Source organism: Xyrauchen texanus, chromosome 8 (genome assembly GCF_025860055.1).
Source record: "Xyrauchen texanus isolate HMW12.3.18 chromosome 8, RBS_HiC_50CHRs, whole genome shotgun sequence".
Taxonomy (NCBI): domain Eukaryota; kingdom Metazoa; phylum Chordata; class Actinopteri; order Cypriniformes; family Catostomidae; genus Xyrauchen; species Xyrauchen texanus.
In genome coordinates, this window is record NC_068283.1 from 44,682,622 (window position 1) to 44,806,449 (window position 123,828).

General features: G+C 40.5%; 6 protein-coding genes, 1 long non-coding RNA gene and 3 other non-coding genes across 13 annotated transcripts; 3 read left to right on the forward strand and 7 right to left on the reverse strand.

The window, feature by feature from the left end:
• Positions 1-7,247: 7,247 nt before the first annotated feature.
• LOC127648276 (sterile alpha motif domain-containing protein 9-like) lies at positions 7,248-19,324 on the reverse strand. Its single transcript, XM_052132864.1, has 4 exons — positions 19,278-19,324; positions 17,075-17,161; positions 16,880-16,946; positions 7,248-12,347 (listed from the first exon to the last, which is right to left on the reverse strand). Exons 3-4 carry the CDS (start codon positions 16,901-16,903, stop codon positions 7,875-7,877), a joined length of 4,497 nt encoding a protein of 1,498 aa, XP_051988824.1. The 5' UTR covers positions 16,904-16,946; positions 17,075-17,161; positions 19,278-19,324; the 3' UTR covers positions 7,248-7,874.
• A 7,727-nt stretch (positions 19,325-27,051) lies between these two features.
• LOC127648348 (cytoglobin-1-like) lies at positions 27,052-36,888 on the forward strand. Its single transcript, XM_052133010.1, has 3 exons — positions 27,052-27,342; positions 33,397-33,628; positions 36,104-36,888. The coding sequence occupies exons 1-3, from the start codon at positions 27,209-27,211 to the stop codon at positions 36,269-36,271; spliced, it is 534 nt and encodes a 177-aa protein (XP_051988970.1). The 5' UTR covers positions 27,052-27,208; the 3' UTR covers positions 36,272-36,888.
• An 18,833-nt stretch (positions 36,889-55,721) lies between these two features.
• Positions 55,722-61,957, reverse strand: LOC127648340 (transcription factor AP-2-delta-like). Of its 2 annotated transcripts, none has more exons than XM_052132997.1 (6): positions 61,861-61,957; positions 61,144-61,178; positions 60,259-60,433; positions 58,171-58,361; positions 57,925-58,054; positions 55,722-57,748 (listed from the first exon to the last, which is right to left on the reverse strand). In XM_052132997.1, the coding sequence occupies exons 1-6, from the start codon at positions 61,908-61,910 to the stop codon at positions 57,595-57,597; spliced, it is 735 nt and encodes a 244-aa protein (XP_051988957.1). In that variant the 5' UTR covers positions 61,911-61,957; the 3' UTR covers positions 55,722-57,594. The 2 variants fall into 2 exon arrangements, with proteins under 2 accessions (XP_051988957.1, XP_051988958.1); XM_052132998.1 differs by lacking the exon at positions 61,861-61,957 and adding an exon at positions 61,399-61,481.
• A 2,744-nt stretch (positions 61,958-64,701) lies between these two features.
• On the forward strand, positions 64,702-69,038 carry tmem220 (transmembrane protein 220). Of its 2 annotated transcripts, XM_052133011.1 has the most exons (6): positions 64,711-65,635; positions 65,740-65,769; positions 65,860-65,920; positions 66,842-66,965; positions 67,054-67,113; positions 67,294-69,038. In XM_052133011.1, the coding sequence occupies exons 1-6, from the start codon at positions 65,531-65,533 to the stop codon at positions 67,424-67,426; spliced, it is 513 nt and encodes a 170-aa protein (XP_051988971.1). In that variant the 5' UTR covers positions 64,711-65,530; the 3' UTR covers positions 67,427-69,038. The 2 variants fall into 2 exon arrangements, with proteins under 2 accessions (XP_051988972.1, XP_051988971.1); XM_052133012.1 differs by lacking the exon at positions 67,054-67,113 and having other exon boundaries at positions 64,702-65,635.
• A 53-nt stretch (positions 69,039-69,091) lies between these two features.
• LOC127648295 (uncharacterized) lies at positions 69,092-88,069 on the reverse strand. Of its 2 annotated transcripts, none has more exons than XM_052132888.1 (17): positions 87,947-88,069; positions 85,511-85,855; positions 85,059-85,415; positions 83,705-83,815; positions 80,693-80,779; positions 80,489-80,581; positions 80,171-80,242; positions 79,218-79,331; positions 78,853-78,987; positions 76,594-76,677; positions 73,988-74,086; positions 73,743-73,826; positions 73,034-73,129; positions 72,717-72,815; positions 71,845-71,873; positions 71,697-71,750; positions 69,092-70,463 (listed from the first exon to the last, which is right to left on the reverse strand). In XM_052132888.1, the coding sequence occupies exons 1-17, from the start codon at positions 88,002-88,004 to the stop codon at positions 70,272-70,274; spliced, it is 2,109 nt and encodes a 702-aa protein (XP_051988848.1). In that variant the 5' UTR covers positions 88,005-88,069; the 3' UTR covers positions 69,092-70,271. The 2 variants fall into 2 exon arrangements, with proteins under 2 accessions (XP_051988848.1, XP_051988849.1); XM_052132889.1 differs by lacking the exon at positions 87,947-88,069 and adding an exon at positions 87,327-87,454.
• A 4,433-nt stretch (positions 88,070-92,502) lies between these two features.
• On the reverse strand, positions 92,503-93,744 carry LOC127648364 (uncharacterized). The gene is made up of 5 exons (XR_007971158.1): positions 93,630-93,744; positions 93,390-93,448; positions 93,121-93,160; positions 92,856-92,913; positions 92,503-92,639 (listed from the first exon to the last, which is right to left on the reverse strand). It is a non-coding gene; the product is annotated as an uncharacterized LOC127648364 (long non-coding RNA).
• LOC127648500 (small nucleolar RNA R38) lies at positions 92,713-92,781 on the reverse strand. The gene has a single exon (XR_007971180.1). It is a non-coding gene; the product is annotated as a small nucleolar RNA R38 (small nucleolar RNA).
• On the reverse strand, positions 92,986-93,062 carry LOC127648502 (small nucleolar RNA SNORD49). The gene has a single exon (XR_007971182.1). It is a non-coding gene; the product is annotated as a small nucleolar RNA SNORD49 (small nucleolar RNA).
• On the reverse strand, positions 93,235-93,311 carry LOC127648501 (small nucleolar RNA SNORD49). The gene has a single exon (XR_007971181.1). It is a non-coding gene; the product is annotated as a small nucleolar RNA SNORD49 (small nucleolar RNA).
• Positions 93,745-95,472: 1,728 nt separating the features above from the next.
• Positions 95,473-120,915, forward strand: LOC127648308 (sphingosine kinase 1-like). Its single transcript, XM_052132961.1, has 5 exons — positions 95,473-95,927; positions 110,980-111,129; positions 118,239-118,333; positions 118,405-118,520; positions 119,848-120,915. Exons 1-5 carry the CDS (start codon positions 95,501-95,503, stop codon positions 120,659-120,661), a joined length of 1,602 nt encoding a protein of 533 aa, XP_051988921.1. The 5' UTR covers positions 95,473-95,500; the 3' UTR covers positions 120,662-120,915.
• Positions 120,916-123,828: the final 2,913 nt, after the last annotated feature.

The following is a 123,828-nucleotide window of genomic DNA, read 5'->3' on the forward strand; positions in this document are numbered from 1 at the left end:
ACAGTACTTACGACTGAAAAGTAGAACCGAGACACTTCGGGAAAGGCTGAGTGGGGTCCTCTGCCCTCTTCAGGTCAGAGGTAATTTAGTACAGGGGAGTATGTTTGGGCTAGTTAGTAGTAAATCAGGGCTAGTGGCCTAGTCCCTGTATCTAAGGAATGTAGAGGGGGAAGATCTGCTTCTGTTGGAGACCTTGGGGAAAAGAGGTATAAAAACAACTCAGCCCTTCCTGACTCGTCTCACTCATGTCACAGTGTAATTCCTGTGTAATAACTGGGTCCTTCTTGCAAGAATAAATTATTTTAAAAGACTGTTTGATTCAGAGTGTCTCTTACGCAGTGATAATGGTTGGTTAATAATTTTTTGCCACAACACATAACAAAATGTGAAAGAGTGAAGCGCTGTGAATACTTTCTGAATGCACTGTATACTGCTGAGTAATTCAAAGTTTTTGTCGGTTCTTGTCCTGTGTTAGGCTGTGGTGTTTATATTCAAATTTTTCTTGTTTCCAGTGTTTCTTTTTTTTTCTTGTGTTTATTTTGTATTTGTTATTAAAGCTCCGCTTAGATCCCAGCTCTCCAGTCATCGCACATTACTGTATATTATGTCAATATTTTAAAGCTTTGTTGAGATCTTTTTGGCATCATGTCATCAAATTGAATGATGCAGAAAACAAAAACAGTTTGGTCTATTGAAAAGCTTTTGATAATATTTTGCCAGAATGATCTGAAGATGATCTAACACAAATTTGGGGAAGATCCGATGAAAGCTGTAGGATGAGTTCGAAAAAGTAGGTTTTCAATTATATTAAAAATGGCGGACAGGAAGTCTGGCCTACCATGGAAAAATGGGTACCATTGTACTCAGCATCCCACATGTAATGTAAAGAGTTATAAGAATTTTTTTAAATATCATTATTTATTTTTTTTACCACTTATTGGCGCTGGCCCCATACTTCTCAAGTCACTTCAGGGCTGTCAGAGATCAGTCAAGTTCATTGCAGTCCACCACTCAAAGATCACTCTCCCCAGAATTCTAAATCACAAACACCTGGTCATCACTTATCACCTCATCAGCCAACTCATAAAAACACTCACCTTGTATCCAGTCTTTGTCAAGCCTCCAACAGGAACAGACCATTTCTCCCTGAGTCCTGATCTCTCCGTCGATCCTGAAAACCTGAGTATTCCGTTTTCTTACCTGATTCATACTAACCCTATGCACTGTTGTTCTGCCATCTCCAGATCACTTATCCGATTCCTGAACCCTTGTCTGAGATCTGATCAAACCGGCCCGATTGCTCCTAGAAAAGAGAAGGAGTTAACGAACTGATACAGAGTGAATGTTCTACAATCCAAGTAATTTGGATTTCCAGTTGTTCTCCGTGCAACGAACTATCTTCACTAAACCAGCACCTGAAAAGTCACCTGATACTTACGTTTCACCTTCTATACTTGAATAAAACTATATTTGAATCACTTACCTCCGATCTCCTGGTCTCTACCCTGACAGAAGGCTTGGCCGAAAAAAGGGGAAGAAGAACAGCGCGATGGAATCTGTTTATAATATTGATAACCCTGCACAACCGACAGCCGCCACTGTTAATCCCAGTCAGCCAGCTTCCAGCACTTCCGTAAACCCCGCTCCTTCTCTGGTTTGCTTCACCAATCCAACTTCCCGTCCAGCGCCATTCTCCGGCCGGGCGGAGGATTGCAACGGTTTCCTGTTACAGTGTTCGCTCGCTCTAGAACAACAAATCCAGTTATACCCCACTGAAAAGTCGAGGGTTGCTTTTATTATTCAACAGTTATCAGGAGATGCATTAAGATGGGCTGAAACTTTGTGGCTGCAGGAATCTACCGTTACTTCCTCTGTACAAGAATTTATAAACCATTTCAAAGAAGTTTTCGGGCGTCCAGTAGATGATTCATCCATCAGTGACAAGCTATTGCAATTACACCAAGGCAAGAAGTCAGTTGCTGAATATTCACTGGAATTCCGCACTCTAGCCGCCGCCAGTGGGTGGAACGAAAAAGCGCTCATTTCCATCTACCGACGTGGTTTGAATCCTGCACTCCGCCTTCAACTTGCGATTTATGATGATAGCCTGGGGGTCGAGAAATTCATACAGCAAGCTCTCCGTGTGCACCAAAGATCTCAAGGCTGCTATCGCGAAGCCCAGCAACCCACCTTTTCACCACCTCAGTACCCCGATAAACGACCCTCCGAAGTCACTGTCGAGAAGATGCAGGTGGATAACTATCGACTGTCCCAAGCTGAACGTTCTCGCCGTTGAGAGTTAAAACTGTGTCTATATTGTGGAATGGGAGGACATTTTCTTCGTTCATGCCCTACACGACCTCCTAGAATGCTTGTGAGCTCTGTCTGCACGTCCGCCTCTGTATCAGCTCCGTTAACGATATCTGTGATTCTGAAATCTACACGTTTCCATGTCTCTGCTACAGCCATTGTGGATTCCGGGTCAGCAGGAGACTTCATCTCCGGGCAGCTCTGTCAGAAACTCCAACTTCAACAATCCGCCACCTCCAAGCCATACCCCATCCATGCAGTGACGGGTGAAACCATTAATCAGGGGTATGTCACGTCTCGAATTAAACCTATTCTACTCTGTATTGAAGACACCCACCATGAACTGTTTGAACCTTTTGTACTTGAGAATAGCCAGACTGATATTATCCTTGGCCGTCCATGGCTTATACGACATCAACCTAACATTGACTGGAAATCGGGTAAGATTTTGAAATGGGGTTGCCTGTGCTCATCCATGAGTTTTGAACACCCGTATCAGCCCATTGCCAACTTGCCCGACACCATCCCGATGAATTCAACCTCCATTGAAAGCCCCATAGACAACTTGTCGGTATCCATTCCTTCATGCTACTCTCAATATTCAGATGTATTCAACCCCGTCAAGGCTGCCAAGTTACCACCCCATCGAGCATGGGATTGTGCCATCGATCTGATTCCCGGAGAATCCATCCCCAAGGGGCGAATCTACTCTCTGGCTATTCCTGAGCAAGAAGCCATGAAACAGTATATTGAAGAAGCATTAAAACAAGGCTATATTCGGGCCTCTACTTCACCTGCTGCCGCCAGTTTCTTCTTTGTCCCTAAGAAAGATGGAGGTTTACGTCCGTGTATAGATTATAGAGCTTTAAACAAGATAACCGTCAAGTTCAGTTACCCACTCCCATTGGTTCCCTCTTCACTTGAACAACTTCGAGAAGCCAAGATATTCACCAAGCTGGATTTGAGAAGTGCATACAATCTCATTCGAATCCGAAAGGGCGACGAGTGGAAGACTGCATTCATCACTCCAGCAGGACACTACTGAATATCTCGTCATGCCGTATGGTCTGGTCAACGCCCTTCAGTTTTCCAAAGTTTCATGGATGAAGTTTTCCGAGACTACCTGAATCAATTTGTCATTATCTACATAGACGATATCCTAATCTACTCCAGAAACTTGGTGGAGCATCAGCAACATGTCTCTCAGGTACTCCAATGGCTACGTGAATTCTCCCTGTTCCTGAAAGCAGAGAAGTGCTCCTTCCATCAAACCTCAGTCGAATTTCTCGGTTACCACCTCAGTGAAAGAGGAGTAGAGATGGATGATCGTAAAACCAAAGCCATTACTTCCTGGACCACTCCACAGTCTGTCAAAGAGTTACAACGATTTCTTGGATTTGCGAATTTCTATCGAAGATTTATTTATCAATACAGCCTGCTTACAGCTCCTCTGACCTCTCTACTCAAAGGAAAACCGAAAACACTGCTCTGGACCACTGAGGCTGAACATGCCTTTCAATCTCTCAAAACCGCATTCACCACAGCCCCCTTACTCCAACACCCGAACCCTGAAAAGATGTTCATTGTGGAAGTAGATGCTTCTACAACAGGAGTAGGAGCGGTGTTGTCACAAGACTCTGCTTCCTCACCTAAACCCATGCCCTGTGCATTCTTCTCCCACAAGCTATCTCCTGCAGAAGTGAACTATGATATTGGTAATCGAGAACTCCTGGCCGTTAAACTTGCGCTAGAGAGTGGAGACACTGGCTAGAAGGAGCCAAACATCCATTCCTAGTTCTCACAGACCACAAGAATCTGCAGTACTTGAAAGAGGCAAGGAGACTTAACCCACGCCAGGCCAGATGGGCACTCTTCTTTACTTGCTTCCATTTCCAGATCTCCTATCGTCCGGGTTCGAAGAACGTCCGAGCAGACGCCTTGTCCCGTCTCCATGCCCCGAAATTTCCCACGAAGAACCTGAGAGTATACTCCCGAAAAAATGTTTGTCAATCCCATTCAGTGGGACCTAAATGAACAACTGCTTGAAATGTCTCAACACCAACCCAGTCCTCCAGAATGTCCTATCGGAAAGATATACGTACTCGAAGAATTTCGTACCTCTCTAATCTCCTCCGCACACTCGTCTGTCGGCACAGGTCATCCTGGAGTTAATAAGACCTATTCCACTCTTCAAACTCGATACTGGTGGTCCAACATGTTACAGGATATCAAGACTTTCATCCAAGGATGCATTCTCTGTGCCATGAACAAGAACCCTCGTCACTTACCCACTGGAAAACTCATGCCTCTGCCAGTCCCATAGCGACCTTGGTCGCACATTGGAGTCGACTTCGTCACTGACCTTCCTCCCTCAGACGAGAATACATGTATCCTGGTAACTATTGATCGTTTTTCCAAAGCCTGCAAATTAATTCCCTCAAGAACTTACCCACAGCCTTTGGGACTGCAGAGCTATTGATGGAACACGTCTTCCGGAATTTTGGCATCCCGGAGGATATTGTGTCAGACAGAGGGCCACAATTTATCTCCAAGGTGTGGCGAGCCTTCTTTGCACTAATGAATGTTACAGTGAGTTTAACATCAGGGTACCACCCACAAGCAAATGGTCAAGTGGAGCGAAAAATACAAGATGTCAGTCGTTTCCTTCGTACTTTCTGCCATTCGAATCAGCATCTCTGGAGCCGATATCTCGTATGGGCAGAGTATGCTCAAAACTCCCTTCGACAAACCTCCACGAATCTAACACCATTTCAATGTGTACTGGGTTATCAACCACCATTGTTTCCATGGTCCGGTGAGTCATCTGAAGTCCCCGCAGTTAACACTTGGTTCCAAAACAGTGAGAGGGTATGGAACCAAACTCATCATCATCTCCAACAAGCCTTGAACTGTCAACAACACTTCACAGACATTCACCGCAGTAACACTCCCGAATATCAGCCTGGGCAACTGGTCTGGCTTTCGACCAGAGACATCCGTCTAAGACTCCCTTGTCGTAAACTAAGTCCGAGATACATTGGTCCATTCCCCGTTGTAAGACAACTTAACCCAGTCACCTACCAGCGCTGTTTACCAGCCCAATATCGCATCCACCCCTCATTCCACGTCTCACTCTTGAAACCCCATCATCCACTTGTTTCTGTTCCCTCCACAGACCTAGTGCACGATGACAACCCCCCAGTACCTCCCATTGAAGCCGACCCCATCTATACTGTTAGAGAAATCCTGGACTCCCGACGTCGTAGGGGTCTACTCGAATATCTGGTAGACTGGGAAGACTATGGCCCAGAAGAGAGGTGTTGGGTACCTCGAAGGGACATCCTCGACCCCATGTTACTCACATAATTCCACGAACTTCATCCTGAAAGGCCTGCTCCGTGACCCCGAGGTAGACCCCCACGACGTCAAGGTACTAGGTCCGCTGGCGCAGACTCTGGAGGGGGGGGGTAATGTCAGAGATCAGTCAAGTTCATTGCAGTCCACCACTCAAAGATCACTCTCCCCAGAATTCTAAATCACAAACACCTGGTCATCACTTATCACCTCATCAGCCAACTCATAAAAACACTCACCTTGTATCCAGTCTTTGTCAAGCCTCCAACAGGAACAGACCATTTCTCCCTGAGTCCTGATCTCTCCGTCGATCCTGAAAACCTGAGTATTCTGTTTTCTTACCTGATTCATACTAACCCTATGCACTGTTGTTCTGCCATCTCCAGATCACTTATCCGATTCCTGAACCCTTGTCTGAGATCTGATCAAACCGGCCCGATTGCTCCTAGAAAAGAGAAGGAGTTAACGAACTGATACAGAGTGAATGTTCTACGATCCAAGTCATTTGGATTTCCAGTTGTTCTCCGTGCAACAAACTATCTTCACTAAACCAGCACCTGAAAAGTCACCTGATACTTACGTTTCACCTTCTATACTTGAATAAAACTATATTTGAATCACTTACCTCCGATCTCCTGGTCTCTACCCTGACAAGGGCATGGTCCCAATGACACATACCAAGATTCGTAACAATGTGCCAATGTGTTAATTATTTTACTACAAAATTAAAAATGGCTAACACCCAATATGGCCAACATTTGGTTCCATTTGAACCTGTATGCCCCAATGGTTCTAAAGAGACCAGTTTTGTGATTTTAGGCCAAACTATTCAGAGCTTTTTAGCAAAAATTATAAAATCATATTTCTTGACCAGTAGTCAAGTGGTGCTGTCAAGTGTGCTCAGATATCATCAGGGCATGATAGTTATTACAGTAGTATTCCAATTTTCATTTCAATATGCCCAAGCATTGCCAAGATATTGGTTAACCATGGTGTCCATTCGAGCCAAGAAATCAGGAGAAAAATTATTTTGTTTCTAAACCTTACAGTTCCAAAGTTATTAGTCTGAACATAAGCGCAATTTTAAACTTTTGGTGGTGCAAGATGGTTTGAGGTAGAGACCCCAAATTGGCTATGGTGTATGTACAAACTGTCTTGAATCAGGGTGCCAAATTTCATAAATGTTCAATGGGCTGGCATAGACTTCATTGGCAAAAGAAGAAGCAGAAGAAAACGAACTGAGACAATAGGTGCATATGCACCTTCGGTGCTTTGCCCCTAACAAGTTATTAGGTGTATGCTACTTAGTTCTTAAGTCCTTAAGCTTGAATTAACTGTGATATTTTATTCGATTGACAGTCCTAATTTATATAGCCTTTGTGACTTACCAGCAGAGACGGGTTCTCCCAGCTGAATCTGGTTCCTCTCCACTAACAAAACATCTTCTGGAGTTGTTTTCCCCTTTGCCAAAGTTGCTGATTGTGGGCATTAGGGCTATACATTAAGGATCTATTCTGTAAAGCTGCTTTCTAAAAAACTGAGTTGACTAGATATAAAAGGAAGAGCAGGAGGCAAAGTGATGATAAGAAATGAGCAGAATTTATTGAATAATCTTAGTTGATTCTATGTCAGAGCTTTGACTTCATCTGATCAGAATCAAATTAAACAAGTGCTAATATGACAAACAATAGGAATGTATATTTCTTGCTTCTTATAAGTGCTTTATGACCTTAAAGGCTTGCAAAGGTGATACAGTTATTCTTTCTAGCAGTTACAGAGTAGAGTTCAGGTGCATGTCTACTCTGAGCATCTGAATCAAATGAACACCTCTTGGGATGCTTTAAATCATACATTTACATTTACATTTATGCATTTGACGCTTTTATCCAAAGCGACTTACAGAGCACTTATTACAGGGACAATCCCCCCGGAGCAACCTGGAGTTAAGTGCCTTGCTCAAGGACACAATGGTGGTGGCTGTGGGGATTGAACCAGCAACCTTCTGATTACCAGATTACCAGTTACGTGCTTTAGACCACTACACCACCACCACTCGGAGGAAATCATTGATGTAAGACAAGATAATAACATAATAACATGATCATAACAGAGGTACACCAAAATAATATAACCCGTAAAATTAATGAAGAGCTTTGTTATTTAATTTTGTCATAGCAATCAGATCCATTACATACGACATGTAAAGTACCTTACGACTCATAGTCTATGTCAAGTGCAACTGGACCATTCATTGAAAATCCAATAAAAAATGTCACTCTTGTACCCTGTTCATTATGTAACAGGCTTTTGAACATTGGATATACGTTAACCTTCACATTTGTGACTAATGTGTCTGCCAAGATAAAATTGTTGCGTATTTCACCAGAAGCTCTGTAGAGTATGCCTGTGCCTTTCACTTGCTCCCATGTTTTTTCATCATCCCATTGAGTTGAGATCATCTGCTTTGGTTTCAAGCAACTGTTAATACCCCTCTGTGAAATCAAGCCACGGTATTCGGTCCCATTCCCCAGGTAAAAATGGACAGCTGCCCTCTTTCCACTAGACACATGTTTTAGCTTTTGCGAGTATGACGCCCTCATTTGTGACACAAAACTTGGCAATTCAGGATAAGCCTCTTGCCATAACAATGAAACAGCAATGTAGTGCAATGGCAGGATGTCACTGAAGGATGTGGTGCGTTGGATTATTTGATGGAGTACTGCACAAAGGTTTTTGTAGGGCATGATGTACCGAGATGCAGGGTTGATGTTGGCGAGAATTACATTGGCGTAGATGAAGTTGACAGCATCTCTATCACATCTGCCATCTTCATTGGAATGTGACAGGAAAAGATACTGTTGGATGATCTCTTCAAGTGTTGAGGGACAGTCCTTCTCATACAAGTATCCTAAAATTCCAGTATAGGATTCCCCCTTGTTTCTCTCCAGACATTGCCGTGTCAGCTCAACTTTAAGCACAGTGTTCAAGTGCTGATTTCTGACCATATCACCACTCCAATTGATATTGCAAAAGAGCTCAGTATACTGTAGAAAGCACTGTTGAACCTTAGGCTGTATTAATTCTTTAGGTTTGTCTTTTGAGGCAAAAAAGGGATCTAAATGGACAAAATAATTGCCAAGAACATCAAAATGCTGCCTCATTGTGTGTTTTAGTGTAAGAAGATAGCTCATATTTTCTTGCAATACATCATAATATGGCTTGAGTGCGGGTTCCTTTTGAGCCAAAGTTTGAACATTGATTTGACCAGAAAGGACTTGACCAAGGCGATTGCTCTCATCTGCATGAAACAGTGGTGTCTTTTTCAGGATCTTAATGACTTTAACTGCAACTTGAAGTTCACTGAGAAAGCCAGCAGTGTTATAGGTTTTATAATCATTTCTTCTTTTCAATCGAGCCAAAACCTCTTTGTCTGCAGTTTGTTGTGTTTCTTTGCAAGCTTTTGTTGCAGACTTGACTAATTCAAGATACATCCGGAGACTGTCTGGCTTTATGGGATCATCTTTGTCTCTGCGAAAGGCACACTCGAGCTCTCGCATCTGTATCTGTGCTACTGTGTCACATATATACGAATTGTTCTCTGAAAGGGCTTTTGCCTTTTTTGCATAGGTAATGGCCATGGTAAAGTCCTGTTTTTTTATGTAATGGTACCTGGCAAGGAGCTGGAATATTACGGCATCCTTTCTGTAGCACTTTGCTGCATTGTTTAAAACAGTCTCCTCCATACCTGGAGTCTCCTTCATTATATCTTGGATAAGAGGTGAAAACTGGTCCTTGAGGTACCTCTTCATCAACATACTGTGAACATCTTGCATTAATTTTTGTTTCCCCAGAGTGTAAGCGTAAAAAAGGTCTGTTGTGAGCAGGAGGTTAGTGATTTCTGCCTTTGTCACTTTATGAGTAGTAGCAAGTTTTGCCATACTGCATTCAGCTATTTTTGCATGAATCACTGTCATACCCTCAAAGTCAACATTTGAACGGGCTGGGCATCGTGTCAAAAGAGTGGAAAACTTCTCAAATCCATCTTCGATCTTGCAGGACTCAGTGTTTGCCTTTGTTGGCAGATCAAGAAACTCTTCACATGTAGAGACTGACAGCAATGCATTCCTGCAGTAGACATGCAAGAGGACCAGAATAGAAAAAAGTTGAGCATTTTTGTGTTGAAAGTTGAACCCCTTCAAGGTATTTTCCACAACACGCTGAATATACTCAGATGAAAAGTTTGTCTTCAGAATCATAAACCCATAAAATGTCTTTGTGTTTGTGTTGGTCTTCTTCAACTCCTTTAGCTTTTCTCTAAACAGTTTCTGTTCCTCCTCAGATAAATTGTTTCCAATGAAAACAACATCGTCAGTTCCTTCCATCTGTTCACGGGATTCAACTCTCATGCAGTTGACAAGAATGACTTGGGGAGACTTTGAAAAAATGTTTTGTTTCTGACATTCCTCCTCAATTTGCAGTTGGAGTTTTTTTACATCACAAAGGTCTTCAAAATCATCGATCATCAGCAAGACAGGAAGTTTTGGTTGCTCATTTGTCTCGTAGGTTAGCAGCTGCACCACCTGTTGGGCCACATCAGTGAAATTGTCAGATTTATCCTTTAGCTCTGCACAACGAAATTTATCCTTGAGTGTCCAGAGAACATGCATGGCTAGGGTAGTGCCACCACATCCAGGAAGATGGAAGATGTTGAGGCAGACACAAGCACTCTTCAGATTACGCATGTCTGGAATAATGGTATTAATAATGTAGTTAAACTTGTCTCGTTTGATGAATGGCACTGACCCTGGCTGTTCTGAGAAGTAGAAGTTCCACCAAGACACCTTCCCTCCCTTGTAAAATCTCTCCTCATGTTGTTGTTTGTCCTCATCTCCTCCATCGCACTGGTTTACACAGAGAACTCTCAACGTCTCTAAGGTGTCCTCTGCCTTCTTTGATAAGACAACCTTACTGCCACCACCGCAAGGCAGAAAGCGGCTTGATTTGCGATTCTCTGACCACAGACTGAGCACAGAACCATTGATCTCAGCAAAATTTAGCTCATAAATGCATCTTTTAGAGATGTCAACTCCATATCGACCCTTAATGAGATCCTTCCAGTAGGTGTATGACATTTCATTGTCACAGATGCATAAGATTTGGTGTGTTCCATTTAGCTCCTGTAAAAACATACTGAAGGTCTCAAGCAAAGGATCTTTTCCATCAATCACGTGATTTAACAGCAGGAATATGACAAGGAATTTCTTGTGGGGCAGCACATCTTTTCGGCACAGGAAAGAAACAACATCACGCACACAGGATCCTTTCTCGGTCAACCAGTTATCAACATCAGCAGGTTGGTCTTCCTTAATGCCTCCATTACAGAAGACCCAGCTTGTATTTTTGGTCAGCTTTAACTTGTCTGCAATGTCTTCAACTGCCCCTGTGATTTTATATTGAGCCGGTAAATGAACATTAGTGATTCTGTCTTCAAACAGCTTATTCAAGCCATTCTCAGCAGACTCTGGATCAAAATCTAAAACAGCCATTAGATTCATGTAAAGAAGGAAATTCAGGTTTTCCAACTGAACTGGATGGGACTTGTTAGCGACTACAAGGTATCGCTCAAAGTGTGACCTATCCAAAGATTGGGACCCTCCTGTTATCATCTCACATAGTTTAGAACCTTGCACACTGTCTTTGACATCAGAGAGGTGCTTTTCTTCAGCATCTTTCCTCAACTGAGACAATTGTGGCATCGCAGCAATGTATTTGTCATACTCCTTTGAGGAATTGGATGCAAGAAGATTCTTACTGCTGCTGCCTTCTCTTATGAAAAAAGACTTGCCATCGTTCCACTCTGCACCTTTGGTGGTTTGCTTCTTTTCTTCATTTTTGTCTACTTCATAAGTATTAAAGTAATACTCTTCACAGACAATAAAGGATGGCTCTATGTCTACCTCAATAACACGCTTTCCTGTGGATGTCATGTCAGCTTTGAGAACTTCAACAATTCGGGGGGGCATAATACACCTCTTTGCTATGATAACATACCTTTCCTGTTTGAAATGTTTTACAATTGCATTTGACTGGTTTCTATCAAAAATGTCTGTGTTTGGGACACTAATACCCAGAATTTGTCCATGAGCAAAGTTTGGTGCGTCTCCCACTCCAAAATGAATGGTGCCATTTGTGCGGCTGTTCATGCAAGCTGCTGCAAATCTAATGACTTCATAAGTGTATTTCTTCATCATGTCTGATATGCTCTCAAAGTTGTTACATGCTTTAAATTCATGGCATGGTTGTATGTAGTCTAAAGTTCCGCTCTCAGTTGCATCAAAAATAATGTTTTCCTGGTATCTATGAACAACATTAAATCTTTTGAAAGGGTATGGTTTCAAGCTACAAGACTGAGTCACCAAGTTATTAGGCTGCGGAGTCTTTTGTTTCAGGAGATCCCTGTTGTGAATGATCAGCTTTTTTGCATTCATTGAAAGGCCTAATTCTGTGAGTTCAGACTTTTCCAAAAGGAAAAGACTATTGCCACAAATTTTCTCCTTATACAAAATCTCTGCATCTTCTTTGTCTACTTTTATTGTGAGCAGCCATTTTCTCACATGGTCTTTATTCCAGCTGTTGACCTCCTCCGGAAGTTCAGATGAAAAAGTGATCTCATCTTCATTGTTCTGAAAGAAAGTGAACAATAGCAAATAAACAAATTAGATAAAATTGTTGTATGATATAAAATCTAAAAGGTTTTTTATCCTGGGGGACGTACACATTTAATAGGCTGGGGAGAAGAGCAATAAGTCTGACAAATGTTTGTGGAAAAATATTGAAAAGGAGGACCCATCAAATACTTGAGAGCATGTTATAAAAAAAACAACAACTTTAAAATGGCAGTTATCAAACCGCTTATTAAGAAGTCACAGCTTGATCCTGGAGAACTGGCTAATTATAGACTTCCGTTTATGTCAAAAATACTAGAAAAGGTATATGTTAATTCGTACAGAATTTCAGTCAGGATTTAGGCCTCATCACAGTACAGTACAGAGACTGAGTTACTAATGACTTCTAGTGCTTTTCGATCTTAGTGCTTCATTCGGCACGATAGATCACAACATTCTCTTGAATAGTCTAGAGAATTATGTTGGCATTGTGGAATTGCATTAGCATGGTTTAGGTCCTATTTAGCAGACCACTACCACTTTAATTAAGTAAATGAGCTATTGTCAAACCAAACAAAAGAAAAGTATGGAGTGCCACAGGGATCGCTGAATAGGCAGATCTGGGAGATGGCCGCATTCAGGAAGCCATAGGTGGCATTCCTGGACCACCAGGGTGGACATTGTCAGCCCAAGTGCACACGCCGTGACCTTTGTCACCCAGAGCATGTAGGCTTTGGAGACTATGTAGTCCTACAGGCCTTGGAGGGGAGTCCCGAGCGACTCATCCAGGTGCTGACATTTTGCGGGCACAAATGCGCCGCAACCACCTTATCCAACTGAGGAATCGCGGCATATCCCTCCGCCGCCCCGCTGTCGAGGGTAGTGAGAGCGGTCGAGCTGAGGAGTTAGGTTCAGACAGAAAAAGGTGTCCCCCATGACCTTGTCAGCTCAACGTGCACCTAAAGGAAGAAAGGGACCGGGGAGATGGGGCGTGGCCGTGAGTGGTGCCTCGAACCCAAGAACTAATCATCGAGCTCAGGGAAGCATGGCGGTCAGCTCCGCATTGGTCTCAGACTGGGCAGGCACACCCGAGGGTGCTAGCCCAGTCGAGGCCTCGAGTCCGACATCACCAAGGTGCTCTCTGATGCAGCAATCAAAAGCTCATCCATTTCATGAGCTCCAAAAGAGGTACTAGGCTGGCACTGACACAAGCTGCCTGTCTCATCCCAGAACTGGACCGGAATTAATGAGTGTACTGGGGAATGAGCAGTCCGCAGGGGATTACCCGGCAGAACCGAACACATTGGAGCCCCCAAATCGCCTTCAGCGTCAACCGGGCTGGCCTCGTACCCGTAGGTAGAAGGTCTGGTGTGGGGGGCGGCTGAAGTGGCTTTCCCCTGGAAGAAAGAAAGCTGTGACCTCAAAGTTGCAATGGCCATGTTCTCACAATGAGAATCATCCACAAATGCTTCCTCAACGTGATTACGGCCCATACAGGTGAGGCAACGATCGTGGCCGTCATAAAATCTGCATCCAGAAAATACACAAAGACGGAAGGTCATCTTTAAAAAGACTCTTCATTAGAAAGACTTTAACGTCAATGTGTTTGCTCTATTAGAGGAAATATACTATCTTTGCAGGAATATATATATACTCTTTTAAGCTGTCGAAGCGCCCAGGGGCATACTCTGCAGCAACTACTGCAGAAGGAGAGAAAGCTGATGAAATGTGCCATATATCCAACAGCAATTCACTTCTTTAGAAGCGAATGTTCCGACAGAGAAGTACAGCTGTCTGTGAATCAACTGCTTAGGCTCTGAAGAAAAAATCTGAATGAGTGGTTGCAAGCCATCTCCTTTTATACACATATGTCCAGGGGAGTGGCATGCAAATGGGTCTCCCAAGAGTGACCCCTAGTGTCACTACATCGACACAATGTCGAGTGCGTGACAGATAGGGAACCAAAGCTTGCAGTACCTCAAATGTATTTGTATATCGATCGTTCTAAAAAACATTTATTCTTTTTATGATTCTGGATTGTCATCTTTGGTTTACTACAGTTACTTTTTTTATGTAAAATCACAGAGATTGTTATAGTATGACTCTTGAAAGGGCATAAATGGAAGGCTTGTGTAAAATTTGCAGTTCAGCATAAATGGGAAGTGTTTCTGGAATCACTAAGTGTATTTTGAATGGTTAATTTAGTTGCTGAATCATTATATTGTTGAAGGTTCTTTAGCTAATTATTGCATATGGTTAATTTAAATAGCAGATCTTATGGTTCCATAAAATGTCATCATGAACGACAATTATAGTGTTTTTTGAGTTAAAGGAATATTATGGATTCAATACAAGTTAAGCTCAATCAACAGCATTTGTGGCATAATGTTGATTACCACAAATAAAATTGTTGACTCGTCCCTCCTTTTCATTTAAAAAGCAAAAATCTGTGTTACAGCGAGGCACTTACAATGGAAGTGAATGGGGCCAATCCATAAACATTAAAATACTCAATGTTTCCAAAGTGTAGCCACAAAATGTCTAGGTTACGGATGTAACCTCCGTTCCCTGATGGAGGGAACGAGACGTTGTGTCGGAGAAGCGACACTAGGGGTCTCTCTTGAGCACTGAATATACCTCTGAAAAAAGGCCAATGAGAAGTTGGCAGCTAGTATTTGCATACCCCGCCCCCGGACATAGAGTTCATTCAGGATTTTTCTGAGGAGCTGGAAATGGTCCGGCCACTACAGCGGCTCGGCTCAGCCACGTGGCCGGGAAGACGTTGGTGAGACGTGCGGACATTGAGACTGAGTCTAACTCCATGCCGAGAAAGGAGATGCTCTGAACCGGGGTGAGCTTGCTCTCGGTTGACCTGAAGCCCCAAGCAGCTGAGGTGCCTGAGCACCTGGTCTCTGTGAGCGCATAGTAACTCTCGGGAGTGGGCCAGTATGAGCCAGTCGTCAAGGTAATTGAGTATGCGGATGCCGGCTTCTCGGAGTGGGGCAAGAGCTGCCTCTGCGACTTTCGTGAAGACGCGAGGGGACAGATACATGCCGAAGGGGAGGACTTTGTACTAGAACGCCTGGCCGTCAAACGCGAACCGCAGGAAGGGTCAGTGTCGCGGCAGAATTGAGACGTGGAAGTACGCGTCCTTCAGGTCTACTGCTGCGAACAAACCTAGATGCCGGACACTTGTTAAGATGTACTTTTGCTTGAGCGTTTTGAACGGGAGTTTGAGCAAAGCCCGGTTGAAAACTCGCAGGTCCAAGATCGGTCATAAGCCGCAGCCTTTCTTGGGTACAATGAAGTAAGGGCTGTGGAAACCCTTCTCCATTTCGGTTGGAGGGACAGGCTCTATCGCGTCTTTGAGTAAAAGAGTAGCGATCTCCGCGCGCAGGGATTTGGCATGTTCGCTGTGTACTGCTGTAAAGAGGACGCCCATGAAAGGGGCGGGGCCTGGCAAACTGAATTGTGTAACCGAGTCGGATGATCCTGGCTAGCCAGCGTGACAGGTTGGGAAGTGAGAGCCACGCATCCAATCTCCGTGCTAGGGGCACCAAAGGGATGAGTATTTTTGACGTACCCGGCGGGGCTTTGCAGCGGGGCGGAGCAGGTAGTACGCCGTCGGGAGGCGAGGACGCGTCCTGAGGCTCTGATGCTGAGAAAAGACTCGAAGCACTTACCTTGCTCCGCATACAAGGCAGGGGGCGGGTTTTAAACTGGCCCCATTCACTTCCACTGTAAGTGCCTCACTGTAACCTCCATTTTTGCTTTTTTTAAAGAAAAGGAGGGCCGATTTGCATTTTAATTTGTTTTGTAGTTATCAACATTATGCACAAATGCTGCTGATTGACCTTAACTTGTATTGAACCCTGAATATTCCTTTAGATATGAGTTGTTTCAATTGGTGTAGTCTTGTTTCAGTTTTGGAATAAGGAAATGTTACACGAAATGACAACAACACTGTCTAGACCATGACTTTCATACATTACATTTCTAAATACTGTTGTGTTATCTGATAAGAAAATACACTTGTGTATTTTTCAGTACAACTAAAATGCATAAATATGATTGACAATAAAACAACACCATCAACGGCATTAAATTTAACATAAAACATACTAATAAAAATGAGGAGGAGAGTAACTATACGCCAACATGTATATTATAATACAAAATAGTGTCTCTCCATTTTGATAGATCAGTCATAACGCATTCCAATGCCATGATGTGCAAATCTTCAAACTTTCACCTATATGTCTAATAGCTTGTACAAGTTCAATGCAATGTTAAACCTGAAGTTAATGCAACGTCAACAGGCTTCCAGTATGAATGGCGGGAACAGTAGATCGAATTTATATTTGATGTGCAGACACATTTAAGTAACCAAGTGTAAATGTAACATGTATATATAATTGAATAACAATACGATCAATTAAAATGCAGATGCAGATTTGCAGTTAAAAAAAACAACCTAAAGTTAGTGAGTGAACTGCAACAAAAATATAGTAACACATGGAATACAAAGAATAACTTTCCTGTGTCCTTACCTCCAAACTTCTTGAGGTTGCCATAATGGAATGGACAGCTTGCTGGTGATCACTTACAGCTTAAGATCTTAAGGGCAAAAACAATTAAACATGGCATCATGCATGTACTATAACTGATCATAGCAACATTAACTTTTATATCAATTATAATAATAAAGTTGAACAAGTTAAAGCACTAAAATTAGCCTGACTTACCAAATCAAGGGATTGCTAAATCATTTGTGCTGTTCATACGTTTTTCAACCCTGTGCGTTTGGATGTTTCATGTTGTCACCTGAGTAGCTTCACACATAAAAAGAGGAAACTATTTAAAAACGGTTTCATTACATTAAAAATGTAATGAGGAACTAAGAAGCCAGATAATTTAATATGAACACTGGCAGCCAAAAGTTTGTAATAATGTACAGATTGTGCTGTTATGGAAAGAAATTGGTACTTTTATTCACTGAAGTGGCATTCATCTGATCACAATGTATATTCAGGACATTAATAACATGAAAAATGACTATTACAATTTGATAAAAATGTTCAGATATTCTTAAACTACTTCAAAAAATCCTCCATATGCAGCAATGACAGCTTTGCAGATCCTTGTTATTCTAGCGGTCAGTTTGTCCAGATACTCAGGTGACCTTTGACCCCACACTTCCTGTAGCACTTGACCTTTCACCCCACACTTCCTGTTGCACTTGACCTTTCACCCCACACTTCCTGTAGCACTTGCCATAGATGTAACTGTCTTGTCGGGCACTTCTCACACATCTTACAGTCTAGCTGATACCACAAAAGCTCAATGGGGTTCAGATCCATAACACTCTTTTCCAATTATCTGTTGTCCAATGTCTGTGTTTCTTTGCCCACTCGAACCTTTTCTTTTTGTTTTTCTGTTTCAAAAGTGTCTTTTTCTTTGCAATTCTTCCCATAAGTCCTCCTGACTCTTCTCTTTACTGTTGTACATGAAACTGGTGTTGAGCGGGTAGAATTCAATGAAGCTGTCAGCGGAGGACATGTGAGGCATCTATTTCTCAAACTATAGACTCTGATGTACTTATCCTCTTGTTTAGTTGCACATCTGGTCTTCCACATCTCTGTCTGTGTCCTTGTTAGAGACAGTTGTGCTTTGACTTTGAAGACTGTAGTTACAGCTTTGTATGAAATCATCAATCAATGATTGACTGACGAGTTTCTAGAGAATAATTAGCAATTTATCATGATTACACAAGGATAAGGTGTTGGATGATGCCACTGTCTAGATTTGTTCAAAAATAACTTTTTTCATATAGTGATGGTGTTTTATACATCAGTAATGTTTTTACAAAACAGCTAAATCTGTCCATTATTCCAAACTTTTGGCCGCCAGTGTGTGTGTATATATATATATATATATATATATATAGAGAGAGAGAGAGAGAGAGAGAGAGAGAGAGAGAGAGAGAGAGAGAGAGAGATAGATATATGGTGACCTGAAAATGTGCCCATCAGTTCTACTCATAAGATTATTTGCAAATGAACCCTCCTATTGTGTTATATTGCAGTTGAAGGACTGGAAACATATTGAAGGAGAACATTTACGCAACAGTTTACATGGGCTAACAATAAACAAATCTCTTCCAGCATTTCTTGGTTAATGTAAATGATACTGTATGCACTATATAATACATTTTTACATTAAGTTATCTCCATATAATGAATGCACTATCAACTAATGAACAATATTACATTTATAGTCAATCAACATTTACCAAGATTTATATGCTTTTGATCATGCTATACATAAAGTGTTACCAACAACACTAGAATAATTAAACACCCAGTTCAACTAGTATGAATAAATTAAAGGTTAGCTATAAGACAGAGTCATTCATTCTTTGTGGTCAATGGACCCTTTTTACATTTCTGGGCTTGGAACGAGGAAGTGAACTAAAGTAGGGCACAGTTTTATAACGGTGAATGAGAGATCACAGAAAACAGCATTTTATGCTTTCCCATTTGCACCAATAGCAAAAGAAGAAAAGAAATCTAATATTATAGTTCTATGACTTTTCAAGAGGAAAAAAGATCAAGTCTGTGTAAAGGGTCAAATGGCAAATACTCAACTGGAGCAAAAATATAAAAGTCTCATCAGTATTTGCATGTCTTTCTGATATTCTTTCACTCAAGTCCCATTAAAATTACAGTCAAGTCATATGCGAGCAGACTCAGCCGAGCATATTATGAATAAAAAATATTCTTATCTCACATGCCTTTAGCACAGCTTAACAATGTATTACTATCAATGCACCGTATTGTCTAGTTCACAAAAGATTGGCTGATTTACAATAGTCCAGATATATATTCAGAAGGCTTTTGTGTGTAATTCTGTGCATCAAATTAAAGAGTTATAGCAGCTTATATTTACCCCCAAGTGTTCTTACGGGAAGGTTGAAATCCACTGTGAAATTGAAGTTCAAATTTCTCATCTGATGGGAGGGGTGGGTGGGTACAAAAAGAAGTACTCCAGTTTCATTTCAACAAACAAGAAAACAAATGGTTGCCAGATGTTTTCTAACACTGAACACATTATATATTATATAATAAAACTCAAAGCTCTATCTTGACAAACTTAAGCAATGTTGTGTCATTTGAACTGTTATCTATTTTAGCAATATTTGGCGGGGACTGTCAATGTACTGTTTATTTGTCAAAATGTGTATTTACTACACATTTGACAAATGGACTGAAGTATTCTGAATTTTACTATTAAAGGGAATGGTGACCCAAAAATGGAAATCTGTCATTATTTACTCACCCTCATGTTGCTCAAATGCAATATGGCTTCCCTTCCTCCTTGAAACTCAAAAGAAGATGGTTGGTAGAATGTAGGGGCTGATATCCTCGGTCTGACTGGACTGTTCCAAAAGTGCTGATATTTAGTATAACAGCACTAAACTGTTTCAATGTATCACTAGAATTTCAATTGCATCGTTCTCAACGTTGGAACTGAACCATTTCTGTTGGTGGAGCATAAATAAAGTGTGCCTGAAGTTTCATTTTCTCAATATAAACTTCTGTCTTAGGGCTGTTCACGCAGGAAACGTTTTTGCATCCATCTGTGCTTTAGTATTGAAATTGGTTTTATTTAAAATGAGTTGTATCCATAAATGTCTGGATATCATGTTAGCAGAAGGATTCGCACCTTGTAAAACAAGTGGGAAATATTTGTACATTTTTGTTCGGTCTATGACTTGTATTTAGGCGCACAAACATCCTTTTGCTAATTGTATTTTTAATTTAAAAAATGTTAAACTTAAGCCAAGATAAAATGTTCTTCCCACGAATCCACTGATTTATGTGTCATCTCTTGAATGGGGATGTTTTCTCCGAAACATGGCAACAGTGCCAAAGGAAAAAACATTACAGCACATGCAAACCATTTCCTTAGTTTAAACAAATGAAACCTATTTGAATGGGGCAGCGTTCATGTCTGTACTGAACTGCCACTAGCTCACCATCATCCTGAATCTGCAGTGATACATATTGCTGCTTTTCTTCATAGTTTTTAGGGGCAAAGCAACTAATTCCCTCATTCTGCATCTTCTATTTCCTCTAGCTGGGAGTCTATGGCTGTTGCGTGTGGGAGTTAGAAATGCGAGGACTCAGGCGCAGTGGCAACAAAGGGCTTTATTAATAAAAACAAAACAAACAGAAACTACCCCGTAGGGGGAAAACTTCTTTGTCCAGGGCAGACAAATTAACAGACTGGCTGAGCTGGAGGAACAGGACAGGACACTGACCAAATGATTGGAACAAATATGGAGATACATCACAGGGTGAACAACCACAATGAACTGGCACAGGACAGAGAACACAGGGAGATTAAATAGGTAAGGAAATGAGGTGGTTAATGAGGGAAGGTAGGTGAGGCATATAACCTATTAACAAGGTAACAATGGGAAAGGGCCTAGACATGAGACCGATAGACGAACATATGGCAAACAAACACCATCATAAGCCATGTGCTCAAATGAAAAACAAGAGACAGAGAGCAACTGGCCAAGAATTATACACAAAGCCATGTGCTCAAACACAAACTGGGTCAGAAAATGGGTCACCACACAATAAACATGACCAAAGTGACAGTATCCTGACACTAACCCCCTTCAAAGGGATGCCACCTGGCATCTCAAAAGGGGAACAATTAACACAAGACAAGACCAACAAACAGACACAAGCACAAGGCTGGGCAGGAACCCAGGGTGGAGCTGGCGGCAGAGACACAGGTGGGGCTGGAGGTACGGGTAGGGTGGAGACAGGGTCCAGCGGGCCGCGAGGAGGGTCCAGGTAGGGGGTGTGGTCCAGCAGCCTGGGAGGAGGGTTGAGGAAGGGCGTCAGTCTGGATGAGATAGGTGGGACATTGATGTCCTCTAGGGTAGCTGCAGCAGGTATGGACCCCTCCTGGCAAGCTGCAGCAGATACTCACGCAGAAATGCATCTCCTCCTCCCACTCCTGCGGGCAGTGGGGAGAACAGCTGCAGTCTCGGCCACCTCCTGGCAGTCAGCCACAAGCTCCTCTGCCTCCTGGTGTTCAGCAGCAGGTTTGGCCGCCTCCTGACGGACAGCAGCGGGCCCCTCCACCTCCTGGCAGACAGCTGTGGGGATGGACGCTTACAGGGGCTGGGAGGTAGGAATATCAAAGATGGGTTCCAACTGCCTAAGTAGGAACCTCGTCTCCATGATCTCGCACACCTGGTCCACCTCCGCCCAGAAAGTCCAAATCCTTAAATCTCCCAGTCTAAGGGCTCATCCAGTCCAACCAGAAAAAACACTGGACTGTGTTGAGGAGTGCCTCAACATAAATCCCAAAAGGGCTGTTGCCCTGGCGACAATTTCTCAACCTGCATTCCATGGTCAGCTTCGGGGAGACCGGTTCCTGCCAAATTGGAGTAGGAGTCAATAAAATACCCATGCTTTGAGTCCTCGCTTTGGCCATTTAGTTCTGTCATGTGTGGGGGTTAAAGATGCCAGGACTCAGGAGCAGAGTGGCAACAAATGGCTTCATTAATAAAAAAACAAAACAAACAGAAACTACCCCACGCAATACCAAAGTGACAGTTTCCTGACAATGGCAGCACATAAAGTATGGTAAAAAGTTGTGAAATTTGGCACACTGATTGGAGAGGGTCTGAACAATCTTGATGCCAATTTTGGAGCCTCTACCGCAAAACATTTAGCGCCACCAACAGTTCAAAATTGAATACTAATACATATAATGTTTTTTCAGTAATTTCAACATTTTATTACATTTTATTTCTCGTCCTACAGCTTTCATAAAATGTTTCCCAAATGTGGGTCTATAGATCTTAAGACTGTCTATAATCCAGTTCAAAAGTTATCAAAAACATTTAACGCATCAATTACTTTGATGACAAGGACGCCAAACAAGAAGTGAGGCCGTTTTCATTTGCTTTGACTATTGACCTGAAACTTAATATGTGTATTTTCAACAGCTGTTTGAATGTGCAAGACTAGTTTGTTGACAGCACCACACAATGGCCAAAAATGCATGAATCATTAGCAGGTTCTGCAGAGTAGAATGATTAATAGATAGACCATTTATTGTCCTCAAAGAGGAAACTTGTTTCCACCGTCAGTGCGTAGAAAAACGACACCATACATGCTAACCATCAAAACAATCACAAACATAGAGGGGGAAAAATGGATAATAATAATTAAAAAAAAAAATAATAATAATTTGTCCATGACTGCCATACCCCTGATCCTGTAACTACACCCCCTACAGTGTTTTCAGAGCAAGCCTAACAAATGTCACTATTTAGACTGGACTGCCCAGGCCATGGATTGTCAAACTGGGGTGTTTGGGGGTCCGTGAACATTTTCAGAGAAAGAACAAAAAAAAAAAGATTAAATATTTTTACATTATTTTATGTTGTTACCATTTAATTCTGGAATTATGAGATTATTTGTAACTATTTTATTCTATTCAAAGTCATAATAAGAAATACAAACAGTTCAAAATAAAAATAAATCTGCATTTAATTTCATATATTATAATATATACTTATTTGTAAGAAATTAGGTTTGTAAATGACTATTCTCTGCAAAAGATGCTTTAAAACCTTTATTGTGAAATGCATTTGAAGGGAACAGAAAAGGTTTATGCATCTAACAATACTCCAATAGAAGAAACATACAAAAGTAAATAATTTCCTTTAGCTTTGGTAAAATCAGTACAGAAAAGCTAATCATTTAATTTTGCATATAGTAAAATACTTATAATATAATTTGTGCTATTTTTCTCACACTGGGCCTCTAGCATCAAGAAGTTTGAAAACCCCTGTTCAAGGCTATTTGCAAGTGTCAAACTACCAAACTTCTGTCCCACTCTTGTATGTAACTGTACCTTGCATACACTAGAGGACAGCAGAAATGCAGTAAATTATAGACATGAATCAAATACAGTTGAAATCCATGGACTTGGAGTATGTGTGAATCCACTGAAACACTGATGCAATCACACAAACTGACTAATAACTAAATAACTCAACAAAGTATGTTTGTGCAGCCAAGGACACTTAACCTCAACAGCAGTTCCCAAACATTCAGACAAAATTACTCTCCAGAAGTTGAGGATGAAAAGAAATATTAGGATAAATGCTGAAACGAATCTCTAATGATAGATCACATGCCTCAGGGCTGGGCTGTGTCTTTAACAGACAGAAATCTGCTTTTAATTCACACTCATGACCTTAAACAACCACACATACACACACACACACACACACACACACACGCTTTGTCTCAAATGATTCTATTTGTGATGAATGTGAGCGGAGAGGACCAGCCTGCCGCATCACAAACTTGTTCAGGCATGAGCTGAGATGTCGACTCAAGGGCATAAGAGCCCAGAGTGCAGAACATCCAAACTATAAAAGTCCAATACTCTAAGGCAGGTCTTTCTGGTGCTGTAGCCCCGTCAGAAATGTGCGCAGCTCCCCCAAGCATTTCTTAAAGATGTAAACATTTTTAATCAGGGGTGCAGGACTTATGGGAAGACCAGATGTGCAGCTAAACAAGAGGATAAGTACATCAGAGACTCTAGTTTGAGAAATAGACACCTCACATGTCCTCCGCTGACAGCTTCATTGAATTCTACCCGCTCAACACCAGTTTCATGTACAACAGTAAAGAGAAGACTCAGGAGGACTTATGGGAAGAACTGCAAAGAAAAAGACACTTTTGAAACAGAAAAACAGAAAGAAAAGGTTCGAGTGGGCAAAGAAACACAGACATTGGACAACAGATAATTGGAAAAGAGTGTTATGGATCTTCACCCCATTGAGCTTTTGTGGGATCAGTTAGACTGTGAGGTGTGTGAGAAGTGCCCGACAAGACAGACACATCTATGGCAAGTGCTACAGGAAGTGTGGGGTGAAAGTTCAAGTGCTACAGGAAGTGTGGGGTGAAAGTTCAAGTGCTACAGGAAGTGTGGGGTGAAAGGTCAAGTGCTACAGGAAGTGTGGGGTCAAAGGTCAAGTGTTACAGGAAGTGTGGTTTGAAAGGTCAAGTGCTACAGGAAGTGTGGGGTGAAAGGTCAAGTGCTACAGGAAGTGTGGGGTCAAAGGTCACCGGAGTATCTGGACAAACTGACAGCTGGAATAACAAGGATCTGCAAAGCTGTCATTGCTGCACATGGAGGATTATTTGATGAGAACTCGTTGAAGTAGTTTTAAGATTTTGTTTCAAATTGTAATAGTCAATTTTCACATTATTAATGTCCTGACTATACACTGTGATCAGTTGAATGCCACTTTTGTCAATAAAAGAACCAATTTTCTTCCCAAATAGCAAAATCTGCACATTATTCCACACTTTTGGCTGCCAGTGTATGTATAAAACAAACTCTATGGTCTTGATTATATTTGTTTGGGGGGAGGAGTCGATTAGGCTATGTCCTCAGGTAAAAGCACGCATAAGCGATCATTTGAAGTTGATCGTCAACATCAATAACAATAGAAAGCGATCTAATATGAAGCAAAAGATACGTGCAGTACTAACAAGTGTAGGATTGGTGGAACACAAATTTTTGTTAATTACTTGAATTAAGTTTGCTAGGAAGAGTCTAGCTCACTAGTTAAGTCTTTATGCATTCATGACACAATTTAGTTATTTTATCAGCACACCCCTGGGGAACTGGCCATCAGGAAAACCGGGACATTTCCAGGTGGGCTGGTTGCAAAACGGGGCCGAATGGGCCACGATAAGCTGAAATAGGCCACCGTGTAATGCAGAACGGGCCACAAAATGGGGCAGCGATATGCAGAAAAGGACAGCGACACCGCCCCCCACCCTCAACAACTTTTGGGCCAGTTTCTATGTAAAATCCTTCCCAGTCCGCCACTCTGCACCTCCAACAAAACAATCCAGACGCCACCTCTGCAAGTGAACTATGCGGTCCAGTTAAACTCTTAAGCCTTTATTTTAAACATGGAAGGAAGACTTTTGTTTGTAGTAGAGTTGACAAAGGCTTTTACTGCTGTGAACTCCTCTCATCCGCTCTTCTGTTTACAAAAACCCAGTTTTATGGGGTTACTTAGTAGGTACTTTTAGCGGCCAAGCATATTTAGAACTACGAAAATGTGTAATTAGTGAATCCAGAGCGCTGTCAATATAATGCGCTCAGCACTCACTCCATACATACACCAACATGAGCCAAGCACACACTTGCTCAATGGTAACCATATTAAAGGATAACATTTTATGTATCCTAAATGCACACATTCAAATATGATTTTATTTATTATTTAGTTTTAATGAGACCTTCATTTGACAAAAAGAAAAACTTTTAAAAATCGGTTTGATTTATTAAAAATCCACCCCTGGGACATGAAAGAACCCGAAGTTGAGGAAACTCCTGTATACATTTACATCTAAATATGCAAAAGTTTTCTGTTGTTTTATTAAAAAGAGTTCATTATAATGACCCCAACACAAACTCTAACAGTAGAAGAAGTGTACTCTATGATATATTCACCACAGCGCAGTGGACTTCTCCCTCTTTATGATTATGTCAATAAAAGTGCATAAAGTCAAGAGTCTTTATGGTTCGGTCATGACACACACACGCATGCACACACACGCACACACACACGCACGTACGCATTTCACCCACTGACACCTACCAGACTAAATCTAGTTTTTATTTGATTAGTCACAAACATGAACAAGCTGCATCATGCTAACTCTGATTTCTGATGAGTTTGATTATGGTGTTCAGTGCACTGGGGGAAAGTTTCATGTGTTGATGTGATTTTAGGTCATCTGGAGGTAGGTGAAAAGCAGAGTGTGTCTGAACGATGACCGTGCAGATATTTCGAGGACGTATGTGGTAAAACAAACTCACGGTGACTGTAACAGATCTGCTGCAGGAGTTTTAGCTACTATAGAAAACAAACGTTTGTAACTTACTGTATATCACAGAGTTTCTGCTACACAGACATTTTGCATCAAGTTACTGTTTGTTTTTATCATGTAGTGATTGAGCAACACATTTCAATTTACTCACTGTGCTCAGAAGTCTGCAATCAAATCAACAATTGACTCATTTGTGTATGTTGATTTTTTCCCAAGGACTTTTAAGGAGACTTTAAGAAACTAAATCTAAAACTAATCTGAACATTGACAGACACGGTTCCAACCATGTGTTAATGTCTTGACGTGAGGTGGAGACACATATTTGCTGTTAAACTCTTCGGTGGGATGTATTGTATGTTTTCTTGAGGTAAATGTAGTTGTATAGAGCTTTTCACAATACACACACACACACACAAATAATTTGATTGCAGACTTTGGTGTCTTTGCAAATCTGAGCACAGTTAGAGACATCGAGACCTCTTTTGAAACTCTTGGAGACACATTTGACAATAAAGGGGTCTTTGTCTCGGGAGAAACATCTGAGAAGCACAAAATCTTGCATTGTGTTCTGAGAAAAACAACTGAGGTCTTAAAGAATCTCAATGAGGAATGTATGGATGTCAGACAAGAGTGTTTGAGGAAAAAAAGCTTGAGAAAACGTGCAAGTATGTGATTGAGTGAGTGTGTGTGAGAGAGAGAGAAAGAAAGAGAGAGAGAGAGAGAGAGAGAGAGAGAGAGCAGATAAAAGAGAGGAAAGGGGAGGACCGTCTTCATTCAGCAGCAACTCTTCAACAGGAGAGAGAGACTCTTGGAAGCACACAGAGAGACAGAAAAGAGACTAAGGCAGTGAGACAGCAGGGACACACACATCTCTCTGAAGTGTGTGTGTGTGGAGTATTTTCTCAGCTATTGTTCTGAATGGAGCGAGATGGATTTGTGGAGCACACAGAGGCTCCTGAGATGCTCACAGAGGAGGACATGTGTGTGATCCAGGACACATGGAGACCCGTCAACGACAACAAAGAGGACGCTGGAGTCGCTGTACTCGTCAGGTACTGTTTGTCTGTCTAACTTCAGCTTTACTCTTATTTACACATGTGGGGCTTTATAAACCCAGCGACCACTAACAAATGGTACCATATTATAACTATGGTTTACAATTTGAATACGGTGGTGTTTTAGGCACAGTGTCAAAGTAATACCACAGATATGTACCATGGTAATACAAAGTTTTTGGAAATGTACCATGATAATACCTTATTGGGACATTTATCATGGTAATACTGTCACAGGCTAACCTGTTGTAAAATCTTCTTAAATCAGGTGTGTTTTTTTGTGGTTGGTTTTGGGGTTTTGTTTTCTTTTCAGTACAATCAAGGTACATATTCCAAATAAGGCCACAACACTTTATCAAATGTCAGTTACCTTTATTTCATTAACATTTCCACAATCATCATGCCTGCTGCTCATTTTCAGGTTCACATGCTGTATAGCCAAACAGTTCTCCGGGTTTGATCCAGTTTTAAAGCTTTGGTCACACCCATTCAATTGGGCTGTACCATTAATTATTTTTGTCACAGGGGGAACTTTTATAACAGCAGGTTTTGTCTTAGTTTTGCTGTTTATTTCCCTTCTGTTATCATGTATTGTGTGGACTAGTTGCATATTGGGTGGGCTGATATTCTAGGCACCATTTTCTATGTTTAAACATGTAATTGTTTATTTTGTCCCCCACATTGGTTCATTCTAAGGGAGGAGCTAGACCATATAAAAAGGGTACTGATAGCGCTCAGGTTGTCTTTTCTTTTCTATTTTGAGGAGAGGTTGATGAAACTGTGTTGTGGACATGGGCCATTGTTTTGTACATTATTGCAATTTTCTTTTGTGAAGTTATTGTTTATACTTATGTAAATACTTTTGCACCATAATAAACACTTCTTGGGATCTACCAGCACATAATTTTTACTCCGACCATTAGACCACTTAACAAATACCATGACTTCTATGGTAAAACCATGTTTTTGGACATTTACTATAGCAATACCATGTTTTTGGACCTGTACCATGGTTATACCATTAATTTTGGACATTTACTATAGTAATGCTATATGTTTGCATTTTTATTTAGACATATTGAGCCGTTACATCTGGACTCCCAAATGTAGTGTAGTGGTTACAGGTTGCTGGTTCGATTCCCACAAGAAGTGAGAACACGAGTGTGCTCTTGATCAAAACACTTAATGTCAGTTTACTCCAGGTGGATTGACGCTGTGATAAATCCAGGGTGTTGCTCTATGGTCACATCCGCTGGAACGGCTTGTGTGATGATGCATAATGATTAATATTGTCTTCGATGGAAGGAAAAGGCAGTAAATTGGGTGCAGGAGGGTTGCTGGAGGAAATGTGGGTAGCAGTGAGGTTTGAACACCCTCAGAGCAGTGACTGCTGGGATTTCTATAATATTCTTGTCTCTAGAGATGACTCGAGTCTTTCTTTCAAAGTCTATGAGATTGTTTTTTTTTTTTGTGCTGTATTGTAATCTCTCTCTCTCTCTCTCTCGTTTTTCTTCTGATGTTCTAAAATCTTGTGAATTTGAGCTTATCGTTCAGCCACAGTGGGAAGTTTTTCCACATCAAATCCTCCCATTACCTCACCCCCTCCCTGCAGAAGACATTCCTTCATTTTTTTTTTTACCTCCATGCTTTAAAAACATCTCTAACAGTCCATTGTGCTGTATTTTGATGGATGTTTTGTAGTTGAAAGTCATTTCAGAGCTCCGAAACGATTCTCTAAAGATAACAGCTCACATGCTCTCTGAAGACGACACCTGAAGAGCTCTGATAAAGATTTATAATTAGACTCCGCTACTGAAATGAGATTGATTTCTCAGAGGGGATATGTGCTTTTAAGTGGACTGCTCAGATCATATAGTCTCACTCTCCTTCTCAAATGAAGCAGGTCTGTTGAATTATTCAGCTAATAATATAGCTGTTATCAACAGTTATTTACTTTACCATAGGTTGTTCTAAACCCATATGCTTATGTTTTTTTTAACATGGGAAGGAAATTTAGAAGACTCTTGATTACCTTTCATAGAATGACACCAAACTGCTCAGAAATGGACAAGCAAACAGTAAAAATCTCGTTGTGCATTTAGCTTTAATATCACTATGATTGTTTCACGTTTGTAGTCTGCAAGTTTTTACTGTCTTTTTTTCATCCACTAATCATTGACGATAGAATCACGGCGACTGCGGTTCAGAGCTAGCCTGCTCAACCACGAGTTATGGCCCACATTAAGAGAACAACGTCAATAAATCCTGTTTTACCTCCTGTTTTATATGGCATCATTGTTAAAGTTTTGCCGTGGTAATATAATTGTTTTTGGGATATTTATTATGGTAATATCATTGTTTTTGGACATGTACTATGGTAATACCAATTTTTGGGGATATTAACTATGTAATGCCATTATTTTGGACATGTACAATTTTTGGGGATATTTACTATGGTAATGCCATTATTTTGGACATGTACAATTTTTGGGGATATTTACTATGGTAATGCCATTATTTTGGACATGTACAATTTTTGGGGATATTTACTATGGTAATGCCATTATTTTGGACATGTACAATTTTTGGGGATATTTACTATGGTAATGCCATTATTTTGGACATGTACAATTTTTGGGGATATTTATTATGGTAATGCCAGTATTTTGGACATGTACAATTTTTGGGGATATTTACTATGGTAATGCCATTATTTTGGACATCTGCAATGGTAATACCAATTTTTGGGGATATTAACTATGTAATGCCATTATTTTGGATATTTACTATGGTAATGCCATTATTTTGGACATCTGCAATGGTAATACCAATTTTTGGGGATATTTACTATGGTAATGCCATTATTTTGGACATGTACAATTTTTGGGGATATTTATTATGGTAATGTCATTATTTTGTACATGTACAATGGTAATACCAATTTTTGGGGATATTTATTATGGTAATGTCATTATTTTGTACATGTACAATGGTAATACCAATTTTTGGGGATATTTATTATGGTAATGTCATTATTTTGTACATGTACAATGGTAATACCAATTTTTGGGGATATTTATTATGGTAATGCCATTATTTTGGACATGTGCAATGGCAATGCCATGTATCAGTAATTACCATAGCATTGTAATACCATATATGTATAATGGGGTTAACGTGATTTCTTCTTTTCTTGATGGAGAAGAGCCTCTTTTCCTTTTGTTGTTTGACTTTCAGTCGAGGCATCTGGAGTTGTTGTGGTTTAACTAACTCGTACATTGTTGTCATTAAGAGGTGAAATATAGTTGAACAGTGCAAAAGGGGGGCATCTCATCTCCTAGAGGGTTTTTCGAATTGCATCTCTATCCAATCTTTCAATTAATACTAAACCAACAACCCTTCGGGTCGATCTTACAGATATTTAACCACATGTCAACCACTGTACATTTATGTAATGACTATTTCGGAATAGACATGTTGAGTATACAGCACGCATCAGGCACGCCTGCCTGCAAGATAAAGCATCTTTTAAAACATTAAGCACTTTAAAGGAAACTAAAGGGTTGTGGACACAAGATAACACGGCAAGTGTTGAATGGAGGAGATGTGCCAAAATACACAATCATAACAAACACCCCTCGAGCAGTCACCCATTTAAACAGATGTGTTGAAATTCGCTCCCTGAGGATGCTTTAACATTCAGGGTCACAGGATTTATGATTCGCTGGTTATTGGGAAAGTAGCCCATCAATTTTGTTAAACAGTTTTTAACGGAGACAGTTTTAGGCCTTTAGCTTTCAAAGGAACAGCATCTGAACGTGTTATATGAGAAGAACAGCAGCATTCCAGACCAGAGGTCATCTTCATTAACACGGAAACATTAACACTCACTGACTAACAGCTGCCGTTAAGAGCATTTAAAGGGTCGTTTCAACTGTGGGTCAAATAGCAAAACGTTTAGACAGACAACAGCTACATTTGCTCTCGCCAAAGCAAGCATCTCAAAAATGGAAGTTCTTGAGTCACTAAAAATGGAAGTGAAGGGGCCAATTTTTGGAGGGTATAAAGGCAGAAAGGTGAAGCTTATAATTTTATAAAAGCATTCATTCTTCTGTTAAAACTTGTGTATTATTTGAGCTGTAAAGTTCTTTAAATCGTCATTCTTTCAATTTGTAATAAACATTACGGCACCAATGCTGGTGATTGAGCTTAGCTTGCAAGTCATTAATAAGTAAAGCAAGTGAAGAAATTCGAGATGCACCGATGTTTCGGCCAAACGTCGGTATTGGCCGATAAATGCAGTCTGGCTTGTGTTGGGGGCGGGACTATCTGTTTGCTCGATCAACATTGGGGGTAGCATCAAAAACGCAGACCTACCAAACTATCAGTATCGGCTCATGTTGTTGCAAATAATAAGATATCGTATCTGCATACAAATGTTTAAATCCCACCTAGCAATGCCATAGCAACTAGGGATGCACCGATACCACTTTTTCTCTCCCAATCCAATTCCGATATCTGAATTTTCGGTATGATTCCAATACCAGTGTATACCATCGCTTATAATATAGGGAATATATTGGAGTGGTGGTGGTGTAGTGGCTAAAGCACAGGGCTGTTAATCAGAAGGTTGCTGGTTCTAACCCCACGGTCACCACCATTGTGTCCTTGAGTAAGACACTTAACTCCAGGTTGCTCTGGGGGGATTGTCCCTGTAATAAGTGCTCTGTAAGTCACTTTGGATAAAAGCATCTGCCAAATGCATAAATGTAAATAATATCTATATCTCCCTGTGTGGAACTAATTGGGGGTTCTCATTTATATGTAAAGAAACACAAACCACTGCACGAGTCATCTGGACTATGTTTTTATGTGGTGCTTTTATGTCTTTTTTGGAGCATGACAGTAACGGCCATGAATAACACACAGTATCGGATTTGGATCGGACTCGTCATACCGATATTGATCCATCTAAAAACGTCCGTATTGGAGCCGATACGATCCAGACATCGGATTGGTGCATCCCTAAGAGCAACCGTACAGAACGCCCTAGCAACCACTTAGCAACAAACTAAAAACCATCCAGAACACCCTAGAATCTGCATGGCAACGGCATCAACAACACCTTCATGCTAACAAGCAACTTTGGTGTTCGTGTTGGCATTATACACAATCACATTTTCTTCATAAGAATTCAAAGGAATACTCATTTAAGAGATTCGCACCTGTGACCGACGCTTCAAAACAGACAAAAACAAACACCAGCTGAACCTGAGAGACAGAGATGAATTGGTGACACAAACATTAAACGGGCTGCGAGCGTCTGGATGAAGCTCAGGTTAATAATAACACAAAGAAACACAGCTGAGCTTTGAACTACACAGCTGTGACACCGGCTTCAGGGTTTACCATGTCAAATGTGTGACACACCTCAAAACTCGAACTGCTTCTCAGATCAATACATTTAAGTTGAGTGGAACAGACTTTCCATGAGTTTCTTTGAGTACATCTGCAGATAGGCCAAAACACACTTTCTCGCACATGCGTGCGCGCACACACACACACACACACACACACACACACACACACACGCTTCTCCCATTTATTTTCATGCACTGTGTCGCGCTTGTCTTTTAAAGACCCCATGAAATGGTAGGACACAGTGGCGTAGGAAAGGGTGTGTTGGGGCTGGGCCCACTCAGAATATTATTATTTTAATTTTTTTTTACTTAAAACAGTTGAAAAATGCATAAATCCTGATTTCTGAAAGTGTGAAATAACTGTTTGAATGTGCTGCCTTTCTGGTGCTAAGGACAATTTGGAGATAGTAAATCTGGCTAAGCCCTTGATATGACATTACTTTATATCATGCATTGAAAATACTTGTCAGTCATGAGTTTTTAATAGGGTATTTTAAAAATATATAGTATCACAAAACTAATATCATATATATATATATATATATATATATATATATATATATATATATTAGTTCTATGGTCATATATTCTTGCTATGGCCCGTAACTGTAAGTACTGTATGTTCCTGCAGGTTCTTCGGAGACTTCCCATCGGCTAAGCAGTACTTCCCTCTGTTCCGTGACATCCAGGATCCGGAGGAGATGCGTCAAAACATTCACCTGAAGAAACACGCCCTGCGGGTGATGAATGCCCTCAACATGATGGTGGAGAACCTCCGTGATGGAGACAAACTCAACAGCATCTTCCAGCAGATGGGCAAATCCCATGCCATCAGACACAAGGTGGACCCTGTGTACTTTAAAGTAAGTATAAAACAAAGATAACAAAGTTTCTCTTCAGGTATATTCTGACTTGCTAGTAGTATGCAGTATGTGGTATGCACATTTGTATATGTTCGGATGTATAGCATAATATTACTATTTATTCAGTAGTATGCATACTGTGCACGTTATGCACATTTACAGATATGCTATTCTTTAAACTGTATGTTATGAAATACTAGCATACTACTATTATTCTTTATGCAGTAGTATGCGTACTGTGCACGGTTTGCCTAGTTTAGATATATTAGCATACTACTATTATTCTTTATGCAGTAGTATGCGTACTGTGCACAGTATGCCCCGTTTAGATATATTAGCATACTACTATTATTCTTTATGCAGTAGTATGCGTACTGTGCACGGTATGCCCAGTTTAGATATATTAGCATAATACTATTATTCTTTATGCAGTAGTATGCATACTGTGCACGGTATGCCCAGTTTAGATATATTAGCATAATACTATTATTCTTTATGCAGTAGTATGCATACTGTGCACGGTATGCCCAGTTTAGATATATTAGCATACTACTATTATTCTTTATGCAGTAGTATGCATACTGTGCACGGTATGCCCAGTTTAGATATATAAGCATACTACTATTATTCTTTATGCAGTAGTATGCATACTGTGCACGGTATGCCCAGTTTAGATATATTAGCATACTACTATTATTCTTTATGCAGTAGTATGCATACTGTGCACGGTATGCCCAGTTTAGATATATTAGCATACTACTATTATTCTTTATGCAGTAGTATGCATACTGTGCACGGTATGCCCAGTTTAGATATATTAGCATAATACTATTATTCTTTATGCAGTAGTATGCATACTGTGCACGGTATGCCCAGTTTAGATATATTAGCATACTACTATTATTCTTTATGCAGTAGTATGCATACTGTGCACGGTATGCCCAGTTTAGATATATTAGCATACTACTATTTTTCTTTATGCAGTAGTATGCATACTGTGCACGGTATGCCCAGTTTAGATATATTAGCATACTACTATTATTCTTTATGCAGTAGTATGCATACTGTGCACGGTATGCCCAGTTTAGATATATTAGCATACTACTATTATTCTTTATGCAGTAGTATGCATACTGTGCACGGTATGCCCAGTTTAGATATATTAGCATACTACTATTATTCTTTATGCAGTAGTATGCATACTGTGCACGGTATGCCCAGTTTAGATATATTAGCATAATACTATTATTCTTTATGCAGTAGTATGCATACTGTGCACGGTATGCCCAGTTTAGATATATTAGCATACTACTATTATTCTTTATGCAGTAGTATGCATACTGTGCACGGTATGCCCAGTTTAGATATATTAGCATACTACTATTATTCTTTATGCAGTAGTATGCATACTGTGCACGGTATGCCCAGTTTAGATATATTAGCATACTACTATTATTCTTTATGCAGTAGTATGCATACTGTGCACGGTATGCCCAGTTTAGATATATTAGCATACTACTATTATTCTTTATGCAGTAGTATGCATACTGTGCACGGTATGCCCAGTTTAGATATATTAGCATACTACTATTATTCTTTATGCAGTAGTATGCATACTGTGCACGGTATGCCCAGTTTAGATATATTAGCATACTACTATTATTCTTTATGCAGTAGTATGCATACTGTGCACGGTATGCCCAGTTTAGATATATTAGCATACTACTATTATTCTTTATGCAGTAGTATGCATACTGTGCACGGTATGCCCAGTTTAGATATATTAGCATACTACTATTATTCTTTATGCAGTAGTATGCATACTGTGCACGGTATGCCCAGTTTAGATATATTAGCATACTACTATTATTCTTTATGCAGTAGTATGCATACTGTGCACGGTATGCCCAGTTTAGATATATTAGCATACTACTATTATTCTTTATGCAGTAGTATGCATACTGTGCACGGTATGCCCAGTTTAGATATACTATATTTTTTCAGATATACCAGCTGCTACTGTTACTATATCTGCAATAGTATGCACTGTATCTATCTATACTAAAGTAAAGGTTCAGCCATATTAGTATTTATGAAATAGTATGTATACAACTATACTTTAATATATATGTTTAGACATATTTGCATATTACAACTCCTTTTTTTCAGCAGTTTGTATACTGTAATAGTGTATAAAATGAACACCATTCTAATATTTTTCACTAGCACTACATACTTTTACTGAACAGCGACGCCATTCGCTTAAACATGCAATGCAATCATGTGACAATAGTGTAGCATTTTTTGCATACTATTTCACATACTCATTTTTAAAAAGGGGATGATGGCTACATTTTTCAGTACTTGGGATTTTTAAAAATAGTATGCACTGCGCAGTATGCAGTACATTAGCTGAGCACACAATCACTGCACAAGGATTTAATGACTGATCTAATCTTTTGTCCTTTTTCACAGATTCTGGCTGGTGTGATTGTGGAGGTACTGGTAGAAGCATTCCCACAATCCTTCAGTGTGCCGTCAGTTCAGGGGTCGTGGTCTAAGCTCTTGGGTGTCCTATACTGGCAGATGAAGAGAGTGTACGCTGAAGTCGGCTGGGAGTCCATCAAAAACAGCACAAAGTGACGGAGAACGACAGCAAATGGATTAGTTTAACTGGATATAAACAATCAGCAGGGTGACAGACAGGTGGACAGTCTGATTCCCGTTCAGACCCCGCCCATCTTTACTAGACCCCGCCCAGGAACTGACACCAAAGATTGTTTCAGAAAGCTCATACACTTGATTCATTTCTATATTTAATGGTTAAAAAGACAAGAGTGCTTAAGGAAATATATTCATACATTGGCAGTATTAAAACGGATATTTAATCATGTAAACACCTTCCCGTATGCGTTACGTATGCTCTGAAATAAACCGTGTTGATCGATAATGGCATCTGTACATTAATTACACATACTCCAGATACATCAACGGCCAGTACACAACCACTTATCACCTACAAGAATGTGCATTTTTGAGTTTAATGAATAAAAAATCGTAACAAATATTGAGTGCAATTTACGTGAATGATTTTGGAAGAGATTGGGTGTTTTTGTAATTGTGCTGTGTGTGTCCGTCCGGTGTGCACTACTAATCAAAATGAATCACAGGGATTAATGTGTGATAGACTTCTTTTTGTACTTAATATAAACTTTTGTAACTGTGAAATAATCAGTTATTCAGAAATAAAATCTGAAGTTTGAGGACTCATGATTTATGCATTATTGTCTGTCGCTCTATCAATCACTTTACTCAGACATGTGAAAGATGTTTCTGCAACAATTTGCTGTGATCATCGCTGCTCCACTCCTTATCGTACTTCATTATGCCCAAAACTCTATTTCGACTCGTCCCTCCTCTTCTTTAAAAAGCTAAAATCAGTGAGGCACTTACAATGGAAGTGAATGTGGCCAGTAGTGTGAAACTCAACGTTTACAAAAGCACCTACATTCATTCTTCTGATTTAAAGTTGTTTAAATCGTAGTTTTTGTTACGTTGTCATGGCAACATGCATGTAGTTGTAAAATTGGCTATTACTTCACACAGAATATGTAAGTGATTTTATCACTCTATAATAATGATAGCGCATAATGTTTGTGTTGTGGTTATACTTATACTGTGAGTAATATAACTAGGGGTCGACCGATAGTGGATTTTACTGATATGAAAACTACGGTGGCTGAAATGGCAGATGAACGATTAATCTGCCCATTTTGTTTTTCTAAAATGGATTTGTAGAATGATACAAATGTATAACTCTTTTCTTACTATGAAGAACAGTCGTTGAATCTGCAAAAGTCCAAAAACAAAAAAAAAACAAAAGCAGTTTATTGTGCAATCAAAATCCCAATAATAATAACCAGAAAAAATGACAAACAATCGGCACCGATTAATCGGTAAAACCGATATATCAGTCTACCTCTAATTTTAACATTTACAAATTGAATCCATTTACTTCCATTATACATCCAAACAAATAAATAACTATATATACACACACACACACACACACACACACACACACTGTATATACATATACACAAACAATTAAACAAATAAATTTAGTTCTCTTAAAATAGGCGCGTATATGTATATATAGGGGTAAAAAAAATATATATATATATGCCTATTTTTAAATCATTTCTATGGGTAATATTTATTATGCAATTAATAAAACAATTAAACATTTTCATTTTGTTTGGTTAAATATTAGTCAATTAAATTTGATGGAATTTCGTTATGAAATTGAAATGCGTTAATCTTAAATACATTTTATAAATAATACTTTTGTGTAAGTGCTGTAACAGAGTTGTGCTTTTTTAAATAAACAAGTAACAGGTTGAAATAGTTTTTGTGGTGATCAACATTATGACAAAAATGCTGTTGATTGAGCTAGACTTTATTAGGACATTCATGTATAATAAAAGGATATTCATTTTAGATGTTAGAAACACACAGATAATATATATATATATATATATATATGTACAGTATGTTGTTCCTCATGATTAAAGGATGGAAGCGGAATGGGAGAGCATGTTCTCATGTTAACATGGTGTGGAAACTATGTAGGTAAATTTTTAAGGAACAATGTTTGATTAAATCTATATTATATTCTGCCACATTTATCAGTACCTGCAGTACTGTATGTGTGAGATGATCACACCAGAAGAACAGCGGTCTGCAGGTGCTATCGGCGACATATTCAACCACTGACCTCATACAAATTGACATGGAAATATGAAAACTTCATTATCAAGAGCGGCATTATACCATACATGCCAGTGTTTCAAGATAAAGCAGCGATCAGGAGTGTCAGTCTGGATCAAATCAAGGGAACTCAACATGAGAAATATCATCCAGTCTGATAGCAGAGCTGGGAGTGTGTGTGTTTACACAGATGCGCTCGGAGCAGATGTAAAAACGTCCTGCAGCTCGAGAACAATTTGAGAACTGTGACCAATTTAAACCACACAGAAGGAAGAAAAGCTTTAAGAGATATAGTTAGACAGACACAGACCGGTCAGACCACCTACAGCTCACTTCATGAAGTGGAACATGCACCCAATATATTTTCCCGAATTCCTGAATTTTCCCAATCATTTCTTGTTCAGTTATCATTTCACATTAGTGTGTGAGGTTAGTGCTAAATATGTACAAAGTCTTACAAACGCTTTTTACTGTTCTATCAATAAATAATTTCATAATTATCGGTTATCGTATCAGCCAACAAATTCCACTTCGTTTCATCCCTAACTGTAAAAGTCACAATTTTGGTAAAACAGACTCATTCAAAAGGTCTTTAAGAATATGAGAAGACAAATTCAGTCTATAAAGTGTGTTCAAGCTTTCGATTTATGCATTGATGTACAGTGAATAGTGTTGACCTGGCAGATATTCATGTGTAAGTGTAAGGTTTATTACCGTTTAGACAATGCAAATCGCTTATGCCAATAATGCTTCTTTCAAACTTGAAATGATCTATCTGTCCCAGAACACTCTGGAGTGTTTTCATGCAGAGATTAGACCACAGATTACTTCGTCTGACTCAGCAAAACAGAGGATTGAGGGATTAGTCTTCTCTCAAACAACCAGAGCTGCAACCACAACACAAGAAGTCAGTCAGATAGAGTCTGCCCAGAAGAACATTTTATACTGTGAGATAACTGAACTCTTTCTCAGGAGAAAACACTGAGCAGCAGACTTCAGCTAAAGTCTATGTTTGCTCTATTTAATATCAGGAGAAAAAAATGAAGATAATAAAAACATCTCAATTGTGATTTTTCTGTCCTGCAACTTCAGGATCTCATGAACATGGAATTAAAGAGTGTGGTTTAGGGTTTATATTGTCTCCCCCTCTCCGTTAGCAACACAACAAATAAACAAATGACAGAAACACGCATTGCTTATCACATTCCTTTTATGAGACAGATAATTAGCCATGATCATGTGATCTATCAGCATCCCGCCACCCAGAGTGACTCAGGAGAATTTGTAAATGTGTGTGTCTCAGTTTGATAAACAAACAGTTTTTTAAGGTCATGATCTTGTTTTCCAGTAACATGATAAAACGTTCACACTCACTATTCGAATTTGAGAAATTAGTAGCACGGCTCACGCTGACTGAGATTATCGTTAATCCAGATAATCTCATTCACATGCAGGAGAGAAAGTGTGTGTGACCCCAGTTCAGTTGACTTGGTCTGCTTGTAAATAATGTCTTGGGGATTGTTGTCGTGTCCTGTTTCACACTGTATCAGCAATCATGTGCACCACCATCATGGTCCTGACCACCATCGCTCTGCTACTGCGACGGACGTTCTTAAACCGTGTCAAACCGTGAGTTTACATCTTTCTCTGTACGCTTAGGACAAACTAAATGAGTATTTACAAAATGCCGGTGGCTCTTTGAGAAGAATATTGGAATTTTATAACGTAGGAAGTGCATGTGTGTCTCCTGATGTTACAAAATGATGAAATTAGAGAGAAATATGATTTAAGTTCTCATATGAAATGAATCATGATCATCCCTCATTTATTTAAAAGAAAAGAAAATTTGGGTTACAGTGAGAAACTTACAATGGAACTGAATGGGGCCAGTCTGTAAATGTTAAAATAATAGATGCTATGTCTACCGCTTGGGAACAGGCAATACAGTATCTACGTGTAACAAAGTTATTTTTACGCTGCACTCTCTAACATATTTGTTCTCCTTTAATTTCAAATGGTTGTGTAGATCCAATTGGCATATGTCATGAACGGAGTCATGTAATAAAACCTCAACATCTACTTGTAAAGAAGTTATGAAAACATCAAGCTTATCACTTGTGCCAAGTTATCTGTCGTTCAATGTACAACCCGTGAAGCAGCATTTTTGTTTGTGGATTAATGGCAGGTGGTGTAGTAATTGATCAGACTGATCTTACAGTGAAATCAGAAACAGTGGGTTGACTTTACTTTAGCTGAAATCGGTCTGTGATTACAGAAATACGAAACACTGCCCCCAGTGGTCAAAGCGGCAAGTGTTGTTGGGCGTATGGGCACGTTTGAGCTCCATTTTCTGGGTGAAACGTCCACAGAGGGGCGCCAAAAGGGAGTTGTTTTCAGCAGTACAGGCTGTAAAACAGTGAAGAGGAATGCATGTTTAAAAACTGAACCCCAAACCTAAATTTAACCGTCAGTGGGGTAAATATGTAATGTTAGATGGAAAAATGCATCCTCTGAATCACGCTCGTCACCGAATATGCAAACATGAATACTTCATGGTTTCAATGCGGGATCTGAACCTGGGTCTCCCACACTGCTGAGGCAATGCACGTCCGGTTACGCCACAGATGAAGGTAAACGTTGCAGCCGAAGCAAGAACGTCTGATCGGAGATGCCCTTTGTCAGTGAGTCACCTTTATGTGGCCAATCCTAGGGTACAGGAACGCTCTAAAACAACTCTCAAAGCAAAATACTGAAACGTCTTCTGTTTCACTTGAAATAAATCAAGTTAAACTACATTTTTTGGAGATATATGACACTTGTGCTTTTCTTTCTGTATCTCCAGTGAGCCAGACGTTAATGGCACGCAGGAAAAGCCACAAGAGAACGACGCAACGGCTAAAGAAAAATAATGCAACTAGAAGAGGGATCATTGAGTTCTGAGATATTCTGACAAACAGAGTTTAGGAGAGAACTCAGTCCACTTTCCAAGAGGATATTTTCAGAAAGCAAATGGTCATTCTTTATTTAAGAGCACTGGCAAACCTGATACAAGACAACAACTGTTTAGCGCACAAAAGAGGTAAATCAGAGGGCTGACATTCCTGACCGGACTCGCCCTGTGTCCATTCCCAACACAGTTAGAGACTCTCTTTGAACTGCCCACAAGATTCTTGAGACAACACAATGGTATCCCCCTCTGAACACTGTTCAAAAGAGTCCAAGGCTTTCAAGAGCAGCTGAATTTGATGAAATGAAGCAGACCATTTTTCCACTGTAAGTGCTTTGAGCGGCCACAGATGCAGAGTCCTTTGAATCATTCATACACAAAAACCGTCCACCAGCTTCATGCAGGACTGGACTCATTGAACACATAAACAACAGTACCTGATCTGTGTTACTGACTAACATGGGATGCACGAGAAAGATGTTGAAATAAAAGTGCAATTTTATTTAAGAGCAGCGTGTTATGTTTTTAACTCATTGCTCAAATCACAGATTTACGTTTACATTTATACATTTGGCAGATGCTTTTATCCAAAGTGACTTACAGTGCCCTTATTACAGGGACAATCCCCCCGGAGCAACCTGGAGTTAAGTGCCTTACTCAAGGACACAATGGTGGTGGCTGTGGGGATCGAACCAGGATTAGATCACTACCACCACCAGATCTGTTGACCATGAATGATTTATGCTTTCAAATACGGACTCTTTCTGTAGATGTGAGTGTGTATTTACAATGCTTCAGTGAGTTGTTTCACACACACACACACACACACACACACACACACACACACACACACACACACACACACACACACACACACACACACACACACCTGTTCATGAACAGATCCTGAGCTCAGCACAATAAAGTTTCATGTCGAGGTTGACCAATATGGCCGATATTTGGAGCAGATTGACCGATAAAATGGCGATATATATATATAAATATACACACTGTACATAACACAATTTAATGACAACAAATTTAGCTGAAATTAAATGTGTGTAAAATATGACACATTTACCGAAAAAAAAAAAAAAATGGAAACAGAAATTGTTTATTACTATTCATCGAAAGGTTATCGGTCAGCCTGATCTCGTGAAAATTGCCGAAAAAAATGCAAAAATGACATTACGTGGTTCATTACACGTATCGCAGCAGTTCTGAGGTGAAATGTCCACTGGGTGGCGCTTAAAGCGAGTTAAATGTTCTCCCTAACAGATCAGGTTAAAGTTAATGCTCTATCAAGTTAACAAAACCAACGTCCCTACCCTAAACCCTAAACCTGAAACCTAACCGATACTTTCGAAAAACGCTACAGCGTCATTTTGTGGCGCTTCTATGACATTTTCGGCTCATTTGACGACTCGTGTGCTCTTCAGGACTCGTACCCTGGTCTGTTGCATCGCACGGTCAATGCTCACACAGTTGATTCTAACACACAGTTTGATTGCACTCAAACAAGCTCCTTGTAGTTGGTTATGTAGTTATGTAATGCAAAAGTTCAGTGAAGTCATGTGCTATAGTAAAAGTGTTTAGATGTCATAAGATAGCGCTGTGTGAGGAACAGGGCGACAAGTACGTGTTTATGAAGTGATCATCTGCCTTTGAATCGACCTTTGTTGTTGAAGCGCCTCGAGTGGTTATTTCACCAGGAAACCGCCGCAATACGTACAACAAGCCACGCAAACATCATTTCGTAAAACGATAGGTTGCTGTCAGTAGATGTTAGAACTGGAATCCAGTCTCTGAGCGACATGGGCTGCAAAAACAGGATGTTTTAGAAACACAAATGACATATAATAACATTTCCAGAAAGCACAGGTGCAGGAAATGTTCTGCTGATTATTTGCCATTGAAGTTCTGACCACCACAGACGCTGCAGCTCGAACTCTCCTGAGAGGCTTTTAGGAAACACAGCTGCCTGATAGAAGAAAACTCGAACTGCCGGCCCACTCCACACATCTTTTCTAACATACATTCAGGCAATCAATCCCAGGTGTCTTACAATCGCCTGGAAAGCTCAGATTCTACAATCATATACACCACTTCACACGACTTGCAGCTGACGTTATCATCTGTTGTGTTTATGATCTCAAACACAGAAACATCTCCTAAAATTCACAAACACACAGACACTGGACCTACAGGAGAATGTTTGGTGACTAAATAAAACCTTTCCATGGATAGAATACAAACAGGTGTCCTTTTCCTTTTATAAAGGGGTGGCTGTGGCTCAGGAGGTAGAGCGGGTCGGCCAGGTCAGGGTTGGTGGCCCACACGACTCCACATGCCGAAGTGTCCTTGGGCAAGACACTGAACCCCAAATTGCTCCAAATGTCAGGCTAGCACCTTACATGCAGCTCTGCCATCATTGTTGTATGAATGGGTGAATGAGTCACCGTGTAAAGCGCTTTGAATACCGCTAAGGTTAAAAAGGTGCTATATATGTGCAGACCATTTACAGCAGTAAAAGCAGAGAACTATAGATCTATGAAACATAAACTAGTATAAAATGAATATACATGTCCAGTAGCTAATTTGACCCTAATTGACATCTTAAGTTGTGCATTTATGTCTGTAAATAATCTCTTTCCATTTTCTAAATTTTTATTCAAATTGTAATGTTGACTGTCTTCCTCAAGCTCAACCATTTAACCCCGTTACCAAAGTTATTTTAGGAAAAAAAGGGGCAATAATTCTTTAATTTAAGGGAAATTTATAATAAGCACATACTGAGGGATAGATTAATTTACATTAAACTCTGGTTAGCCGTTCTACAGTGTTTTTTATATGAACTTTAATTTAAACCTGTATTCAAATATTTAATTTGGGCTGGACTGGGAAGAGAAATTGACGCGGGATTGTACATAGCAACTGGCCCAAAAGTTGTCCTTCTCTGTCCTTTTTTGCATATCGCGGCACCATTTTGTGGTCCGTTCTGCATAATGCGACAGCTCATTTTAGCTAATCGTGGCCCATTCGGCCGCTCAGTTCTCCCCTGATCGTCCCCAAAGTGCGTCAGCCCTAACGAAACTAACGAATATTTTGTAAATCGATCAATCTTCCATTATTTCTTCCATTTAATAATTCTTGATCAATTGTCACACATTATAGATACATTTCTGCATATATACAGTGAAATTATTTTTTTCACATATCCCAGCTAAGCTGGGGTCAGAGTTCAGGGTCAGCCATGATACGGCACCCCTGGAGCAGATAGGGTCAAGGGCCCAACACTGGACCTTCTGGTCAGTAACCCAGAGCCTTAATCTTAATCAGATTAAAAAGAGAGAAATTGTAATTATAATGTATATTGGTTCGATTCACGTAATGAATCTGACACATTAAGCAAAAGTTAAGATTGCAAAAAAATATTCACTATTGTCAGTTTTACTCAATCCTCCCATGTTCATATCACTCAAAATATTCATATAACCAATGAACTTAAATGAACTTAGTTGATTCAACTATAAGAGTGTATCGTCAGCTTACTCGACAGGGAGAGCACATGTTAAAATAAAGAGCTCTTTTTTGTGTCTGTGAGCAAGATGAATATAAATGGGGAGACTGGTTAGTGGTAAATGTTTTATTAAGTTGAGATTTAGAATAATGTCTGTTATGTTGTAGATTTGTGGGTTACCATCATGGTGAACAGTGGAGTTTGAGCCTACGTTGAGGACCAGTACATCTAATATTTTAAAAATGGCCTTACCCATAGAGCAAAAGCTTTGCTAACAGTAGAACAGTGACCAAGTTGCACTCAGTAATGCTCTACATTAGCATGTCCATGTTTTGGACAAAGAGTTAGTTTTGAGTACACTTGTAAAACTTCACAAAAACTGTTAATTAAAGTGCAAAATGATCCATCTTGGTGGGGTGGGACAATAAATGAGCCTAGCACAGGGCAATGGTGACACCATAGTAGCAATACTAATAACACATTTGAGTATAAATGCTATTGTCACTAACTACGTATTTCTAGAAGACACTTTTAATGGCATATGCTTATCCAGTTAAATAATGTTTGCTTACTATAAACGAACTGGTGAAACCAGACATTACACTTCAAATATCCCCCCATAGCATTAGTATACATTATATTCAGTATTTAATATAGTATAATATTATATATTATTATGTCCAAGGCCAACTCTGTAACTTTAACATGGAAAGTGCCAACTGTTTATCATCCCTCCAAACCCAATTGAACAAATTGCTTGTGGAATGACAAACAGCGCATTGCAGACAGCGCTAATGGGATGATTTATGACACAATGTTGGGATATTGTGCTTTTCCGTTTCTAAGTTTTGTAATGCTGCTTACTGGGAATACAATTACTGATTTATTTTCCCCATAACCCAAAAGCCATTATATGTGTGAGAATGGGGTGTGTTGTTCCAGTGTGTGTGAATGCATGAACACAGCAGCTGCTGCAGTCCTGAATCCTCCCACTTCAACTCAGAGTTGTGAAATGTGACGCCAGGTCTTGTGGTTTTGAATCGGTCCGTGCAGGTCACAAAAGCTCAATTCACCGACCTAACAAACAGATTTAGAAGAAATTAAGAGTTTATCAAAATAATAAAATCATTAGATGGATCTATCTATCTATCTATCTATCTATCATCTCTTCTATCATTCAAGCTATCAGTCTATTCTATCTAACATATGTTCTATCATTCTGTCCATCCGTCTGCTCTATCATTCCGTCCATCCATCTGCTCTCCGTCTGCTTTATCATTCTGTCCATCCGTCTGCTCTCCGTCTGCTTTATCATTCTGTCCATCCGTCTGCTCTATCATTCTGTCCATCCGCCTGCTTTATCATTCTGTCCATCCGCCTGCTCTCCGCCTGCTTTCATCATTCTGTCCATCCGCCTGCTCTATCATTCTGTCCATCCGCCTGCTTTATCATTCTGTCCATCCGCCTGCTCTCCGCCTGCTTTATCATTCTGTCCATCCGCCTGCTCTATCATTCTGTCCATCCGCCTGCTCTCCGCCTGCTTTATCATTCTGTCCATCCGCCTGCTCTATCATTCTGTCCATCCGTCTGCTCTATCATTCTGTCCATCCGTCTGCTCTATCATTGTCCATCCGTCTGCTCTCCGTCTGCATTATCATTCTGTCCATCCGTCTGCTCTATCATTGTCCATCCGTCTGCTCTCCGTCTGCTTTATCATTCTGTCCATCCGTCTGCTCTATCATTCTGTCCATCCGTCTGCTCTCCGTCTGCTCTATCATTCTGTCCATCCGTCTGCTCTATCATTCTGTCCATCCATCTGCTCTATCATTCTGTCCATCCGTCTGCTTTATCATTCTGTCCATCCGTCTGCTCTCCGCTCTGCTCTATCATTCTGTCCATCCGTCTGCTTTATCATTCTGTCCATCCGTCTGCTCTATCATTCTGTCCATCCGTCTGCTCTCCGTCTGCTCTATCATTCTGTCCATCCGTCTGCTTTATCATTCTGTCCATCCGTCTGCTCTATCATTCTGTCCATCCGCCTGCTTTATCATTCTGTCCATCCGTCTGCTCTCCGTCTGCTCTATCATTCTGTCCATCCGTCTGCTCTATCATTCTGTCCATCCGTCTGCTCTATCATTCTGTCCATCCGTCTGCTCTCCGTCTGCTTTATCATTCTGTCCATCCGTCTGCGTTATCATTCTGTCCATCCATCTGCTCTATCATTCCGTCCATCCGTCTGCTCTATCATTCCGTCCATCCGTCTGCTCTCCGTCTGCTTTATCATTCTGTCCATCCATCTGCTCTATCATTCTGTCCATCCGTCTGCTCTATCATTGTCCATCCATCTGCTCTATCATTGTCCATCCGTCTGCTCTCCGTCTGCATTATCATTCTGTCCATCCATCTGCTCTATCATTGTCCATCCGTCTGCTCTCCGTCTGCTTTATCATTCTGTCCATCCGTCTGCTCTATCATTCTGTCCATCCGTCTGCTCTCCGTCTGCTCTATCATTCTGTCCATCCGTCTGCTCCATCCATCTGCTCTATCATTCTGTCCATCCGTCTGCTCTCCGTCTGCTTTATCATTCTGTCCATCCATCTGCTCTATCATTCTGTCCATCCATCTGCTCTATCATTCTGTCCATCCGTCTGCTCTCCGTCTGCTCTATCATTCTGTCCATCCGTCTGCTCTATCATTCTGTCCATCCGTCTGCTCTCCGTCTGCTTTATCATTCTGTCCATCCGTCTGCTCCATCATTCTGTCCATCCGTCTGCTCTCCGTCTGCTTTATCATTCTGTCCATCCATCTGCTCTATCATTCTGTCCATCCATCTGCTCTCCGTCTGCTTTATCATTCTGTCCATCCGTCTGCTCCATCATTCTGTCCATCCGTCTGCTCTCCGTCTGCATTATCATTCTGTCCATCCATCTGCTCTATCATTGTCCATCCGTCTGCTCTCCTTCTGCTTTATCATTCTGTCCATCCGTCTGCTTTATCATTCTGTCCATCCATCTGCTCTATCATTCTGTCCATCCGTCTGCTCTCCGTCTGCTTTATCATTCTGTCCATCCATCTGCTCTATCATTCTGTCCATCCGTCTGCTCTATCATTTTGTCTATCCGTCTGCTCTATCATTCTGTCCATCCGTCTGCTCTATCATTGTCCATCCGTCTGCTCTCCGTCTGCTTTATCATTCTGTCCATCCATCTGCTCTCCGTCTGCTTTATCATTCTGTCCATCCATCTGCTCTCCGTCTGCTTTATCATTCTGTCCATCCATCTGCTCTCCGTCTGCTTTATCATTCTGTCCATCCATCTGCTCTATCATTCTGTCCATCCGTCTGCTCTCCGTCTGCTTTATCATTCTGTCCATCCGTCTGCTCTATCATTCTGTCCATCCGTCTGCTCTATCATTTTGTCCATCCCTCTGCTCTCCGTCTGCTTTATCATTCTGTCCATCCGTCTGCTCTATCATTCTGTCCATCCGTCTGCTCTCCGTCTGCTCTATCATTCTGTCCATCCGTCTGCTCCATCCATCTGCTCTATCATTCTGTCCATCCATCTGCTCTATCATTCTGTCCATCCGTCTGCTCTCCGTCTGCTCTATCATTCTGTCCATCCGTCTGCTTTATCATTCTGTCCATCCGTCTGCTCTCCGTCTGCTCTATCATTCTGTCCATCCGTCTGCTTTATCATTCTGTCCATCCGTCTGCTCTATCATTCTGTCCATCCGTCTGCTCTCCGTCTGCTCTATCATTCTGTCCATCCGTCTGCTTTATCATTCTGTCCATCCGTCTGCTCTATCATTCTGTCCATCCGTCTGCTTTATCATTCTGTCCATCTGTCTGCTCTCCGTCTGCTCTATCATTCTGTCCATCCGTCTGCTCTATCATTCTGTCCATCCGTCTGCTCTCCGTCTGCTTTATCATTCTGTCCATCCGTCTGCGTTATCATTCTGTCCATCCATCTGCTCTATCATTCCGTCCATCCGTCTGCTCTATCATTCCGTCCATCCGTCTGCTCTCCGTCTGCTTTATCATTCTGTCCATCCATCTGCTCTATCATTCTGTCCATCCGTCTGCTCTATCATTCTGTCCATCCGTCTGCTCTATCATTGTCCATCCGTCTGCTCTCCGTCTGCATTATCATTCTGTCCATCCGTCTGCTCTATCATTGTCCATCCGTCTGCTCTCCGTCTGCTTTATCATTCTGTCCATCCGTCTGCTCTATCATTCTGTCCATCCGTCTGCTCTCCGTCTGCTCTATCATTCTGTCCATCCGTCTGCTCTATCATTCTGTCCATCCATCTGCTCTATCATTCTGTCCATCCGTCTGCTTTATCATTCTGTCCATCCGTCTGCTCTCCGTCTGCTCTATCATTCTGTCCATCCGTCTGCTTTATCATTCTGTCCATCCGTCTGCTCTATCATTCTGTCCATCCGTCTGCTCTCCGTCTGCTCTATCATTCTGTCCATCCGTCTGCTTTATCATTCTGTCCATCCGTCTGCTCTATCATTCTGTCCATCCGTCTGCTTTATCATTCTGTCCATCCGTCTGCTCTCCGTCTGCTCTATCATTCTGTCCATCCGTCTGCTCTATCATTCTGTCCATCCGTCTGCTCTATCATTCTGTCCATCCGTCTGCTCTCCGTCTGCTTTATCATTCTGTCCATCCGTCTGCGTTATCATTCTGTCCATCCATCTGCTCTATCATTCCGTCCATCCGTCTGCTCTATCATTCCGTCCATCCGTCTGCTCTCCGTCTGCTTTATCATTCTGTCCATCCATCTGCTCTATCATTCTGTCCATCCGTCTGCTCTATCATTGTCCATCCGTCTGCTCTATCATTGTCCATCCGTCTGCTCTCCGTCTGCATTATCATTCTGTCCATCCATCTGCTCTATCATTGTCCATCCGTCTGCTCTCCGTCTGCTTTATCATTCTGTCCATCCGTCTGCTCTATCATTCTGTCCATCCGTCTGCTCTCCGTCTGCTCTATCATTCTGTCCATCCGTCTGCTCCATCCATCTGCTCTATCATTCTGTCCATCCGTCTGCTCTCCGTCTGCTTTATCATTCTGTCCATCCATCTGCTCTATCATTCTGTCCATCCATCTGCTCTATCATTCTGTCCATCCGTCTGCTCTCCGTCTGCTCTATCATTCTGTCCATCCGTCTGCTCTATCATTCTGTCCATCCGTCTGCTCTCCGTCTGCTTTATCATTCTGTCCATCCGTCTGCTCCATCATTCTGTCCATCCGTCTGCTCTCCGTCTGCTTTATCATTCTGTCCATCCATCTGCTCTATCATTCTGTCCATCCATCTGCTCTCCGTCTGCTTTATCATTCTGTCCATCCGTCTGCTCCATCATTCTGTCCATCCGTCTGCTCTCCGTCTGCATTATCATTCTGTCCATCCATCTGCTCTATCATTGTCCATCCGTCTGCTCTCCTTCTGCTTTATCATTCTGTCCATCCGTCTGCTTTATCATTCTGTCCATCCATCTGCTCTATCATTCTGTCCATCCGTCTGCTCTCCGTCTGCTTTATCATTCTGTCCATCCATCTGCTCTATCATTCTGTCCATCCGTCTGCTCTATCATTTTGTCTATCCGTCTGCTCTATCATTCTGTCCATCCGTCTGCTCTATCATTGTCCATCCGTCTGCTCTCCGTCTGCTTTATCATTCTGTCCATCCATCTGCTCTCCGTCTGCTTTATCATTCTGTCCATCCATCTGCTCTCCGTCTGCTTTATCATTCTGTCCATCCATCTGCTCTCCGTCTGCTTTATCATTCTGTCCATCCATCTGCTCTATCATTCTGTCCATCCGTCTGCTCTCCGTCTGCTTTATCATTCTGTCCATCCGTCTGCTCTATCATTCTGTCCATCCGTCTGCTCTATCATTCTGTCCATCCGTCTGCTCTATCATTTTGTCCATCCCTCTGCTCTCCGTCTGCTTTATCATTCTGTCCATCCATCTGCTCTATCATTCTGTCCATCCGTCTGCTCTATCATTCTGTCCATCCGTCTGCTCTCCGTCTGCTTTATCATTCTGTCCATCCGTCTGCTCTCCGTCTGCTTTATCATTCTGTCCATCCGTCTGCTTTATCATTCTGTCCATCCGTCTGCTTTATCATTCTGTCCATCCGTCTGCTCTCCGTCTGCTCTATCATTCTGTCCATCCATCTGCTCTATCATTCTGTCCATCCATCTGCTCTATCATTCTGTCCATCCATCTGCTCTATCATTCTGTCCATCCGTCTGTCTATCCGTCTGCTCTATCATTCTGTCCATCCGTCTGCTCTATCATTCTGTCCATCCGTCTGCGCTATCATTCTGTCTATCCGTCTGCTCTATCATTCTGTCCATCCATCTGCTCTCCGTCTGCTCTATCATTCTGTCCATCCATCTGCTCTATCATTCTGTCCATCCGTCTGCTCTATCATTCTGTCCATCCATCTGCTCTATCATTCTGTCCATCCGTCTGTCTATCCGTCTGCTCTATCATTCTGTCCATCCGTCTGCTCTATCATTCTGTCCATCCGTCTGCGCTATCATTCTGTCCATCCGTCTGCTCTCCGTCTGCTCTATCATTCTGTCCATCCGTCTGCTCTATCATTCTGTCCATCCGTCTGCTCTCCGTCTGCTCTATCATTCTGTCCATCCGTCTGCATTATCATTCTGTCCATCCATCTGCTCCATCATTCTGTCCATCCGTCTGCTCTCCGTCTGCTTTATCATTCTGTCCATCCATCTGCTCCATCATTCTGTCCATCCGTCTGCTCTCCGTCTGCTTTATCATTCTGTCCATCCATCTGCTCTATCATTCTGTCCATCCGTCTGCTTTATCATTCTGTCCATCCATCTGTCCATACGACCTGCTCTATCATTCCGTCCATCCATCTGCTCTCCGTCTGCTCTATCATTCTGTCCATCCGTCTGCTCTCCGTCTGCTCTATCATTCTGTCCATCCGTCTGCTCTATCATTCTGCCCATCCGTCTGCTCCATCATTCTGCCCATCCGTCTGCTCTCCGTCTGCTTTATCATTCTGCCCATCCGTCTGTCCATACGACCTGCTCTATCATTCCGTCCATCTGTCTGCTCTATCATTCTGCCCATCCGTCTGCTCTATCATTCCGTCCATCCGTTACCTGTTCTTTTATTCCATCCATCTATACAAAACCTTAATAAATTTGTTTGATAGGCTCATTGCTAATTCTCCTTTCTTAAAATATCCTTCACAATGTTCTCAAACTGATCCCAAAATGTCAATGGAATCTTACAAAACCTTTGTACAGAGTCAACTCACTTTATGGAAGGTGCAGAATGTCATATACATTTTTTTGTAAGTTGTTTTGGCAACAAATGATTGCAAGCTGCCGTGGGAAAATAATCTGCAATGCAAATCACAAGACAAAGTTGAGCTGCTGTCTCCACCTGCAGGTCCACAACAAGACCTACATCTGATAAACACATTTCTGATCAAAATAAATAAATAAAAAAAAATCATAATAATTTAGATGTCTTGAAAATGACAAATTGTCTGAGATGTTCCTCATTTGTAAGTCACTTTGACTAAAAGCTCTTGGGATTTGTTGTCACCAGCCCCTGACTGTTTTCAGCTTACCTTGGCAGAGACAGCAATGCCAGAAGTATTGTTCTGACATGCTTTATCTGGAAGCAACAAAAAAGGGATAACACAGAACGGCTGTGCTGGTTATGAATCACAATGGAAGGGGTGTACCAGTATTTGATTTATGAGCAGCAAAACTATGAAATTGACAATGAACATCTGTTACTACCATTATGATGTGACTAACAGAAGCTGTCGACAGGAAAGAAAGGCAGTGCATGTTCATGTCTTGCCAAATAGTCACGGAGAGTTTTGTGTGGGCCTTTGTCTATCTCAGTTGATTCTCCAGAAAAAAACGGAGGTTGGAAAACGAGTGCATTGTAACGAATGACACCACAGAATCTCATACAGCCATGAGCCAGCTGTGTCAGATGGAGTCAAAATGTCATGAAGTATCTGTGTAATATACAGTACGCCAACACGTGAGAGCACAGAACACAAAGAAAGTGCAGAACGTGCATCAGCTTCGAGACCACAAGATACGGAGAATCTGTACATATCCAAACGTTTGATGATATGCAAATTAAACCTGCAAGTTGATGAAACGTTTGTTTACATGGAAAGTAATTGTCCATGGTAAACGTACTTTCCCGCGTGCAGCTTGTTCAAAACGTGGCAGCTAGGCTTTTAACCGACTCAAGAAAGAGAGATCACATTTCCCGGTTTTACCATCTCTACACTGGCTTCCTGTGACCTTCAGGATCGATTTTAATATTGTGATTCATGTCTACAAGGTACTATCTGGTCTCGCATCCCAATATCAGTGACCTTCTCAACCCTTACTCCCCCACCAGAGCGCTCAGGTCTTCTGATCAACCCAAATTGAGAGTTCCTCATTGCCACTATAGATCGAACCGTGCCTTTTCTGTGATTGGTCCTAAACTCTGGAACAGTCTCCCTTTCCATGTGAGGTCAACTTCATCATTAGCCATTCTCAAATCTTCTTTAAAAATATGTTTATTCTGTGGCTTTTGAATAGGTCATTGAATAGTTTGAAATGGATAAATTCATGACGATGTATTGAAAGGTTTTAATTTATCGTTAAATCAAATCTGTTTTTATATCAGACGGTCATTATTTGATTTCTGTTGTTTTTAAATGTGCTCAATAAATAAAAAGTTGACTTGATGCCAGTGCTAGTCTAATTATTTCTTGAATCAATGTCAAGTCAACCTTTTATTTATAGACTATTGAAGCACTGGCATCAAGATATTTGATATGATATTTTAAATCAGCTAGCTAGCAAAATATTAGCAAGTTAACTATTAGCAAAACATGCTTTGTTTTGAATGCGTTTGTGATAAAGGCTCAGAAAGAGTCGGTTGAGGAAACGTTGCAATTATTTGAAAGGATTTAGAATTGCATCTTTTGAATTTAAAACATTAAATGTAAACAAATAAACATGAATTAAACATTAAATCCGCTGTGAACGATCTAATTCTTAAATTCTTGAAAATAAAGATATAAACAGGATGCCTTTTCTTGGAAGAAATCCATAGAAACCAATAAGAGTGTCATTTTCACCCCCTTAAAGCATTTGTTTATTTGGGTCATGCAGTCAAGGGTTAAACTATTGCGTACTATGCGCACCAAACAAGCGGACCGAGACTGCCTAAAAAGTGGGTCTCAGTCCACTTCCAAATGAACTCTGGCGCGGTTCGATTGATATATGAATGCAACATGGACCAAAGATGTCTAAATGGACCAAAAACAGGAAGTAATTAGCCTAATACTGACCTCAAGCACACCTGCTTCTTCATAGTCATAGGAGCTATGTTGCCCGTTACAGTTCGGGACAGGTGTCAGAACCGCCCGTCAGACGTCCTTGCAGCATATCTTCATTTGTGTGTGCAACGGAGACATTCCTGCCACTGTTTTGACTCATTTACACATTTTATTAACTCTTCGTTTGTTCTCAGCTGGTAAAAATACCACCATATATACATATATACATCCAACGAGCGCATTTCGCCCAGCAGCCAGCATTATTTTGGATGATCGGCAAGTCCCGTCAAAAAGATATACGTCATCATAAAAGCCGTCTCAATCAGGTTGTGACTTTTCACTGATGCCTTTGGTTTTGTATCTTGAGGTTCGGTGTTAAAATGCCAGTGTGAACGCTAAACGAACCAGGACTAAATGTATCATTTCCTGTTTTGGTCCGGACCAAGAGAACCGAACTACAAGTGTGAACACACCCTTAAATACTGCCTGGCCAAAAAAAAAAAAAAGGTTAAGGCAGTGATATGATCTGGGGTTGTTTCAGTTAGTCGGGTCGAAACTCAGCAACGTAAAGCAGCAATAAAACGATGACAGCTGACTACCTGAATGACCAGGTTATCCCATCAATGGATTTTTACTTCCCTTATAGCATGGGCATATTCCAGGTCATCAATGCCAAGATTCAATGGCTCAAATTGTGAGAGTGGATCAGGGAGCATGAGGAATCAGGTTCACACATCAATTGGCCACCACAGAGTCCTGACCTAAACCCTATTGAAAGTCTTTGTGATGTGCAGGAGAAGACTTTAGGGAATGGTTCGAATCAGTAGTGTCAATACCGCCTATATCTTTGAAAATAAAGATATTTCTTCCCGTGCTGTCAGGGAAGAAAAAAGGGGCATGGATTACCCTGTCCACTTCTGCATAATCACAGAACTGTATCATGGCTGGGCCACCAGGAAAAGTCCCAGTTCTCCTTATGGCCAGACCGCCCCTGTTTTCACTCTGTAACATAATTTGCAGGTAAAATTTAGGGATGTGCAAAACTACCCATTAAAAACTACCAATTAACCAGACAGTGTGTTGTCTCAGAGCGAGGTGACCAGTTAGTGCAAAGGGTCCCATGCATAAGGCTGAATTATGTTCATTTGTATTCAATCAACATATACAATATATCATCATTTTAACTTAAATTAATTTTGTAATTTTCGAATATAAAATATAACATATTACCATCACAGGCTATTACTATTATCATAATGATAATTTCGCAACATGCAAACCGAGGCTAAAGAGTAAACTTGTTGAAGAACCATTTCAGGGGCTGTATTGAATTATGACACGCATGCAATACACCTGTAGTCCCAATGTTATTGCATTTGCATCCTGAGATCCTATGCAGTGTTCAAACTGCTCCCAGATGACTGGCAGAGAGAGAGAGAGAGAGAGACTATAGCTCTGAACAGAAAAGACAATCAGATCCAACAGTTTGATGAGCCTTTTTACAGCTAAACCATTTATTAAAGCAGTGTCATACAGACAAATACTCTCCACAACAGCTCAAATGAACAGCGCTTGATGGCTGCGGTAGCGATGCATTAAAGGAATAAACGTAAAGATAAACATGTGTTTTTGTTTTTATAAAATAATTGATTTTTCATCAGGGAGACGATTTCAAAATCGTTCGGCTCAAGAATCGCGATTTGTAACTGGTAAGGTTTATTTATCCATATTTTTAAACAAACAATGTTTAAGTCTCAGCAGTCACAGCTTCAATATGTTAACTCTGTCATTCCCATTGTGATCATTTCTGTTAAGAATTGAGGGATGAATTTGGCATTTTAGTTTAGGTTACAGAGGAAGCTTCAACGCAGGAAAAAAAAACAAATGTCTCCAGTGTACAACACATGGTTGAGATGGAAAAATATCACATTTCAGAATGTATAGAATGTATTTTAACACTTAATTATTTTACTGCACACCATAGTTACATCATTAAAGACTCTGTGTTGGAGGGATCAAATCAAAATAGCATGCTTTAAGTGTGTCTGACAGTAAGTTAAGTGAATAAATGTCAATAAAAAAAACAATATTGACGTCTCATCAACAAGACGTTTCCATCTACAGAACTGCCACTCACTGGATGTTTTTTGTTTTTGGCACCATTCTGAGTAAATTCTAGAGACTGTTGTGTGTGAAAATCCCACAAATACTCAAACCAGCCCGTCTGATACCAACAATCATCTATGGTCCAAATCACTGAGATTATTTTTCCCCATTCTGATGGTTGATGTGAACATCAGAATGGAGTGGAGTGGTGGTCTAAGCACCTAACTTGTAATCTGGTAATCAGCAGGGTTGCTGGTTCGAGCCCCACAGCCACCACCATTGTGTCCTTGAGTAAGACACTTAACTCCAGGTTGCTCCGGGGGGGATTGTCCCTGTAATAAGTGCTCTGTAAGTCACTTTGGATAAAAGCGTCTGCCAAATGCATAAATGTAAATGTAACATTAACTGAAGCTCCTGACCCGTATCTGCAAGATTTTATGCAGTGCAGGGTTAGGGTTACTGACACACCATTGGCTGATTACATAATCGCATGAATAAGTAGGTGAACAGGGGTTCCTAATAAAGTACTTCGTGAGCGTATATTTAATCTGTGAATCCGTAATATTTTGCTTTGCACATTCGCCTCTAAAACGGTTGGAATTTCAACCTTGACTTCCACACTACAAGAGTCCAAAATGAGTAAAATCCCAGATGCAGTTTATTGTTCCACCAAAATCCCAATAGTTATAAGAAAATGTGACTTAACTTCAAGCCCAAAACACAAACGGGACTTTTTGTTGGCTCAGTTACAATGCTCTATATTTAAGCAGTATTTGCCAAGTTATACATTTCAACAGATGAGGTTTAATGAGCAATGAGGTTTATTATTATTATTATTATTATTCACAAGATATGAAGTTGTAAACACAATGTACTGTATGTGCTGACAGGGCACATTTCCATATAGTCGCATTTTTATTTCCATGCCCTCACTTCAATTTAATACACTTTGATTATCTAGTCAAAATAAAACATGTTTTGAAGTGAGGACAGAAATATGAAAATTGGCAATGATACAGAAAATCCCCACATAATGGTTAATCACAACTAAAACTATCCACAATTATCTGCATAGATTTATCCGATAACCATTAGTTCCAAAAAACAACTAACGGTCTACCTCTAATGTACTTATTACGTACATTGCTGCAAATGCTTAAAAGTACATAAAAGTTAAAGACACCTAATATAATAAAGGGTGTCTAAAACATTTTTAAAAAATACACTAAATAAAGCAGTCTGAAAATGAACTAACAGCATCGTTTTCTACTTTTTTTTACGGTTCTCAATTTCTTTTTCAGTTACTTGCATGAGAATGCCGGTGTACACATCTAGCATCCCGAATCCCATCCCATGGGTGGCCAGGTCGAAGTCACCACTGTGTGCCTTCACAGCAGTCACTAGACTCTGCAACATCTCCCTATTATACAAAGAGGAGAGAAGCGTCCATGAGCATAAATATGAAGTCAAAATGCTTTCAGCGTGCAGTATAGGCATTGAGGTTTGGTGGTTATGTCCAAAGATGGGTGATGCACATCAAACTTTATAGATGGAGGAATGCTAAATGTTAAAGCATGACAGGCAGTGCCATCTTACCTGAATTCATAGAGTCTCCCAATGGAAATATCTGGATACTGATGATCTAGGGCTACTATGGTGATGTCATCAAAGGGAATTGTGGTTACTGCCAGTTTCCCAATGCTTAGAGTAAGGTCTGCTGCTTCACCTGCCTCAGAGACAAACATGGCGTCAACAGCGGTAACATCAGTGTTCACACGTCATCCCCATCTAAACAGTACTCCACATGCAAGATACACAAACTTGAGCTGAAGTGTACTATACCCTCAGTGACTCTGGAACAAAGAGATGTGACTGTCGTTTTTGGTGCTGGGTCTATACCAGCATCCTGGAGATCCTGTTTTAGGGTGACATTTTTTGTTTTATCCACCCGTAAATAGGCCACTAGAGAATTGAGAGACATGTTTTCTGGCGGCCCCACCCTGCGCTTCACCTCTTCAACCGTCACTGGATATCTTTATACAAATACAAGACGACGCATGGTAAATTAAACAGTTACACCATTATGAGCATAGATACACCACAGGAACATATACGGTCAAAAGAGTGTGGACACCCAGAATTTGGTTACTCCATTAATTTCAGTGATGACAAATCATGGCTACTCCATACAATGACATTCTAGGGCTTTGTGGCAACAGTTTGTCTTACGCCATTTTTGCGAGAGAGCTAATTCTAAGGGCCGTTTTCATGTCAGTGCAAGTGGGTATGGGTGGGAGTGTTTGCACTATATGTGGGTGTATGTACTAGGGATGGGCACGAGCACTCGGACGTGGCAGCAATGATCGATTGTGAAAACGATCGCTTAATTCGAAATCCAGTGACAATTACCTGACAACTAAACACAAATGTGTCAAAGAGAGAGCTTAGTTTTAATTTCGAGATCGATCATGTTGTGGTTTTGAGGGGTACATTGATTGTCAGAGACGTCTCATGGCAAATAAACTAGGACTGCCCCTAATAGTCGACCAAACCTTAGTCGATGAGAAGAGTCTTGGTCGACCAAGTTTTGATGGTCAGTTGGTCGCAGAAAAAACAAAACTCCACAGGAAACTGGGATTACCGCTGGTTGGATGCTAGGTGGTACTATGGGGTCATTTTCGTTAAGCAGGGTTAGGGTTAAGCCTTCAAAATAAAGCCATTTTTATTTATTTTTACTAACAATTCAAATTAAACTGGAAAAAAATTAAGTAAAATTAAAATCTGTGTTGTTCTGTGCATTCTCTACCGGTCGGGTATTTCATTGTCCGGGAACAAATATGATGCATTTTCCCGATACTCACAATACTCGCTGAACTACCCAGGGCCCCGCATACAGCCCTAGCTTCTAACGAATGTGCTGTCTTTAGCCGTATTCCTACGGGAATAGTTTTTCATAGTAGTAATTCATGTTTCAGACGTTCTTTGTAATTTTAATCCCATCCGAATCTGACAAGTCTGTGTTTTTCTCTCACAACTGCTGTAAAAATATTCCAGAGCAAATTATCGACTGTTTTTCAGCCAATTTAATGATCCTCGAAGAAATCGAATCCTGTCCACATGTGACTGCTAATACTGAACGGTTCAAAAGCATTGGCCTACATAAACTACCATTAAGATTGCACTAATGCTCGACAATCTACTGTCAGCTGCGCGCCCTTCAATATAGATGAAGAAAATTTAATTAACAAGGATTGCAAAAAAGACTGTCCACTTTAATATCAGCATCGGGTAACATTTCTCATCTCAGCTACATAAGTTTACATTTCAGTGGGTTTATTATTACAGGCAGTTACTTCTATAAACTCATGTGAAGTAATTTATAATGTAAATCAATACATTCAAAATCTTTAGTGATTTTAAATTTAAACAGATACATTTAAAAGGTTAATTTTATCACTTAAATTAATTGAATGTGTTCAACCTTCTGTAACGCCCCATCTAGAAAACAGACACTCCCACCTCTGTAACAAACACGGAGATCTGGAGTCCTACTTTAAATCTCAGATGTCAGAGGATAATACTCAAATGTTGTTTAGAAATCCTATCCTGTCCGAATGGGCATGTTGTTTATATCGCTGGTGCTTGACAGGGAATGAAGTGAGACATAATCGGAGAACAACCTCAGAATTATATTAGCACTTGACCCGGTGCATTAACGCTTTGTGCTTGCAATTTTGCCAAAACCACTTGGGCCCAAACATAGCGCACCAACCACCTGAATTTGTACCGCTTCAGAAGACATGGATTATAGCAGTGTTGATTATTTCTGGGAGGTTGAACTTTGACCCCATTACAATGTATGGATATAAAAACACCTATGAAAACAGTCCATGAAATAATCAATGCAATCTATTTGAATGAAAACTACACCTTCGTTTTTTGTGTCCACATGACAAGGGCAGGATACTTTCCACTTCCTTGAAGATGGAGGTGCATGTGTCTATGGTGGTGTTATTGTTCTGTGTATCTGTAGGAGCATTTGTGATCGGTGTGTCTGTAGCGGAGGATGTGTTGGAGTGTGGATTGATCTGGGAGTCAGCAGACCCTTTGAAAACAAAAAAAAACAAGTCACAAGGATAAAGAGAAGAGGTGGGAAAAAAATACTGATATATCGTGATATTTTTCCTTGTGATATTGTATCGACATTTGCAGACCAATATCGATATTATAAAAAATATTCTTTCACATTATGGTGATGGAAACATTATACTCTCAGCCAAATCGATCTAGGAAATCAACATCAGTCCCTTAGAAGGTGCAGTTATCAAGCTTTACACAATCACCCACCGTTAATATAATGTGTTACAATTTCACAGTAGTAACATTAATGGAGGTATTTGGACAAAAACGTTAGTATCATTTAGTTACCTTTTTAGAAGAAAACTATTATACTTTGTGTATTGAAACTGTGTTGTAATAAATAATGATTTTAAAGTGTTTAGGCTACTATTGTATTAATAAATACCATCAACTATTTTTGAATTTATGAATCTTTTTATGTTCATATAATATTTTACACATTTTAAGCTTCCTGAAAATAAAAGCAGTTTAAAGTGAGAGGATATTACTTTTTTTTGGTTGCAGAGTTTACATTAATAGAATGTGTACATTTTTTTGCAATAAACCAATTACGGTATAATAAATACAATAATGTCTTGCCATTTCCCACTTTTGTGTAAATGCATGCTCAATGTAGAGACAAGAATTAATTCAGATTTGTGTGCAACAAGTAAATGAATGAATGAAACAACCTACCAGTTTTGCTCTCTGTGCCCGTTTCAAGAGACATGCTGTAAAGTCACAGAAAATAATGTTAGGGAATTAGTAATTCAGCTTTTTTCAAATCTACCAAATCTAAGAAGAGCAGCTTCATGTACAAAGGCAATGTAATGCCATAGAAAACTTGGTGAGCAACATCTGCACTTTGGTGTCAATATTTAACATCGTCCTTTAAATGTATTTATTTTAACCATAATTTCGTTTCGGAGTGAAAAACAAATGCATATGTACCTTCCCATATGTTGCCGCGGGAGTTTTGGCTGCTTGCTAGATCACAACAACATCGGCGTGTTTACAAACACACTCAAATAGCGTGTTACGACAGTACATCACCGTTTGCGGAAACCATACAAATGAATTGGGATAGCCGTAAACCGACACATCCCTGTCGCGCAATTGTCAGTGTCTCCTCTTATAAAATAGCAATTTTATCGTAGTAAACTCCACATATAGTTAACTTCAAAAGGCTGCTTTAGAGTGAAACATGTTGAAGATCAGAGGGCAGGCGGGGAATTCATTAATTTATGAGGTGTTTCCTCACAAAAGCACTTTATTCAGCGTAATGAAGCATCTACTCCATAGACATCCATTCAAAGTCTCCTTGTAAGTATACCGTTAAAAACATTTATTTATTTTTTCAATAGACGGATAGATTTTTAACAATGAATTATAAACCTATATAGACAGACTTACCGTGAGCTCAGAGGTTTTTCGTCGACTGCATATGCTTCTGTTGAAGCCATTAGTCCGCGTTGGTTAAACTGCTTTGTTTAAAAATCGTATTTAATAGCGGAGTTACTGGCGAACAACTACATTACCCATGGTGCAGCAGAGAAAGATCCACCAATCAGAGAACCGCGGACCAGAAAGCCCGCCAAACAAACCCGGAAGCGATCACCCACTCCCATGACGCAAACGAGTCTGCCTCCATTCACATTCAAACTACTAATAAATATATATTCCCTTGGTGGTATGGGAATATTATATTTTGCCATGAATTCCTTATTAAGTAAAAAAGAAGGCCATCTGTGTTAAATAATTGGTCCACCAAAACAATATTATTTCGAAACCAGTTTTCAAAGAAAATAGACTTTTGTTTGAACAGAATGTCCTTATTATTCCAGATAAAGTACTGGTGAGGTGAAAACTTGTGTTTGTAAATTAAACTCCATGCTAGAAAAGACGATGAAATGCAGAAAGTTTCACAGGTATTTTGTTAATATCAAAATTGCAAACAAGGAAGAAATGTATGCCACCCAAACTAGATCAAATATGGAGGAGAATAATATTCCAAATAGATACTAGATACTTAACTATGTGTTTAATCCAGTTGATTTTAAATGTATTGTTTAAAGTAGCAAAGTTCAGGAAATTAAGTCCACCATTTTCATATGAGTTCATTACGATCGTTTTTCTTATATAATGTATCCATATTTCCAAGCAAAATCAAAAAGCATCTTATCATCAGCCTGAAGAGCCATAGCTGTATAAGTTAACCAGGAAATACCTTCTGCTTTAGAAATCAAAACTCTCGCTCTTAATGACAAGTCTCTTAAGCCATTGATTAAACTTCCTCCGAGTCATTAGTTCACACTTCTTTACATTCAAATAAACACCAGATGCTTTAGAAAACTCTTTGATTACTTTAATTGCGATGGGAATTTGGTTATCATTTTGGAGAAAGAGGGTGGTGTCATCTGCTAATTGTGTTATAACTAGTTCTCTATCAGCAATAGTCCTTTAATCGTACTGGCTTTAATATGATTAGCAAGGAGTTGACTTATTATCAAAAATAGATATGGAGAGACAGGGCAACCCGGCCTAATCCCTCTAGATAAATTACACCTACTAGATGTGCCAAATAACAGTTTAATTGAACTGTTGCTGCTCTTATAAAGGGTTTTAATTGCCCTAGTGAAGACATTTCCTGATGTAAAAATAAACTGATGCTCTACGGAGTCAAAGGATAAAGCATAAAAAGAATAAACTTATTATCTACATTAAATTCAGGTTAATCCAAAATATCTCAAACTAATCTAATGTTGTTTGTAATATGCCTATTCCTCATGAAGCCAGATTGTGTTTCTTCAATAACTGAATCTAAAACAGCGAATATCAGGGAAATACTTTATAATCATTGTTCAGTAAACTAATTGGACGCCAGTTATCGAGAATAAGTCAATCATTTTTTGTGGTGATGGTGTAGTGGTGGTGTAGTGGGCTAAAGCACATAACTGGTAATCAGGAGGTTGCTGGTTTGATCCCCACAGTCACCACCATTGTGTCCTTGAGTAAGACACTTAACTCCAGGTTGCTCTGGGGGGATTGTCCCTGTAGTAAGTGCTCTGTAATTCGCTTTGGATAAAAGCGTCTGCCAAATGCATAAATTTAAATTACTAATACTTTCATTAAACATCTTAAGCAAAAAAGGGTCCAAATCTTTAGTAAATTGCTTATAAAAGTCTGTGGTCAAACCGTCTGTGTCTGGTGATTTATAACTTTTTAAATGATTAATTGCCTTTATCACTTCCTCAACAGAAATTGTCAAATCACAAAGTTAATTTTAATTTTCATCAATAGTTTTCACCTCTATAGGACTCAGAGGAGCATCAGATACTGTTGGAGAATAATTGGATGGAGATATTTTCTTAAAACATTCACAACAGTAATTGGAAATGAGTTTAATGTCCTTTGTTACAACCCCATTCAAAGGTAATTTACTAATGTTGTTATTAAGATTGTGTCTCTCTAAATTAAAGAAGGATTGTGAATTTTATTCACCTTCTTCGAGCCAGCGTCTCCTTGATCGGACAAACGCACCTTGAGCTTTCTTTCCTAGATAGTTCATCTGATTTGCAGATCTGATAATAATCATTTTTCTATCTGGGCATTTATTTGCACATTTTGTTATTTTAACAATAATGTTGGTTTCTTCAGCTCTTTTTGTCTTTGGCCATTCGGCTGCCAAATTTCCTTAAATATTTAGTGACTTTTGACCAATTTGAACAAAATGCATTCTCCATGGCTTTATCCCAAAAGCTGCATATCAATCATATAGTAGCAGTGAATTAAGTTTCCAATCCATTAGTAAAACAACTTGTACTAGAGAATTTAATATGAACACTGATAGCTTTATGATCTGTTAGTGGAGTAGAAATAAACTTCCACATCATCATTGTTAAAGCTCTCAGACAATAACCAGAAGTCAGGTCTAGATTGACTAGACCCCGTTTTATTACTCCAGGTAAGTGACTTTTTATGTGGGAATTTGGTTCTCCAAATATCTATAAGATTGAATTTATCCATTTAATTTTTAGGAATGTTATTTACGTTAGGTCGACCTGGTGGCCATTTATCTATTGTTCCATTTAGTATAATATTAAAATCCCCTCCAACTAATTAAAACAATGACGTCATTAAAACGTCATTCGCAATGTTTCATGGGATTGTAGTTCATTGCCTCTTTTTGTCCGATTTTCAAATAGCCTTTTGTTTTTTGTTTTGTATTTTTGCTTCCAATTATATTTTGTAACGTTGTGATTTACCCCAGAGCTGGTTGGTTTGTTTCATGCTTTACAACTCTTTTATGAACGATTTTATGAGAATGGGAAAAATACTTCCGGAACACAGGCGGCTGGAAAAGTGGGCGGGCACTATATTTATTTTATTTGTTTATTTTTATTTTATTTATTGATTGATTGACAAAAACAATCAATACAAAGAGAAATCTTCATTTAAATGTAAAGATAATAATAAAATGAACGGTTGTCAGAGTACAATACAATAAAATAATACAAAGAGGAGAAGGGAGCCACTTATGTGATAATGGCATTCTTACAATTTTACATGCTCTAATAGCCTTTTTAAACCTTAAAATATTTACAAAACATTTAGGAAATAATTAATCAAGTAGTTTGGAGCCAGACCATTTCATTTTATGAATTAATATCAACAATTGTACATGCTTTATCTTGATCTATCCAATGGTCATTGAAGTATATTATTATTATGTCAATTCCACCCAACCGTAAAACAGTATTTATTTATTAAGCTTTCCATATCAATAAAATATATATTTTTGTATGTATGTGTGCATCATGTTTGACAGAATTGGCAAGAGTAATCGTTATTTAATTTAAAACGCTCCCGCACATGTTTTAAAGGATGTAGTCTTTGCATTATGTTGGTCGCGTTTTGTATTTTCTTGCGGTTCCTGAATGCGCTCTGTAGTGAATTGGAACTACATTTCCCACAATGCTTCAGTGCAGCAGTGCGTCATATCCTGGAAGCGACACAGTGATAAAGTTCAGTTTGTTTAGATTGAGCATGATTGTTGCGATTACAATTTTATAATAAATGCAAAATGGGCCAAATGACGAACGAGAACAGCGTCGGGTTTTCTCAGATCATCTGGAGAGTTTGTAATTTATTCATGTCAGTGTTTTTCTCGCTGGCATCTTACGTGCAAGTAAATGTCGTTTTTATCTACAGATAAACTGTTAAAATGAACCACGATTATTACACTTAAAGTTGATCATCGCTGGTTTGTACTAAATCTCATTTATGTTTCAGATAAATGATCCAGATTCTGTTTTGTGGATGGTAAAACGTCACTTTCACCTTAAATGAGAATAATTTCCTCTTTTGTAAAATGTAAATGCACTCTCAGGTGTGTGTGTGTTAATTATGCAGGTTGCTTATGCGATTCCAGCTGGATTGTGCTTTCTGATTTGCTGTCAACAAGAAATCACAGGTAAGAAGAAAGTTTTTTCCCCCCTGAATTGCTGCCGCCATCTAGTGGAGTTAATTAGAAATACTGCCACTTTCATCTGGAATTCTGTCATCATTTACTCACCCTCATGTCGCTACAAACATGTATCACTTTCTTTCCACTGTGGAACACAAAAGGTGATCTTTATCAGAATGTTCATGCTGCTTTGTTTCATATAAAGGCAGTGTTGGGTTTAAGGCATTACTAAGTAATTAATTACTGTAATTAAATTACTTTTTCATTGAAAGAAGGGATTACTTCTAATTTTTCAGTAATTTAATTACAGTTACGTCTGATGTAATTTCGTTAAATACTGTATAGACTATAGAACAATTCAGTGTGAAACAATAGTGAATTTAAAAGTGGTGGCGGTGGCATAGTGGGCTAAAGCACAGAACCGGTAATCAGAAGGTTGCCAGTTTGACCCCCACAGCCACCAACGTTGTGTCCTTGAGCAAGACACTTAACTCCAGGTTGCTCTGGGGAGGATTGTCCCTGTAATAAGGACACTGTAAGTCACAGTGTAATGTAAGATGTAAATGTAACGTCTAATGTTAAAAATGTATGTTTTCTAATTTAACACTGCCCCTTTAAATTTTTCGGCCAGTTCATGAATAATTAATTATGTTCTATATGATTTATTTGAAAGAATTAAAGGAACAGTTCCATGTCTATCCGTGTATTTTTCATCTGATCGAGGTTGATCAGAGTTTTAGAACGTAATTAGTAATAAGTAATGCAATTACTTTTCAGACAGAGTAATTAGTACACTGTAGAAGATGTAATTAGTAGTTAGTAATTAATTATTTTTTTAGAGTAACTTACCCAATGCTGTATAGTGATCGTCAATGGGGACCTGGTGTTGTGGTCTTATCGATAACTTTTCTGTTCTAATGTTTCCAGAGACATTATTTTGGAGGAGAACCGCTGATCTTTATGTTCTTGTATCCACTGCTTTTGTGTTCATACTGGGCTGGAATCTTTATAAAGTGGGAATTACTGACATTTTCCAACAAGAGGAAGGAAGGTAACAACAATTCAGAGGAGCTATATCCTCATTGAGGCATGCATTAAATGACATCAATAGAATAGAGTATGCAAATCTTTGCTCTCAGGGAATGTTCTGGACTCCTGCTCACAGTGTTCTGGCTGCTGCTGTGTAGACATTCAGGAAGGTAAACCTGCTATAGATCAGCACACTCTATGTTTCACATACATAGATGATGTAAATTACAGACTAGTTAAACTCTCCTGTCAGAGTCCATTAATTTATAAAGCTGATCATTGAAGCACATGCAGTATAGAATATATTTCATGCATGTTCTCAGCATTAATCTCCGTGTTGTCTCCTGTAGGAGTGCTGTTGGCTCTTTCAGGCTGTGCACTGCTGTGGGAGTCACTGTGTTTCCATTCATCACATGGATTTATTACTACATGAACACAGAGATGAGAAAAGACTGGCCTGAACACTGTACAACTGCACTCTGATGAACCAGCTCATGGACAAAAACAAAACATAAAACGCTTGTAAAGATTCTCTCTTATCCAGCTCATTCTTGACTGCTCTAGTAGAGTTATCCTAGTTAATTGAATGGTTCGGATCTGTCCGATTTTTGGTCATTGTGATGTGATGCAATAAATGGAAAAAATGTAATCATAAAGAGAATATAGATACAGTATGTCTGCAAATCTGATCATATTTACAAATATGTTTCACCACATTATTTTATAAACTCTTGATGTAAACCAGGGGCGTGTCCATATGGGTGGCATGGTGCCACTCCAAATTCTAATTGTATGATTGGTCATTTACCCAAGTCGGAGGTGGGCCTTCAATAACACCAGGTAGAAATCGTAGCGGCAAGCAGTGTCAAGAAATTACAGCCATATAGTTTGTGAATTGTCAGTGTAGTAACGCTACAAAAGGAACTATTAATGATGCATTTTCAGTGCTATCATACTACAATAGTACTTGCACTACAAAAACTACCATAGTGCAGAAATGTGCAATTTGGGATGCACCATAAGGGCAAAACCTTCATCTGAGCAAACTAGGTTTGTAATAGGTCAGAGTGACATTTGGTGCCTTATGTTTTGTAAGAGAAACACCCAGGGAGGGGACGGACATGAGCTGAGAAGATAAAGGAGAAATGGCACCATTCATTGAATCTGTTCATTGGAAATTAACAATTGGCGAGCCTGCCAGGAGCAGAAACGTGTGCTGCCTGAAGATATCTCTCCAGCAGAGGGATCAGGGACCTTGTTATTCTGTAATCTACTCCCTCAGAACTGCAGCAATAAATTTGTTGCCTTGGATCAAAGCATTCATATGTGTGCCTCTAATGTGTGCTAGGCTGCACTGATGGTTGTACAAATAGTAAAGCGAAAGTGTATTGTGTTGAGATAAACAACATTTGCATTTCTTCAAGTCAGATTTCAAAACAGCCACCTGAAGTCATTCTGAGATGTCTCTAAAAACATCAACGAATTCAGTGTCCAAGAGAGCAGCTCAGGATCAGTTAAACTTGAAGGTAATACCGACTCTAGCAGAGACAAACTTGCTTGTGATGAAATTAATGAAATCCCTTTGTGCAGCATTATGCTTGTTGCAATATGTAGGCATATTAGTTAGAAATAATCAGCACAAATGCAATATAAATGTTAAGGAAGTATATGTAAACAAAAATTTATATTTGGCAAAAGAAGACTACTCTCACTGAGCGCTTTATTAGGAACTCTATGGTCCTAATAATGTGCCTGATGTGGTCTTCTGCTGTTGTAACACATCCGCCTCAATGTTGTGCATTCAGAGATGATATTCTGCTCACTACAATTGTACAGAGCGGTTATCTGAGTTACTATAGCCTTTCTGTCAGCTGGAACCAGTCTGGCCATTCTCTGCTGACCTCTCTCATCAACAAGGCATTTCCATCCTGGATATTTTTGTTTTTGGAGTAAATTCTAGAGACTGTTGTGTGTGAAAATCCCGGGAGATCAGCAGTTACAGAAATACTCAAACCAGACCATCTGGCACCAACAATCAAGCCACTCTGCAAATCACTGAGATCACATTTGTTCCCTATTCTGATGGTTGATGTGAACAATGCATTAGACCGAATTGCATTGAACTACAGCATTGGCTGATTCAGGTGATTGCATGAATAAGTAGGTGTTCAGGTGTAATATGGATAAATGTTCGGGATAAATGAGTAAATATGACTAATAAAAATGTTACAAAATAAAAAACAGAACAAAACAGGGCTTGGTTTTCTTTTTGACATTTGGTTTTTAATATTCTCCATACCCCCAAAGTGACAATACCATAAATATATGCACTTCTACATAAAAACTTTGTCACAGCCCCAACATAAAAACATGCAATTGAAAAATCTGAAGTTGACTGTTTAGATTTTAGCTAAGAGACACAAATGTGTAAACAAACATTTATAGATATTCAGTGACACACACACACACACAGAAAGCGGTTCTACAAATGGTGATGGGTGTAGGGTGCCAGGGAGCAATAACTGTAAAAATAATCTTATTGTAAAAATATTCACATTTTTCCAACAACCAGAGATTATTACACTTTTAAGATTTTACACAGAATTTATAGTATTTTACACAGGACTAAAACTGATAGCTTGGACCATAAGAGGTCACAGACTTTATGGCCCTTTTTTCTGCTTTATAGTTACCCTCATGAAAAATGACATGCTGAAATGTTCTTGCATAAGATCAAGAGTTTAAGTGAGGTATTTGAGATAAGACCCTTGTACTGTAACAAAACAAAAAAAAACATATATGGTTCCTTGTTATCATGGCAGGGAGGGATTATGAATTGCAAAGGCCTTGGGGCCAATTATCTCTAAGGGCCCACCTCCACCCAATGGGGGGGTGTTCGTAGTTCATGCCTAAAAAGGTTTATCGAGTGGGGGATCACCAATCTAGATCGCGCAACCTTAAAGCCCAGGGCCCCCCCAGGCAGTCAAGGGCCCATGGGCACTGGCCCCATTGGCCCGGTCGGTAATCCGTCCCTGTATCATGGTTAAATAGAACTGTGGTTTCTGTAAAGCAAATTATGGTATTTGTGTGAAAAATGCAGTGTGCTCCATGGTTCCAACGAATTCGTCCCACTTTTGGAGGGTTTGCAATTTGATGTTTCTTGTACGCAACAGAAAACAGCAGCGCACAATCAAAGAGAGCTGAACAACTTTATGGACTAAATAAAATGTTGCTGCACCGGTCGTAAAATGCGGATAAAACTGCACTCTCGGTTTGATCACTGGCCTGTAAATGTTTAAGGAGCAAACAGTCAAAGTGGGGTAAAAATTCAGTCCGAAGTATTTCCTGTCAATGCTGCTGATGTTTGCGCTACCAGTGAATCAGTTCCCTCTGTCTCTTCACTTCTCCCAGACTCTTGATTTTGAGTCCTTAGCAGAGGTCTCAGTTCATGAAGTTCAACAGAGCTCTGGTTCTGATGTGATCCAGTGGATGGAGATTCATCAGATGCAGCAGCATTATCCTGAGATTGAGACATATTTAAAACTGCCATATGAAATCTTCTGCTTCAGTATATTAGTTTTAATATCAAGTAAATAGAGCTGTTCAGTTTGTAGTCTTAAAACCTGGAAGAGGATTTGTATTTTAGATCCATTGGATCCCATTGGAGTTTCCTATAGGTTTTTTTTATTATTCAAATAAGGTCCGTGGTCAAAATAACTTGGAGAATTTCACATTTTGTCTTAGAACATAAATTCCACATGGTGAACTCGTAGGGGTGTCACAATACCAAAATTTCAGTCTGTACCTGTACTGAAAAACGTACATAATATGCTATTGAACACACTCCTTGAATGTTTTGACAATGTTAATTGATATTGAAATGAATTCATAAAACTTTAAATGAAAATAGGACAATTAATTTTCAGCACACCAGTGCTTCATTACAGATCCTCACAGCATGATCAAAAGCACAACATTGGTCTTATTTTTGAGTGGGAATCTTCACAATGAACTTTGAAGGTCAAAGTTGGGCGAGTTTGGTGTCAGTGGCAAGGGCCGGCCCTAGCATTTTGTGGGCCCTAGGCAAATATAAAAAAAATGGGTCCCACCTCCCTACAAGTACACCTATCCAAACACACGCAGCATTAAAACTCATCAAGTTTATATTGTGCAAATAAGTAAATCTAGTTTAAAAAGCATAAAGCTTAAAAATGCAAATATTTCAACTATTTTATCAGCACAGCTATTACTACTTCAGAAGTTCTTAATTTTGATATATAAATTATTAAATAGGCTATATTTAATGAAATGATATGTAAATGAATAATGCATTAAATTACCAAATTAATGTATGGGACTCTAGATTATATTTGCACTTAATGTAAAAAGTGGCATATGCGTTTTGCAACAATAACGTCTAAAAAATAAACAAAAAAATAAAATAGTTTAAAAAAATATTTAATCTAATAAGTATTGTGATGTGTGACAGATCACGTTCTTTTAAAAAAAAAAAATCTCCCTTTTCTCCCCAGTTTGGAATGCCCAATTCCCCCTCATGGTGGCGCGGCTGCTCACATCAATCCGGGTGGCGGAGGACGAGTCTCAGTTGCCTCCGCTTCTGAGATCATCAATCCGCGCATCTTATCACGTGGCTAATTGGAAATTCTTCTGGGTTGGCATACAAATTGACGTCAGGACTGAACAGCTCTATTTTTCCGCATCAAATCATTCCAGCCTTGTGGGAGATATTCACCTGAGAGCAATGGTTCTGGTGCGATCTGCTGGCTTGATTAGACTCTGCTGAATTCTGTGTTGGGCAAGAAATACTGGTAAATGCCTGATTAAAAAGTGTCGCTGGTCAATCTCAAATCAATGCAATGCAATATATTGATATTACTCACCTGACAACACTGCTGATTATATTTAATGACTGTGTGTGAAGAGCAGCGGGAGAAAAGATATTTAGTGAGTCATTTAGAAATTGATCTATCAATTTCAGCTGTACTATGATCAAACTATATAACAGCGGATTCCTGGATTTGGCAAACAAAGCCCTATGAATTCACACTGACCTTCAAAAAGACCTTCTCCCCTTTTCTTCCCAATTTGGAACACCCAATTCCCAATGCGCTCAAAGTCCTTGTGGTGGCGTAGTTACTCAATCCGGGTGGAGGAGGACGAATCTCAGTTGCCTCCGCATCTGAGACCGTCAATCCGTGCATCTTATCACGTGGCTTGTTGAGCGCGTTACCGTGGAGACGTAGCACGTGTGGAGGCTTCACACTATTCTCCGCGGCATCCACACACAACTCACCACACGCCCCACCGAGAGCGAGAACCACATTATAGCGACCACAGGGAGGTTACCCCATGTGACTCTACCCTCCCTAGCAACCGGGCCAATTTGGTTGCTAAGGAGACATGGCTGGAGTCACTCAGCACACCCTGGATTCAAACTCACGACTCCAGGGGTGGTAGTCAGCATCAATACTCGCTGAGATACCCATGTCCCCCAAAAATGTCTCTAAGTAGAGCCAAAGTTGTTGTGTTGGCCTGGTCCGGCCAGTCAAACAAAGAGAGCAATATTTGAATATCAAAACAAAGCCAGTGTTTACACTCTTTGGCGAAATCAACCAACAAATGGCTAGAAAGTAGTTGAGAAAGTGTTGCATAAAAAAACTATTTAAAATACTGTCTCTGTCAATCAAACACCAGCTTTGCATCAAGGTTGAAATGTTATTTAACTGATGGTTTAAGTCTAGTTTATACTCACAAGGCTCTAATATGACTAACAACAGCACAGAAGAGGCAAAGAGGCATTCAGATGGAAAGACGATATTTCTCAGATCACCCACTGCACGCTCTCCATTAACTGTGGAATTAATATATTACAGTGAGAACGATTGTGTTTACAGAAATAATCAATCCGGTTCTAAATAAAGTAAACGGTACATCACAAAAGTGGTACATTTTAAACAGTTTCATCAAGCAATACCTCAGTACTGAGGAATCACAGGCACTGCTGTGTAATCTATATGTGTACTGTCTCTGTAATGGCACCTGTATGATGTTAAAAGTTGGTTTACTCACCCGTTTTCAGGATCAGTTCTGCCATCAGTGCAACAGAGTTCACTAAAACAACCACAACTGATCCAAAAAGGTACACAACGGGTCTATAAGGAAGATCTGTAAGGCAGATTAAACATTTTTCCTAAACATGTGAAAAATATAAATCTATGAACAGTGTTTCATTTGGTACTCTTTCCACATGTGGTAGATTTTATACAGTCTTAGATCATCAAAAATGTTGTTTGCTTTTTCCTCAAATGTATAAGAATATATATGAGCGGGTTCCTGTGTAGCTCAGCGAGTATTGACGCTGACTATCACCCCTGGAGTCGTGAGTTTGAATCCAGGGTGTGCTGAGAGACTCCAGCCAGGTCTCCTTAGCAACCAAGTTGGCCCGGTTGCTAGGGAGGTTAGAGTCACATGGGGTAACCTCCTCGTGGTCGCTATAATGTGGTTCTCGCTCTCGGTGAGGTGTGTGGTGAGTTGTGTGTGGATGCTGTGGAGAATAGCGTGAAAGTCTCCACACGCACTAAGTCTCCGTGGTAACACGCACAACAAGCCACGTGATAAGATGTGCAGATTGACGGTCTCAGACGCGGAGGCAACTGAGATTCATCCTCCGCCACCCGCATTGAGTAACTACGCCACCACGAGGACATTTGGAGACCAGCAAAAGCCTAAAAATCAAACAACATAGAGGATTATTAAAAGCGAATGATGAATACTGTACCCAGTTCATCAAATGAGTGTTTCAGGACGACAATTCCCCAGAGAACTTGTAAAAATGCAGCTACACAGGCCCATCCAGCACAATCTACAAAGACAAAAAAAAAAAACGTTTTCGTTAACATTTGTATTTTTTCTAACAAAAATGTATTTACAATGGAGTAGCCAAACAAATTGACTTAGCCTAACTTTTAATATTCATATTTTATTTTATGCATATTATTATAAGTATAAGAAATATTATTATACCTTTCTCTTTTTCCAGTGCCATAAGGTGAGAATATACCATGATAACATTCACCACTATCATGAAAATTAACCACGCTATTCTGCTGACTGACTTTAAACCTGAAAAAGATGAAAATCATTTAATAAAGTAACATTAAGTGGGTTATTTTTTCTAAATACACTCAATATATATATATATATATATATATATATATATATATATATATATATATATATATATACATACAGTTAAAGTCAGAGGTTTACATATATCTTAGTCAAGTACATTTAAACTCAATTCCTGATGTTTAATCGTAGAAAACCTTCCCTGTCGTAGGTCAGTTGGGATCACTGTATTTTCAGAATGTGAAATGTCAGAATAATAGTAGAGATAATTATTTATTTCAGCTTTTATTTCTTTCATCACATTCCCTGTGGGTCAGAAGTTTACATACACTAGTTAGTATTTGTTAGCATTGCCTTTAAATTGTTTAACTTGGGTCAAATATTTTGGGATCCTTCCACAAGCTTCTCACAATAAGTTTCACAATAAGAGTCAGGTTTGTAGGACTCCTGCTCACACACACCTTTTCAGTTCTGCCCACAAATGTTCAATCGGATTGAGGTCAGGGCTTTGTGATGCCACTCCAATATCTTGACTTTGTAGTCTTTAAGCCATTTTGCCACAACTTTGGAGGTATGCTTGGGGTCATTGTCCATTTGGAAGACCCATTTGTGACCGAACTTTAACTTCCTGGCTGATGTCTTGAGATGTTGCTTCAATATATCCACATCATTTTCCTTCCTCGTGATGCCATCTAGTGAAGTGCACCAGTCCCTCCTGCAGCAAAGCACCCCCCAACATGATGCTGCACCCCCATGCTTCACAGTCGGGATGGTGTTCTTCGGTTTGCAAGCGTTACCCTTTTTCCTCCAAACATAACGATGGTCATTATGGCCAAACAGTTGAATATTTGCTTCATCAGACCAGAGGACATTTCTCCAAAAAGTAAGAACTTTGTACCCATGTGCATTTACAAACTGTAGTCTGGCATTTTTATGGTGGTTTTGGAGCAGCGGCTTCTTCCTTGCTGATCAGCCTTTCAGGTTATGTCGATATAGGACTCGTGTTACTGTGGATATAGATACTCGTCTACCTGATTCCTCCAGCATCTTCACAAGGTCCTTTGCTGTTGTTCTGGGATTGATTTGCACTTTCTGACCAAACAACGTTCATCTCTAAGAGACTGAATGCGTCTCCTTCCTGTGCGGTATGATGGCTGGTGTGGTCACATGGTGTTTATCCTTGCGTACTATTGTTTGTACAGATGAACGTGGCACCTTCAGGTGTTTGGAAATTGCTCCCAAAGATGAACCAGACTTCTGGAGGTCCACAGTTTTTTCTGAGGTCTTGGCTGATTTCTTTTGATTTTCCCATGATGTCAATCAAAGAGGCACTGAGTTTGAAGGTAAGCCTTAAAATACATCCACAGGTACACCCCCAATTCAGTACTCCTCCTATCAGAAGCTAACTGGCTGATTGTCTAAAGACTTGACATAATTTTCACAGTTAACTTAGTGTATGTAAACTTCTGACCCACTGGAATTGTGATATAGTCAACTAAAAGTGAAACAATCGGTCTGTAAACAATTGTTGGAAAAATTGCTTGTGTCGTAGATGTCCTAAACGACTTGCTAAAAATATAGTTTGCTAATATTAAATCTGTGGAGTGGTTAAAAAAATTGTTTTAATGACTTAATTGTGTGTAATCTTCTGACTTCTGTATGTATATATATATATATATATATATATATATACTGTATATATATGTAGCCTATTTAAAAGTTTTACACATTTCAGTTTCATAACACAGTTTCAATCAAATCTAATCGTGTAAATCTTAAAAATAGGCTACAATATTTTTGGAGTGTATAAAGCAAACTTAGTCTAAATATTAGGCAAAGACATTCAAATTTGAAGTATAGGATTAGTTTCCCCTGAACATTAAAGAGATATTTCACCCAAAAATGTAAATTCTCTCATCATTTACTCACTCTTATGCCATCCCAGATGTGTGTGACTTTCTTTCGTCAGCAGAACACAAATTAAGATTTTAGGAGAATATTTCAGCTCTGTAGCTCCTCACAATGCAAGTGAATGGGTGCCACATTTTTGAAGCTCCAAAAAACACATGCAGCCATCATATAAGTAATCCAGTGGATTAAGTAATGTCTTCTGAAGCAAAAGGCTATGTGTTTTTAAGAAATAACCAATATATAAAAATTCACGAGGGCCGAGGTCAAGTTTGCAAGTTCTGATGCGTTGCTCCCCCTCCATTTGGCACCCATTCACTTGCATTGTGAGGACAAACAGAGCTGAAATATTCTCCTAAAAATCTTCATTTGTGTTCAGCAGAAGAAAGAAAGTCAAACACATCTGGGATGGCATAAGAGTGAGTATTTGTGGGTGAACTGTCCCTTTAATTACTGTTATTTAACATAAATCTTTCAAATATAAATATATTTAGAGACATTCATAGCTGTATGAATAATCATTGATTTGTCCATTTACCCATTATTTATGCAGCTTCAAATAAATAAACCAATACACGGGATTACATACTTACATTCCAGCTTTTTCTCACATGCATTGTTCCAATTGTATCTTGTCAGCGTCAAGAAGAGTGGGAAAACTCCCACAACAAAAAGTGCTGAACATGACAAAAATGCATTAATTATCTTAATAATTAATTAATTAATAATCATTACGTTTTTTCAGATTGGTTGAAAATTACAATTATAGAGTTGAGGTCATTAACTGATGAGAGACTGTCCATAAGAGGAAACAGGCATAATTATAGAAAGCAACTTATTGTGTATTTGCATGATCCATTTGGCACTTTCCACAAATAATGTGCAGTGACTTGCAGTAACATTGGTAACAGGTTTACGTACAGCCTTAGGGAGTAACAGAGTACATTTAATGGCATTACAGATTTAAAATGCTAAATATTAGTAACTGTTTTGTCATTTAAATGGTTGATCATCAGAATAGTTATTTTCCAAATGTATTTTGATTACTAAAGAGATCACTTTGCTTTTTTTTATTGTTATTTGTTTCAATTATTATTTATTATTTTCATTTTACACATTAAATGATGCGATCTGAGGAGCATTCGAACAGCTGTGAAGCACTTTCTTATAATGTGTTACGAGTGAATAATTGAATAAGTGACTTTGACAACGTGCCCTTTGGGAGCTTAAGTACGTTTTTGCTAGTTAAAAAAGTTTTACACATAAAGACATGACTTGCATCTTTTAAAAATATGCTGAAAATGATTTACACTCACATAAGATGAAGACTGAAGTCTTGTCAAAAACCCTATAAATGCTGTTTAATTTGACATGGAGTGGGTCGCCCCCTCATGGGCGCTGCCATGTTGACAACACATGACACTGTCATCAGTGGTAGAGGTCTGTAAACACGACCCGGGCCCGACGGGACCCGAGAATCCGACTGGACAGTTTTTCCAGTAGGACTTCGGGTCGGGATGTATGAAAAAATAAACAAGCTTACCGAACTTGTTATTATTAACAAATGAAAAACATGCAAATCTAAGATTTTTGCAGTAATCTAGGATTTTACTTGTGCTAAACAGACTCCAGTAGGGCTGAAACGATTAGTTGATGAAAAACAGCGCTCACATTCCAGATGCACACTAAACTTTCCAAACAGCTACAGGTGATGCAGATCGCAAAGTATGAGGGAAATATATGTCCCGATCTAAGGGGGAGAGATTGAAACTGCATCCTGCAGATGCACACTCTGTCACGGGCCGCTCGTCCCTCAAGCGCACACGCTTAATGCAGCTAGACTATAACGTGATTGCTCGTGACTTATTGAATCATAATATATGTGTCACTGTGCATTTCTTATCGTGAAAAAAAGAGTTTGTTTTTTGTGAGTTAAAGATGGATTGAAGTGAACAGAAAGGTGAGAGAGGAAGTATTCACCCCCATTATACACGGCAACAAAATATGTTTTTGATTTGATTTTGTTTTGGCTTGTTTTACAATATAAATATCTAAAACGCCTGTAAAACAACATACATTAACTTTAGCAGCTAGACTGCAGAAGAAACAATTGTTATCTTAAAATGTTGAATATAATATTAAAAATACAAATATTTAAAATATCTAAAAGTCCTATAAAAAAGATGCATTGACCTGAGAAGCAGCATATGAGATATTTAGACTTGCTTTTAGAGAATAGATCTTGTCTATACTTCTGCGAGTGCAGACAAAATATACTTATATATATAAAATACACTTACTGTATATTTAAGATACATCCTCTTAAAGCGAGTCTAAATATCTTATATGTTGCTTCTTAATTAAATGTAATTTTTTTTAAGGATTTTTAGACATTTTTAAGAGGAAAACAAGACAAATACACTTGATAACAAGGGGATTTTTTTTTTGCTGTGAAATTATTTACTGAATTAAACTTAATAAAATTATTTTTCCCCCTTTAATTCAGTGAATGTCATTTAGAGGTATTTTTAAAAGATGATTTTGTTAGAAAGCACATTTAATACAACGTTTTTACTCGGTGCACAAGCTGAATAATCGGTTAAGAGCTGACGATTAATCGTTGCAATAATCGCAGAATAGTCGAATAATCGTTCTAATAATCACAAGATTAATCACTTGTCAAAATAATCTTTAGTTGCAGCCCAAGACCGAGTGGTTTTTACTTGTTTTACTTCATAATCAGTATTGAATCAGTTCTCATTTCTCTTAAACATGTTCTCACAACATCTAGTTTTCTATTTAAAGAATGTTCTACATATACGGTTCCTGAAGGATAAGAGACGGTCACTTACCGTGACTGGCAGCTTTAAAAGCGTAGAAGAGGAAGATGAGTTGTAATGGAGGCAGAACATCATGGCCAATGTCAGACACGAAGTCTAATACAGCACGCATGCGTCCATCTTTATTTCTAATGAGTTCAGCCAGTACTGTATATATAAATAAATAGTGTTGGTGGAGATGCAAAAGTGAATGTATGAATTACTTTAATACATTAATGTTAATGTGTTCAATGTGACTTCAAAAGGACAAAATGTAGGTTGAGATTTCTGTAATAAATGTTTAAATAAAATGTCTCACTTGATTTGTCTGTAACTAACCCTACTAAGTATGTCACTGATGCATGACAACTTGGGAAAAATCCTAAAGAAATACTTACAGAAAACGATATTGATGATGGATATCAGAATCATTATTCCAAAGAGGACTGTTATCAAGACTCTGTCAAATTCTGCATAATTCACACTTTTTTGCCAAAAAGCTCTAAAAAGAACTGGGGGAGAAAAAAAGTCACAATTAACAAACATTAAAAAACAGTTCATAGGCAGCAAAAAACATCTCATTTGTAGAATGTCCTACTAATAAATAATAACATTTGAGGGAAGACAAACGAGCACAAGATGATACTCAAGATTAAATGTACTTTTTAAATTCTGATACAATTCTGAATTAACAATGTTAACTGGCGGTCTGGGTAGCTCAGTGAGTACTGGCGCTGACTACCACCCCTGGAGTCGCAGGTTGAATCCAGGGCGTGCTGAGAGACTCCAGTCAGGTCTCCTAAGCAACCATATTGGCCCAGTTGCTAGGGAGGGTAGAGTCACATGGGGTAACCTCCTCGTGGTGGTGATTAGTGGTTCTCGCTCTCAATGGGGCTTGTGGTGAGTTGCGCGTGGATCGCGGAGAGTAACATGAGCCTCCACATGCTACGAGTCTCCACAGTGTCATCAGTGGCATAGCTAGGGTGTGGCCAGGGGTGGCCGTGGCCACCATGGACCGAAGCCTGGCCACCCAATTGGCTACCCCACTCGCAACTGCCACTTTGGTCTTGTTTTGTCTTGGGCACAATTTCATTTTTAGAGGTGGAACTGTCTCTGTACAACCGCAACACACAGGAGTCTTAACATGTGTGCACACCAAGGTTACCGCACCTCTCTGTCCCGGGTGTCTCTCAACAACACACACGAAGGAGGGAAACAGGAATCACATGAGCACATGACATGAAACAGGAAATAAACTTTCAAAATAAAAGACATGAAATACACGAACACACACATTCAATATTACAATTACCATGAAACAATCAGGGGCATAGTATGAATATTTGCCTACCTGAATAAATAACATTTGCAAAAAGCGAATATTGTAGATGAACAATGCAGTGCATAGTGGTTTTACGTTCGCCTGTAAAACAGGAAAGAAAACAGTAAATCAACTATCATATACAGTAACAAGAAGACAAAACCCTTTGAAGCTGAAATATAAAAGTGGTAATGGATTTATCCTTTCTTTTTTCAACTTATGGGAAATTTGCTGTGAAAATGTACCATGCAAAGGCAAAGTTTGGAACTAACTTTAACATTAAAACTCATTTGAGCACTTCCTTCGATCAATAATGTTTAAATGTAAAATGTTTTGAAGTGAACAAACCAGGAAAATGCTCTGAATGTGGAGCTGCCCATAACAGCAGAAGGGGACGCAGGAAATAATGAGCACAACAAGCAACTGTCTCATTCAGAAATCCTGGAACAAAGTTATTTCAATGATGCTCAATCAATTCCATACTAACAGACAAATGCAACTCAACTGTTAAATGAATAGATTTGCAGACAAATAATACTAATTACCACTCACCTTCAATAACGCCCCAGAATAAAAAGGCAAAGAACATAATAAGGTTTGGTACACAGACTACCAACATCTGAAGAAACAGGGCTTTATCTAGAGAGAAATATCCACACAACATTTTAGAATTTATTATTTGTATTTATCATTCAGACTGACTGAAGAATATTACTCAAAGCCATAAACAAGCAAATCGTCATGGTTACTGTTGTAACCTCCATTCCCTGAGGGAAGGAACGAGACATTGTGTCGAATGAAGTGACACAAGGGGTCTTCCTGGGATGCCAAACGTACCTCTGAACCTGAGAAAAGGCCAATGTCAAGTTGGCAGACAGAATTTGCATGCCTGCCCCGGACATATGGGTATAAAGGGAAGCGTGTGTAAGCCCGTGGAGCCCGACCCCAGTACAGATCACCTGTGACTCGTAGTGGGTCTAGCTGCGAAATGCTCCGCTGAATTCGCCGGCCAGAAGGATAGGGAGGAGAACATCGAGGGAGCGACGCTTAGTGGCTAACCTGGGATAGAAGGTGCACTGGATCAACTTGGTGAAGGGCTCTGTGCAAGCACAACCCGGTCGGTTGTGCAGTTACTGAGCTCTACCGGCTCGGACCTGACAAAATACGGGATGAGACCGACTCAACCCTGAGATTGTAAAATCTGGCAAAGGTAATGGGTGTTGCCCAGCCTGCTGCTCTGCAGATGTCTGCTAAGGAGGTGCCATGGGCCAGTGCCCACGAGGATGCCACACTTCTTGTAGAGTGTGGTCGAACCCGCAAGGGGCGGGCATGGCCTGGGTGTGATAAGATTAAGGCAATAGCATCAACAACCTAGTGAGCTAACCTCTGTTTGGAGACAGAGTTCCCTTTCCGCCGTCCGCCGAAGCAGACAAAGAGCTGCTCAGAACCTCTAGAGCTCTGTGTGCAGTCCAAATGGATACGCAAAGCACGTACCGGACACAGCAACAAGAAGACTGGGTCTGCCTCCTCCCGGGGCAGCTTGCTTGCAGGCTCTTGACCTGGTCCCTGAAGGGGGTCACAGCCTCAGGATAATGTGAGAATGTGCCGGACCGAACTCTAGGCAAGTATCACTGACAGAGAACGCATGCAGGTCCCCAACCCTCTTGATGGAGGCTAACGCGATCAGGACGGCTGTCTTCAGGGAGAGTGCCTTGAGCTCAACTGAATCAATCGGCTCGAAGGGGGGTCTCTGAAGGTCCGAGAGGACCCCAGAGAGATCCCAGGAGTGGAACAGGCTAGGCCGGGGAGGGTTCAGTCTCCAGGTGCCTTTCAGGAACCTGATAATCAAGTTGTGCTTACCTAGGGACTTGCCATCTACTGCGTCATGGTGGGCTGCGATAGCAGCTACATACACCTTCAAGATGGAGCGGGACAGCCTCCCCTCCAGCCTCTCCTGCAGGAATGAAAGCACTGACCAAACTGTGCACCTCTGCGGGTCTTCGGCTCGAGAAGAACAACAATTTGTGAACAAGTGCCACTTTAGGGTGTAAAGGTGCCTGGTGGAGGGAGCTCTGGTTTAGTTGACTGTGTCTTCAACTGCAGGTGGTAGATCCACTAGATCTTCCGCATCTCGTCCAGGGAACAAACGTGAAGGTCCTTCCTCAGGGGAATTTTCCAGGGAGGTGCTGTCACAAGGAGCATAAGATCCAAGAACCAGGCCCGGATGGGCCAGTAAGGGGCCACCAGTATGAGCTGTTCCTCATCCTCCCTGATTTTGCACAGCACCGGTGCAAGAAGGCTCACTGGGGGAAATGCATACTTACGCAGCCCACAGGACCAGCTGTGTGCCAGCGCGTCTGTCCCGAGAACAGCTCCTGTCAGGGAGTACCAGAGCGGGCAGTGGGAGTTGTCTTGGGAGGCAAAGAGATCTATCTGTGCCTTGCCGAATTGGTCCCATATCAGCTGGACCACCTGGGGGTGAAACACCACTGTAACGAGGCGGGAACCGGGTGAACTGAATCGCGTAGCCGAGTTGTTTAGCCGCAGGGGGACGCCATCGGCGAGCAGGCGGGGCACGCTGGTTTGGTGGCGCCGTGGCAAGATGTGCCAAGGTGTCTTTGGCGCATGAGTGGCGCCCTGACCCGAGGAACCGATCGAGTAGCCGTGAGGGGGGGACGGAGGTTTCCAGACCAGCCTCGCGCTCACTGCAGGCCGGGAAAGCATAGCGGACATCTACGTGTCAGCCTCAGACTGGGCGAGCAGACCCGAAGGTGGCAGCCCAGATGAGTCATCAGCATCAGACGGATGTTGTCATCCAATTCTGGGGGCTCAATGGAGAATGCCGGCTGGCCACGAGGCGAGCCGCACTCATCCCGAGCTCGGACGGAAGCAAGCAAGTGTGCCGGGGGGCAGGTGGTTCATGGCGATTTACCCGGCGAAACCGAGCCTGTCATCATCCCCAAATCGCCTTCATCGCCAGCCAGGTCATGCTCAATCCCGTGGGAAGAATGAACGACGCGGGGGGCGGCTGAAGTGGCTTTCTCTCGTGAGAAAAGAAGTTGACTACACAGAGGTGGAATGACATCTTTAAAAAGATGCATCCTTAAAAGGACGTTCAACGCCTGCTGTGTATTGCTCTTTTATGAGTGGGAACTCAAACTCTTTTAGAGGAAATAAACTCTTTTTAGTAGGAGAAACACTCTTTCAGGCAATGAAAGCGCCCAGGGGCGTAGACTGCACAGCGTGCAGAGAGAGAGAGAACGCCAGCTGGAAATGCACCATAGATCCAACAGCAGTGCTTATCGCCAGTAGAGGTGAATGAAACAGTGGTGAACTCAGCTTGCTGTTGCACAACCGCTCAGCTCCGAAGAAATATTCTGACTGGCACTCGCTGCCCCGCTTCCCTTTATACCCGTATGTCCATGGCATGCAAACTTGACATTGGCCTTTTCTCAGGTTCAAAGGTACGTTTGGCATCCCAGGAAGACCCCTTGTGTCACTTCATTCAACACAACGTCGAGTGAGTGACAGAAGGGGAAAATAATAGTTTCCATGCAAACATACTTGTATTTTGTGATCTGTAGTGTTGTAGATACCATAGAACAGACATCAGTAGTGCAGATCCAGATGCAGCAATACACAACATCAACACCATTCCATGCAAAGCAGAGAAACCTGTGACCCACACATTACTTACTATAGACAAGATTATTGTGCAAAACTTTCTGTATATTGTACTGCAAATATACTTTCTAGGCTACTGGATTTATAGGTTTGACATTGGGTCAAATTAAGTTGAAAAGTGCATTGTCATGGGGTATCCAGAATGTTATCTAGAAATCAATATCTATACACTATCAAGTTTATCTAGAAAGTGCTGGTTGTATATCAAACAATTTGTGTGTATATTCCACTGGTATATACACTGGCGGCCAAAAGTTACAGATGTTGCAGTTTGGGAAGGAAATTGGTACATTAATTAACCAAAGTGGCATTCAACTGATCACAAAGTATAGTCAGGATATTACTGATGTAAAAAAGAGCAGCCATCACCCCTTGGGTGAATTTACAGCATATCTAACTATAGCGCTATGCAATGTTTTTATGCAAAATGTCAATTTAACAATTTAAAACAAATCAAAAATCTTGTCAAAATGCAAATACAAATTACTCAAAAAAAATCGGAAAACACCCCAGCCCCATTTGGAATGTAGCACAGACGTGGACTACTTTATAGTGTGTTTGCCTCTTCTTCTTTTCTTTTTTTTAACTAGCAGTCATGTAGCTCAAGGCAATGAAGCCCAATGAAGTTACGCAGGGTTGAGCCTGGTCAGGACCTACTGGGGTCTAAGTTTGCTGCTGGAGGGGGTATTAGAGAGACCAGTAGGGGGTGCTCACCCTGCGGTGTCTATGGGTCCCAATGCCCCAGTACAGTGACGGGGACACTATAACGTAAAAAAAAAAGCACCGAGATGTTAAACCGTGGTCCTGACGCTAGTCATTAAAAAATCCCAGGACACTTCTCGTAAAAAAAAGAGTAGGGGTGTAAGCCTGATGTCCTGGCCAAATTCCCCCCATTGGGCCTTCTCAGTCATGGCCTCCTAATAATCCCCATCCATTTATTGGCTCTATAACTCTCCTCTCTCCTCTCCACCAATAGCTGGTGTGCAGTGAGTGTACTGGAGCACTATGGCTGCCGTCGCATCATCCAGATGGATGCTGCACACCGGTGGAGGTTGAGGAGAGTCCCGTTCACTGTGTAAAGCGCTTTGAGTGTAGTGTCCGAAAAGCGCTATATAAATGTAACATTCATTCATTCATTTTTTTCAACTTGAAAGATTCAGTCCCCAAAGTAAAAAATTGCATTAAACAAATTTAAATGTATTTATGTAGACTCAGACTTTTTTTTTGTGCTCACCCAGTTGTGCCAGTTCCACAGTTGTGTTGCCTGAAAAATTTCCAGCTTCTACGTGACACCTGTAAATGCCTTGGTCTTCAGTTCTGACACTCTTCAGTCTGAGAGAGAAGTTTCCTTTGGAGATTTCATCAGTGAAGAACTCAACTCTGTCTCTGTACTGCTCATGTGATGAATGTGTTATAATTCTACTTTTTTGGAAGAGCAGGACCAGAATATCTTGATATGTATCTGTTTTCTTCCATGAAAGCTCTTCAATCTCTTCAGGTGTGATGTGAGAGTCCACAGAGCAGTTCAGAGTGACATCATAACCCACATACGCAGATATGGAGTGATCTGATCCTGATACTATCAAACGCTCTGACAAAAATACACATTTAAAATGATAAATCATAAAATCTAATTAAATTGTAAAGTGTTTTTAAAGAGCTTCATGTGGGGGGGTTTTCACTCACCAACAGATTTGATTTCAACCAAAGTTTCACTAGAATCATGTTCATTGTAAACTTTACATCTGTAAAAACCTTTATCTTCAGCTGTCACATTGTTCAACAGGAGGGAGAAGTTTCCATGTTGAATCTGGTCGGTAAAGAAATGAGCTCTGTCACGATAATCCTGATACTGGGCCTCTGGTACACTCACGCCATCTTGGAACACATGCACTAACGAATTTGAGTCTGCTCTTATCCAAACCACCATCAGTCCCTCTATTGGTAAGGATTTGTCAACAAAACAGGTCAGAATCGCTGAAACTCCCAGAGGAACAACCAGATGAGCAGCGGGACCTTTCACAATAAACCCTAAAAATGAAAATGAATTTAAAATAAATGCAAATTTAATGAAAACAAAGAGACAGAGAGAGTGTGATAGTGAGAGAGAGAGAGAGAGAGAGAGAGAGAGAGAGAGAGAGAGAGAGAGAGGGAGACCACCTTCACATGCTATGCACAATAGTCAATCAACACGTTCATCAAAAAGCATTGGCAAAATGTATGCATGCCTTGTTGATTTTAAAATAGCATTCGATTCCATCTGGCATGATGGTCTATATTATAAAATTCTACAATCCGGCATTGGGGGTAAAACGTACAACACTATCGAATCTATGTATTCAGACAACAGGTGCACAGTTAAAATTGGCAATAAAAGAACAGAATTTTTCACTCAAGGGTGAGGAGTGAGCCAGGGCTGCAGTTTGAGTCCAACTCTGTTCAACATTTACATGAATGAGTTAGCAGTGCTACTGGAACAATCTGCAACACCCGGTCTTACTCTAAATCATTCTGAAGTTAAATTTCTTCTCTATGCAGAGTGATCTGGTGCTGCTGTCAGCTACTCCACAAGGGCTACAGCAGCACCTGGACCTGCTGGAGAACTACTGGCAGAACTGGGCCCTGACAGTCAATCTGAACAAAACTAAAATTATGATTTTCCAGAAACAATCCAGATTACAGGACACCAGATACACATTCACTCTGGGGAACACTGCAGTAGAACACACCCGACACTACGAATACCTCGCTCTAAACATCAGTGCTGCAGGGGGTTTTGGTCTGGCAGTGAATGCACTTAAAGAGAAAGCTAGAAGAGCATTCTATGCTATTAAGGGCAAATTTACCCAAGTTGACATTCCTGTAACAATCTGGTGTAAGATCTTTGATAGTATTATAATGCCTATTGCTCTGTACAGAAGTGAGGTTTGGGGTCCCCTGTCTGGCAGATTACTGGAGATGGGACAAACACCCCATAGAATCCCTGCATGCATTCTAAGAGTTCAGAGAACAAAACCTACTAATGCATGCCAGACCGAACTAGGCAGATACCCCCTTATTATACATATTGAGAGAGAGAGACAGACAGACATTTACATTTATGCATTTGGCAGACACGTTTATCCAAAGCGACTTACAGTGCACTTATTACAGGGACAATCCCCCCGGATCAACCTGGAGTTAAATGTCTTGCTCAAGGACACAATGGTGGTGGCTGTGGGGATCGAACCAGCAACCTTCTGATTACCAGTTATGTGCTTTAGCCCACTACACCACCCCCACTCCACACAGACAGACAGAGAGAGAGAGAGAGAGAGAGAGAGAGAGAGACAGACAGAGAGAGAGAGAGAGAGAGAGAGAGACAGACAGACGAGAGAGAGAGAGAGAGAGAGAGAGAGAGAGAGAGAGAGAGAGAGAGAGAGAGAGAAATGAAGGAAAGCACCATTGTGAGGCACATCTGAGATGTTTCAACGCTCTCGTCCTGTAGATTGATTTGACTTACCCTCAGAGATCATCAGCAGTACTGACACGAACATGAAGTTATGCAGGTGCATCTTCAAAAATGTTAAATCACACAAAACAAAAGTGATCTCTGTTTCAACCGAATAAAATATTTGTTTTCCTTCTTTGTGTTCACAAACAGACTGTTCAACGTCTCTTGAAAGCAACAAGCTTTCACTTTCATTCTTTGAAAAAAAAAACGTTTTAAATTAAAGCAAAGTCACTTCCTGTAAACCTGCCACAGGTATGCATTTACTACACTGTTATTAAAAGTGATCAAGCCAGTCTGCTTTAGTGTGGAAAGTAAAGAAATGCACATGAGGACGTGTGTTAGTAACTGATATAAAAAATAAAGTGATTGAAAGAAGAAAAGTGTGATGAAGCTAAAGAAAATCTTTTAAATTACCAGCAACCAGTAAAATACACAAGTAGTATCTCTAGCCTATCAAGACATTGTCATGGTAGCAATAGTCTGATAAAAATAGAAACGTATCATGTTTCTAACAACGAGTTGAGCAGGAGAGATTGGACTTTCATAAAAAGGTATGCTTTCAATTCAGGTGTAGAGATTTACATTTAGCACAGCATATTTATATGTTTCTTAGAAAAGAGAAAACATACCATCAGATTTCATCAGAATGACTGCCGCCAAAATGAATGCAAGTAAACCCATTTTCATGAAGATCTGATACAAATCTTTGTGTCTTTAAAAGTCAAGTGTAAAACATTCCTTCTGTCGTGAGCGTTCTGTTGCAGACTATTTATAAACATGTTTTATTGTAATACAAATGAGCTGAGGAACAAAAACAAAGTGTGTGGAAAATCCAGATAAACTAGTTCTACAGGCTTGGCTAAAGATTGTAACATTGTATTACAACAGAAGTTTACTGTAAATCTCTGTAACATTCTGACTGTTGTTTTGAGCATTTCATGTTTTCAAACTCTGGACTTGGTTATAAAAAATACATCTAATCTAGTTTTTAAATTACACCAAAATGTTATAATCTGAAACTGTAGAAATGCTTGGAAGATCAAGCACTGAATAAGTATTTTATAACCAGTGGTGGAAAGAGTACAGATATAGTTTTTTACTTAAGTCAAAGTACTGCTACTGTTGAAATAATTCAGGTACATAAGTAAGAGTAAATAAGTAGTTTGCAGAAAAACTACTCAAGTAATTACATTACAAGTTACTTTATTACGCTTCCATTTCATAACGTCATGGTTACTGTCATAAGGGCGGGAACGAGACATTTTGTCGAATGAAGTGACAAAAGGGGTCTTCTTGGGATGCCAAACGTACCTCTGAACTTGAGAAAAGGCCAATGTCAAATTGGCAGACAGAATTTGCATGCCTCACCCCGGACATATGGGTATAAAAGGAAGCGGGGCAGGATCAGTCAGGATTTTGCACTGAGGAGCCGAGACTAAGGCACGGCCGTTTACAGTGGTAGGTCTAGTGCTGTGGCAGGAGGGACACAACGTTACGTTCCATCCCTCAGGAAACGGAGGTTACGACAGTAACCATGACGTTCCCCTTCTGTCACTCACTCGACATGTGTCGAATGAAGTGACACAAGGGGTCCCATCTAAAAACGCCACACACTGACCATGTTACGTGAACTGTCGAGACAGGTGCAAGCAGGCTACTGCGTGCTAGAGGCAACTGTGTCGGCTGCAGGTAGCCCTCCCCAACGCTCCAAAAGAGATGTCATGTACAGACCTTATGTTCCCCGCACCCCAGACTGGAGGAATAGGTGCTACATGACTAGCATGGGAGCAAGCCCGGCAGCCGCGGCCTTATCTCTCACTATGCCTCTCGCATAGGACGTGAAGTGGCTGGGGCTATCTTAACGCTATGAAATGTGTTGGGGAAGGCGTTCTATTCTTTCAGGGGGAAAAGACCCTGCGGAGGCCACATCCTGCCCAATCTAGGGGGAGGTAACATGTGGCAAATATACCATGAGGGTTGTGAAGGCGTACGTGGGAGTGGCGCGGTGGTAGGTCCAGCCTAATGAGGGGGGAGCCCTACAAGCACGGCGACCGGGGCAGCGGGGATGCCCAAGGGAGACGCGGGTCCGCTTTTATGTTGTAAAAATAAAGTGTTAATTATGTACAAATTACTTTCATTTGTATTTTTTGTAAATGTGGTGAAAAATAAATGTAGCGATGTGGAATACTTAATTTTTAATAAAGGAAAATTACTATTGTTTATTTATACTTAAAAAAGTAGAAATATTTACTCAAGTACTGTAACGAGAGTAGTTGTTGTTCGTTACTTTCCACCTCTGCACATATACTACATATAAATGATACTCGTGATATGGCAGTAGTTTTGCACTGCACACAATAAAACTACAAACACAAAAGAAGACAGTAATTATGGTGATTAAATAGATTTTATTAATCAAGAACATAATATGCAAAATTATGCACAATTATCTAATAATCAGTTTCCTTCATAACGGATACACGCTAAACTTGAGCTTTGTATACCAGTCATAGGAAACTACCTTCTAGTACCATGTACTGCACATATAATGGCATTAAAACAAACAAACAAACAAACTGTTACAATCTGTTAATATTTTGACCAATGGAAAATTACAACAGATTGTGCAGTTCTGTAAACTGAGGTAAAAAATAAGCAGACACATTTAGAGATGCAAACACTAGAAAACATACTTGAAATAACTGTAATGTTATAAAACATTAGTATGAGTATGCTGATTTCATACAAATGTGTAACTACAGTCTTCAAAGATAAAGTACAACTGTCTCTAACAAGCACAGACAGAGATGTGGAAGACCAGATGTGCAACTAAACAAGAGGATAAGTACATCAGAGTCTCTAGTTTGAGAAATAGACGCCTCACATGTCCTCTGCTGACGGCTTCATTGAATTCTACCCGCTCAACACCAGTTTCATGTACAACAGTAAAGAGAAGACTCAGGAGGACTTATGGGAAGAACTGCAAAGAAAAAGACACTTTTGAAACAGAAACACAGAAAGAAAAGGTTTGAGTGGGCAAAGAAACACAGACATTGGACAACAGATAATTGGAAAAGAGTGTTATGGATCTAAACCCCATTGAGCTTTTGTGGGATCAGTTAGACTGTAAGGTGGGTGAGAAGTGCCCGACAAGACAGTCACATCTATGGCAAGTGCTACAGGAAGTGTGGGGTGAAATGTCAAGTGCTACAGGACGTGTGGGGTCAAAGGTCACCTGAGTATCTGGACAAACTGACCGATAGAATAACAAGGATCTGCAAAGCTGTCATTGCTGCATGTGGAGGATTATTTGATGAAAACACTTTGAAGTAGTTTAAGAAGTTCTGAACATTTGTTTTAAATTGTAATAGAAATTTTTCACATTATTAATGTCCTGACTATACATTGTGATCAGTTGAATGCCACTTTGGTGAATAAAAGTGCCAATTCCTTTCAATAACAGCACAATCTGTACGTTATTCCAAACTTTTGGCCGCCAGTGTGTATGAATTTATCTGTAGTTTGTTTGATGCTGCCACTCTATTAGAGTTTCCCCAACAGGCCAATACTGCTTGTAAAGTACAATTACTCCAGTAGGCGTCTTTACATGAGGTGCACTGGGAGTTGTAAGAAGTCGACTCAATCGTTTGTCATTCATACCATCAATCATAGATAGTGTATAAATTTAATTAAATAAATAGTGTTTGAAATGAGCGCGAACCGATCATCTGTGTTCTGCAACTGCTTTCTGGTCCTTGAATAACGTATAACGTGCGAGTAAGGGCAGCTAGTGGACTTTCTGGTGCCCTCCCAGGGTAAGATGGTGCCCCCCTAGGGACTTGGTGCCCTACGCAGACTGCGTAGTCTGCTTATAGGGAGCGTCGGTACAGCATGACACAATGCATAATTGAATAGCTGAAGGAAGGATATCCGCTGAGGAAGAAATGGAGACATATATACTCATATTAGAGTGTCAAAGAAGTTGGTTATCTAGCCTCTCAAAACCAACGGCAGGGCCGTAGCAAGGAATTCTGGGCTCTGTGAATCTATATTGCTCTGGGCTCCTTACCTATTAAAATAATACAGTTTTGAATTTGTTGTGGGCTCCCCTGGACCTTTGGGCCCCTAGAATCGTTACCACCTTTCACCCTACTAGCAATGGCTTATGCTAGTAGGGTGAAATTATTTCTTATTCTTAAAACGTTCAATTCAATGATTTGGCTTTTTAGGTTTACTAAACTTTGTATGACATTAAAAGATGAATGGAAACTATTTGTCATTATTCTTGAAGACATCCTCAATATGCAACATATTTCACAAACTTCTGCACAGTTCTGCATATTCAGACTCAAATTTCCCAGATCAATAACTCACAGAAACGATGACTGTTTTTAACTGTAGTATGATAGACAATGAGCTCCAACCTCATTTTCATCAAAACGATGGACAAATATCAATGGTCTCTAAATGCAGCCGGCTGCACAAACACCAAAGTGCAACACTGAAAAGCGATAGGACAAAAATATTCAATAGCTTCACTCAGTGTAGTGCCATCAAATTCAGTTCACACATCAGTGGTCTCTGTTGACTACACTCACTTGATTTATTGAAAATACTTATTTCTCTTCACAGCATCTATGAAGACATGATCGGTCCACGCAAGTCATATGGATTCATTTTATTCTGCCTTCATGTCTTTTTTGTGCCTTAAAGTTCTGGTCACCATTTGTTTGCATCATGTATGGATCGTACAGAGCTGAATAACTCTTAAATCTAACTTTTTGTTCTGGTATGACATGAGCAAATGTGAAGTTTCATTTTTGGATGAATTTATCGCTTTAATACATTTTCATGATTGGTCAGAAGTTAAAGTTCTCTTTACAGTAAAACGAATGTTCTACTTGCATTAGCGCTTAAGCAGAGTGAAAGCGAAGGATGGACCATCCTTCTAAAAAATAAAGCACATTTTAGTCTAAAAACTGAGATGTGGATTACAGTATTAACAGGTGATTAATGCTACATTTAGGAATACGGATTCAGCCAAACAAATGTTCAAGTGCAACTTTTAAAAATAATAATTCAATATTAAATGAATATTTATGCCCATTGTGTGTAAGAGACTGCTAGAACAACTTCCTGGATACACTGAAAACATCATACAACTAAAACATGACCACAACTCTTCTCAGACGCTTTTATTTGAAACAAGACTTGTGAAATACATTTTTAAAAACAATCGGTATGGGTGTTACAGTATTCTCTTGGACCGATATCTCTCCCAACTCTCGGCATGGTCACTGTGGACTGGCTTCCACACTTCATCTAAAAAGAGGGGAATAAAATCAGTCATTCAGTGAAAACTGCCACTCATACACAGGGAAGAAAAATTCTCTGAACAAGCCTCAGGTTACAAAAGCTCAACATGATCTTCAGACAGGGATAACTTCTCTCATCACAGGCTTGTAGCAGAACATATGAAGGGAAAGATTGACCATTGAACTTACTACATCTATTATTCAATGTACAGCAGCTACTTACACATGCCATTTGTTCCATGTGACCCGGGCGAGATGGTCCAGACCATTGCTTCTGATCTCTGTAAAGACAAAACTTCAGTCAGACATGTTTGTAAAGGGTTTCAGGTGAAGACTCGCTGGCTTAAAGAGTTCCTCAGAATAATTTTGCTTTGCTATCGTCAGTTCTCGCATCAGACGGCACTTCCTATGTAGCATTTTCATCTTGGGAAAATAAAGCTAAACACTCCTTTAAGTGAAAATGTAAAATAACATGTGCAACTATTTACCTGATTAACACCAATCCAGTGTTGAGATGCAGATGCACACCTGTGGAGAGAAACAGCACATGGTCAGATCGAGCATTACTGGATGAGCTGTAATTTAATTAGACAAAATGTGCATCTCAGAATGATTTTGCTTTTCCATCGTCAGTTATCGTATCAGACGGCACTTCCTATGTAGCATTTTCATCACAGTACACGGTTACTTAAATACATAATACTAATAGTTGCAGAACTGCATTGGTCAAACGAAAGGTAGATTAATTAAAACACACCTTTTCAGTGCACTGTAGATTAGCCATCAAATCATCATGTAACCTGGAGAAAATAAACCCTGTGGAAAAGATAGGAGATTTTAAAACCAATAACACTCAGAAACAGTTTGTTTCAAGTTCAGACAATATTTAGTGCAAAAGCAGCATGGGGTCAAACACGTCGCGCGCCATTGCTGAGCACGAGACTAACACTGAAAATACGAATAAACGCCCATAAGTGTAAAAACAAGTCAAACTTACATTCATTATGGTGGTCTGAAGGCACCCCGCGTGACTCTTCGTGTGTAAAGCATCATGAACATGTTTTAAAAGTATCAAGGACGTACTAAACTCCGTGTGGTGACCAGAGTAAGAGAGAGCTTTACGTTTGTCGCGTGTGCTTTTATAGTCCTCAATGCGTCAAGTCCCACGTGACCAGTTCGGACCAATTGGAAATCGCAATGTGCGCCGAGGAAGTGACGCGTATTACAAAATAAAAGCTTTATTTTTAAAATCATTTAAAATGTTTCACAAAAACGAATAAATAATGGAATAAAATATATTTAAATTATTTTACATTATTGTGATATAAAAAGTCCACAATCGGTCTGATCTGTGATTTATTGATCTACTAGGAAAATAACTGGTCATGTTTTGTTTTTTTTAACAACAGCTGCAATGAATAGATGCAAATGTATTTACTTTTATTCAGTAAGAGATTGTGAAGCTAAATCGTTTGTAAAATCTAATTCCCCTTTTTTTAACACAGATGTTTGATTCACAGATAGACTGCATTTAGTTGAGTGCACTAAACTCCTTTAATTAGGAAGACCGTGGCTAGTTGTCACAGGGGCTTTAGATGTTGGTTTAGCTAGTTCAAAACTTGCTTTAATTAGTATAATTTAGGTGAATTCTAACCTGCAGACTAAAATTACGGTATCATGTTTGCAATATCTGTTGGGTAAACACATGTACACAATAAAGCAACACTGGCATGCATTTATTCAAGAGTCAACTTTATAATGAAGGAAGATATAAACTGTTCACAGGACAAGATTGTTAAAAATATGTCAGATCGGGGCAAGTTGTCACACTGATACAGCCTACACACAAACAGACTCATTTTAGTTTGTTGCTGTCTACATGTTATAATTGTGTGCCCTGGTCCAGGGACCCCCAGGAGACCACAAGGGGGTGCTAGAGGGTCCACGAAAAATATTAGTGGAAAAAATAATAATAATATAAATAATAAAAATAACAAGAAATTTGATTATTCCATTGACAGCTGTAATTAATAACATTAAGAAAAATGCATTTAACATGACTCTAATAGTGTAGAAAGTACAGTTTGTCAATTAAATGCAAAGTCAATATTTTCCAGATATTTTAATCATTTCTATTTATTTATTTATTAAGTATTTATTTATTTGGACATCACACCAAAAAGAAAATAATTATATTGTTAAATTTTTAAACAGTGGAAAAGCAATGCAAGAGACATTGTTTGCTGTTTTTAGACATGTAAAATGGTATCATAGTCTTTTAGACCAAGCAGAGGGTTTCAAGCTTTTTTTTTTATTATTTGCGAAGGACCTCCAAATATGATGACCTCCTCACGCGGGACCCCTTTCTGAAATATAAAAGACAGCTATATTTGCTATTTATGATTAGGTGTAAGTAATCATTAAAACATTAAGGGTTATCAATAGAATAATCCAAATGAAGAAAGCTGAATTAAACATGAACTATTTTACTCTTACATTTTTTCTTTATTTTTTTTTTTCTATTATTATTTTACATTTTTTTCACTGATATTTTTAGGGGACCCTCTAGCACCCCTTTGCCGTTTTAGACATGGGACATGGAATGATGGTTCTGTGTTTTTGGCATTCTTTGAAGAACCTTGAAAAGCAATAAAACTTCTATGGTGCATATGACATTCAGACATTTGTTTTGGTTATTTCAATGTCATGCAGCTCTGCTGTCACTAGGGAGAGATCTTTCAACTCTCTCTCTCTCTCTCTCTCTCTCTCTCTCTCTCTCTCTCTCTCTCTCTCACACACACACAAGTCTGTTTTAAAGGGCGTCCCGCGGCAGCTCGCGTACTCACTGCAGCACCGTCCCGTCACGGGATGAATGAACCAGACGCGTCGCGTCAGAACGAGCCCGCCGCGCGCGCGCTCATGCACGGGCTCTTCACGGACGCGGAGACCGGACGCGTCACATACGCGCTGAGTCTGTCGGACAGCTGCCTGACGGTCCAGAGGATCACCTCTCCCGCTTCATCATCCCGGGACACGGAGCGTCTGGAGCTGCGCGACTGCGTGGGGAGCCGCGCGCAACCCGGCGATAGCGAGGACCACGGCGCGTACCTGTGCGCGTATTTCTACCCAAACCGGCGCCGGTGGATGGGCTGGGCTCCGGTCCGGCAGAGAGAGGAGCGGCGCTTTCGCCTCGCGCTCAACGCGAATGACGATGAAGACGAGGCGCGCGACGCCAACCTGCGCGAGGTGGAGCGGTGGGCGCGAGCCATCCGAAACAACAGCGGACACACACACGGTGAGAGACAAACTTATTCAAGAGTCACAAACATAAAAGTTCAAACTCAAATTAAATCTTATTAATAGCATTACAGAACAAAACAAAAACGTTATCCCTTTGTCGGACCATGATTGCTCCTCCTTGATTATTTTGCATGGCTTGGACCCCTTTGATTGTGCTTTGCATTGGACCAGGGGTGGCCTCAGAAGTTTCAGGGGTGCACAAAGAAAATCTAGGGGGGCAATGACCCCCCTCGCCCCTCTTTTAGAGGATAAATACATAATAATGCAAATATTATGGCATATGAGTATCTTGTTATATCAAAGTACCATCTGATACATCACAGATCAGTAATTCATGTTTTGAAATGCTGGAGGGAAATGTTGAAGCATCTACAATATTCAAATCACATTCCTAATGAGAACTAGTTTGACCTGCTAGGTGTCCTGCTTCTCGAGAATATGTGAAGTATTTCAATGCGGGACCCTGAAAGGCCTGTTTGTAAATCCAGGACACTTGAATGGATGGAGATGAGTGTTACATGGTTGTCATGCATTGAGTGCATTAAATAGATGTGATTATAGTTTAACATCAAAACAATGACACTTCAACTTTAAGGCACACAGTTGGCAGTATTGGTGGATGAGAGCTGCGGGCACGGCGTGGCATTTACTACTCACTGGTCATGCTGCATATATATGTGTAATTTATGAGCTTCTTTCAGCATGTGTGATCCACAGCAGATGATAATGCACTATTTAACATGAGACATTAATTTTAAATGAGTTTCTCTGTATGCCACAGAGAACAGCAGTGACACAGAACTGTCAGATGTTCTCTCTATTGTCAAATAATCTCTGTTTGGGAAGGAGCTTTGATAATGTGCCTGCTTTGTTAATTTGATGACAGTAAAATGTGATTTACTCGCTTCGAGTTAAGATGCAGGCCCGTAACTGTACCCTAAAAGTATTACACTTCAGTGTATAACTTCTGTTTGTGCTACAGATACAAATACCTCAAATCAAGTGGCTTGTTGGGGAGAAGTTTTTAGACTTACACAAGATTTATGGCAAGAAACCCATAGACTTACATTGAAAGAGAGACCCAAGTCATATCTAGAGACCAGAATATCATAAAGACTTGAGCGTAAACTAATTTGATTTGGACCAGCAAACAAAAAACACCAAGAACACCTAGCAACTGCCCAGAACACCATAGCGATCACCCAAAACACCTAGCAACTGCCCAGAACACCCTAGTAATCACCCATAACACCTAGCAACTGCCCAGAACACCATAGCAATCACCCAAAACACCTAGCAACTGCCCAGAACACCCTAGTAATCACCCATAACACCTAGCAACTGCCCAGAACACCATAGCAACTGCCCAGAACACCCTAGTAATCACCCATAACACCTAGCAACTGCCCAGAACACCATAGCAATCACCCAAAACACCTAGCAACTGCCCAGAGCACCCTGTAGTCACCCATAACACCCTAACAACTGCCATAAACACCCTACAAACCACACAACACCATAGCAACTGCCCAAAACACCCTAGCAATCACCAAAACATCTAGCAACCACCTTGAACACAAAGCAGCCACCCAGCACACCCTAGCAAAATGCCCCAAACCCCCTATCAACCACCTCAAACACCCTAGCAACCACTCAGAATACCCTAGCAACTACCCAGAACACCCTAGCAAACACCCTAGCAACCACCTGGAACACCATAGCAACTACCCAGAATACCCTTGCAACCACCCCAAACACCCAAGAAACTGCCTCAAAGACCCTAGCAACCACCCAAAACACCCTAGCAATCACCAAGAATACCCTAACAACTATCCAGAAAACCCTAACAACCACCCATAACACCCTAGCAACCACCTTGAACACCAAGCAACCACTCAGAACACCCTAGCAACCACCCAGAACACCCTTGTAACATCCCAAACACCCTAGCAACCACCAAGAACACCCTTGCAACCATCCCAAACACCCTGGCAAACAGCCAGAATACCATAGCAACTACCCATAACAGCCTAGCAACCACCCCAAACACCCTGGCAAACAGCCAGAATACCATAGCAACTACTCATAACAGCCTAGCAACCACCCAGAACACCAAACAACCACCCGAACATCCTAGCAACCACCCGGAAACCCAGACAATCTAGCAACCAGCCAACCACCTAGCAACCACCTGAACACCCTAGCAACCACCTCAAACACCCTAGCAACCACTTGAACAACTAGTAACCACCCAGAACACCTAATTGAATATGTCTGACTCTGAAAAATGCCACATTACAGAAATGAAATGGGTTTTTCATGTTGACTTTAAAGATTCCTTGCGTGCAATACAGCACTGAGTGGCGAAACATTTGCCTTAGGCTTTAAAAATTTTGACAAAGAATCTGTCAGGCCCCCTCCTAGGGGAACCTCGGTAATTTTTCATTGACCTTTATGGGCCCCTTCACACCCCGGGCTCTAGGGCGGCTGCCGTCCCTGTGCTTATGCCCCTGGATCCATTAGATATCATTTTGTTGTGGTTTGACACCAAATTAAACTAGAAGTCAAAAGGAGGTCTTAAACTCTCCTCCTCTATTGTGTAATAGATCTAGAGTTCATGCACAACTCCAGAGTATTTTCATTTGTGAAGTGTGAAGTGTGCTTTAGGAAATGTAATATATGCTCAATTAGATGCAGTTACTCCAGAGATGGATCAGAGGATTTCTGCAGTGCTGTGCAGAGACAGACCGCTCGTCTCCTGACAGTGAATCGAGCTCTGCTCGGCATCGTATTCCCATTCGGAAGTGTGTTTTGCTTTTTGTGTATCTGTATAAATTAGAAGCAGAACAACAAAAACCACGAAGTATAAATGCATTTATTTAAACAGATTTATTTAAATGTTTCATTCATCATCATCATCATCATCATCATCATTTGTTTCTCATTACAATAATAATATGATTTAATTACAGTTCGATAAGGAAAACTGCAGTGGAAACTTGTGTTACATTGCAGAAAGCAAAAAGAAATGTATTTGTACAAATATAGGCTTCATTTTCTTTATGCAGAGTATCATTTCTAATTTATTTATTTTGATATTGGAGTAAAATATGACCTGGAGGAGTTCTTGACAGGTGTGTGCATCAGTCGTATCTTTCTCTGTCAGGTCTCCGATGGCTATGGTGCCCTTTGACCTTTGACCTCTCTTCTTTGTGTTATTATCCTGTCAGGTCTCATCTGATCACAAATCCACAGGCCCCTTGGCCTGACATGTCCTCTGTTTACTGTGGTGTCCGGCTGTACTGTGTTGTGTTATTGTGTGTGCGCGCACGTGTGTGTAATATACTGCTGTAAATCAGGATTAGTATTTTTATATAGATATGATATGCTGACAGATTGCTTTGATGCAGCTTAAGATCATATTGCACACACACACACACACACACTGATGACACATGCATCTAATCCAGCTCATCACTTAATTACACCTCATTCACTTAATTATTATTCAAATATTCATTTCATTAACCAGCTGTGGTTTCCGTGTTTGTTGAGGCTTTAGTTTGTGATTGATTGTGTTTGTTATGTGTTCAGTAATATAGCCAATGATCCATTACTAATATTCTGAGTTTTCTCTGCATACACAATTGATGTAGAAGGTTGCTCGGAGCCACTGATCCAGAGTCAGCTTTTCTCATCCCATTCTCCCAGTTACAGGGAGCTGTAACACAGTTTGGCTGCATATGTCAGTGAGTTGAGTGAGTATTTCATCCCATGTATCATGTTGTGCACTACATCTCCTCCCCGAAGTTTCACACTTTTACTCCTGATTTCTCACAATAAAGGAACAGTAGAGGTGAACAAAATGTTGTCAAGATGTTTCACATGAACTTCTCCATGGTACTTTAAAATAGCAAATTCTCATGTAAAATTCAGATGGTTCACATGCACGAAGATATCGATGGAAGCCCAAATTAATTGTGCATGTGAGCCACTCTGCATTTGTCATGAGAGCTCATATTTTAATAAGTGCCCAGTTGATGCGCACGCACAGATCCTGTCAATGGAGCTGGCATTTACGTGCGCACGGATGGCAGAGCACAATTTGACTTCAAAGACCCAGCGCACATCGTGTCCCACATGAAAAGCATATTTACCCCTCATAAAGTTAAATGAATGTAAAAAGATTTTTCATCGGCTGATGGAAATGTGTACGACGTGGCTGACATGAGGGTATTAAAATAAAGGTGCATCTTAAAAAAAATTCTATATCGATATTTACGCATTGTATCAATAACATTGTATCGTTGGTCTTTGGATCAAAAGTTACACCCCTACTAGCAACCACCAAGCAACCACACAGAACATCCTAGAAACCACATAGCAATGCCCTAGCAACCATCCAGAATTGCCTAGTAACCATATAACAACCCAAAGACCACAATAGTAAACACCTAGAACAACCTAGCAACTATCCAGAGTAAATTAGCAACCACCTAACAACCCCAAGAACATCCTAGCAACCACCCGGAACATCCTAGAAATCACTTAGCAATGTCCTAGCAACCATCCAGAATTTCCTAGTAACCATCTAACAACACAAAAACCACCCTAGTAAACACCTAGAACACCCTAGCAACTATCCAGAGCAACTTAGCAACCACCTAACAACCCCAAGAACACAGTAGTAATCCCCCAAAACACCCTAGCAACCACCCGGAGCATCCTAGAAATCACTTAGCAATGTCCTAGCAACCATCCAGAATTGCCTAGTAACCACCTAACAACCCAAAGGCCACCATAGTAAACACCTAGAACGCCCTAGTACCTATCCAGAGTAACTTAGCAACCACCTAACAACCCCAAGAACACCCTAGCAACCACCTGGAACATCCTAGAAATCACTTAGCAATGTCCTAGCAACCATCCAGAATTGCCTAGTAACCATCTAACAACACAAAAACCACCCTAGTAAACACCTAGAACACCCTAGTACCTATCCAGAGCAACTTAGCAACCACATAACAACCACAAGAACACAGTAGTAATCCCCCAAAACACCCTAGCAACCACCCGGAACATCCTAGAAATCACTTAGCAATGTCTTAGCAACCATCCAGAACACCCTGGTAACCACCAAACAACCCCAAGCTTGTCAAAGTAATTACCCAGAACACCCTAGCATCCACCTAACAATGCCCTAGCAACCATCCAGAACTGCCTAGCAACCACCTAACAACCCCAAGAACACCCTAGTGATCATCAAGAACACCCTAGCAATGAACCAGGACACCCTAGCAACCCCCTAGCAATGCCCTTGTCTCCACCCAGAACACCCTAGCAACCACTTAATAGGTTTTGCAAATGCAAACACCACTCACAAAAAATTAAAAAATCGAGTTATTCAAATCCTAAGGACACTGTATGTATTAGACTGAGGCTATGTCTACATTAATCCGGATACATATGAAAATGGCCTTTTCATTTCAAAACGCTCTCCGTCCACAGGAACGCTTTCAAGCCTTTTCCAAAAGTTGCTCGTTCACACTGAAACGTATGAAAACACTTAAATCATGTCACTGCACATGTGGAAAATCCCCGCCGCATGTACGGTCTGAAACGCAATTGTCCTCGTGTTCCGTCGCCGGACACCAATTCCGAGTGAACTTCCCTTCGCTTTTGAAGGAACGCAACGTGATGGTTGTACAAAGTGACATTTATTTTTTAACAACTCTATCAAAGTGAGTATCAGACACAACAGCGCCGCTATAACACGGGCCGTTTGTGATTGTTTTGGCTGGAAAGATCACATGACAAAAATGCGTCATTGTTTTCCAAAGCATCCGTTATCACAGTCCACACTACAGCGCGAAAACGGCGTTTTCAAAGGTATCCACTTTGGAGTGCGTTTTCAAAAAGCTCAGTTTTCTTGGACAAAAGCGCCATCTCAGTGTGGACGGAAGGCCAAAACGGAGAGAAAAAGATGCGTTTTCAAACGAAAATGTATCAGTGTGGACTAGGCCTGAGTGTTTCTGTTTGTTCTGTGATAATGAGTGGAGAGCCGCTGTGAGACTACAAGCTGGCGTCATTATCTCCGTCCCCACAGAGAGAGACACAGTTTCCAGCTGTAAACAAACACCTGACCGCAGGGTCAAATGGGCCAACAACACAAACAAGAGCCAATAGGACTGATTTCAGCACTGAGGACAGCGCTCGATACATCACACCTATCACAGAACAATTAACACAATCAGACTGTGATGCACACTCAGATGTTGCTCTTTCATAGCTTAGGGGACTTGTCTAGGAGAAACAGTTGAGATTGGGTGAAGTTGTTCTGCTCGTCAAACCTCTCTTGCACAAAAGTGTTAGCAGAATGCAGAATTTCAAGATGAATGTTTTGCATTTTATTCTGCATTTAAGACGAGGTCAACAAGACTTCAACACAAAGAATGTCTGTCTCCATCCGTTGATAACTCTGGCTTTGTGAAAGACGTCGTTTCGGCTGTTGAATGATGTTTAGAACGCTGACCTTGATGGCAAACCGCAATCAAGCCGTCAGACAGAAATTCATCCCACAAGGACACGCTAAGAACAAACTCATCTGCTGTGAATAGAGATGAAGAGGTGCTTTAGATTTCCCCTTCACGACAGACCGCTTTCTCATCAGTTCCTAATGGATAAAAATCAATTCGCACCCTATATTTTTCCACATTAAATATCCTGTTTCTCTTGGAAACACATCAGATTAGGGCAGCGAAATGGGTCACAAACACAATATTTCTTGATTTGTTCTTTTAATTATGGAGTGAAATATGTTCTTGACAGGTTATTGTGAGACGTTTTTGAAGTCTTGTGCTTTTGTGTTTGAATTGGACACATTCACACAATAACACTGATGTACAGAGAATTGTAAACAAACACACACACACACACACACACACACACACCTTACCATATGTTCACACGGCTCACCAGCTGTGAAACCGTGATGCTGGGAGCTTTATCAGCGAGAAAAATGAAACGCATACATCTCTCTCTTTCTCTGAGAGTAAAAATAGAAATCTACTTTTAGAATCGCAGCTATGTGTTCTTTTTTTGTTCTCTGGTTTTGGATGTGAAACCGTTACTTCAGTTTAAACTTAAGCAAGAACAAAGACAGATTATCTCAAGCATTTTTTTTAAAATGTCATGCATCGGGCGGCCTGGGTAGATCAGCGAGTATTGACGCTGACTATCACCCGTGGAGTCGCGGGTTCGAATCCAGGGCGTGCTGAGTGACTCCAGCCAGGTCTCATAAGCAACCAAATTGGCCCAGTTGCTAGGGAGGGTAGAGTCACATGGGGTAACCTCCTCGTGGTGGCGATTAGTGGTTCTCGCTCTCAATGGGGCGTGTGGTGAGTTGTGTGTGGATCGTGGAGAGTAGCATGAGCCTCCACATGCTGTGAGTCTCCGCGGTGTCATGCACAACGAGTCACGTGATAAGATGCGCCGATTGACGGTCTCAGAAGCGGAGGCAACTGAGACTTGTCCTCCGACACCCGGATTGAGGCGAGTAACCGCACCACCATTAGGACCTACTAAGTACTGGGAATTGGCCATTCCAAATTGGGTTGAAAAGGGAATGAATAAAAAAAGTCATGCGTCGTGGTAGTTCTGAGGTGACATGTCCACTGTGTGCCGCCAAAAAAGAGGTTTTAATGTTTAATTGTAAACCTCCCTACCCTAAACCTTGAACCTAAACCTAACTGAAGTGGGTGCTTCTATGACACTTTCGGCTCACGTATCGACTCCGGTCCTTTGCATTGTGAGTACAACGCTCAATCAGCTGAGCTACTGGGTAATTTGATCACACTTGCACAAGCTTGTCAATGTACTTGGTTATGCAATGCAAATGTTAAAATGAGTCTATAGTAAAAGTGTTTAGATGTCATAAGATAGCGTTGTGTGAGGTACCGGGTGAAAGTAAGAGTTGATGAAGTGATCATCTGCCTTTGAATCGACCTTTGTTGTTGTAGCGCCTCGAGTGTTCATTTCACCTATAAAGCGATACATACAACAAGCCACATAACATCATTTTGCAAAAAGGTCTGTAGAGTAACATAATTCTTTGAGACCAGGTTGAAAATAAATCACCCTTTTAAGCCATTTCGGAGCAAACACGTCTAATATTGAGATCTGTTTCGAACATCATCAACCTCTTGCAAGGTTATTATTGTTGCTCTGTAGTGCTTGGAAGTGTTTTACAGAGCCTAAGATTTCATGCATAATTGTCTGCAGGTTAATTTCAAGGTTGTGTACTTCCAGGTAATGGCACTATAAAAAAGCGCTTGAGTGCTAATAAGAGTTTGTTAGTGTAAATCCTCATGTGTGAAGCTGTTTAACGAATTTTAATCAGTCTTATTCTGAGATCGGTGATAGTGAACGCTGTGGGTGTTGAGTCTCAGAAACTCATAGAATGTATGTGTGTGTGTGTGTGTGTGTGTGTGTGTGTGTGTGTGTGTGTGTGTGTGTGTGGATGTGTGAATGAATGAATCCTCATCCTGGTGTGTGTTTTACCGTGACAGAGAGCTGTTGTGTGCTGGCGGGTGAGAGCAGGGTTTCTCTGCTGTGCCAGCTTCTCTCTGAAAGGTGGCATTCATCAGTGTGTGTCCGCTGGTTGGGCACAGCACCCTCAGGAGCTAATTACAGCCCTGTCTGTCCCAATGGAGAATTCGGGGATCTGGATGCAGCTCAGGTGAAAGAACCATCTGCTACTCGTTGTTTAAAGATTGAATCTACAGGAAGTGTCAGAGATCATTTACTCAAGCAGTAAAAGGCCCCAAATGGAATTAGTGGCCATTTTTTTTGTAATCTTTGGATTGGAGCTGATTAAACAGAGTAGAGTACATAAAGCCCTTATAACAATAGTAAAATCACTATAATCACTCTACAATTTTAGTTGCTTATTGCTTTTATAAAAAAGACAGCAACCACCTTTTCTTCCAAGTGCTTTTCCCGCCGTAGTACAGAATCCGCTGTTTTGCAAGCCACTCTCCATTTCCTGAGGTGCGGTCCAGAGCATTTTCCGGGTCGACTTCAATGGCATGCATGTGATCTCGAATACAGTCCTTCCAATGTTTCTTGGGATGGCCACGGGGACGCTGGCCAGTTGGGTATAACCTCATTGCCGTTTCTGCTCCAGACTTTTCTTCACTTCCCATGGCATGCCCATACCACCGTAGGCACACCTCACGCATCTTGTCCTTGATCGGGGCGACACCTAGCACCTTCCGTACATCAGTTTTGGCCTCATGATCCATTCTTGTAAGACCTAGTGCCCATCGAAGCATTCACATCTCCATTGCGCTTAATGCCACCTTGTGGCACTTTGCCGCAGGCCAGCATTCAGTGTCGTAGATCGCAACAGGCCGGACAACTGACTTGTATGTCTTCAACTTTAGGTGCAATTGGATCTTGTGGTCGCAAAGTATTGTGGTAGTACTGCCAGGCAGCATTGATGCAATGTTGGGCGTCTTGGAGGGAATCACCATCCGCCAATGCTTGGGAGCCGAGGTACTTAAAAGCAGTTACTTTTTTAAGACCCGTACACTTGATCTCCACACTTGAGGTACTCGGTTTTCGCGATGTTCACACATCAAAAATTGGTCTGGTGCTCCTTCCAGAGCTGCGTCTTCTACTCGAGTCCGGGGCGGGTCACGTCTGTGAGCATGACATCATCGGCGTACAGGAGTGTCCATGGGTGTGGAGTCAGGATCCGCAGTATCCATACAGAGCATGAAAAGCAGTGGCGATAGGGCAGAGCCCTGGTGCACCCCTCCCGCGATGTTGAATGGTAGTGAAACTCTCACAGGGCATCGGACCATTCTGGATGCCCCACAGTATTGAAGCTGGACTCAAAGGATGTGTGCCTATGGTACTCCATGCGATCGAAGTGAAAACCAGATGAGCTTGTGTGGGACTCGGTCAAATGCTTTCTTGAGGTCAAGGAAGACCATATGGATGGTTCGTTTCTTCTCCCGGTGCTTCTCTATCAGTAGGCGAACGCATGGATGGCGTCGGTTATGCCACACCCTTTCATAAAGAATTTACATTTACATTTATGCATTTGGCAGACGCTTTTATCCAAAGCGACTTACAGTGCACTTATTACAGGTACAATCCCCCCGGAGCAACCCTGAGTTAAGTGCCTTACTCAAGGACACAATGGTGGTGACTGTGGGGATCGAACCAGCAACCTTCGGATTACCAGTTCAGTGCTTTAGCCCACTACGCCACCACCATAAAGCCATATTGATACGGCGTTATCGTGATGATTGCACAGAGTAGGCGGTAAAAAAGACCAACAACTAACTACTAGGGCTGTTGATTTAATGCTTTAATTGAGTTAATTAAAAATTAACATGTTTAATCATGTGTAATTATGAATATTCCTACCATTGGATCAATTCAAGCTTGAAGTACCACCTGTTTTCAGCAGAGGGCAGTAAGCAAAACTCCAGCTGTATAGGCAAGTGTTGTCAAAAGTTCTGGTACTTCATTACCAAGTTGGTACTGGAATAAAAAAGATGTCACGATACCAGTGTTTGTTCGGTCCCAGCGCGCTGTCTGACTGACACACGGCTGCTTTTAATTGCTCGGATGCTTATTTGAGCGTTTGCTCTGTTACTGCTTTTACACCAAAATGCTTGATTAATGTAATTAAAACTGTGATATGTCCTAGTGTGATTATTAAACTGTGAAATGCTGCAATCTGCACGAGCTGTGGCTGGATGAATGTGTGAAGTAGACCACAAGTACACTGGAAAATCCACAGACTTTGAGAATCATTCACGTTATTTGAGATAACAAAGCAGAGCACAAATCCACCGTGAAGCACATGTAGACTATATATTTATATAATTACATCACAGCATGTGCGCTTCAACGATCACACTGGGCCATGTAGCTGTTTGTCCATCAGAAGAAGTGAAACTTTCGCCAACCACACTCATCCAATCAGATCTGTTCATAAAACAATCTTATCATTTTGAATTTAGTCACTAAATGGATTTAAGATGAATCTTTACACATGTTTCAGGGGTACAAACTTCAGCCTGTTGCTAAATCTGCATGACTGTCATTTCACAGTTTGATCACAAATTCATTCAGTTGAGTTCAGTTCAAGTCACATATCAAGATATCAAATGCCCCATTGTGGTGTTTGCCAGGTGACTCAGAAAGAGGCCCATTAATTTGAGGACAGTTCTGCCAATAAAGGTTTAGAAAAGGAACATTGTTTAGAACCTAAATGTGTAATTTTTAAAGCTAAAATACCTTCATCTGTAATGCCATTTCAATATGCAGAGGCAACAATAGGTAAACTAAATCATTTCATAACAGTCATGATGATTACCTGGTAATCTACAGCATGTAATAGAGCGCAATAGTCCCCGCCCTCTTTTCCAGCAGTCTTGGTTTCGGAAGTATTTCCCACATTCGTTTTTCCCATAGGGATTTCAGAAGAGTTGTAAGCCATTATCCAAACCAACCAGCTCTGAGATGACTTACAACATTACAAACTTTGATTTGAAGCAAAACTGTGCACTTACTGTCTTCAATGAGGGAACGAACTACAATCCCATGAAGCACTGCGAATTACGTAATCAATATCAATAAAATCAACAAATATATTTAAAGTGTATATATACATATATAAATGTAGTATACGAGTAGTTTGAGTGTCGGTAGAGCGACTCGATTGCATCTTTCGCCGTGCGTGATGAGAGTGGGCATTCGCTACAGAGCTCTTATACTGCACTTTGTTTGCAGTGATTCTCTGATTGGTGGATTTCTCTTCAGGATTATGGGTAGTGTAGTTCTTCCATTGGAATTCTGTTTTAAATGTGATTTTGTAAATCTTAAGTTAAAAAATTTAAAAACACAGACTGATGGCTCCAAAAGAAGCATATACCTTTAATTAACACCCTACTAACGCTCGCGGTAGGTCTGTCTTTAAAGGCTTATAAGTTATCATCAATAATAAATTGTACAATAATAAGAAAATAAATGGGATTTTTACTTCTGTAACCAGACCGTTGCACTCTATTGTACTATTCTGACTATTCCTGTACATAATAGTGTGTTGTAAGCAGAACTGAATGAATAGCGAAACCTGATCATGATACTCTCGATCTGCAATAAGTGAACATCAACAATCTAATTTGCACACTGATTAATGCCTGTTTCTAGGTGGAGCTTTACAATGTTTGCCTCTTATAACCGTTAATAAAGGCCGTCTGTCTTTCCTCTGGAAGAGAAGGTGAGGTTGTCCTCTCCTGATGTTTCTCCATCCTAAAATAGCTTCATCACTCCATCCTGTCTGTTCTTTTGCAGTCAGATCTGTGATGGGTTTGCCCACTGGGTGTTGAAGATCTCACCTGTCATCTAGGTCAGTCGCATCCGACGCGTAAACCGCTCTCCGGTAAACAAGTCCTTCCTGCTGAACCAGATCACTCATGAACCTGTCCCATGAGAAACCAAGACCAAACACTCCTGTAACATAAAACCTGTCAGCATAATGCACTTACACCAAAATACAAACAAAACTCTTTAGCATCTGTTTGTGAACTTTAGCGTTGCCATCTGTTAGCTGGTGCCAGTGGCGACTGGGGTTTGTTTTGTGGTATCTGTGAAACATAAAACCTCTTAAAGGGATGTCAAATTATGTTCTCAACACCTGTGATGTTAAAACCTCTTGCACAGTTGTCAAAACAGAAGATTAGCAGAGAAAATTAGTTTGGATGACTTAATCTGTTGTGTTGGCCTTTATAGAGACCAGAAACGGCTTCCGTAAAACACAATAACTTGCTCCGCCTCTGAAACGGCTTCCGTAAAACACAATAACTTGCTCCGCCTCTGAAACGGCTTCCGTAAAACACAATAACTTGCTCCGCCTCTGAAACGGCTTCCGTAAAACACAATAACTTGCTCCGCCTCTGAAACGGCTTCCGTAAAACACAATAACTTGCTCCGCCTCTGAAACGGCTTCCGTAAAACACAATAACTTGCTCCGCCTCTGAAATGGCTTCCGTAAAACACAATAACTTGCTCCGCCTCCGAAATGGCTTCCGTAAAATGCAGTAACTTGCTCCGCCTCTGAAACGGCTTCCGTAAAACACAATAACTTGCTCCGCCTCCGAAATGGCTTCCGTAAAATGCAGTAACTTGCTCCGCCTCTGAAATGGCTTCCGTAAAACACAATAACTTGCTCCGCCTCCGAAATGGCTTCCGTAAAATGCAGTAACTTGCTCCGCCTCTGAAATGGCTTCCGTAAAACACAATAACTTGCTCCGCCTCCGAAACGGCTTCCGTAAAACACAATAACTTGCTCCGCCTCCGAAATGGCTTCCGTAAAATGCAGTAACTTGCTCCGCCTCTGAAATGGCTTCCGTAAAATGCAATAACTTGCTCCGCCCCCAAAAATGGCTTTCGTAAATGCAATAAATTGATCCGCCTCTGAAATGGCTTTCGGAAAACGCAATAACTTGCTCCGCCTCCGAAATGGCTTTCGTAAACGCAATAACTTGCTCCGCCTCCGAAATGGCTTTCGTAAAACGCAATAACTTGCTCCGCCTCCGAAATGGCTTTCGTAAAACGCAATAACTTGCTCAAATGGCTTTCATAAACGCATAACTTGCTCGCCTCAAATGGCTTTCGTAAAACGCAATAACTTGCTCCGAAATGGCTTTCATTAAACGCAATAACTTGCTCCGCCTCCGAAATGGCTTTCATTAAACGCAATAACTTGCTCCACCTCCGAAATGGCTTTCATTAAACGCAATAACTTGCTCCGCCTCCGAAATGGCTTTCGTAAAACGCAATAACTTGCTCCGCCTCCGAAATGGCTTTCATTAAACGCAATAACTTGCTCCGCCTCTGAAATGGCTTTCGTAAAACGCAATAACTTGCTCCGCCTCTGAAATGGCTTTCATTAAACGCAATAACTTGCTCCGCCTCTGAAATGGCTTTCGTAAAACGCAATAACTTGCTCCGCCTCTGAAATGGCTTTCATTAAACGCAATAACTTGCTCCGCCTCTGAAATGGCTTTCATTAAACGCAATAACTTGCTCCACCTCTGAAATGGCTTTCATTAAACGCAATAACTTGCTCCGCCTCTGAAATGGCTTTCATTAAACGCAATAACTTGCTCCGCCTCTGAAATGGCTTTCGTAAAACGCAATAACTTGCTCCACCTCTGAAATGGCTTTCATTAAACGCAATAACTTGCTCCGCCTCTGAAATGGCTTTCATTAAACGCAATAACTTGCTCCGCCTCTGAAATGGCTTTCGTTTTTTGGCTAATGTTTTTATTTTATCTGGGTTTTTTTTACACCATCCAATCAATTCCCAATGGATAAAATCAAGTCCTGTCCAACACTTTTCTTGTTGAAAATCAGTTTCTCTCAGAAATTTGTGAGATTATGAAAAATAGCATGAACATTTTTGGAAAAATTGTTGGAACGACAGGCCGACCCTTGCTGAAGTGGCACGAGTTATTCAAACCAATGCCGTACAAACTGTCTACTATGAAGGAAGCATCTTTCGCGACTCGTGTGCCTTTAACAACTCTTACTTCAGTGGAAAATTTACCATCAAATGCCAAAGTTCTCCAGAACTACAGTACATACAGCAACACGTGCTGAATATACTTCACATTAAAGTCACTAAAACGACTACATGTTCACACTGCAGTTAAATCCGGTTTCACTCCGCTTCTAAATTCTTAATCCCGTTCTGTTAACACAAAGTTCAGTTATTTACACTTATTTACAGCCGTGGCCTGCGAGACACCAAAAACACTGTGAGTTTCGAGAGTGACTCCTGTTTTCTGTTCACATTTAAATTCAGTTTGTTTCTCCCAAAATCTTTGCAATGTGTACATGGCCTGGGAGACAAATACTGGATCATTTCTTGGGACTGAATTTTATTTTTAATAGTTTAATGGCTGCAAATGCTCTCAATTCTCATGTCATTACCATGTCATCTCTCTCTATTTCTCTCTCAGGCGTGTTGTTCTCGGAGGTGTGTCGTATACGTGACGTGATGGTATTGGTCAATCCTCAGAGTGGGCGGGGTCAAGCAATGGCTCTATACAACGGGCACGTTCAACGCATGCTCAGCGAGGCAGATATACCCCATAAACTAGTCATAACAGGTCTGTACAACACACACACATCCACACCCACACTCACACACACACACACACACACACACACACACACCAGTTTGAGCGCATTTTACAAATGCCAAAAGGGTCAGGCCGTTCACACACCCAGTTAAATGACTTTAAAGCTGTTCGTTAAGGTGGATTGCATGTGATTATGTGTCATTATGGCATTAATGTATTATCTCCCTGCAGAAAAACATCTCAAACCCAAGCTTTAGTTGGTTTGCTGGTCTCACCCTGGTCTGTTTGCTGGCTTTACAGCTGGTCAGGCTTGGACACCATTTGGAGACCAAAGTAAACCAGCTCAGACCATCTTAAACCAGCTAAGACCAACAAACCATCTAACCTTTTTTTTTAAAGCAGGGCTGATATTTGTCTGTTTCTTGTTTGACCCCTCATTCATTCCAGAGTAACAGTCCATAAAACATTTATCTCTCATATCAACGAGGTCATGCACACAGAGCAAATACAAACCAGATCTGTCTGAAAAGTTGTTAAAACTCGAAAAGACATGACATACTAAAGATACATAATAAATATTCTGTATTACTTGGACCTACGTCACATTAAAGAGGTTAATTGCATTGCAAATGTGTTTTAGCTATAGCGCCCCTAGTGGAAACACTGAGAATGCAACATCATTTTGCATTTGTCGGCCATCTTTCCGAACTCAACAGCTTATGTTGTTTAGCATTTGCGTGCACACACCTACATAGAGTTTGTTAATGCTTAGGACATAAATGTGAGGCACACATGTTCGTGGTTCTGTTGTGTTTCACTATGGAGCTTGTAGCTTCATATATAAAACACACAATTAGTGGTTTGACTGAAAGCAGCTGCAGTAGAGCATCACGCTACTACAACAGAGGAAGACATGCTGACAGACTGACACAGAGAACATGAACTCTCAATAACCTCCTGAGAGAGAGAGAGAGAGAGAGAGAGAGAGAGAGAGAGAGAGAGAGAGTGTTTGTGAGATGATAGGAGAGATTACAGATATGTGTGTCTGTGGGGGTTATGAGTGTCGGTGTTGATGTACAGTATTCAGAACATCAGACCGCTGGATGGCGCGATTGACCAATCGGAATCAAGTATTCTGTGTAGTATATTACACAGCTCTGAGGAATACTTCATTCTGATTCGTCAATGGTGCCATCTGATATTTCTGTGTAATATCTGTACATCCAGGACTGGTCATCTGGGATATCTGAGTAATCTTTCCTACGTCTTGTCTCTAAGTAACATAAGCTAACTATTTCAATGCAAATACATTTTTAATGCCCATTTATTAATATTTCATTCTTTTAAAAAGCCAGATAATGAGCAGACATAAAATAAACACCAACAGAACTCAAACCGGAATAATAACATACATTTACTGCAAATCAATAATTAAAGTAATTTTTTTATTTATGTGACAAGTAGTTATGCTATAGGCTGGATAAAGAGGAGTAAGACTGTCATTTCCACAAAATAAACACCAACAGAACAACAGCTGTTTCTGGAGACTCTGTTGTCTCTTTCTTCTTGCATAAATACATCATTTCAACAATCATTATTACATGTCCATTTATTTATTAGGTTGATAGCCATGTAAAAAGCATGATTATGTGCAGTCAGCTGATCCATATAACAAAATAAACTCCTTCGGGGTGATACAAGAGTGATCAACCGGTCAACCGGTCAGGTTTATTTTGCAATAACAACCATCTGACTATACATTATCCCTTAAATATTAATATATATATATATATCCAGGGTTGGGAGGGATACTTTTGAAATGTATTCCACTACAGTATTCCACTAAATGTAATTTGTAAGGTTTACGTTAGATTACTCAAGGCCAGTAATGTAATCTAAATACTTTGGATTACTTCTTCAGCACTGGTAGTTTTTTTCACTTGTTTTGACTATAAAATATCTATGTTAAAAATACATTCTCTGAAAAACCCAAATATCTAAAACAAAATATACCTAACTGATCTTGTTTTAAGGGAAAGCAATACAAAAATGATTATCAAGTACACGATGTTTGCCCTAATATCAAAGGTCTTAATAGAAAAAAATAAATTATGATCCAGCGTGAATTTTCTTGATAAAAAAAATATGATTGTGTCTGGTAACGTGCATGTAAAATGGCTAGAAATAGCATTTTAGCTTAGCATAAAGCTGACAATTTACACAAGGATTATGTCTATCCGTCTCCCTCAGTTAATAACATACATCTCATCCATACGAAAGCCTGTATGTGGAGAGAGAGAGAGAGAGAGTAGTGCAGTCTCAGCTGAAGGCAGTACTGCTGAATCAGTCACTATGAATCTTCATTTCACTTCTGCCTCACACACACACAAACACACTCAATCTATTACTCACACACATTCATTTAAAAAGGGCTGCCTCATCAGAGGAAAACACAGGCAATCATAGAACTGAGTTACTCACTCCATACAACAGCACGATTGTGAGTGTGACATTGCTTTGATGCAGCAGTTCTAGAAACAACAAGTAACTGGCAGTTTAGAGACAATATGGTCAGTTTTATTGTCTATTTATGCACCACCAAAGCAAATAGATCAGTTGCAATGTTGTGCACCACAGAACTGCAATCCTACATAGTGAACAAAGACACAAACTGTGAAGCTTCCCACTACTGTTATACTAAATATCAGCAATGCCGCTTGTCCATTCAGATTAGTACGGTGGCCGTGAAGTACAAAATAGCAATGGCAAATCCAAAGACAAATGACAATTCAGAAACACAACAACGAATCATAAAACACAACATCAAATCTGAAAACAAAAGAGCTAATCAGAAAACACAACAGCGAATCCGGAATCAAAACAACATGTTAGAAATCACAACAGCAATCCGTCGAGACAGAAAGGGTAGGTTCCAGAGCTTGTGTGAATGAGACCTAGTCCTTTCCTCAGGATTGGTTCACTAATTCACTAATCAAAATCCATGTCAAAAGTTCACTGACTGAAAAACATCTCTGGTTAGACATGTAACCTCGGTTCCCTGTGATGAAGGGAATGAGACATTGCTGTTAGCACGATGAGGAGTCCTTCTCAGACGACCTTGTTTAAACCTTTATATAATCATGCCAATCCTCTGATTGGCAATGGTGTCTGAGCCCCACCCCTTCAGGCACGCAGTTGGCCTATATAAGCGGGCACTCAGTCACCATTTCTTCAGTATGTTCTGACTGAGGGTCAAGAGTGTGTCACTGGTATTATGAAACTCTGAAGTGGTAGTGTGGCCAGCTTTTGCAATGTCTCATTCCCTTCATCTCAGGGAACCGAAGTTACATGTGTAACCGGAGACGTTCCTTTTCGATTCAGCTCACTCGACATTGCTGTAAGCACTATGGGGTGCGATATCCCATCATGACATTATTCTCCCAGAGTTATAACACTAAACAGAGATATTCATAAGGAGTCATGGGCTGATGTTCCATGTCCACACGGACTTTGATGATGACAGAATGAAGGAGGGCATGGGGAAATGCATACTTGCGGATCCACGGCCAGCGGGGCTTGGGATATGGAGTACCAAAGGGGAAAGTGGCCGTTCTCCGCACAGGCAAATAGGTCAACTTCCATTTTGCCAAGTAATTGCCAAATCCTCATCACTGTTTGAGTATGCAGTCTTCATTCCCCTTGTATTGCTCCCTGGCATGACAACAGATCCGCTCCAAAATTCAGATGGCCCAGGAAATGTCATATGCAATGAGAGAGATGACGCCCACTCCATTGGAGGAGGCATTGTGTCATGCTTATTAATTGTGGTGATCGGAGCCTACCCTGGCAATTTATGCCACTACTGTTGTGTTGTCTGAATGAATCAGAACATGATGATTCACAATGTCAGAATGAAAAGCTCTCAAAGCTAGAAAGACAGCCAGTAATTCTTGGCGGTTGATGAGCTATGCCTGTTTCACACCTGTGCAGGTGCCAAAAGTCAGGCATCTATCACACAACGTGCCCCAACCTGTGTTGGATGCATCTGTGGTCACACACCCTGTTGTCGGCACTATCCATGGTGCAAGAGCAACCAGACATCATCGAGTCACCACAATGCGCATGCGCCCGAGGCTCCAAGTGCAATGTGGAAACTGTCGCTTGAGCCAGTACTGGAGAGGTCTCAAATGAAACAGACCTAATGGTTTGATGGCAGATGCTGCTGCCATAAAACCCACCATTCTCTGAAATTACTTCAGTGGCAATGTTTTCCCTAGTTTGAACTGAGACTGCATGCATGCTCACAGAGTCGAGACAAACTCCTAAAAAGGAGATTTGCTGGCTGGGGAAAAGTGTTCTTTTCACCCAGTTGACGCAGACCCAGATTGTTTTGATGGCAAAGCAACGAGTCTGCTGCAAGTCTACAGACTGAAGTAAGAGGCCTTCCGGGATATGTTGTCTCTGGAGGCAGTTGAAAGGTACCAACAGGCCCGAAGGTCTGTGGCCTCTGCCGTGAGGGAGGCAAAGCAGTGGGTGTGGAAAAAGTTTGGAGAAGCCATGGAGAAGGACTTTCGGTCCGCACCAAAGTGCTTCTGGAAAACCATCCGCCACCTTAGGAAGGGGAAGAGCAAAGATGGGACGCTGTTGACCTCAACCGAGGAGGTTATTGGGTGGTGGAAGGAACACTTTGAAGAACTCCTAAATCCCAACACGCCCTCTGTGCTAGAGGCAGATGGGGGGGGTCCCTTCTTAGGGCGATCCAATCCCTGTACGTCCAAAGCGAGAGCTGTGTCTGGGTCCTCGGCACGAAGTCGAGTCCGTTCCATGTGGGGGGTTGGTCTTCGCCAGGGCTGCACTTTGTCACCAATCCTGTTTGTGATATTCATGGACAATATGTCGAGGCATAGCCGGGGTGGGGAAGGGGTGCAGTTTGGTTGGCTGGGGATCTCATCGCTGCTTTTTGCAGATGATGTGGTTTTCATGTCATCATCGGTCCGTGACCTTCAGCTCTCGTGGGACCGCTTGGCAGTCGAGTGTGAAGCGGCTGGGATGAGGATTAGCACTTCTAAATCTGATGCCATGGTTCTCAGCAGGAAACTGATGGAGTGCGTACTCCGGGTAGGGAAGGAGGTATTGCCCCAAGTGAAGGAGTTCAAGTACCTCGGGGTCTTGTTCACGAGTGAGGGGACAATGGAGCGGGAGGTTGGCCGGAGAATCGGGGCAGCGGGGCCGGTATTGCACTCGCTCAATCGCACCGTTGTCACGAAAAGAGAGCTGACCCGTAAGGCAAAGCTCTCGATCTACCGGTCAGTTTTTGTTCCTACCCTCACCTATGGTCATGAAGGCTGGGTCATGACCAAAAGAACTAGGTCACGAGTGCAAGTGTCCGAAATGGGCTTCCTCAGAAGGGTGGTGGGCTTCTCCCTTAGAGATAGGGTGAGGAGCTCAGTCATCCGTGAGGAGCTCGGAGTAGAGCCACTGCTCCTTTGCGTCGAAAGGAGCCAGTTCAGCGCCTCCCTAGGGAAGTGTTTCAGGCACGTCCAGCTGGGAAGAGGCCTCGGGGAAGACCTAGGACTAGGTGGAGAGATTACATCTCCACACTGGCCTGGGAATGCCTCGGGGTCCCCCAGTCAGAGCTGGTTAATGTGGCTCGGAATAGGGAAGTTTGGGGCCCCCTGCTGGAGCTGCTGCTCCCGCGACCCGACTTTGGATAAGCGGTTGAAGATGGATGGATGGGTGGATGTTTCGTTTTGCACTTCACAGCCACCGTACATAGCCCTTAGAGGCCTCAGAATTGGCATCAACGACGTATTTACCTTTTTCCTCCTTAAAAGTGTGTTTAGGAAGTCAATGATTATCAAAATCTAGATTTTAAGCATGTAGAGCTGCCTTGATGTGAATTTGCTGACAATCTCAGAAGGCTAATTCGCCATGGGTTCCCTATGGGTTTTTAGAATAGGGATTTTCAAATTACGAGGAAAATAAGATCTAAGAATGTTATGGTTTGTTCTAGAACATAAATTACACACAGTCATACCTCAATCATGGATTTTGAAGCTGTTGTGTCTTTTGAAAATGCATGACGCTTACCCGTTGCTAAATAAGGACTACAACAGTCGTCCATTTCTTAAAGCACATATCTTGCATGCTGATGGTAGTTGTAGTCCTTAATTAGCATTGTGATAGCAACATGTGTTTTTACAAACAGTAGCTTTAAAATGTACTTTTGAGGTGTGACTGTTTGCAATTTATGTTCTAGAATAAAACGTAAATGTCTCCAAGTAATTTTGACCACGGGTCTTATTTTATGCATATAGCTTTATCTAAAAACAGCCATTATAAAAACCCAACTAATGGTTCGAAAATGTTAATTGTCTTCCAGGTTTTGGGATTACAATCTGAACCTGAACCTGTATGTTGTTTTGGCAGTCTATGGGAAAATATGCATTTTTTTATTCAGAGTTACACCACATGACCTAAATTTTAGTTAATAAAAAAATATAATTATAATAATCATCATCACACAGTCTGTTTTATGCTTTTGTCAACATAAAAAACAAAAACTAGCTTTCCACATGCTGGTTACACTACATGATCACAGTGGACGTTTTTCTAAAATTGTATTCATGTTTTTTTTAATTTTGATTTTAAATATAATACTAATGAAAGATTATTTCATTTCAAGATTATTAAACCATTTCAGCTTTAATAAGATTTACTGTCTCCAGGTGGTTACACCACATGACATTTTATTTTAAAAGAAAATCTGACCAAGTTTTCGAACTCAGAAATCGAAAACATGTTCAGCATAGAAGAGGTGTTTTCAAGTCGTTGCTTTTTTATTTATTTTTGAATAAAATAATAGATTATATCATTGACACAATTGTTAATAATACTTCTTTTAATATGTAATATGTCTTTTATCATATTGCTGTAAAAGTTATTGTTTTATTGCACTCCATGGTTTTAATAAAAGAGTGTAGACACACACACACACACACACACACACACACACATTGTTAATGTACCTGAGAGAATCGGTGCTAAAATGAAAGTCCATTATCTGTTGTTCTCTGTGCTGCTACTCGTGAGATTGTGTTTCAGATCATTAGTCGGATTCTCTCTGATCTGTGCAGAGCATCAGAATCACGCTCGAGACCTGGTGAGGAGCGCCGACCTGACGCAGTGGAGCGCTGTGGTTATCCTCTCTGGAGACGGACTGCTCTTTGAGGTGTGTGCTGACCGCTTCTGTCCATGAGTGTGTGTGTATCCGGTCAGCTCATATAGGTGTGTGTTGTGTAGGTGGTGAACGGTCTAATGGACAGAGAGGATTGGGAAAAGGCCATTCAAACTCCAGTGGGAATTCTGCCTGGAGGTTCAGGGAATGCGCTGGCAGCGTCTGTACATCACTACTCACGGTGAGCACTCGAGAATGTTCGTCCCTATTAAAAGTCTTTTAATTGGTTCCTGTGGTTATTTCTCTACACTTTGCATTCATTACGGCGGTGTTTGTGTTGAATAAAGTGAAGGAAATTCAAATTAATGAAATGATGAATCACTAATTACCTGAGAGAGCACTGCAGACATTTACAGCCAAGAAGAAAGCTGTTTTGACTCTTGTTTGTGTCCAATTCAGGTAACTAATACTTGAGGTAAGAGATCAGGGGTCAAGGGTTAGGGGTCAGGGGTTAAACAAAAGCGATTCTAGAGAGCTGTGGAGAAAACGCTGAGTTTGCTCACACTAATCGAGTCATTTCTATTCATGAAACTCTGAAACTCCAGACAGCAGCAGGACATTCATCACTACAGAGACTCACTGAGGAAATGAAATAATGATCTGGCCATTTACTCCCTCATACCATGATTGTGAGTTTGAAATATATTGGTTATTGAAATACAAGCGCCCCCTGCTGGCCTGTATCTCACCTACAGTACACATTGATTGTTGTAATACAACAATTTCACAAAGTGATTGAACTGACCACATTGTTGATGTTAAGCTGTAAAAGAGTTTAACATGATCAAGTTTAACATTATTATGAGTAACCTTGTGTCTATACTTTTGAAACAGTGAGTATTTTAATGATTATCGACTGGCCCCCATTCACTTCCATTGTAAGTGTCTTACTGTAATCGTGATTGGATATAACTTTACACAGATAAGATTAGTAAGTGATTTTATCACACTAAAATCATGTTTACATGTATATTGTTTATGTCTTGTGTCTATACTTTTGAAACAGTGAGTATTTTAATGATTATCATCTGGCCCCCATTCACTTCCATTGTAAGTGTCTTACTGTAATCATGATTGGATATAACTTTACACAGATAAGATTAGTAAGTGATTATATCACACTAATATCATGTTAACATGTATATTGTTTATGTCTTGTGTCTATACTTTTGAAACAGTGAGTATTTTAATGATTATCGACTGGCCCCCATTCACTTCCATTGTAAGTGTCTTACTGTAATCGTGATTGGATATAACTTTACACAGATAAGATTAGTAAGTGATTTTATCACACTAATATCATGTTAACATGTATATTGTTTATGTCTTGTGTCTATACTTTTGAAACAGTGAGTATTTTAATGATTATCGACTGGCCCCCATTCACTTCCATTGTAAGTGTCTTATTGTAACAGCTCCGCCCCCTCAAAAGCACCACTGCAATTACTATGGGTAAGGTTAGTCTTCGACCTGGTTTACCAACAGATCTGTGTGTGTTCCTTCTGTAGGGCGCCTCCGGTGTGGGGTGAAGATCTGTTGCTCAGTTGTGGGTTTTTACTCTGTAAGGGTCTGATCTCCAAACTGGACCTGGTCTCCATCCGACTGTCCTCAGGCCTTCGCCTCTTCTCCTTCCTTGCATTTGCCTGGGGCTTCGTGGCCGATGTCGACATCGAGAGTGAGCAGTTCCGACAAATAGGAGCGTATCGCTTTTTATTGAGCACGCTGGTCCGTATCGCCTCGCTACGGATCTATCAGGGCAAACTGGCATACCTCCCTGCTGAAGATGAGTCGGAGTCGAATGCTGCGTCTTTTTCTACCCCCGGTTCCTCATTGCAAACACAACAGACACTTGATAATCAAACGCCTAACAACTGCACTGAGCGTAATACTGCTGAACAAACCCCGGTGGACTCGGTTGGCCAACTAGTCGACCATCTTCTCGTACCCCTGGACCAGCCCGTCCCTCAAGAGTGGACGGTTGTTAAAGAGCAAGACTTCGTCCTGGTACTAGCAATGTTCCAGTCGTACCTGGGCGAGGATGTGCAGTCAGCGCCAGACGCCCGTGCGGACGACGGATTGATCCACCTGTTCTACGTGACGGCTGGTATCTCTCGCCCAACTCTGCTCAGACTGTTCCGGGCTATGCAGAGTGGCACACACCTGGACTACGGCTGCCCGCACCTGATGTACCGGCGGGCAAGAGCTCTGAGACTGGAGCCGTTGACCCGGCTGGGCATTATGACGGTGGATGGAGAGGAGGTGGAATATGGGCCCATACAAGCACAGGTGCACAGAGGAGTGGCCAGACTCATTGCTGGATGACCTTTGACCTTAAAGCACAGTGTGCAACTCAACCCCAGTTGAGTAACTGATTTTATGTGATTCTTTAAAATACTTTTAAATGAAGCACTATAGAACAGCACAATCCGTCAGCCAAATACACACTGCCCGGTTGCCGTTCAACTTGAATTCAGTGTGTTTGTTTGTTGAATTGTACTTGGGTGAATCTCATAAAAACATGTCCAGCACTTTACAATAAAGTTGTGTTTGTAAACATTAGTTACAGTGAACGCTACTTTTACAGAAGTTAAATATTACTAAATATTATTATTAAATATTATGATTAATATAATAAATAAAATACTAATATATTATTGTTATGATAAATAAAATGATAATATATTATTATTATTAATATGATAAATAAAATCAAAATATATTATTATTAATATGATAAATAAAATAAATATATATTTTTATGAATATAATAAATAAAAAAAATATATATTGTTATTAATATAATAAACAAAATCTAATTATATTATTATTAATATGATAAATAAAATAAATATATATTTTTATTAATATGATAAATAAAATAAAAATGTATTATTATTAATATAATAAAATAAAATAATAATATATTATTATTAATATAATAAATAAAACTATAATCTATTATTATTATTAATATGATAAATAAAATAAAAATATATTATTATTAATATAATAAATAAAATTATAATATATTATTATTATTAATATGATAAATAAAATAAATATATATTATTATTAATATAATAAATAAAATTATAATATTTAATAATATTAGTATTCAATTTGACTAATATTGGTTTACGTTATTTTCAACATATACTACAACAGGTTGTTTACGTTCAGATGAATGCACTATGAACTAATAATAAACCTTATTTTCATAAATAAATACAATTATTATTAGTTCATGATACCTAATGCATTTACAAATGTTAACAAATACAACATTATTGTAAAGTGTTACCAATAATATTATATATAAAGAAGTGAAGCCTATTTTTTTATATTTTTGCACTGTGGAATTATTTTCATGCACATTTACCAATAAAAATGTTGAACGTTTTAATTGTGTAGATTCTCTATAACAAGTGTCCTTTTACAGTCGGTTTAATGCACATTATACATATTTTAGCCTGTTTTTAAGATTTACGCATTTCAATTCCTCAACAAAATTCCAGTCAATTTTTTTTTTAAAGATTACTCAATTCACTTTTATGGATGGTTATATGAAATTGACAAAATATTTCTTTGAGCATACAGTAATTTCATACTGTATTACTGTAATACAATACAATTAAAAAAATGTCTTTGAAGCATCATAAATTAAACTTAAACATAATGTAAAGTACTTAATTTAATATACAGCTTATATATATATATATATATACAGTACTGTGCAAAAGTTTTAGGCACTTTGCATAGTGAGGATCCATCCATCCATCTTCAACCCCTTATCCGAAGTCGGGTCGCGGGGGCAGCTGCTCCAGCAGGGGGCCCCAAACTTCCCTATCCTGAGCCACATTAACCAGCTCTGACTGGGCGACCCCGAGGCGTTCCCAGGCCAGTGTGGAGATGTAATCTCTCCACCTAATCCTGGGTCTTCCCCAAGGCCTCCTCCCAGCTGGACGTGCCTGAAACACTTCCCTAGGGAGGCGGCCAGGGGGCATCCTTACCAGATGCCCAAACCACCTCAACTGACTCCTTTCGACGCAAAGGAGCAGCGGCTCTACTCCTCGCGGATGACTGAGCTCCTCACCCTATCTCTAAGGGAGAAGCCCGCCACCCTTCTGAGGAAACCCATTTCGGACTCTTGTACTCGCGACCTAGTTCTTTCGGTCATGACCCAACCTTCATGACCATAGGTGAGGGTAGGAACAAAAATTGACCGGTAGATCGAGAGCTTTGCCTTCCAGCTCAGCTCTCTTTTCGTGACAACGGTGCGATAGAGCGAGTGCAATACCGCCCCCGCTGCCCCGATTCTCCGGCCAACCTCCCGCTCCATTGTCCCCTCACTCGTGAACAAGACCCCGAGGTACTTGAACTCCTTCACTTGGGGCAATACCTCCTAGGCATAGTGAGGGTGTCTTCAAAAAATAATGCCATAAATAGTTTTAATTTATCAGTTAATGTCACACAAAGTCCAGTAAACATAAAACAGCTAAATCAATATTTGGTGTGACCACCTTTGCCTTTAAAACAACCCCAATTCTCCTAGTTACAGGACACAGTTGCTCTTGGTTCTTGGAGCTGTTCTTCAGTCTATTTCGGCTGTCTCAATCACTCCTGTCTCTTTATGTAATCTCAGACTGTTCAGAGGGGGTCTCTGTGGGGAACATGACATCTGTTCTAATCTTTTCTATTGGCAAAAATAATGTTTGGGAATCTAACATTTATATTTCCTATTGACACACTAAAACTGTAGATATACATACCTGCACACTCACTGTATATATATATATATGTGTGTGTGTTTCTCTCATTGAATCACATTAAACAGCTATAATGTCATTGAGAAAAACAGTTATCAGCTTGTGTAGCCAATATAAAGAATATGTAATGAAGATGATCCACAAATAATAATTAATTTTGATGAAAATCTGTCATTCAAAATGAATCAGAATTACAATATCACCGGAAATAATCAACAATTATTGTTTTATATGTTTTTGTCACAATCGTGCAGCCTTAATTAATAGTGTTAAAAATGGGCTTCATTTTCATTCATCTTAACTCGACTTCTTATTTCTTTCTTTTGGTTTCATGGTGAAATATGAGCTTGACATGTTCTTGACAGGATTTGTGAGGTTCATCTGTCTGATGTCACGCTGGAGTTTATGCTGCTACGCTGGACCAATCTTGAGTGCCAATGCTGGACACAAAACAGCAGTTCATCTGTATTTTTCTAAGATAAAGCAAAAAGATTTATGTTTGTTATTATTTGAAAGTGTCTTGATTTGGCGTCATTGTCAGATGTTTTTTCTGTGTGTGTGTGTGTGTGTGTGTGTGTGTGTTTATGATGTTAACGTGCCTGTCATGTGGGACGAGCGTGATTCACGTGGCGGGATATCAACGAGAGGTCGGCCGATAATGCATTCACCGATGCTGATAACTAAGGGGGCGAAAAAGGACGAAAACAGATTAATTGGCCGATA

Coding starts and splice junctions, on each gene's coding strand:
- LOC127648276 (XM_052132864.1), bottom strand. CDS start 16,903: ATGGCAACCTCAAGAAGTTTGGAG. Junction 12,348..16,879: donor CAACCTCAAGAAGTTTGGAG/GTAAGGACACAG, acceptor ACTTTCTTTCAG/AACAATGAAGATGAGATCAC.
- LOC127648348 (XM_052133010.1), top strand. CDS start 27,209: ATGGAGCGAGATGGATTTGTGGAGCACACAGAGGCTCCTGAGATGCTC. Junction 27,343..33,396: donor GGAGTCGCTGTACTCGTCAG/GTACTGTTTGTC, acceptor ATGTTCCTGCAG/GTTCTTCGGAGACTTCCCAT. Junction 33,629..36,103: donor TGGACCCTGTGTACTTTAAA/GTAAGTATAAAA, acceptor CCTTTTTCACAG/ATTCTGGCTGGTGTGATTGT.
- LOC127648340 (XM_052132997.1), bottom strand. CDS start 61,910: ATGGCTTCAACAGAAGCATATGCAGTCGACGAAAAACCTCTGAGCTCA. Junction 61,179..61,860: donor GAAAAACCTCTGAGCTCACG/GTAAGTCTGTCT, acceptor GTGACTTTACAG/CATGTCTCTTGAAACGGGCA. Junction 57,749..57,924: donor GGGAGACTCTATGAATTCAG/GTAAGATGGCAC, acceptor TTTGTATAATAG/GGAGATGTTGCAGAGTCTAG.
- tmem220 (XM_052133011.1), top strand. CDS start 65,531: ATGGGCCAAATGACGAACGAGAACAGCGTCGGGTTTTCTCAGATCATC. Junction 66,966..67,053: donor TTCCAACAAGAGGAAGGAAG/GTAACAACAATT, acceptor CTTTGCTCTCAG/GGAATGTTCTGGACTCCTGC. Junction 67,114..67,293: donor CTGTGTAGACATTCAGGAAG/GTAAACCTGCTA, acceptor TGTCTCCTGTAG/GAGTGCTGTTGGCTCTTTCA.
- LOC127648295 (XM_052132888.1), bottom strand. CDS start 88,004: ATGAAAATGGGTTTACTTGCATTCATTTTGGCGGCAGTCATTCTGATG. Junction 73,130..73,742: donor ACACTCATTTGATGAACTGG/GTACAGTATTCA, acceptor TCTGCCTTACAG/ATCTTCCTTATAGACCCGTT. Junction 72,816..73,033: donor AGAACTGATCCTGAAAACGG/GTGAGTAAACCA, acceptor TTAATTCCACAG/TTAATGGAGAGCGTGCAGTG.
- LOC127648308 (XM_052132961.1), top strand. CDS start 95,501: ATGAATGAACCAGACGCGTCGCGTCAGAACGAGCCCGCCGCGCGCGCG. Junction 118,334..118,404: donor GAGACGGACTGCTCTTTGAG/GTGTGTGCTGAC, acceptor TGTGTTGTGTAG/GTGGTGAACGGTCTAATGGA. Junction 118,521..119,847: donor TCTGTACATCACTACTCACG/GTGAGCACTCGA, acceptor TTCCTTCTGTAG/GGCGCCTCCGGTGTGGGGTG.